A 144,179-nucleotide genomic window follows, 5' to 3' on the forward strand; every position below is an offset into this window, starting at 1 on the left:
TTTAACAAGCATGTACATGACAAAAGCAGGATGAGATATCATCTAAGTCTTAGGGTATTGAATACTGTCTTTCTTTCATCCAAGCATGTCATCTTTTTACTTAGAACTGCAATTTAAGTGTGAGGCTTGAGCCCCTTGACTGATTTCTTCACTAATGTTTAATGGGCTATTCCAGTTTTATTCTTTCATTTATTTGTTCATAGAATAGGAGATCATACAATTTTGTAATATATGGGTATTTCAAATTCTGCTCACATACTTGTCTCATACCGGTAGCCTATGTGCACAATTCAGCACGGTATAGTGCTAAACATGGCATCTGTCATGTGACCCACACACATCATGTGACCCTGGCATTCAGGTAACACTGTCCGGGTGTCTAGGTGAACATGACCACATGACTGACATCATGTTTTGTCCTTATCCTGTTACGACTAGGTAGGGACAGACAAGGACGGTGAGCCCTAAGGCTAGAAACAGGCCTCTTTTCCTACCTACTTGCAGTACAAGCCCTAGATAGCTAGACCGCAACTGGTCAACCATCCCTATGCTATTAAAGTGCAGAGACGGCCAAACAACAGACAGACAAACACAATCCCAGAGTTGTACGTAAATGGGTCAGAATCAGACACGCCATGCAGTACCAAACAAGAGACAGAGAGTGGTCAGAAGACAAGCCGAGATCAGAAACAGACAGACAACGCAGTACCAAACAAGAAGACAAGCTAGGGTTAGAGGAACAAGCAATCCAATAAGCACAGGAACAAGGAACACAGCTAATGAGTCAGAGACTATCACTGGCACTGGTGTATGGCCAGGAAGGGGTTTAAATAGAGCGCCGAGTCCCTGGATCAGAACCTGATAGGTCCATTGACGCTCCATTACTCAGAAATACTGGCACACAGTAATAGAGCAGCTGTGCAATCAGCCCACTGCATCATCCAGAAATGGATGATCCAGTCTCCCCTAGCACATGCCTGCTGTGGAAGAAACAGAGCAATGTATCTTGTTGCAAAGGATGCTCTTGCTTCACCAGGGGGCGTGGCTTAGTAGCGCGTCTCTCCCACTGCGGCAATACCGAGGCTATGGATCGTGCCACTGGCGCCCAGACAGGTAAGTACATTACAAATCCATTATCTCGTGGATGCATTACACAGGACTGATCCGTGGGCTATACCATTCTACAGACAAGGGTCAACTGCACAAGTATAAGAAAGGAAGAATTTTAGATACATTGTATGATTTCCTATTTTATAAACAACAATAAAAAAATAATAGATTGTCCAAGTTAAAAAAAAACTGGTGTTAAAACAATATAATAACATATACAGTACTTACCGGTTCAAATCCCCTCTGCCACTCTGATTCTCTGTGCAGTCATGTTGGCATGATGTTCTTGCCTGCAGCAGCAACATGCCCATATACTGCACATGACTTCTTCAGCCAATTGCTGGCCTCAGCACTATACTGCACAAGTTCCCTGAGGCCAGGGATTAGCTTCAGAGGTCATGTGTGGTATATGGGCACTTCACCACTACAGTGATGTAACCAGCACCTGCCCAGGAGGATCAAGGGAGCTCAGTGCAAACAGATAATTACAGTACAGTAACTGTATACATTCCTATGCACTGAGCTCCCCCTAGTGGTGGCTACAGGCAGACAGTTTTGTAATAAAAGGCAAGCAGGAGATTTATCAATGTATTTATGCCAGTTATGTGAATGAGCGCCATATTTATGAAGCACCTGTACCACTTTATTTACATAGAAGTTGGATAAAGTGGTGAGGCCAGATGTGACTTTTTATGACAATTTATGATATTTTGTTAGGAATCACATATAAGGACCAACACATCCCTGTATCTCAGCTTTCTGGATTCCTATGATTTGGATACGGGGGATACTGGGATTAATTGCACTTTTTATGTTATGACTTCACCCAGGCTTTCTACCATTTGGCAATGGCAGGCATCATAGATATGAGATTTTCCTTGGGTATAAGCTATATATATTAGGACTTCTCGGTGCTGGGAGTCCAGTCTTATCTCAATCCTATAAAGTATTGCTCTTTCCTTTATTCGGTTTATCTGGTTGCACCTGCAGTTTTGTGTTGATCCATTAAGGTGTATAGCACCTTGGCTCTACAACCAGCATTGTTCATCTGGACTTTGCACCAGCCACTATCACTGGGCATTTTTCCTAATGAAAAGGGTTTCATTTGTTCTTATCGGTGTAGAATGTTAATAAACTTAAAGGGTTTGTCCTGCTGGTAAATTTTCATTTGTAAAAGCTCACAGTGGGTTGAAAAATTCAAGAATAATACCTCAGCAATACCTCACTGCTCCTGTTCCGATTCTTCACAGGCCCCCAACACATCACTGCTGAGGCCAGTGATTGGCTGCAGCAGTCAAGGGAATAATTAATGAAACCTGACCGCTGCAGGCCCAGCGGGACATTGTACATGTGCTGGAGCTGTTCATAGCAAGAGTCAATTAAAGAGAGTCTCCCAGCATTTTGCTAAGGGGATCTGTCTAGTTTATGAAATGCTTAGTTAGGACACCATAAAACTGGGTGACAAATTCCCTTTAAAGTTGACTAAGGTTTGTCAATTTTACAGTGCCCCTTGACACATTGTGCAAAATCTTGTAGAACCCCTTAATGCAAAATCACATACATGTATGTAATTTGTGTTAAGGGTATATATGGAGTAGGCTTACGAGCTGAGCTAGCTCTATACATGGTGGATGCTGACTATATAATCCAGCAGACAATCGCCGGCTGTGACCAGGATCAAAGATGACTCCAATCCCAGTCATTTAACCCTTAGATGCCAGGGTCAGTAGCAACTGCGGCATCTGCAGGATTAGACAGTGTAAGGGGACTCCCTCTGTGCTCTAATCAGAGCCCCCGCAGCAAAATTGCTGGCTTCGATCAGTTACTATGGCAGCTTGAGGACTTGTGAAAGCTCCCAGGCCTGCCATAGAAAACTGACTGCTAAGCCATGCCAGAGGCCGGACTTGATAGGATACCGAATGCAGTCTAAGGTACAAGCAATCAAAAGATGGCATATTCAAGTCCCCTAAGGGAACTAGAAATTACAGTTCAAAAAGTTTTTAAAATAAAAAAAACACCAAAATATATGAAAAATCTAATCATCCTCTTTCCCAATTTTACACCTCAAAATAAACAATGAAAACCAACAATAGTAATTATCTGAACTATTAAAATAATAAAAGTATTTATTATGCATAGTGAAAAATAAAAAAAATGAATAAATGTGATCATACCCCAAAATGGTATCAATAAAAGCTAGAGTTTGCCTTGTAAAATATGGGTCCTCACACAGCTCACAGAATATTGTGGTGGAAAGGAAAATATTATAAAGGCTTTTATTTTTTTTTAAAGTTGTAAAACATAACAGAAAATATGTTTGGTATAATTTCTGCTCTTTACTACATGGCTGCCGACTTCAGATTTGGCTTGACGAAGGTCTACTGTTGACCAAAACACTGCTTTAGGAATCTGAATTCCTTTGATTTAGGGCTCATGCACACGACCGTTGTAGTTTTGCGGTCCGTTTTTAACGGATCCGTTGTTCCGTATCTCAGGTTTCTTTTTTCTGTTTTGTGTCTGCATCCATTCCGTTATGCCATAAAACATATCTCTATGGTTTCCGTATGCGATCCGTTTTTTGCGGCTCGCAAACGGAAACATGAACTTTGTCATTACTGTAATGTACTGTAATGTTTATAAACAGTAAACACATGGGCAAAGTGGGCATGGATCCGCAAAATATGGATGACATACGGATGTGTTCCGTATGCATTCCGTATTTTTTGCGGACCCATTGACTTGAATCGGCTTTGACACGGACCCATTCACTTTAATGGGGCCGCAAAAGATGTGGACAGCACTCCGTGTGCTGTCCGCATCTGTTGCTCCGTAAAAAAAAAAATAACCTGTCCTATTCTTGTCCTTTTTGCGGACAAGAATAGGCCGTTATATCAATGGCTGTCCGCGCCGTTCCGCAAATTGTGGAACGCACACGGACGCCATCCTTGCTTTGCGGATCCGCAATTATAATGATAATTAATGGTGTCCCGTCCATCACCATTGACTATCATTACAACACATGTTGCACGGTATTGTTGTCTTCTTTTTGTGGCTACCCGTCGCCCCTCAGCCTAGTGGACGCAGACATGGCACTAGACACAGGTGACACGTCTGAGGAGAGGACGCCATGTCTGCCTGCAGCAGGAGCTCGGTGCATCCTCCATGGCTGAGGTGCTCAGGTTCTTCCCGCCCCTCCCCCGCTCTGAGTCACTTCCCCCTCCACCCAGGTGAGGCGCTCGGAACTTTCCCGGCTGCAGCAGCTGTCGTCGCACCAGGTGAGTTCATGTGTCAGGGGTTATTTAGAGGGACAATGGCGCCGGGGCCCCCCAGCTGGGAGGGCCCGGCATTCCTGTCAGAACCGTATAGCAGTGTGAGGGCAGGCCGTGCTGTGACGTGTAGTTCCCGAGCCGCTGCTTTGTATGCAGGATGTAAAGTGGCGCATGTCCTCCTCAGTCCTGCGCCTGCTCCTCCCTGAAGCTAAATGTCGCACAGTGTGTCCTGTACACGTAGCTGTAAAACGCGTAGAAATGTCAGGACAGATGCCTGCTTTCTGCCCCGGCCATTTCCCCAGCCTGCACTGCTCCTAGTATAACATATGTGTTCTGTATGACTGCTATGGATGTGTGCATTACAGGCTGTTATGGAGGGCCTCGGTCAGGGGGGTCCTACACAAAGCTAGGTTTGCAGCAGTCTGCGCCAAATTTATCAAGCGTCGCACAGTTGGTTCGGTCTGGTGACTCTTTAAACGCTTTTGTCTATAAACGCTGCTCCAGATCCTCCGCTGAAGTGACTTCACTACTTTTTTGCTACTTGTTAGAAAGTTGCAAATCGTAAATACGCCGTAAATGGTGTGCACAGAAAACGCGACCACTTTTCTACCCCAGAATCGGATGCAGCGCTGTGGTCAAAATGTCACGAGAGTTGGCGCAAGGTAAGGTAGTACTACGACGCCACTTGTCACCTCATGATGGCAAAATACTGGTGCACAAGGTTTCATAAATGTCCCCCCAAAGTCCTGGAGTCGGGAGAGGTTTTGGGGGTCATCTATCAAGACTGGTATTTCTAAGACCGTTATTGTGATCGGTCTCCGATGCAGATTTTTTTTTTTCTATTTTTTTGTCACATTCCAAAAGCCACAATTTTGTTTAATTTTTCTGTCAGTGTAACCATAAGGCTAAATGCACACGATCAGGATTGCGTGCGGAAAATCCGCGCCGTAGGTGGTGTACATTGTATTCTATGAGAATTTGAAATTCTCAATGCACACGATGCAGATTTTTTTTCTGCACGGATTTTGACCTGCGCTGCGGATTTTAAAATCTTAAGCGGGTCAGTTTATTTTAATTTTCCTGACCGGATTTTCTTCATTCACCTAGTAAAATCCGCGTGCGGAAAATCCGCAACAATTGATGCGGATTGACCGCACAGATTTGCCTGCGAACACCTGCGGATCTCAGTGCGGATTCTCCGCACATGAATCCTGAACGTGTGCACGTACCCTAAGGCCACGAACACACGGGTGCGGGTGAACGGACATAAGATCTGCATACATTTCCATGCGGACTTGTGTGCTTTCGCAGCATATCCGCACTAAAATCTGCAATTTCTAATAGCAGATTTGGGTGCGGATTGTTTTTTGGGGGGTGAATTGTACTTTTCGATTATACTGTTTGGGGTCCACATAGCTTATTAATTATCTTTTATTAACTCTTCCTGGGGAGGGTGGATAAGAACTCCCCAGCCCCACCATTGTGTTTTTCTGCAGGATTACATCACTATCCAGTTTATTTATACTTTTGCACTGGTAAAAACTTGAAACATTGAAAAAACACATTTGTTTTTGTGTCGCAATCTTCCGGGAGCCAGAACCTTGTTATTTTTCCATAGCTGTGAGAGTGAGACGGAGTTGTAATTTTTAATGGCTGTTGTTTTTTTCATTGGTAGGTTTAGGTTCACCTTTTTTTTTCAGAAGCACAGTGTCCAAAAGAACAGCAGTTCTGACTTTGTTTAGGATTTTTATTTTTTTTCCCCAATTTTATTACAGCTGTCATTATTCAGCATAAATAATGCTACTTTCACACTAGCGGCAGCCTTCACCCCCGCCGGATCTGTGCTGCCACTAGTGCACGCGTGCCGCCGGAGGTCCGGGCTGCAGCACGGCAAACATGTACAATAAAATCTGTTTTATTGTACAGATGGTTAAAGGCTGCATATAATACACTCAATAGTATTGTATTTAACCCTGCGAATGCTGGGAAAGGCCTCATGCACATGACCGTTCCGTTTTTTTGCGGTCCGCAAAACACGGAAGCCGCCCGTGTGCCTTCCGCAATTTACGGAACAGGCGGCCCATTGTAGAAATGCCTATACTTGTCCGCAAAATGGACACGAATAGGACATGTTATTTTTTTTGCGGGGCCACGGAACGGAGCAACGGATGCGGACAGCACACGGAGTGCTGTCCGCATCTTTGGCGGCCCCATTGAAGTGATTGGGTCTGCATCCAAGCTGCCAAAACTGTGTCCCGGAGATAACTCTGATCCGGGACACAGGTTTGGCCTCATGCACACGGCCGTTGTTTTGGTCCACGTCCGAGCCGCAGTTTTTGCCGCTTGGATGCGGACCCATTCACTTCAGTAGGGCGCAAAAGATGCAGATAGCACTCCGTGTGCTGTCGGCAGCCGTTGCTCCGTTACGTGGTCCGAAAAAAAATATAACCTGTCCTATTCTTGGGCGTTTTGTGGACAAGAATAGGCAGTTATATTAATGGCTGTCTGTGCCGTTCCACACATTGCGGAACGCACACGGACGCCATCCGTGTTTTGCGGTTCCTCGATTTGCGGACCGCATATAATACATGTGTTACTTGTGGCTTTTGACACAGATTTGCCTCCGATCTCATCCTACACGTTGCAAATGATGAATTATGCACTGAAAATCCACACAAACGGGTGACATCTGCAATGCAGGGGAATTTCTGTGTGGAAAATTTCCGCACTGTGTACATGAGATATTGAAAGTCTTTAGTATCACGCTGTACGTTTTCTTCATTCAAATTTACAAGGAAAATCCACCGGTAATACCAACCGTGGGAGCAATTTATCATTTGCGGTGGTTTTGGTGCCAGTTTTAAGTCTGTCTATGCTTTGTGAGGTTGCGCCAAATTTACGAAATTGCAAGTGTAATGTGTTGTACACTTAGGTCAGTAAATGTACACAAGGGGCTGCTTGCTCTGGAGATACGACTTTTTAAAATGTCGCACATCATAAATGAGTCTTAAAGGTGTTCTAATCTGACATCCTACTTTTCACTTCTGAAATTGGCTCGGATCAGCAGATGTCACCAAAATATGCTCCACGTGCATTGATAATTGGCCCTTATAACTCGTGTGCATGCCAGATAATAGTCAGGGAGAATGTGCCAAACAGCAGAAATCTTGTAAAATGTACCATATTTTTTCGCCCTTTAAGACGCACTGGCACATAAGACGCACCCAAGTTTTAGAGGAGGAAAATTAGGAAAAAATATTTTTCATTAGACCTCAGATCAGGCCAGCAATCAAACCCCCAATGTTAATCAGAACTCAACTCACAGCCCCATTCAGACCCCCAATGTCAATTAGACCTCAGATGAAACCCCCCATACCTCAGATCAGCCCCCATGCCACAGAACAAATAAAAAAAAAGACTTGCCTCTCCTGCTCTGGACGCCTCTGCTCCTCACCGCCAGCGCACTCTCTCTTCTTCCTGCTGCGGCTGTGCTGTGACCTGACATGCGCAGAGCGCCTTCACAGCACAGCAGAGGACCAGGAAGCGGTGAGTGCAGAGATTTCACTACGTCCCAGCCCTCCGGTACTAATGAAGCGCTCAAAGTATTCACCCAATAAGACAGAGGGATGTTTTTCCTCCATTTTGGGGGGGAAAAATTGTATCTTATAGTGCGAAAAATAAGGTATATATGAATGCGGTACACTTACGAAGACCGTATTATAAGCCGGTCTTAGTTTCCCCCCTTGCGCAGCCGTAGTAGACGGCTAAGTCTACTTTCACACTGGCGTTTTGGCTTTTCGTTTGTGAGATCCGTTCAGGGCTCTCACAAGCGGTCCAAAACGCATCAGATTTGCCCTAATGCATTCTGAATGGAAAAGGATCCGCTCAGAATGCATCAGCTTGCCTCCGTTCCGCTCTGGAGACAGACACCAAAACGCCGTTTTGGTGTCCGTCTGATGAAACTGAGCCAAATATACAGCCGTCTGCATCCGTTCAGAACGGATCCGTTTGTATTATCTTTAACATAGTCAAGACGGATCTGTCTTGAACACAATTGAAAGTCAACGGAGGACGGATCCGTTTTCTATTGTGCCAGATTGTGTCAGTGAAAACGGATCCGTCCCCATTGACTTACATTGTGTGCCAGGATGGATCCGTTTTCACTGACACAATCTGGCACAATAGAAAACGGATCCGTCCTCCGTTGACTTTCAATGTTGTTCAAGACGGATCCATCTTGGCTATGTTACAGATAATACAAACGGATCCGTTCTGAACGAATGCAGATGGCTGTATTATCTGAACGGATCCGTCCATGACGGTCCTGCACAAAACGTGAGTGTGAAAGTAGCCTTACTTAGGCTACTTTCACACTTGCTGCAGAGTGATCCGGCAAGCAGTTCTGTCGTATGCCAACTGATGGCATAAGTAAGACTGATCAGGATCCTGATTAGTCTTAAAAATGCCCGATCAGTCAGAAAAATGCATTGAAATGCCCCATCCGTCATTCTGGTGTCATCCGACGAAACGGATCTGGCATTTATTTTTTTCACCTTTTTTTCGGTCTGGTATCTTGAATGCCGGATCCGGCATTCCGGCAAGTGTTCAGTTCTTTTGGCCGGAGATAAAACCGTAGCATGCTGCGGTTTTATCTTTTGCCTGATCAGTCAAAATGACTGAACTGAAGACATCCTGATGCATCCTGAACGGATTGCTCTCCATTCAGAATGCATGGGGATATACCTGATCAGTTCTTTTCCGGCATTAAGGGCTCTTTCACACTTGCGTTGTCCGGATCCGGCATGTACTCCACTTGCCGGAATTACACTCCGGATCCGGAAAAACGCAAGTGTACTGAAAGCATTTGAAGACGGAACCGTCTTCAAAATGCTTTCAGTGTTACTATGGCACCCAGGACGCTATTAAAGTCCTGGTTGCCATAGTAGGAGCGGGGAGCGGGGGAGCGGTATACTTACAGTCCGCACGGCTCCCGGGGCGCTCCAGAATGACGTCAGAGCGCCCCATGCGCATGGATGACGTGTCCAATGCGATCACATGATCCATGCGCTTGGGGCGCCCTGACGTCACTCTGGAGCGCCTCGGGAGCCGCACAGACGGTAAGTATGCTGCTCCCCCGATCCCCGCTACACTTTACCATGGCTGCCAGGACTTTAGCGTCCCGGCAGCCATGGTAACCATTCAGAAAAAGCTAAATGTCGGCTCCGGCAATGCGCCAAAACGACGTTTAGCTTAAGGCCGGATCCGGATCAATGCCTTTCAATGGGCATTAATTCCGGATCCGGCATTGCGGCAAGTGTTCCGGATTTTTGGCCGGAGCAAAAAGCGCAGCATGCTGCGGTATTTCTCCGGCCAAAAAACGTTCCGTTCCGGAACTGAAGACATCCTGATGCATCCTGAACGGATTTCTCTCCATTCAGAATGCATTAGGATAAAACTGATCAGGATTCTTCCGGCATAGAGCCCCGACGACGGAACTCTATGCCGGAAGACAAGAACGCAGGTGTGAAAGAGCCCTAATGAGGAGACATGCACTTAGTCCTCAGTTCGGTGCATCCATGGCAGTGTATGTGCCTGCTGAAAAAACTACGCCAACTCCTGACTGGCACAGGTTTTCGTTGACATTTTCGCCTGTTTGCAGCTGTAAGATTATTAAATTTGCTGGGGCCGGAGCTCTGCCCCCCACCCAACTGTCAAAAACCGGCTATGCCACTGCATATTGTGCCCGGCGGTTAAACAAGGGACTTAGGACTTTTTAGTAAATATGCCTGGTTGTCTTTTCTGTGGTTTTAGTGAGTGAATCTGAAAAGATCTTGGCAGTGATTCCCATAAACGTAGTTTTCTTGTATCTTCCTCAGCCGATCGTTGACAGATTTAGAGCTGCAATTAGTGGATTATGTGCACTGCTCTCACCTCTGTGGTAAGTGTCTCGCCATGTGTATAGTGCCATCTCCTCTTTCCCTCTGTAAGTATATGCCAGGGCGTAGTGCACGTACCTATTTTTAATTTGTCTTCTGTCCAATAATTTGTTTCTGGTGTGTCCTCCAAGCCCTTCACTTCCAGAGTAGAGCAAACTGTTCCAACTTGCAGTTCCTGTACAGGTATGCATGGATTTGTATCGCCCACATTGTAAATCAGTCATCTTACCCTGGAGATCGGCTTTTTCCAAGAAGCCCTGACTTGGCATACTTGCACTCACGGATTTGGCTCTTTGGCTGGGTTCACCCATGACCGATCAGTTTCAGATCCGCACCGTTGTACAGTACCAGCAAAGTGGATGAGTCCTTAGCAAATCTCATTCACGCGTCGCAGAAATGACCCGTGGTGTGGATTTTAAAGCATGTCAATTTATACCGTGGATTTTATCGCAAGGTTCACCCTTTCCAATGCAGAGAATGCAATCCGCCTCTAATCTGCAGCATCTCAGCAACTAAACCAGCGGCATAAAAAGTTGCAAACTCCCTTTTTATGACTTTAACACTCGTGCAACAGGCGCTGTTCACCAATTTGGGACGGTGGGGGCGGACATGGATATCTGCAAATTTCCTAACATTTCCGTCTCTTTCCAGGGAACGGAGTGGTTTTTCTCCAGGCGCATGGTTGCCGCAGATGCACCTAATTTATTACGCTGCATTTCTATTTTTATTTTTTTTCATAGGTTATATAACCATTACATTCAGGGTGTAATCACAGGGTAGAAAGCTGAACTAAATGGTATAAAAACATTTTCTTAATTACAGAGTTAAACTATATATGTGCTACCGATGATAAACTATGACTATCAAGCAAGCATCAGGTGGATAGAGACTATATAGTCGTATTCTTGACTCAGATGGCCGCTGGCATGGTGTGCAGGTTCAGTTATCATCAGGATAGGTCATAATTATCACATCAGTGGGGTCCGTCCCGTCATCCCCACCAATTAGCGGTTTCAGGCTTCAGAGCTGTAGTAAGCAGGCTCCCAATAGCTTGCCACGGACAATGCCGTACATAGTATAGTGGCTGGGCAGCAACTAGGCCATGTGCCCAATGTACAGGCCTCTTCTAACAGCTGATTAGTGGTGGTCCCGCACCCCAGCAGAACTGATATTCATTACCTATCCTGAGGATAAGGCTACTTTCACACTCGCGTTTGGTGCGGATCCGTCATGGATCTGCACAGACGGATCCGTTCAGATAATACAACCGTCTGCATCCGTTCAGAACGGATCCGTTTGTATTATCTTTAACATAGCCCAAACGGATCCGTCTTGAACACCATTAAAAGTCAATGGGGGACAGATCCATTTTCTATTGTGATAGATTGTGTCAGAGAAAACGGATCTGTCCCCACTGCCTTACATTGTGTGCCAGGACGGATCCATTTGGGTTAGTTTCGTCAGACGGACACCAAAACGCTGCAACGTTTTGGTGTCCGTCTCCAAAGTGGAATGGAGACTAAACTGATGCATTCTGAGCGGATCCTTTTCCATTCAGAATGCATTAGGGCAAAACTGATCCGTTTTGGACCGCTTGTGAGAGCCCTGAACGGATCTCACAAACGGAAAGCCAAAACACGAGTGTGAAAGTAGCCCAAGTCATAAGTATCTTTTCCTGGATAACCCCTTTAAGGCTACTTTCACACTTGCGTTTTTGCCTGATCCGGCAGGGATCAGAAAAAACGCCTCCGTTTTTGATAATGCAAACAGCTGCATCTGTTATGAACCGATCCGGTTGTATTATCTTTCAAATAGAAATCCGTTTTCTATTGTGTCTGACAAAACAGATCCGGCACCACTGATCCGGCACCACGTGAGGTGAACGCATTGCACCCGCACTGAATCCTGACCCATTCATTTTTATGGGGCTGTGCACATGAGCGGTGATTTTCACGCATCACTTGTGCGTTGCGTGAAAATCGCAACATGCTCTATTTTGTGTGTTTTTCACGCAACGCAGGCCCCATAGAAGTGAATGGGTCTGCTGAAAAATCGAAACCATCCGCAAGCAAAGTGCGGATACGGTGCGATTTTCACGCATTGGTTGCTAGGAGATAATCGGGATGGAGACCCGATCATTATTATTTTCCCTTATAACATGGGTTATAAGGGAAATATTAGAATTCTTAATACAGAATGCTAAGTAAATTAGGGCTGGAGGGGTTAAAATATAATTTAACTCTCCTTAATCCACTTGTTCGCGCAGCCTGGCTTCTCTTCTTTTCTTCTTCTTTGCTTTGCAGGAGGAAAAGGACCTGTGGTGACGTCACTGCGCTCATCACATGGTGGTCATGTGATGAGCACAGTGATGTCATCAAAGGGCCTTTACCCAGGTCCTGAAGAAATCAGAGAAGCCGGGCTGCACATGAATAGTGGATTAGGTGAGTTAAAATTATTTTATATATTTTTTTTAACCCCTCCAGTCCTAATTTACTAAGCATTCTGTATTAGAATGTATTATTTACCTTATAACCATGTTATGAGGGAAAATAATACAATCTACACAACACCTAACCCAAACCCAAACTCCTGTGAAGAAGTTCGGGTTTGGGTACCAAACATGCCGATTTTTCTCACGCGCGTGCAAAACGCATTAAAATGTTTTACACTCGCGTGGAAAAATCGTGCATTTTCCCACGACGCACCTGCATCTTATCCGGCCCAAATCCATGACGCCCGTGTGAAAGAGGCCTAAGGCAAATTATAGAGCAGGGCCTATTTTTGTAAGTATTTTGGATAAGAATAGTCCCTTCTATTGATGGCGGTGAACAAAATATGGAATGCATGCAGAAGGTATCTATGTTTTGTGGAACCATTTTTTATATATTTTTTTGCAGACTGAGATATAGGCACTTCCGTGTGCATTTGGCCTTCAAACATGAATAGAGCGTGCGAGTAAGGCCTCATGCACACAACCGTTGTTTAGGTCTGCATCCGAGCCGCAGTATTTTGCGGCTCAGATGCGGACCCATTCTCTACAATTGGGCAGCAAAATATGCGGACAGCACTCCGTGTGCTGTCCGCATCCTTTGCTCCGTTCCGTGGTCCGCAAAAAAAATATAACCTGTCCTATTCTTGTCCGTTTTGCGGACAAGAATAGGCAGTTATATCAATGGCTGTCCGTGCCGTTCCACAAATTGCGGAACGCACACGGACGCCATCCGTGTTTTGTTTTACGGGCCGCAATACACACAACAGTCGTGTGCATGAGGCCTAAAGAGCAGTAAATCAGAAGGTGAATCTGAGCTTGTAAGTGGACATTTCCCAGGACCCACTGTTCTGGATGGTCTGTATTTCGGGCCACCACTCAGTGGCAGTCCTTGCTATAGTCCTAAAGCTGTCTCCTATTGCCCCTCTACTAGTATTCTGTGCTGATGTCAGACTCGCTGTTATAAGGCCCCTTTCACACGAGCGAGTTTTCCGCGCGGGTGCAATGCGCGACGTGAACGCATAGCACCTGCACTAAATCCTGACCCATTCATTTCAATAAGGCTGTGTACGTAAGCGTTGTTTTTCACACATCAGTTCTGCGTTGCGTGAAAATCGCAGCATGTTCTATATTCTGCGTTTTTCACGCAGCCCTGGCTCCATAGAAGAGAATGGGGCTGCGTGAAAAACGCATTGCATCCGCAAGCAAGTGCGGGTGCGATGCGTTTTTCACTGATGGTTGCTTAAAGATGTTGTTTGTAAACCTTCAGTTTTTTATCACGCGCGTGAAAAACGCATCAAAACGCATTGCACCCGTGCGGAAAAAACTGAACAACTGAACGCAATCGCAGACAAAACTGACTGAACTTGCTTGCGAAATAGTGTGAGTTTCACTGAATGCACCCTGAACGCATCCGGACCTAATCCGTCACGCTCATGTGAAAGGGGCCTAAGGGTGACCATAGTGATTTGCTGCATGTTGATCCCTCCTTTCCATGGCAAAGTCTGGGAGAGTGCTGGAGATTCAGAAATGTGTGAACACAAGGGACACGCCACCTTTTGTTCTGGTGATTGCAGGGTTCCCAGGACACGCCGTTCCTCTCCATGAAGAGTCCAACAGAATGGCATTTCAATTTGATTCTCAAATACAGATGTGTGAGGTCCTGCTGGATGAGTATACTTATAGGATTTTATATAACTCTTCATTTATACTGGAAATGTATTCTGCAGCTCCTTACAGTCCGGGACAGCACTAAACACACATGAAATAACAAACATGGCAGAACAAATATTGTCTGTAAGGTTTACTACAAGTAAGACTATAGAAGAGACAGCCCTGCCCATTAGGCCTCCTTCACACGACCGTATGGCTTTTTCAGTTTTTTGCGGTCCGCAAAAAACATCCGCAAAAAAATACGGATGCCGTCCGTGTGCATTCTGTTTTTTATGGAACGGAACATCTGGCCACTAATAGAACAGTACTATCCTTATCCGTTATGCGGACAATAATAGGACATGTTTTATCTTTGAACGGAAATACAGAAACGGAAGGCATACGGAATACCTTCCGTTTTTTTTTTTTTTTTGCGTATCCATTGAAATGAATGGTTCTGTATACGGTCTGTATACGGAACGCAAAAAAAGGAACGTAAACGGAAAAAAGAAATAGCTGGTAGCAGATCTCCCCCCTACAGATAAGTAGAGGAAAGGGCACTGTATGAAAACAGCTGGACCCATACAGGACATTTGCTGGGCACATTGGTGCCTATGGATGCACTCAGCGTTGCACTGTATATTGTGAACATTTATGAAATTGTCTTTTGAAATGTAGAAAAAGGCTTGTGTCTCTTCTAGGAGTAACTTGCAGGCGTTGTAGTCTTTGGGGAGCCTTGCTGCGTTTCCTAGAGCAGAGCGGCGCAGGTCACTATGTACACGTAGCAGCGGAGTGAATAGGCAGCTTTGTGCGGTGCACACTGAGGACTTTATCCTCGCTTCTGGGTTACGTTACTCTTTACATGGTCGGCTTTGAACTGCTAGGAGTTAGAATTTCCTGCGGCCGAATTGCTTGCTGCAGCTTTGTTGGTGTCAGCGTTTAACACAAGGAAGCCTTTATACGTGTAATAGACAAGCAAGTACTTCACCTTTCCATTAACCACAATTTCATTTTTTTTTTTTTGTTTCAAGTAAACATTGCCTTCCTGTCTTGCTCATGTCATTTTGCACTGACTCATTTTTACATTTACCAAGATCCTTGTGTTTTCTACTGTGATCCTTGATCGTCTCCTTCTAGAAAGTCCGAGACATAAACAGCGTAGATAACCTAGAACTCTTCTGCATTTCTTGCTTGGTGGCTTTTCTGACTTTGTTTAACCATTAACCTGTAACATGGTAATAGATGACTGTGCTTCTCAAGAGAACATCGAAGAATGAATATTGCTGTGGGTGACGTCTGTAAGAATGAATAGTATGTGAGGTTCTGTTAGTGGCTCACCGAATTACCAAATGATGGGATGGTGCACGCCCCACTGTAACCCAAATACCGTTTGCAAATAGACTAAAAAACAAATTAAGCGAGATGTGGGGCACTCACTATCTAGCAATATATGGGCTAAACGAATGTATGCTAGAAAGTATTTAATCACAATATAAGTAAATAATAATACAGATATATAACAAACAATAGTATATGAAAAAAAGGAACAGCTTGATGAAAATATGAATATCGACGTGTGAGTCCATGCGGTACGTAATAGATTTGTATGTACAGCAGAGGTACTAAACAGGGCAGTCCACTTGAATATGTCCCTATATCTCAGGCAGAGCCCCAACAGAATATACAGTCCGTCCCACTGTGCCACTAATAATGTCAGTTACAATGTCATCTGCTTGCATATCCTAAAGACGTCCACCAAAAGAGCGTGTAGTTATACTAGTCGATCCTCTCGCCAGTTTTAGCGTAATACACTCATATATAGTAAAAAGATAAACTGTACATGGTACTTTACCCGTCCTTATTGGTGGAAGTGGAGAGTTCTTTCCGCTAGGGCTGCCCGTATGTTCGTAGCATTATTCTGTGTTGCCGGGACCTCCACGGCGTCCCACGTGGTCAGCAGAGTTACCCTGTGGCGTCCCACGTGACTCTGAGGCTGGGAGGGCTCTTGGTCCTAAGTGCCGACTGCTATAGTTCAGCAGATGTATCCACTGATGTCTGCTTAGGTTGATACAGGTGCCCGTATAAAAGTTGCATAAAACGGGACTGTAGTCTGTTATTGTTGAGATCTCTCATTGTTCGTTACCAAACGTGTTTCGAGGTTAACCTTTCTCCTTCCTCAGTGGTCGACCACTTTCTCTCTTTTTATGATTCACACCTGATTATGGCTTAACAAAACTGCATCAGGGAAACCTGACCGTGTGGCCATACCCTAAAAGGCCCATTAATGAGTAGACTTGTTATATCGCCACTCCCTGCTTGTTCTAGGCTGAAATTGACCCATATAAAAGGACCTTTAGAAGATAATTGTTGATAAGTGCAAGATAATACACCTGGGGCGTAAAAACCCAAGAGCAGAATATTCAATCAGTGATACAGTCCTAACCTCAGTATCTGAGGAAAGGGATTTTGGGGTCATTATTTCAGAAGACTTAAAGAGGACCTTTCATTACAATAAAAAATCTAAACGAAGTATGCTGACATGGAGCATTCTCCCGGTATAGGCTCCGGTATCTTCAGATTTTCGGCTCAACTGGGAGGAGCCTGCTCTTGTTCTCCTGGGAGAAAAAAAAACTCTCAGGTTGTGAGCTGAGCGCTGCGATTATTGTAATGAAAGGTCCTCTTTAACCGCCTCCGGACCGCCTAACGCAGGATCGCGTTCCGGAGGCGGCAGCTGCAGGCAGAGTCACGCATATACGCGTCATCTCGCGAGACGCGAGATTTCGCTCAAAGCCGGCCCGCGCATCGCAGGCCGGCAAAAGTTACAGGACAAGTTCGTCATCAACCTGCCAGCCAATGATCGTCGCTGGCAGGTTGATTATTTTCAAAAAAAGAATCGCAAGCCATATAACACCTTATATTTATAAATATAAGGTGTTAAATGGCTTCTCTGCTCCTCTGCTGGTCCTTTTGGTCGGTTGGTTCCAGCAGAGGAGCAGACATCACAGTGAGTACACACCAAACACTTCACTTAGCCCCAGATCACCCCCCATCACCCCAAATTATTTTTTTGATCACTGCACAATCACTTTCCAAGCGCTGCGGCGATAAAAAAATCAGTTTTGATATTTATCAGTCGCAGCGGCCTCCGGTACTTCGCTAGCCTCCCATTTGTAAGACAGGCTTGCTTTTATTCTTGGGTAGTCTCAGGGAATACCCCTAAATTTAGTAGTCCAAATGTCAAACGGGGTATTCTTCTGAAGAGGCCTACAGGCTTCTGACCCAGTCGGATGAGGAATGGGAACCCTCATCTGACGAATCTAGCGGGTCAGAATATGAACCTGTAGAAAGCAGTGGTAGTCTGACCCAAAGTTCGGACGAGGAGGTTGAGGTCCCTGATGGCACCAGGCGTACCCGGCCCCTTGTTGCTAGACCACAGGTTGCGCAGGATCCGCTTCAAGGGCAGCAGAGTGGGGCTGGCGATGTCTGATTACGTGGTGAGGCATACACCAGCAGCGCAGCCCTCCGTGGACCTAGTACCAGCACTGCCGTACAACATGGTGAAGTGGCGAGCACCAGAAGGGCAGTTGAAGCTGGTACGGTGGCACGTGCAATAGTTACCTCGTCGCAGCCACCGCACAGACAGGCCCGTAGAGCCCCTAGAATCCCTGAGGTGCTGGCAAACCCTGATTGGCAGTCCCCAACTTCAGCCGCACCTGTAGTTCCCCCTTTCACCGCCCAGTCTGGAGTTCGGGTTGAGACAGCTCAGATCGGTTCGGCACTGGGATTTTTTGAGCTGTTCTTGACTGCGGAGCTCTTGGACTTAATCGTGGCAGAAACAAATCGGTATGCCACTCAATTTATAGCCACCAACCCGGGAAGCTATTATGCCCAGCCTTTCCGGTGGAAACCAGTCCAAGTTTCCGAATGAAAAAAATTTCTGGGCCTTCTCCTCAACATGGGTTTAACCAAAAAGCATGAATTGCGGTCATATTGGTCCATGAACCCAATTCGTCACATGCCCATGTTCTCTGCTGCCATGTCCAGGGCACGATTTGAGGCCATCCTGCGTTTCCTGCACTTTAGCGACAACCCCACCTCCCGTCCCAGAGGCCACCCAGCTTTTGACCGGCTCCACAAAATTCGGCCCCTCATAGACCACTTCAACAACAAATTAGCAGATTTGTATACCCCTGAGCAAAACATCTGCGTAGACGAGTCCCTTATACATTTTACCGGGCGCCTTGGCTTCAAACAATACATCCCAAGCGCGCCCGGTATGGGGTCAAATTGTATAAGCTCTGTATAAGGGCCACAGGCTATACCCACAAATTTCGGATTTATGAGGGTAAAGATCAGACCCTAGAGCGGGTCGGTTGCCCTGACTACCTGGGGAGCAGTGGGAAGACAGTCTGGGACTTGGTGTCACCCTTCTTTGGCAAGGGGTACCATCTTTATGTGGACAATTTTTACACAAGTGTGCCCCTCTTCAGGCATTTGTTCCTAGAACAGATTGGCTGCTGTGGCACCGTGCGACCTAGTCGCCGGGGCTTTCCCCAACGGCTCGTTACCACCCGTCTTGCAAGGGGGGAGAGGGTTGCCTTGTGTAACCAAGAACTGCTCGCGGTGAAATGGAGAGACAAGCGTGACGTTTACATGCTCTCCTCCATTCACGCAGACACGACAATACAAATTGAACAGGCAACCAGTGTCATTGAAAAGCCCCTCTCAGTCCACGACTATAATTCGCTCATGGGAGGGGTGGACTTCAATGACCAGATGTTGGCTCCTTATTTAGTTTCCCGACGACGCTGGTATAAGAAGGTGTCTGTATATTTGATTCAATTGGCGATGTACTATAGTTTTGTTCTCTATAGGCTGGGAGAACATGATCCTTCCTTAAATTTCAGGAAGAGATCATCGCGAACCTCCTGTATCCAGGAGGTTCCGTGGCCCCAACCACTAGTGTAGTGAGCCGTCTACACGAGCGACATTTCCCCAATGTCGTTGCTGGTACCTCAACCCAACCGTCACCCCGAAAAAGATGTTGTGTCTGTAGCAGGAGTGGAATAAGGCGTGACACCCGCTATTTCTGTCCTGACTGCCCTGACCACCCTGCCCTATGCTTAGGGGAGTGTTTCCAGAAGTACCACACACAGGTACACTTAGCATAGGGATTGCATCTCACAGGACAGGCACACAGGGCTATTAGGGCCCTTTCACTCAGAGCTGCTGCAAACCTCTCCTTTCACCTGGGATAAAGTGCATAACGTACTTCGCCACATCTTTGGGCGATTTGCGCTTTGCACATTGTCCCATGGAGAAGGAGAGGTTTGTCCTATAAAGGTAAAAAAAATAAAAATCACCGGTAAGCCAAAAAGTTAACGTTCTGTTTAAAAAGTTAAATAAAGTTTATATGTTCCGTTCAAATGTTATTATAAAGTTAATAAATTTATTGCGTTGCGGCCTGGTTTTTTCTTTTTTTTTTTTTTTTTTTAACCTTCCAGGTGGACCAACCAATCGACTAGCTGCAGCACTGATGTGCATTCTGATAGAAGCATTGCGCTGCTGTCAGATTACACACAAGTCGGTGTATGCGGCGCTGCAAGACGAGATTTCTCCTCTGCAGTAAAAGATACGTTTGCCGAGGCATATGAGCTGAGGGGGTGGCGGTGTTCATATGCTCTGGCAAACACTTTGTATATAAAAAAAAAATAATCGATTGATGTGAATGGAGAAATCGGGTTTGCCAGGGCATACGGGCTAAGTGGGTATGGATGTTGGGCGGAGCTCCTATGTCCTGGCAGACGCCTTTCCCCTCCTTTTTTTTTGGCAGAGATTTTTTTCATCCACATTGATCGATGTGAATGAAAAAATCTGTGTCGTTCATTTTTTCTTTCAGCCCAGAGGCTGAACGGGAAAAAAAAAATCTCATTACCCGTATGCTCAATATAAGGAGAATAGCAGAAACTCCTAATGCTGGGCATACATGTAATGATTGTTGAGACCCTCAAATGCCTGGGCAGTGCAAACACCCCACAAATGACCCCATTTTGGAAAGAAGACACCCCAAGGTATTCGCTGAGGGGCATATTGAGTCCATGAAAGATTGAAATTTTTGTCCCAAGTTAGCGGAAAGGGAGACTGTGAGAAAAAAATAATAAAATCAATTTCACAAGTTGGCGGAAAATGATGATTTTTTAATTTATTTTTTTCGTGCAAAGTCTCATATTCCACTAACTGGTGACAAAAAATAAAAACTTCCATGAACTCACTATGCCCATCAAGAAATACCTTGGGGTGTCTTCTTTCCAAAATGGGGTCACTTGTGGGGTAGTTATACTGCCCTGGCATTCTAGGGGCCCTAATGTGTGGTAAGTAGTTTGAATTCAAAATGTGTAAAAAATGACCTGTGAAATCCGAAAGGTGCTCTTTGGAATGTGGGCCCATTTGCCCACTTAGGCTGCAAAAAAGTGTCACACATCTGGTATCGCCGTACTCGGGAGAAGTTGGGCAATGTGTTTTGGGGTGTCATTTTACATATACCCATGCTGGGTGAGAGAAATATCTTGGCAAAAGGCAACTTTTCCCATTTTTTTTTTTATACAAAGTTGGCATTTGACCGAGATATTTATCTCACCCAGCATGGGTATATGTAAAATGACACCCCAAAACACATTGCCCAACTTCTCCTGAGTACGACGATACCAGATGTGTGACACTTTTTTGCAGCCTAGGTGGGCAAAGGGGCCCACATTCCAAAGAGCACCTTTAGGATTTCACAGGGCATTTTTTACACATTTTGATTTCAAACTACTTCTCACACATTAGGGCCCCTAGAATGCCAGGGCAGTATAACTACCCCACAAGTGACCCCATTTTGGGAAGAAGACACCCCAAGGTATTTCTTGATGGGCATAGTGAGTTCATGGAAGTTTTTATTTTTTGTCAAAAGTTAGTGGAATATGAGACTTTGTAAGGAAAAAAATAAAAATCATCATTTTCCGCTAACTTGTGACAAAAAATAAAAAGTTCTATGAACTCACTATGCCCATCAGCGAATACCTTAGGGTGTCTACTTTCCGAAATTGGGTCATTTGTGGGGTTTTTCTACTGTCTGGGCATTGTAGAACCTCGGGAAACATGACAGGTGCTCAGAAAGTCAGAGCTGCTTCAAAAAGCAGAAATTCACATTTTTGTACCATAGCTTGTAAACGCTATAACTTTTACCCAAACAATTTTTTTTTTTACCCAAACATTTTTTTTTTTTTTATCAAAGACATGTAGAACAATAAATTTAGAGAAAAATTTATATATGGATGTCGTTTACAGCTGAAAGTAAAAAATAAATTTCGATTAATAACAAAAAAAGTTAAAATGTCAGCAGCAATGTGAGAAGAAAAGGAGGTAAAATTCATTTGGGTGGTAAGTTGCATGACCGAGCAATAAACGGTGAAAGTAGTGTAGGTCAGAAGTGTAAAAAGTGGCCTGGTCATTAAGGGTGTTTAAGCTAAGGGGGCTGAGGTGGTTAAAGGTAGGCAGACAATGTCATAGAGCAGCAGGAAATGCTAGCAGAATGCTTGGATGTATAGGGAGAGGCATTACCAGTAGAAAGAGGGAGGTGCTCATGCCGCTCTACATAGCACTAGTGACACCTCATTTGGAGTATTGTGCGCAGTACTGGAGACCATATATCCAGAAGGATATTGATACTCTAGAGAGAGTTCAGAGAAGAGCTACTAAACTGGTACATGGATTGCAGGATAAAACTTACCAGGAAAGATTAAAGGACCTTAACATATATAGCTTGGAAGAAAGACGAGACGGAGGGGATATGATAGAAACTTTTAAATACATAAAGGGAATCAACAAGGTAAAAGAGGAAAGAATATTTAAAAGAAGAAAAACTGCTACAAGAGGACATAGTTTTAAATTAGAGGGGCAAAGGTTTAAAAGTAATATCAGGAAGTATTACTTTACTGAGAGAGTAGTGGATGCATGGAATAGGCTTCCTGCAGAAGTGGTAGCTGCAAATACAGTGAAGGAGTTTAAGCATGCATGGGATAGGCATAAGGCCATCCTTCATATAAGATAGGGCCAGGGGCTATTCATAGTATTCAGTATATTGGGCAGACTAGATGGGCCAAATGGTTCTTATCTGCCGACACATTCTATGTTTCTATAATTGCTCATGAATGTTCACGTGACATAGGGTAGCACATCCCCTGCTGTGCTGCTGATAAATCATATTTACTGCCACATAAAAGATGCAGTCAGCTAAAAAAACATGCATTTGCTCGTTACTGGCTGATCCAGGGCATCTTACATGGCACAGTTATAAAGGACAAGCGCTCCTACAACCCGTACAGTGATTACATACATTGGGGACCAGTATAATATATGCAACATTACCCTCAGCTCCCATGTCTGCTCCAGAAAGACTGATAAGTGCAAGCTGATTAATGTGTCGAGCGTGGGAGGCGACATAACGCAGGGCTTGCTTGTGATAAACATTGCCTTAACATGGAATTCAGCTTTGTGGTGAAACGCGATTTTGTATAGGGGGGATTGTCACACTGAGATGGCAGGCTCAGCATGTACAATTCAGTCTGCACATTTTATAGTGCTAGCAGCGTACTGATCATACTGATAGGAGTTCTATAGTGATGGGCAAAATGAAAATCCTGTGTCTATGGTATGTAGCGGACTGCTTATCTTCCACTGCTGCAGGCCACCTCTGTCATTTAGGCACTGCTGGAGGCCACCTCTGTCATTTAGGCACTGCTGGAGGCCACCTCTGTCACTTAGGCGCTGCTGCAGGGTACCTCTGTCATTTAGGCGCTGCTGCAGGCGACCTCTGTCATTTAGGCGCTGATGGAAGCCACCTCTGTCATTTAGGCATTGCGACAAGCTCCCTGTGCCTTTGGGCGCATTTTGGCAATTTGCCCCCTGTAATTGCGGCACTAAATCCATTATGGGAGAAAAGTAACAGTAAAAGCTTAGTTGACAGGAAAGCTTAGTTGATTACGCATTTTATATACACTGCTCAAAAAATTAAAGGGAACACTTAAACAACACAATGTAACTCCAAGTCAATCACACTTCTGTGAAATCAAACTGTCCACTTAGGAAGCAACACTGAGTGACAATCAATTTCACATGCTGTTGTGCAAATGGGATAGACAACAGGTGGAAATTATAGGCAATTAGCAAGACCCCCCCAATAAAGGAGTGGTTCTTCAGGTGGTGACCACAGACCACTTCTCAGTTCCTATGCTCCTGGCTGATGTTTTGGTCACTTTTGAATGCTGGCGGTGCTTTCACTCTAGTGGTAGCATGAGACGGAGTCTACAACCCACACAAGTGGCTCAGGTAGTGCAGCTTATCCAGGATGGCACATCAATGCGAGCTGTGGCAAGAAGGTTTGCTGTGTCTGTCAGCGTAGTGTCCAGAGCATGGAGGCGCTACCAGGAGACAGGCCAGTACATCAGGAGACGTGGAGGAGGCCGTAAGAGGGCAACAACCCAGAGGCAGGACCGCTACCTCCGCCTTTGTGCAAGGAGGAACAGGAGGAGCCCTGCAAAATGACCTCCAGCAGGCCACAAATGTGCATGTGTCTGCTCAAACGGTCAGAAACAGACTCCATGAGGGTGATATGAGGGCCCGACGTCCACAGGTGGGGGTTGTGCTTACAGCCCAACACCGTGCAGGACATTTGGCATTTGCCAGAAAACACCAAGATTGGCAAATTCGCCACTGGCGCCCTGTGCTCTTCACAGATGAAAGCAGGTTCACACTGAGCACATGTGACAGACGTGACAGAGTCTGGAGATGCCGTGGAGAACGTTCTGCTGCCTGCAACATCCTCCAGCATGACCGGTTTGGCATTGGGTCAGTAATGGTGTGGGGTGGCATTTCTTTGGAGGGCCGCACAGCCCTCCATGTACTGCCATTAGGTACCGAGATGAGATCCTCTGACCCCTTGTGAGACCATATGCTGGTGCGGTTGGCCCTGGGTTCCTCCTAATGCAAGACAATGCTAGACCTCATGTGGCTGGAGTGTGTTAGCAGTTCCTGCAAGACGAAGGCATTGATGGACTGGCCCGCCCGTTCCCCAGACCTGAATCCAATTGAGCACATCTGGGACATCACGTCTTGCTCTATCCACCAACGTCACGTTGCACCACAGACTGTCCAGGAGTTGACAGATGCTTTAGTCCAGGTCTGGGAGGAGATCCCTCAGGAGACCGTCCGCCACCTCATCAGGAGCATTCACAGGCATTGTAGAGAGGTCATACAGGCACGTGGAGGCCACACACACTACTGAGCCTCATTTTGACTTGTTTTAAGGACATTACATCAAAGTTGGATCAGCCTGTAGTGTGTTTTTCCACTTTAATTTTGAGGGTGACTCCAAATCCAGAACTCCATGGGTTAAAAAATTTGATTTCCATATTTTTTTTGTGTGTGAATTTGTTGTCAGCACATTCAACTATGTAAAGAACAAAGTTTTTCAGAAGAATATTTAATTAATTCAGATCTAGGATGTGTTATTTTTGTGTTCCCTTTATTTTTTTGAGCAGTGTATATTATATTATATTTTATATATATATATATATATATATATATATATAATATATATATATATTTATTTTACTTTGGAAATTAATGGGAGACAAATAATGTATGACATGCAGTTGTATACATTGTCTGGCTTATACACCAGGGGGCATCACAGGTATTGGGGGTCATTTACAAAGTTTCTCCCGGCAGGGAAAGCGATTCATTTCTGACCTTGTCAGGCCTTGTCACAAATTAGACGCACCGCCAGCAGTCTGTGCGCCTTCAGTAAAAACGACTCCAGCCAAGTAGCAAGCACGGTACAAAAACGGGGTCTTACGACTTATATTTTTCAACTCCTAAAACAGGCATAGGGTCCAACGTAAATGACCCCCATTCTCGTGAAAAAGATATATATAATTATTATATACTCCCATCCTGTATACTGCTGAATATAATATATATATATATATATATATCTATATATATCAAGCTGAGTGTGTGTATGTATGTATGTATGTCCACTAAAGGAATCCGCACCGTCGCATTTGGCACACAGGTACATCAGGTGTCCGGGAAGGTTATAGACCAGGTCTCAGCTCTCTAGAACGTACCGTTCCTGAGATGTTCCCAAAAAATGCATTAGCCAATAGAAGCTTGGTCACATGACCCTTATCAGCCAATAGAAGCTCACAGGTCCTCCAGTCTCCACATACAGTTTTACTCCAGGTTCCCATAACCCAGCCATTTCTCTTTACTGCTGTAGGAGAGCTTTAACCTCTTCAGGACACAGGGCGTACAGGTACGCCCTTGTGTCCTGGTACTTAACCACTTCCCGTCCGCCTATAGGATATAAACGTCCTATGGGTGGACGTCTATTTCTGACAGCACGTTTTAGAACGTCCTGTCAGAAATAGCAGCTGCACGCTAATCGTGCAGCTGCTGATCGGGTTGCCCGCTGTCAGTGACAGCAGGGCAACCCAGAGAGGAGGCAGGGACAGTGCCCAGGTGTCCCTGCCTTCACGATCGCTGCAGACACAGCGCTCACCGAGCGCTGTGTCTGCAGAGAAGGAAGCGCTGTGCGCTTTCTGTTCCGGCCCGGCGGTCATGTGACCGCCGTGACCGGAGTGTGCAGGAGCTGTGTGAGGTCTCTCAGAGACCTCGATCAGCCCTGCTGTGAGGCTGTACAGCGCTAGATTGCTGCTGTACAGCCTCTATAGGGGTGCATTTCCACTGTAACTGGGGCTACTATGTCAGCCCCAGTTACAGGAGAAATCAACTGTGAAAAAAAAAGAAAAAGTGAAGCAAATGTCCCCCAGAGGTCTTGTATGACCTTATGGGGGACGAAAAGTGTAAAAAAAAAAAAAAATAATAAAGGGTTGAAAAAATTAAATAAAATAAAGTTTCACATGTAAAAAAAAAAAAGTTCCCAAGTAAGGAATAAAAAAAAAAAATTAAAAATAGAAAAAATAAAATAAAATAGACATATTAGGTATCGCCGCGTCCGTAAAAACCAGCTCTATAAAAGTATCACATGACCTAACCCCTCGGGTGAACACCGTAAAAAAAAAACTGTCAAAACAAGCAATTTTTGTCACCTTGCATCACAAAAGGTGCAACACCAAGTGATCAAAAACGCGTATGTCCCACAAAATAGTACCAATAAAACCGTCACCTTATCCCGCAAAAAATGAGCCCCTACATAAGAAAATCTCTTAAAAAATAAAAAAACTATAGCTCTTAGAACACGGAGACACTAAAACATCATTTTTTTGGTTTCAAAAATGCTATTATTGTGTTAAAGTGAAACAAATAAAAAAAAGTATACATATTAGGTATTGCTGCGTCCGTAAAAACCAGCTCTATAAAAATATCACATGACCTAACCCCTCGGGTGAACACCGTAAAAAAAAAAAAAAAAAAAAACTGTGTCAAAACAAGCAATTTTTGTCACCTTGCATCACAAAAGGTGCAACACCAAGTGATCAAAAATGCGTATGTCCCACAAAATAGTACCAATGAAACCGTCACCTCATCCCGCAAAAAATGAGCCCCTACATAAGAAAATCTCTCAAAAAATAAAAAAACTATAGCTCTCAGAACATGGACACATTAAAACATAATTTTTTTGTTTCAAAAATGCTATTATTGTGTAAAACTTTAATAAATGAGAAAAAGTATACATATTAGGTATCGCCACGTCCGTAACAATCTGCTCTATAAAAATGTCACTTGACAGAACCCCTCAGGTGAACGCTGTAAAAATAAACAAATAGAAACTGTGCTAAAAAAACCAATTTTTTGGTCACCTTGCCCCATAAAGTGTTATAATGAATGATCAAAAAATCATATGTACCCAAAAATAGTACTAATAAAACTGGCACCCTATCCCCTAGTTTCCAAAATGGGGTCACTTCTTGGGAGTTTCTACTGTAAGGGTGCATCAGGGGGCTTCAAATGGGACATGGCATCTAAAAACCATGTGGAGTTCCTTTTCTTCTGCGCCCTGCCGTGTGCCCGTACAGCAGTTTATGACCACATGTGGGGTGTTTCTGTAAACCGCAGAATCTGGGTAATAAATATTGAGTTTTGTTTGGCTGTTAACCATCAATGTGTTAAAGAAAAAAATTGATTAAAATGGAAAATCTGCTAAAAAAGTGAAATTTAAAAATTTGATCTCCATTTTCCTTTAATTCTTGTGGAACGCCTAAAGGGTTAACAAAGTTTGTAAAATCGGTTATGAATACCTTGAGGGGTGTAGTTTCTACTATGTAGGCCCCACAAAGTGACTTCATACCTGAACTGGTCCTTAAAAAGTGGGTTTTGGCAATTTTCTTAAAAATTTGAAGAATTGCTTCTAAACTTCTAAGCCTTCTAACATCCTAAAAAAATTAAATGACATTTCCAAAATGATGCCAACATAAAGTAGACATATGGGGAATGTTAAATAATAAATATTTTATGAGGTATCACTTTCTGTTTTAAAAGCAGAGAAATTGAAATTTCGAAAATTGCGAATTTTTCAAATTTCTGGGTAAATTTGGGATTTTTTCATAAATAAAGGTGAAATATTTTGACTCAAATTTATGACTATCATGAAGTACAATGTGTCACGAGAAAACAATCTCTGAATGACTTGGATAAATAAAGGCGTTCCAAAGTTATTACCACATAAAGTGAGATATGTCAGTTTTGCAAAATTTGGCCTGGTCAGGAAGGGGGCAAATGGCCCGGATGGCAAGTGGTTAAGGACACAGGGCGTACCTGTACGCCCTGTGTATTTCTGATCACCGGCGGGCGGTGATCAGAAGCCGGTGCCTGCTCAAATCATTGAGCAGGCACCTCGGCTAAATGCCCGGGGGGGTCCCGTGACCCCCCCATGCCGGCGATTGCTGCAAACCACAGGTCAATTCAGACCTGCGGTTTGCAGCTTTTACCTATTGCGGCGGCTGGCGGTGCCATCGGGTCCCCATGCGGCTGTAGGGGGGACCCGATGGCATGGAAGGCAGCGCGATGTCTAAGGAAGGCATCGCGCTGCCTTCCTGTGACGTGCCTGTGAGATCCAGCCCCTGGATCTCACAGGCCGGAAGCTGTATGAGTAATACACACAGTATTACTCATACAGCCAATGCATTCCAATACAGAAGTATTGGAATGCATTGTAAAGGATTAGACCCCCAAAAGTTCAAGTCCCAAAGTGGGACAAAAAATTTAGTGAAAAAAAAAGTTAAAAAAAAAAGTTTTCCCCCCAAAAAATTACGTTTCAACTAAAAATAAACAAAAACTTAATTTTCCCCAAATAATAAAGTTAAAAAAAATTGGTAAAGAATAGGGGAAAACAAAAAAGTATACATATTGGGTATCGCCACGTCCGTATCGACCAGCTCTATAAAAATATCACATGACCTAACCCCTCAGATGAACACTGTAAAAAATAAGAACTGTGCTAAATAAACAATTTTTTTGTCACCTTACATCACAAAAAGTACAACAGCAAGCGATCAAAAAAGCATTTGCCCACCAAAATAGTACCAATCTAACCGTCACCTCATCCCGCAAAAAATTAGCCCCTACCTGAGACAATCGCCCAAAAAAAAAACTATGGCTCAGAATATGGAGACACTAAAACATCATTTTTTTTTGTTTTAAAAAAGCTGTTATTGTGTAAAACTTACATAAATAAAAAAATAAGTATACATATTAGGTATCGCCGCATCCGTATTGACCGGCTCTATAACAATATCACATGACCTAACCCCTCAGATGAACACCGTAAAAACTAAAAACTGTGCTAAATAAAATAAAAATTGTCACCTTACATCACAAAAAGTGTAATAGCAAGCGATCAAAAAGTCACACGCACCCCATAATAGTGCCAATAAAACAGTCATCTCATCCTGCAAAAATCATACCCTACCCAAGGTAATCGCCCAAAAACTGAAAAAATTATGGCTCTCAGTCTATCATGTGTCTTCGGTGCGTGATCCCGCGAGACCCACCTCTGGAGGTCACTGGTCTCGTGGGATTGCACGCCCGAAGTCAGGGCCGGTGCAAGGATTTTTGTCAACACAAGCAAATCTACATTTTGGTGCCCCTCCCCCCCCCCACCCATCATTTCACATTTCTGCCCCTCATGATTCATGTCCATTTCTTGACCCCCCCCCCCCATCATTTCACATTTCTGCCCCTCATGATTCATGTCCATTTCTTGCCCCTCCATGTGCTAATATCATAGTGCCATCCTCTCCCCCTGCCCCCTATTGTGCCAGTATCAAGTGCCTCTCTCCTCCCCCCTCCATGTGCCAGTATCATGGCGCCAATAGCCCCCCCCCCTCCCCCGTGGCAGTAAAGTAACAGTCCGGTATTTAAAAAAAAAAAAAGCACTTTCAGAAAAGTTTCTCCTGGGATTCGAACTCACAACCTTTCACATTAGAGGCAAGGCATTTACCCACACAGCTATGAGAGCTGTATAGCTAGTTGCTTAAAAAAAATATATATAAGCAATTAGCTATACAGCTTTCATAGCTGTGTGGGTAAATGCCTTTCCTCTGATGTGAAAGGTCGTGAGTTCGAATCCCAGGAGAAACTTTTCTGAAAGACAGCCTAAATGAGATTTAAATACACCAGGGTCTCGTAGCTGTGTGTCACTTGCGTGCCGCTCGCTCTGCCCAAAGTGACTGAACAAACTCATGCTCGCACTAGCAGCGCATCCGGACGGCAAGTACAGGAGTCAAGGAGATGATGTCAGATGGATCACAAGTAGGGGGCGGGGCGCAGGCAGCGGCCGGGTGCTACTGCTTGGGATTCGGACTCCAGAGTGCCGGCGCCCCCAGGCAGAGTGCGCTCTACGCGGTGGCCTACTCTGCTAATTGGTGGCGCCGGCCCTGCCTAGAAATGGTTGTGCGTGAAAATCCCAGTAACTGAGCAGATTGTGAAATACTCAGAGCGGCCCGTCTGGCACCAACAACCATGCCACGCTCAAAATTGCTTAAATCACCTTTCTTTCCCATTCTGACATTCAGTTTGGAGTTCAGGAGATTGTCTTGACCAGGACCACACCCCTAAATGCATTGAAGCAACTGCCATGTGATTGGTTGACTAGCTAATTGCATTAATGAGAAATAGAACAGGTGTTCCTAATAATTCTTTTATGTACTTCCGACTCCGACTCCCTGACTCCGACTCCTCTGTATTAATATGCAAATGTATTTTATACATTCCTTGAGGGAAAGAAACGCAACCTACCACAGGACTACTGGCTGGGAAGCCAACAGTCTACTGTATTGCACAGTTTAAGCAAAAGACAAACACAAGTTCTTCTAAGCTCTTCTAGCAGAGAGGTAGTTGGGCTGCTGCTTTCTCCTTTGTGTGCTTATTTGCTGCTGAAGATAGGGCAGTGGGAGGATCCAGGAAGGGGCATTTATTCTAAAACATGATTTTCCTAGGAGAATCCCATAGTCATGTTTAAAGTTTAAGCTAACAATCGGAGTTTACAAGTTTTTATAGCCTTAGCTAAATGACAGCAGTTTTTCCAATGGTTTACAGCTTCAGTCTTGAGCTATTGGCCCTCCATTCCCTTCACTTATACAAGTGTCTCACTCTCTAGTCCTGCAAAAAACATATTTATTTAATCCCTTATCAGTGAGAGGCTAGGTTACACATGGACGCTGCGTTCCCTGTAAAAGCAGAACACAACACTATGGAAAGTATAAGTATTGCAGCTCCTAATTGTGCGTTGCGTGCCATATAGTGAAGCACATGAAAAGCATGCTTCTTCACGGTCACTTAACGTGTTCGTTTTGCGGTTACGTGAGGCACTGCATGCATTGGTCTTTATTCTTACAGTAGAGAAGTCATTAATTATAACTTTTTGTGAATTGGGACATTTAAACTTGCTTTTTTTTTTTATTCCAATCTAAATTTAGTAGGAGTCGGAGTCGGTGCATTGTTTGCCGACTCCGACTCCAGGTACCCAAAATTTCCCCCGACTCCGACTCCTCGACTCCGACTCAGACTCCGACTCCACAGCCCTGCTAATACGGTGTTGGACCCCCTTTTGCCTTCAGAACTGCCTTAATTCTACGTGGCATTGATTCAACAAGGTGCTGATAGCATTCTTTAGAAATGTTGGCACGAAGCTCTATTGGGTTGAGATCTGGTGACTGTGGGGGCCATTTTAGTACAGTGAACTCATTGTCATGTTCAAGAAACCAATTTGAAATGATTCGAGCTTTGTGACATGGTGCATTATCCTGCTGGAAGTAGCCATCAGAGGATGGATACATGTTCTCATTCTGTTTACACCAAATTCAGACTCTACCATTTGAATGTCTCAACAGAAATCGAGACTCATCAGACCAGGCAACATTTTTCCAGTCTTCAACAGTCCAATTTTGGTGAGCTCGTGCAAATTGTAGCCTCTTTTTCCTATTTGTAGTGGAGATGAGTGGTACCCGGTGGGGTCTTCTGCTGTTGTAGCCCATCCGCCTCAAGGTTGTGCGTGTTGTGGCTTCACAAATGCTTTGCTGCATACCTCGGTTGTAACGAGTGGTTATTTCAGTCAACGTTGCTCTTCTATCAGCTTGAATCAGTCGGCCCATTCTCCTCTGACCTCTAGCATCCACAAGGCATTTTTGCCCACAGGACTGCCGCATACTGGATGTTTTTCCCTTTTCACACCATTCTTTGTAAACCCTAGAAATGGTTGTGCGTGAAAATCCCAGTAACTGAGCAGATTGTGAAATACTCAGACCGGCCCGTCTGGCACCAACAACCATGCCACGCTCAAAATTGCTTAAATCACCTTTCTTTCCCATTCTGACATTCAGTTTGGAGTTCAGGAGATTGTCTTGACCAGGACCACACCCCTATATGCATTGAAGCAACTGCCATGTGATTGGTTGACTAGCTAATTGCATTAATGAGAAATAGAACAGGTGTTCCTAATAATTCTTTAGGTGAGTGTATATCGGTAAATATATATCTCCACATACATATACACTCGCCTAAAGAATTAGGAACACCATACTAATACGGTGTTGGACCCCCTTTTGCCTTCAGAACTGCCTTAATTCTACGTGGCATTGATTCAACAAGGTGCTGATAGCATTCTTTAGAAATGTTGGCCCATATTGATAGGATAGCATCTTGTAGTTGATGGAGATTTGAGGGATGCACATCCAGGGCACGAAGCTCTATTGGGTTGAGATCTGGTGACTGTGGGGGCCATTTTAGTACAGTGAACTCATTGTCATGTTCAAGAAACCAATTTGAAATGATTCGAGCTTTGTGACATGGTGCATTATCCTGCTGGAAGTAGCCATCAGAGGATGGATACATGTTCTCATTCTGTTTACACCAAATTCAGACTCTACCATTTGAATGTCTCAACAGAAATCGAGACTCATCAGACCAGGCAACATTTTTCCAGTCTTCAACAGTCCAATTTTGGTGAGCTTGGGCAAATTGTAGCCTCTTTTTCCTATTTGTAGTGGAGATGAGTGGTACCCGGTGGGGTCTTCTGCTGTTGTAGCCCATCCGCCTCAAGGTTGTGCGTGTTGTGGCTTCACAAATGCTTTGCTGCATACCTCGGTTGTAACGAGTGGTTATTTCAGTCAACGTTGCTCTTCTATCAGCTTGAATCAGTCGGCCCATTCTCCTCTGACCTCTAGCATCCACAAGGCATTTTTGCCCACAGGACTGCCGCATACTGGATGTTTTTCCCTTTTCACACCATTCTTTGTAAACCCTAGAAATGGTTGTGCGTGAAAATCCCAGTAACTGAGCAGATTGTGAAATACTCAGAACGGCCCGTCTGGCACCAACAACCATGCCACGCTCAAAATTGCTTAAATCACCTTTCTTTCCCATTCTGACATTCAGTTTGGAGTTCAGGAGATTGTCTTGACCAGGACCACAACCCTAAATGCATTGAAGCAACTGCCATGTGATTGGTTGACTAGATAATTGCATTAATGAGAAATAGAACAGGTGTTCCTAATAATTCTTTAGGTGAGTGTATATAGATGAGATATATATCTATATATATCTTTGACATCTACATATCTTTTCTATCAAGGACAATGATTTACTTGGTTTTGTTCGTGGGGGGTGGCTTTGGGGTCCGATGGCCAGTAGATCAGGGCTATACTCTTTTTCCATAGGATCACCACAAGAGTCGGCCGGCAGCCAGACGCAGAGGGCTCCTGTGGATCCGGCGCGATGCTCTTTTCACAAGGCTACCGGCACTAGTAAGGATCGCGCATGCCTCACAGGAGGCAGCCTGACGCAGAGGGAGGGGGCGGGCACACAAGGCTCTGACGTTTCGTGTACAGAGCCGGGCCACTCCCTAGGGCAGGAATAATCCTGTACACAAAACATCAGCACAGGGAGCTGGCTGGATGACGTCGCGGGTTACGTGACCCGCATCAGCACAGAAGGAACAAGATGATATAGATAAAAAGAGTAATTTACAAAGGTATTATTAGATATGTTATAAAGCAGATTGGCCTATATTTATATAACTCGGACAACCCCTTTTAAATTAAAACAAAATCATTATATGAAACAAAAAGAAAATGTTAAAAAATAAATAAACTGATGTGCGTAGAGCACTGTCAATGCACATCAGTCAACTGACTCAGCAGCCTCTCACCCCTGCCCGGCGCTCACATCACATCCCCCCTCCTGCACACAACAGCGGCTAATGCTCTCAAGGGGAATCCCTATTGTCTGGATTCAGGTGTTAGAGACAGTTTTTGCTGTAGGCAAGACAGCTCATCCCAATGCCTCCCCCACACTCAGCATATTTACTAAAAGGTTCTCTAAAAAAGTTTATTCAGCTTTATGAAGTAATATATAATTCTGTACTGTTTTTTTTATAGGTTTTCTGTTTAGTTTTTTACACTGTAAATTGAGTGCTGAATTATTTAATTATAATTTAACATTGCTCACAATATATCCGTTAAAAGATGATAAACTGGGGTGGGCTAGTGTTGCTACTCCTCCAGAATGTCTGGGGGGGGACTCCAGTCTTCTAGAAGAGTAGGCTATTCTCCCGCACCAGTCGGAGGGCTGGTAAATTACCTGTAGGTTTTGTGCCCTGATTTATCAAGACTGGTGTGTGCTACATCGATCTCAATAGAACCTGCTCTGATGGAGGAGGCACAGGCATTGTTATAAATTACCTGCCTCCTCCGCCTCTCCATGTGCCATAGATGTCGGTCATTATTTCCTCCAATTTCGGATATAAATAATGATGAATTACGAGAGCCGACGGTCCCACACTCACACCACTCTCGCCATGCCCTTGCGCATGCGCAGACCTTTAAAAATGTAAAAAAATAAATACTGGATCCGTTTTGCCTGATAACACTGGAAAAACGGATCTGGTATTGCAATGCATTTTTCTGACTGATTAGGCATTTTTCAGACTGATCAGGATCCTGATCAGTCTGAAAAATACCTGATCACTCTGAAAAAAATGACATGCGTTTGCATACAGTTTGCTTGTTCCGGCAACGGAACTGCCTGCCAGAATCAAACAACGCAAGTGTGAAAGTACCCTAAGGGGTGACGCAAACATCTAGGGAAACAAATTGGCAATTTCTCCCTAATTTCCAAGTAGACAAGTATACAATACAGAAATAAGTCCCTTTTCTCTTCAGCTGTAGTCATGCAGTCTTGTTCCATCCTTCTTACTATCCACTATAAGAACTCTGCTGCCATCTGTGAATATTTAGATCCGAGCATGTTATACAACAAAGAAGCCTCCAGGACCAGCAAATTATCATCTTCTATTCTGAATTCTGGCATACACCCCATGTACATAGATAGATTGAAGAAGCCCTGAAATGTGTCAGTTCTTCTTCATCACTCTGCTTCTTTGGCCTCTCCCTACACCCCGTACACCCCGTACACAGCTCCTCCCCGTCCAGTAATAAGATGGAAATTCCTGGCATGTCACAGGAGACCGGATGGCTTCTAAGCTGCTTGCTCACCTATTTGCAGGCAAAGTATTAAACCTCTGCAAAAAGGACGAAATTGCCTTTGCTGATTAACCGTGGTGGACAGAGAGAGGGGAGAAGAGGACCGTGGAGCCGGGGGTACGTACTTGTCTTTTTACATGTAACCTCACTGTGTAGCCCACAGACTAATGGCAGTGCTAGCTCTGCTACATCTGTAATTATGCTCTAGTCTGTCCATGAGTGGACTTTTATAAATAGCGTGTAGGATTAATGAGAACATTGTGAAAGACACAAAGTCTTGTACGGATAATAACTATGTAGCCGGATTATGCAACGTGCACGGAAGTTATGTGTAAAAAGGTCCTCCAGTCGACGGGTTTTTAGACTCCGGGGGAAAGTCAGTTTACAGAAGCAGCCTACTTGTTTGCACAGACAGCGGAATAAATTGTCCACCATACTGTTTCATTAGGAGACCAGGTTTACTTGACAGGTTGTTCATGCAGCATATAATGGCTGCTCTGCAACCTTTAAGAAAGCAAATAATATAAAGTATCCAGAAATATAACCAAAAATAATATTATATAATGTAACAATGACATCCAACTCAGTCCCTTCTCTAAATACATGTAGACACGAAGACGAGTATGCAATGAAGGGGTGGAGGCCATCAGGACATCAGTCTTAAGCCTCATGCACACAAACTTATTTTCAGTCCGCATCCGATCCTTATTTTTTTTTATTTCTAAGGGGCCACAAATATACGGACATCACATGGAAGACATCTGTGTAACCATATGTCCATTTCGCAATAAAAAAAAATAGAACAAGTCCTATTATTGTCTATTTTACGGACAAGATTAGGCATTTTTACAGTGGGGCAGGACGTGCGGGACACGCATGGTCGGTATCCGTGTATTGCAGATCCGTGGTTCGCTGACTGCAAAACGCCATGTGGTCGACTGCATGAGGTCTTATTTTGCATCCATTTTGTATCTGTGTCTAGTCCGCATTTTTGCAGATTGGACATGGACCCATTCTTTTCTATGGGTCCACCAAAACAAACGGACAGCACACGGACGTTATCTGTATGTCTCGTTCTTATCCAACTTGAGGACAAGTATTGGCATGTCTAAGGGTACTTTCACACTTGTGGCAGAGGATTCCGGCAGGCAGTTCTGTCCGGATGCAAACTGATGGCATTTATCAGACGGATCCGTCTGACAAATGCATTACAATACATAGAAATATAGAAACATAGAATGTGTCGGCAGATAAGAACCATTTGGCCCATCTAGTCTGCCCAATATATCTGAATCCTATGAATACCTGTCTCTCCGGTGTCATCCGGAAAAACTGATCATGTATTATTTTTTTTTGCATTTTTAAAGGTCTGCACATGCGCAGACTGAAAAGCCGGATCCATTTTGCTGGAACACTTAATGCCGGATCCGACACTAATACATTTCAATGCATTCCGGCAAGTGATCAGTATTTTTGGCCGGAGATAAAACTCCAGCATGCTGCTGTATTTTCTCCGTCCAAAAAACGTAAAAGGGACTGAACTGCTATATCCTGAACGGATTGCTCTCCATTCAGAATGCATTAGGATAAAACTGATCAGTTTTTTTCTGGTATTGAGCCCCTAGGATGGAACTCGATACCGGAAAACAAAAACGCCAGTGTGAGTACCCTAATGGGAGGGAGTAAAATAAGGATTGCAGACGGAAGGTATCCGTACTTTGCGGGTCTGTGGATACAGCCATGTGCATAAGGCCGTAGTTGTATGTGTCAAAACTATGATCATAAATAATATCAGTAAATTAAGATCACTAATAATTATATTGGGTCTGTTGTACCGATTATCCCTCGCTGGTAAAACGGATTAAAGGGAATCTGTCACCAGGATATTCATTGTAAACCAGGCCCATTGCCTTGTAGGGCTCGCTCAGCTGAGTGTAATGATACCTTTCACTTAGCCATATGTTACTTCATTCTACAGATAAACATACTTTTAATCCATATACAAATCTACAGTTAAGTGCACTGGGGGCGGACCAGGCCACTCTGTGCACCCTTTCTCCTTGTGCTTCATCTGCTAGCCCCATTCTGTCATTCTTGATTGCCAGGGCCAGGTTCTTGCATCTCCATCTTGCATGGCCCTGTCAAACAGAAAGGAGGGGAAGAGCCTGGCATTAGAAGTAGGGGGAACAGGGTGCACAGAGCGGCTTGGTCCGCCCTCAGTGCACTTATTTTCATATGTATTACAAGTCCTCCTCCTCCAGAAAAAAGTAACAGACAACTAAGGCCCCTTTCACACGAGCAAGTTTTCCGCGCGGGTGCAATGCGTGACGTAAACGCATAGCACCCGCACTGAATCCTGACCCATTCATGTCAGTGGGTCTGTGTACATGAGCGGGTTTTTTTTCACGCATCAGTTCTGCGTTGAGTGAGAATTGCAGCATGTTCTATATTCTGCGTTTTTCACGCAGCCCTGGCCCCATAGAAGTAAATAGGGCTTCAGTGAAAAACGCATTGCATCCGCAAGCAGGTGCGATGCGTTTTTCACTGATGGTTGCTAAGAGATGTTGTTTGTAAACCTTCAGTTTTTTATCACGCGTGTGAAAAACGCATCAAAACGCATTGCACTCACGCAGAAAAAACTGAACAAGGGAACGCAATTGCAGACAAAACTGACTGAACTTTCTTGCAAAATGGTGCGAGTTTCACCGAACGCACCCTGAACGCATCCGGACCTAATCCGTCACGCTCATGTGAAAGAGGCCTAAGGCCTCTTGCACACAACCGTATGGCTTTTTCAGTATTTTGCAGTCCGCAAAAAATATGGATGACGTCCGTGTGCATTCCGTTTTTTGCGGAACGGAACAGCTGGCCCCTGATTTAACAGTACTATCCTTGTCCTTTATGTGGAAAATAGGACATGTTCTATCTTTGAACGGAAATATGGAAATGGAAGGCATACAGAGTACTTTCCGTTTTTTTGCAGATTCATTGAAATGAATGGTTCCGTATACGGAACGCAAAAACGGAACGGAAACGGGGGAAAAAAAGTGTGCAATATCCCTAAGGGTCCATTCACACTTCTGTAGTATATTGCGGATCCGCAATACACCCGGCCGGCACCCCCATATAACTGCCTAGTCTTGTCCACAATTGGAAGATCGGGGGCGTGCTCCGGAAATGCGGACAGCACACTGTGTGCTGTCCGCGTCCATTCCTGCAATTTGCGGAACGGATGCGGACCCATTCTGCGGCTGTGTGAATGGACTCTTAAGTGAAAGGTATCATTACACTCAGCTGAGCTAGTCCTACAAGGCTTTGTGCCTGGTTTACAGTCAATTCCCTGATGACAGATTCCCTTTTATGCTACTTGCACACTCTGTTTTTCTGTGCTGAAAACCCGCATCGTTATACAGTTCCAGCAAAGTGTATGAGAACAGACAATTGTTATGGACACTTTGCATTCGCCCGCACCCGCGTGCAGGTACCCCAAGTATCAATACTTATATGCGTAACCTGAATTAGTGACCTGGTGCCTGTGTGCCGAACACCTCACACAATTGCTTCTTCTGAAATGACCGCAGGCTGATATGTTTCCTCACTGGCACATGTCTGTGTCACAGGAAAAAAAGGAATTGGCTTTTCTTGTCATACAAGGAAACCTGGATTTTTGCCACCAACTAATCAATGTAGAATTGGGCATGTGACTCAAAGCACGCTCAATACCAAGCTGGAAATGGCGCTGGCCGTATACCGTCACCTCCAGCAATGGGACTGTAACTCCTCTCTCCATTGATAGTGTGTGTTATGACTTGGCAGGGGACATGTATCTGCTGTAGGTGAGATACAGGATCACATTGGGGAGAAAAACACTTCACAAAGGAAAAAATGATGCTTTTGTTATTTTCTTGTGTATCTCTTCCGCACTGAAAAGTGGCCCATAAAAGTCTATGGCTCTATGTATATGCGATTTTTTATTTTTTTTTATTTTTCTGTGCGTGAAAGAAAATGCAACATGTTCTCTATTTTATTTTATTTTTTCTCATTACTTGCCCATTCAGGTCAGTGGGTAGGGGGGAAAAAAACTAAAGCACACTGAAGGACGGTCCGATTTTCACTGAGGCTGCTTTCACATCTACGTTTTGTTGTACGGTTTTGTGGTCCATCACAGGATCTCAAAACCGCAGCAAAACGCTTCAGTTTTCTCCCCGTTCATGTTCAAAGGGGGCAAAACGGAACAAACTTGAACAGAGTGCAGCAGAACGCAAGCAGCGGTTTTGTGTACAGCATGGATACTGGTGCCGGATCAGTTTTTTGGGGATCTGTCTTGTACAACTGGATCAGTCCTGAACGGATATAGACGGTTGTATTATTGATCGGATGCGTTTTTGCTGATCCCCTGCCGGATCCAGCAAAAATGCAGATGTGAAAGCCTGACACAGGTAAATGGTGAAGAGAAGGTCGCCTTCACCACGGTCTTTTCAAACAGCTCATCGACAGGGTTGTTGGGAGTCATCAATATGGGAAAACCAGACGACCCCTTTAATGGATTCTTACAAAATACTACAGGAAACGAGAGGAAAACTGACAGAATTTGTGTAAGTTCAAAGGGAATAGTTTAAATCAAGTTTTTATTATAAAAATGTTCCCAAATAATTTTTTATGTCCCTATCTACATATACAAAAATCCTACAGTTTTTGCACTGACCACTTAGGCTACTTTCACACTAGCGTTTTTCTTTTCCGGCATAGAGTTCCGTCACAGGGGCTCTATACCGGAAAAGAACTGATCAGGCATATCCCCATGCATTCTGAATGGAGAGCAATCTGTTCAGGATGCATCAGGATGTCTTCAGTTCAGTCATTTTGACTGATCAGGCAAAAGAGAAAACCGTAGCATGTCACTATGCGTCCTCCTCCTCAGTATGGGGAGCAGTGATTGCTAATGCCATTGCTCATCCCCATACTGATCATGATTAGACGCCACAATAACTATTTAGGTGCCTGCACAAATGATCCAATTGCCGACAAATAAGCATTTCGCTCATTCATCGGGTAATCGGTGGCACCTTTACAACGCCAGGTAACGTTCCTATAAATGCCTGTTAGTGATTATCTGGCAGATTCTCGGTCTGTGTAAAGGGCCCTGACAGCATAAACTCCATGGCACAATCTACATGGCTTCCACGTAGATTTGTTGCAGTTTTTGCTTTTGGATTTGCAGCAGATTTCACACTGGCCATTGCAAAGAGTGAAATCCGTGACCTCTTCTGTGGACATACCCCTAAGGCCTCTTTCACACGGGCGTTGTGGGAAAATGTGCGGGTGCGTTGCGGGAACACCCGCGATTTTTCCGCACGAGTGCAAAACATTGTAATGCGTTTTGCACTCGCGTGAGAAAAATCGCGCGTGTTTGGTACCCAAACCCGAACTTCTTCACAGAAGTTCGGGCTTGGGATCGGTGTTCTGTAGATTGTATTATTTTCCCTTCTAACATAGTTATAAGGGAAAATAATAGCATTCTGAATACAGAATGCATAGTAAAACAGCGCTGGAGGGGTTAAAAAATAAATAAAAAAATCATTTAACTCACCTTAATCCACTTGATCGCGTAGCCCGGTATCACTTCTGTCCCCTTTACTGAATAGGACCTGTGGTGAGCATTAATTATAGTTCAAGGACCTTTGATGACGTCACTCCGGTCATCACTTGATCTTTTACCATGGTGAATCACCATGGTAAAAGATCATGTGACGTACCATGTGATGACCGGAGTGACGTCATCACAGGTCCTTGAACTATAATTAATGCTCACCACAGGTCCTATTCAGTAAAGGAGACACAAGCAGATGCCGGGCTACGCGATCAAGTGGATTAAGGTGAGTTAAATGATTTTTTAATTTTTTTTTAACCCCTCCAGCGCTGTTTTACTATGCATTCTGTATTCAGAATGCAATTATTTTCCCTTATAACCATGTTAGAAGGGAAAATAATAATGATCGGGTCTCCATCCCGATCGTCTCCTAGCAACCATGCGTTAAAATCGCACCGCATCCGCACTTGCTTGCGGATGCTTGCGATTTTCACGCAACCCCATTCATTTCTATGGGGCTTGCGTTACGTGAAAAACGCACAAAGAGGAGCATGCTGCGATTTTCACGCAACGCACAAGTGATGCGTGAAAATCACCGCTCATGTGAACAGCCCCATAGAAATGAATGGGTCAGGATTCCGTGCGGATGCAATGCGTTCACCTCCCGCAACGCATCCGCGCGGAAAACTCGCTCGTGTGAAAGGGGCCTAAGACTGGTAACAGCACACATTGTCCATAAATTGCATATTTTTAGCTGTGGATCTAGGGACTTCTGCCCATTCCGTGTGGCCATATATTTCCACATGTCAGCTTAGCATGGGTTAATATGAAAATACTTGTTCCTACAGTTCTCACTGTGGATTATGTAGATGGCACTGCTGTGTCTATGCCTACCTGCAGGTGGTTTAGACTCTGACATCAATTAGTGCTCGTACAAGTCCTTTTTGTAAAACCCTCATAGTTATTTTAGCAGCTACGACCTGTTTCACACTTGTGTTGTGCCATTCTGGTATTGAGATCCGGGGAGGATCTCAAAACAGGAATTAAACGGATGCGTGCCATTTAATACTTCTGGATGCATCCATTATGTTCAGATCCGGTTGTATTAAATCAAAACTGAACAGATGAAAATTACTGTAAGTCAATGGGCGCCGGATCAGGTTTTTCGCTCACAAAAAAAACACTGATCCGGCACCATTGACTTACATTGATTTTCATTCCGGATCTATTTTTTCAGTTTTTATGACCGGACACAAAACCGCAGCTTGCAGCGGTTTTGTGTCCGGTGAAAAAAACGCACCAAAACAGAACAGAATGGATCCTGATGAGTTTTGTTCCCATTGAGAATGAAATGTCCGTCTCGGTTCTGACATCCTCCGCCCGATCTCAAAACTGGAATGCGGCGACGCAAGTGTGAAACGGGCCAAATGTGACCGCAAGTGGCTTCCTGCAACTTGCTGAACGAAAGATGACTTCATGCTGTATTGTATTCCCAGAGCCCGCTGACCAAGCTGCCCTGCTGCATTTTGGTTGCTCGGATTAGATCATCAGGTAGTAATAGTTTTTCCCCCTTCCCCTTTTTAAGTAATTCAGTAAATTGGTCTTTTCTGCACATTGTTCTGTCAGCAGTGATGAGCTTTGCCATAGCCCTGAATTCCTGTAGTTATATACTTAGCACTTATCGACTTATTCTACAACTAGCTGTCCTCGTCCTCTCCTGGTCATAAACACAATGTTAAATTCTAGAGATTACCGGTTGTGACACACCTTTACCTGTTTCAATAGTTCCACTGAATATTACTGCTCAATAATCACTCATTTTTTTAAACTATATCCGTGCCTTTGAGGCCTTAATTCAAGTAGAGCAGAAGGCAGATCAGATCCCTGAGTATATGGACCACAGTTATTCAAACCATTGCAGGAAAACATGGGAATCCTGGCACCGTACCTGGTGAAGCAGAAAGCAGGGCCAGTGGGCCTTACCTCGCAGTCCATCACCATTGCCTCAAATTCTGGACCATCTGCTTCCACTGGTATTGTATTTACTGTGCTTACACTTTGTATTATTTTATTACTTTTCTATTTGTATGAATTAAATTCAAACCAATTGAAAAAATGGCGTGTTGTTACACAGGCAGGAAGTGCTCAAACCCATATGCAGTTGTGCATGTATATACAGGGGAGCAAATCCTGCACTTGTGGCCCGTTGCTAATGGCAATCCCCAGCAAAAATGCATACAGTGGAGGATGCCCGCAGCGGACCACAAGTACCACAATAGACATCCTACACAAGATAGCAATTATGTGGATGTGATAACTAGTATAATAATATTTGCAAAGACAGGTGCACTCTGCGGTCTTACTAAACCCTCAAACTGATGTTAAAATTGAGAGATTTGCCAACATATCCTTTGCAAATGTTATTATATTGTTATAATGAATTAAATTCAATAAAATAATTACTTTTGCAAATTGTAAATACTATTACCTGTGTTAGGAGTGCACACATGGAACAGTTTCCTGCCTAGGCGATGATCTGTTATAATCCATGAAGTTAGCAGGGAGCATCATTATTCCTAGCGATGCCTTTCATACCTTAGAATAGACGGCAATGCCCAGTGTAAATGTGTGGCTCCAATAACAGTCTTCGCCACTCGGCAGTTATGCCACCGTTCCTTCATTCATGCATTCACCGTATTTTGCATCCGTGGCCGTTCACGGACCAGTGAACAACAAAAAAAAAACCGCACAGGCGTTATTCATGTGCTGTCTGCATCCATTTTCCCTTTAAGCAAATGATATATATATATATATATATGTGCTATTCTTCTCTGTATTGTGGACAAGAGTAGTCATTTCTAGAGATACAGTAGGAGTGAGAACAGTGCACACAGAAGGTGTCCACGGTTCGCGGAAAGAAGTACGGACATGAGGCCTTAGTGTGGTGTTGATCATTGACCAGTGTAATGGGCCTTTAGAATTGTAGATCTGCTGAGCAGCCGATGTGGGAGCGAGTGGTTCCAGTGACGGGAGCATGGCAGTGTTTAGGATAATATCTCTGGTTGATTCACTATACAGCAATGGGAATTACAGAGAATTATTGTCTGCTATCATTTGTATGCATTACTGGACATGAACTGTAGCAGGGCCGTTCACTTAGTATGCATGGGGCTTGGTTCTTCTCTCGCAGGCTGCTGAGAACGAACAGTGCATTTTAAGTCATCAGGTTATAGATCGTCACACCAGAGAATTGTGGGAGAAAGCCTTCTATTAGCATATTGCTGTCTACATGTGGTCAGGACATTACAGACTATATAGGAAATCGATTGCTACAGATGATTTCTTTACCAGCTCCCACATCACCACAGCTGCATTACTTAAGGTGGCCATATACATATGTCGAAAGTTGATCAAAACGGACGAGTTAAACCAAAATGAACGTTCATTGGTTGAAATTTAACAGGGAACAATTGTTTTAGCCGACTGTTATCGCCTGAAAAGAAGTCGTCCGCATTTAATATTAGTCGGACAAAAGATCTTTCATTGAACGTTCCTAGAAAGATCTTCTGGTGTCCCTGACTGACTAATGGACTACAGCGTGTTTGGCCGCGTCTGCGAAATGAACGTTCACCAGATGATTGATTGTTCAACTACTGATCAACCATCTTCTGTCTAATGTGTGACCACACTTACATATATGACAGTTTAGATGCTAAAAATACTGAAATTGCAAAGATTTTATTTTTTCCATCAGTCTCTCAGTCTAAGGGCTTGTTTACACGACCGTAGGCCCTCCGTGCCCATGCTGTGGACCGCAAATTGCAGTTCGCAATGCACGGGCACCGGCCGTGGGGCTGCCGCATGCGGATCGCGACCCCATTCACTTTAATAGGATCTGCGATCCGTCGGTTCTGTGAAAAGATAGAGGAATGGAACGGAACCCCAGGAAGCACTCCGTAGTGGTTCCGTTCCGCACCGCATCTCTGGATTTGCGGACCCATTCAAGTGACGAATGGACGAGTGTCTTGGTACGAATGTGGGCCCTGCAGACCCAAACTCACAGCATTAAACCTCATTCACACGTCCTTGTCAGTGTTTAAATGCGTGAGAAGGTGGTCAGTGATGCATCCGTGAAGCTGTCCGTAAAGGATCCGTGGTGGGTCCGGTTTTTGCTGTCCGTGTTAAATCTGTGTTTTACTGACACTGAACAGCTGAAAAATTATTTTCAAAGCATCTCTTCCTAATGATCCATGAAACACGGATGCAACACGTATGGCATCCGTGGTTTTTACGGACCCATAGACTATCGTGATGGATTCGTGAACATGGACAAAATAGAAAACACGGACCGTGCTAAAACACTGATGTGTGAATACACACATTAAAATGAATGGGGACATGTGCTGTCCATGAAACACTGACGTGTGAATGAGGCTTTATACAGATCTATATGCGGTTGGACCAGGACGCTCAGCAATATGGGCTGCTCTCTTCTGAAACTGGCCTATGGGTGCCAGGTAAGAGCCTGTACAGATTATGTCAGTAAGTTTCAGTATAGGACCGCGCTGCTCGGAATATCCAGGAGGTGTCCTTCTCAGGATAAAGTCAGAAACCGCATTCAGATATAGGCAATCATCGATAAACCACAGGGAACTCTTAGGCCCCTTTCACACGGCGAGTTTTCTGCGCAGGTGCAATGCGTGACGTGAACGCATTGCACCCACACTGAATCCTGACCCATTCATTTCAATGGGTCTGTGTACATGAGCAATGTTTTTCACGCATCACTTGTGCGTTGCATGAAAATCGCAGCATGTTCTATATTCTGCGTTTTTCATGCAACGCAGGCCCCATATAAGTGAATGGGGCTGCGTGAAAATCGCATCTGCAAGCAAGTGACGTCTCTATGCCGTTACCCGACTGTGGCCAAAAGATTGTCCTTATGACCTTCGTCAGGCTGGTATACGTTTTATTTTTTTGTGGTATAGAGTACATAGTAGACTTTCTTTGTTACAATGGGAGTCCACGAACAGCAAACTAAACGTTATGCCTGTGCAGTCGTATGTTACGGTCTTCTGTAGGAGGAATAGATTCTGCAGCATGTGAAATGGAGGCTGAAAACCTCATGTGAACAGCCCCTTAGATATCATCATATTGCAGGTATAGACACTAGAATTAAATGTGGGAGGGATGTTGACTACTACCCCCAGTTTGCCAGCCTTTGCTCACTTGTTGGCATATTGTGGCTGAACGGAATGGCAGCCTGTGGGTTTTGAAGGTGATCAGACAGAACTTCATGTACCCCAGGTATGGTGGTTGTTGGAATGTGCGACCACTGAAGGAAAATAAAAACATAAAGCTGCTTTTATCTCCATCTGTGGTTTACATTTTTATTTCAAAGTAAGTTCCAGGTGTTCATAGACCAAGGAATGACTGTGGTTTCTGACGATAAACGTGCAGACTGTGGAGAATGAAGCCGTTACCCTTTTATCACCTAGCAGCTAGGAATAAAGACATGACAACCTTCATTTGTTGGGTAAGAGTCGGTCACAGCTTTATTACTCATCTCTTTATCAAACCAACTTTTATTTTATACTCAAACCAACATCAACAAGTTTGGAGTCTCCAGAAGCAGTATGCCCCACAGACTCCCTCTGTGGGCAAGTCCGCCTTCTTCTCCATTTTTCATTTATCACCGACCTCTGCTGTGACTTAGTATCATAATCTGAAATTGAAACAAAGAACATTTGTACCATTGATCACCAAAACTAGGGCGGGAGGGTGGGGAGCTGCCTGCTTGTAGCCGTAGAGGAAGAGGCAGTGCCCTGCCAAGCCCCCTCTTTTAACCATGCGGCGCCTACCATTACACCCCACCAATCAGTAAACGGGGGAGGCAGCATAGTGAGGTCCTAATATGTAAATAGCCGGCCCAAGTGTATGGGAGCAGCCCACCCCTACCTCTTGAACATACTAACCCTGCTAGCTGCACTCACTTTAACCCTTTTGTCTCCGTCTCCCCAGTCCTAGGCGCCTTCACTTAACCCCCTCGGCGCCGCTAAGACTGTGGAGAATGAAGCCGTTACCCTTTTATCACCTAGCAGCTAGGAATAAAGACATGACAACCTTCATTTGTTGGGTAAGAGTCGGTCACAGCTTTATTACTCATCTCTTTATCAAACCAACTTTTATTTTATACTCAAACCAACATCAACAAGTTTGGAGTCTCCAGAAGCAGTATGCCCCACAGACTCCCTCTGTGGGCAAGTCCGCCTTCTTCTCCATTTTTCATTTATCACCGACCTCCACGGAGGGGCCCGTGTATTCCTACACGGCGCACCGACCCCCACCCAACAAGAACTGTGCCTGCTCAACTCCGTCCTGTAATCCAGACAAGAAAATATCTAAACCTATGTCGTTTAAGTGGACACCGTCAGGCCGCATCAAACGCCCGTTATCGCCTTCTAACTGGCGATGGCGTACCACTACCCCTGCTCTGGATCGTATAAAACGCGAAATGCGGTTATTGACCGTGCGTCTGGCCCTCTCTATGGCCGTGGCATCCCTAGCCCCTTGCCAAGTAACCCGGGGAATTATTTCTGACCACACGATAATCGCCTCTTGAAAGAAAGAAGGAAGTCTCTCTAAATCAGCTCTTATCAATGTAATCAATTCTGCTATTTTTAGCAGACACAGGTCATTTCCGCCAGCATGTATTACTAATATCACCGGGGATCGCACTAGATGACTGCATTCCACCGCCTCCGGGAGAACCTGCGACCAACGTAATCCACGGACACCTCGCCAGCGTGCTTGAATATTCCGGAAGCCAAGGCATCGGCCACCTGGACGACTTTCCGCTCTCTGTCCTGCCCAGAAGATGTATGAATGTCCAATGAAACATACCGTAATCTGGGCTGCATCTAAAAGAAATTCAAATCAGTAAACGAGGAAATCAAATCAATAAATGAGGTCGCACATAGGAAGCAAAGCAGTCAGATTTCCAACGGCCGATTCTTTGAACCTCGGCCTCTGGCAACCCAGCGCGAGCCGCCTCGGTGGCTGCTCCGATTCTGAAGGAGTGCGTGCCAAATTCTGAAGCTGGTAAGTGCAGAAAATTGAGGCAACGGCGAAATATGGATCTAAATTGAAAACGAGTAAGAGGGGTGCCGTCATCATGTACTAGGAAGGTAGCTCCCACAGGTCGCATAGATACGAACTGAGCTACAGCCGCATGCGGACAAGCTGGGCCGCCAATTTTATGCAATGGAAGCCAGGCTCCCTTCCCAAAAACATCCGTTTTGGAGCGTCTGATGAAGACCCTTAATGCCGAGTCGCTGATGAAAACATCTGTAGCTGACAGACCTCCAGAACGGATGCTGGAAGGGGAAACTAGCTCTCCAATACGAAGGGCCGCAAAAAAGGCTAAACAAAAAGCAGCCCTAACTAAACTCACCTCAAACGGGGACGAACAAATGGAAGGCAATAATTGGCACATGGTTACTAACAAAGCAAATGAAACCGGGCGGCAGCATTCTCGGCGCACATGCTCTTTACGCCAGCCCTTAATAGCTTGTCTAATTAAGAAATGCTGCGTGACGTCCTGCCAACCTTGCATTTTTAGGTAAAACGAAACGCCCCATAATCTTCGCTGCGCAACTAACGCACTAACTCCTTTGGCTCTCATAGACAAAATATAAGAAATGGTCACCTGTAAACATGCCTCTGGCAAAATTACATTTGCCAAATCTTCTGCCATCGCCCTCCATTCTGCCCACGCCTTACCATGTGGCTGGTGCCACTGAAGCTTGCACCATACTCATCAGTCGTTGATCGGCAAATCCCAAAGCGTTGTTGGACACAGGATCCCATCTCTGGCTGCCGCCGGCAACAGGGACCTGAATTCCTGCCAACGAAAACGGGAGAGAGCGTCAGCTATGGGGTTGTTAACGCCTGGCACATGCCGAGCTCGGAACCAAACATTGAATTCTAGACATCGGAGGACCAGGTGACGGAGTAGCGATAGAACTGGAAGGGAAGAAGAGGTTAATGAGTTGATACAGCAGACCACCGCCATGTTGTCCATGTAAAAACATACACGTCTGTTTCGGAAACAGTCGCCCCATATGTTGATGGCTACAATAATCGGAAACAGCTCCAGTAGTGTGATGTTGGTGCAGAGGCCTTGTAATCGCCACGCGTCAGGCCATGGTGCAGCGCACCACTCCTGGCCTAATATTGCACCAAAACCGGTGGACCCAGCAGCGTCCGTAAATAGTGAGAAATCCGGAGATGCAACTTCCTTGGATTGATAACAAGTGTGGCCATTATACTGACATAAAAAGGAATTCCAGACCTGCAAATCCAATTTTAGCTGCTTGGTTAACCGGATGTGGTGAGAAGGCTTTTTTACCCCGCAGGTGGACAATGATAGTCTACGAGAAAAAACACGAGCCATCGGCATGATGCGACAAGCAAAAACCAATAATCCTAGTAGCTCCTGCATTTGTCGTAGTGTCACTGATTTTACAGACATGCAACCCAATATCAAGGCCGATAATTTTTGCAATTTGTCGCTTGGCAGGCGAAAAACCATCAAATTGGTATCAATTTCAATACCCAAAAACGTGATGATTGTCGCCGGGCCAACCGTTTTATCCTCGGAGAGGGGAACCCCAAAACGAGACATATAAAAACGGAATGTATCCAGGAGGAATTGACACTGTCTCGAATTGCCAGGGGAAACGAATAGAAAATCATCCAAATAATGAATAACATTCTGTGAGGATGTTTCAAAACGTATAACCCATTCCAAAAAGGTACTGAACAATTCAAAATAATGACATGATATAGAGCAACCCATCGGTAGGCATGTGTCATAATAATAGGCGTCGTCCACCATGCATCCCAATAGATGATAACAATCGGGATGTACGGGGAGTAAACGGAAAGCTGCTTCAATGTCAGATTTAGCCAACAATGCGCCCTTTCCAGCACGGCTAACCAGAGCTACAGCCCTATCAAATGACACATAGGACACCGAAGATTCCTCCTTGGATATGCCATCATTCACCGATGAGCCCTTCGGAAAGGACAAATGATGGATCAATCTGAATGAACCTGACTCTTTTTTTAGGTATAAGGCCTAAAGGGGATATGCGTATGTTTTTGAACGGAGGGAACTTAAACGGTCCTACTATACGCCCTAAAACGACTTCTTTACCTACTTTGCTTCTTAGTTCCTCTGGGTTATCCTTTGCAGATTTCAAATTATCAGCAATAGTAGGAAGGGAGGAAAAATAAAACGGAATGAAAAAACCTGACATGAAACCAGAACGCAGTTGAGCTGCCGCCTGCTCATTGGGGTATTGGTCTAGCCACGGGGACATCGCGTGCACGCTCACCGGGGTCTTTCCCTCCGGCAGCAGTGTGGGCTTTATGTACTGAGAGCTGGCGCTGACATCGAATAGCCGCGTGTGAGCCTCCACAGACGGAACATTCATGTTTGTATTTGCATAGGGCAAAAAATTTACAATGTCCCTCGTTATATAACCAGCAGGCCCCTGGCCTGCGCACGGCCACTGCACCATACGCATTTGCCGAGGGAGCAGTGGCCGCGGAAGGAAAGGGTTGCGTTTTCTGCGACATCATAAGGCGGAGCCATAGATCTGCTGCCTTAACCCCCCAACCTATATCTGGCTGCAAGGCTAACCTTCGGCGGAACTCTTCGTCATAACGCCACCAAGCAGAGCCGCCGTGACACTTAAACGCGCTGATAGATAGAGTCCATGTAGACAAAAAGGTCCGCCGATAGGTCAGGGCGGCGCGTGAGCCATGTATAACCTAAAACTGCAAATGCTTGTATCCAATACCTATGGTAACGCGCAACTTAGGTCTACGATCTATAAAACGCTCAGCATTGGGGCGCCTTTCCTTACCACCGTAGTGTTATCCACAGAAACTAACGACCCATATGTCAATATACTGGTTGGACCATATTTTTATTTGGTGTCCACATCTAAATGAGCTCCCAACGGCGATAAGCCGGCAAAATATGGATTCCTTATATCACTAGGCCTGGTTTGTTAGAGCAGATGAACAGTGGAGGGCTGAGCAGGCGGGGTCTAATTGTGCTAATAATGCCTTAAGCGCCTGGGACCAAACCTTTGGCTGCTGTATCCCCGCCCCATGCCCAGTAAAAATTGTACTCACCGGGTAGCTGGATTCTGAGGTGTAGGAGCGACCGAACTCGCCTGAGGAGCAGCTGTTGGAACCGCGCTGGCAGACTCCGCCACGCGGGAAGGCCTACTTGACGTGGCGTCTGGGGCCCCACATACTTCTAACATGTGACCTGCCGGAATCCGAGCCGCAGGAGCTCAAGTCAGACGACGAAGGTGACCTCCATCTTGCCGATCTGGACCGTGTCGAACGGCTGCTACGGTAATTCTATGGTGCTCTGGGATGAATGGCATGAACGTGCGGCGACGGTTGAGAACCCGACCTGTCGCCTTTCTCGGCGGTCGTGGCGACCCAGCAGGGTGATCTATGCTGTGAGGAGTAGCGTGGGGGCCGGCTCCTGTACAAGAGCGGTAGCTGACATGGACATCAGTTCATTATTAACTGGTCATAGGATTGATAGGAAAGGGGGGAGGGGTTATGCCTGCAGCAGTGGCAGGGGGGTAGGAGCACTATCAACAGGGCCGTGCTGTATTGTAAGGCCTTGAGGGGTATACTCAAAGGCAATGGGCGTGCATTTCTGTTGAAGGTGCTGCCACAAAGCATTGATCGCCCCATTATCTAATTGTTCTGCTGCAATGGGGCGCAGGAGCATGCGATATAATCGCATTCTCCTCAGCCGAGTAGCGCTCGCTCTGCCTATTGCCCATGGTGAGGTGTGGCAGTGGGAGAAAGAAGGAGGGGGCTGAGCAACCGCCGGCGGGAACTGGGGGCTGCTGCTCCCGCGGCAACCGGAAGTTGAGGATTAGTGGGCGTGGCCTGCGGCCGTGTAGGACGAAGCGCAGGAGTCCTCCGAACCCTGGACACCAGAGGATCCCTGCGCTGCTGCTGCCGCCGGCTCCTAGTGCGGCGAGGTACAGGGGGGACTAGAGGGACTAAGTCGGGCGGGTGGGCGGGTATTCCTGGTAGGAGCCGCCTGCCACCCCGGCTGCTTCCGCTAGCACTGCACCAGGGCGGGCGGGGGGATAGGTGGCTGAGGCGCTTGTATGCCCGCAAACATGCGAGCAAGAAAAGCCGGGCCCTCTTTCTGTAAATGAGCAGCAAGAGCTGCCATAAGCTGATCCTCTGTGGCCATACCTGCGGACGGAGCTGCCTGCTTGTAGCCGTAGAGGAAGAGGGCAGTGCCTGCCAAGCCCCCTCTTTTAACCATGCGGCGCCTACCATTACACCCCACCAATCAGTAAACGGGGGGAGGCAGCATAGTGAGGTCCTAATATGTAAATAGCCGGCCCAAGTGTATGGGAGCAGCCCTCCCCTACCTCTTGACATACTAACCCTGCTAGCTGCACTCACTTTAACCCTTTTGTCTCCGTCTCCCCAGTCCTAGGCGCCTTCACTTAACCCCCTCGCGCCGCTAAGACTGCACACAGTGATCCCACGTTATAGTCTGTAATTCTAATCCAGTGCTGCATTCCCCAGTCTGCAGTCTTCAGAGCTGAAATCTAGCTTTCTTGGTGGCCAATATCTACGCAGAGCTTGATGATTATGTCCTTGCAAGTGTATTCTTTACACTAGGTACTAACCACAATCGTACTGTCCCACTAATGTATCAGTAGCAAACAAGCAGAACTGTGAATGCAGCTCTGAGTTAAGAGGCTGTAACTCTGGATGAGTATAAGGTAAGTAATACAAAGTAGTGTAACTAGTATGCGAAGGGTGAAAATATGCTACATTAAAGGGAATCTGTCAGCATTTTGTGCCTATGACACTGGCTGACCTGTTACATGTGCACTTGGCAGCTGAAGGCATCTGTGTTGGTCCCATTTTCATATGCGCCTGTATTGCTGAGAAAAATCAAGTTTTAATATATTGCGATTGAGCTTCTCAAAGCAATGGGGGGGCGTTGCCGTTTACACCTAGAGGCCTTCTGCTTTCTCTGCAACTGCTATGTCCTCTCTCCGCTTTGAGGGGCAGGTGCGATGATGTTGTTACTGCATGGCCCTGTCCATTAAATTGCAGAGGAATGCAGAGCCTCTAGGTGTAACAGCAACGCCCCCATTGCTCTGGAAAGCTCATTTGCATATATTAAATTACTTGATTTTTCTCAGCAATACGGACATATATTAACATGGGACCGATATAGAGGTCTTCAGCTGCCATGTGCACATGTAACAGGTCAGCCAGTGTCATAGGTAGATCTGCTGACAGATGTCCTCTAAGGCTACTTTCACACTAGCGTTCGGGGCTCCGCTTGTGAGCTCAGTTTGAAGGCTCTCACAAGCGGCCCCGAACGGATCCGTCCAGCCCTAATGCATTCTGAGTGGATGCGGATCCGCTCAGAATGCATCAGTCTGGCTCCGCTTGTCCTCCGCTCCGCTCAGCAGGCGGACACCCGAACGCAGCTTGCAGCGTTCGGGTGTCCGCCTGCCGTGCGGAGGCAAGCGGATTCCGTCCAGACTTACAATGTAAGTCAATGGGGACGGATCCGTTTGAATTTGACACTATATGGCTCAATTTTCAAACGGATCCGTCCCCCCATTGACTTTCAATGTAAAGTCAAAACGGATCCGTTTGCATTATCATGAACAAAAAAAAAAAATATATATATATATATATTATTATTTTTTTTTTTTTTGTTCATTGTAATGCAAACGGATCCATTCTGAACGATCTAAAGGGCGTTTGCATTATAGGTGCAGATCCGTCTGTGCAGATACCAGACGGATCCGCACCTAACGTAGGTGTGAAAGTAGCCTAAATTAAACGCAATTTGTTCTTCGGTTTAGGAAATTGCTGATTTAACCCTGGTCATTATTGGTCAGTCATGTTGACCATTTTTGACATGTGAAGCAATATACACTTTTAGATAGCTGAACGCTTGTTCGGGTGATGGCTATATCGCCCCCCACACACACGCACAATAGGCAGTGTTTGTGTGTGTTCTCAGTGGGGTGAGCCCCTGTCAGACACACCTGGTGGCGGCTTATCTCTCTTGTGCATGCTGAAATTCAACATTTCTCTTCCCCGAAAGCTGCCATTGGGGAGAGTTGGCACAACACCATACAGATTAGATGGTCAGCTGGTATTGCTGAAATCAGTGTTTCAACTGACATTAAGGCCCCATTCACATGTCCACAATTTCGTTCCGCATTTTGCAGAACGGAATTGCGGACCCATTCATTCCTATGGGGCAGCACGATGTGCTAACCGGATACGGAATTGCGGATCCGCACTTCCGGGTCGGCAAAAAAATAGAACATGTCCTATTCTTGTCCACAATTGCGGACAAGAACAGGCATATTCTATTAGTGCCGGCGATGTGCGGTCCGCAAAAAGTGGAATGCACATTGCCGCTTTTTGTGTTTTGCGGATCCGCAAAACATGTTGCGGACGTGTGAATGGCGCCGTCATCCCGGCCCTGATTGTATCTAACACTTAGGACCAGCTTTTGGCTGGCATCTGGAGAACTAGTGTAAAGCCGGGCATAAACTACTGAATAATTTGGCTTCCTGTAAAGAAAGGAGAAAGTAGTTTAGATTAAATGAGTGAATGAAGGGAGATTTACTAATCAAAGTACAGTTTGTGTCAAAGCACTGGGCTAATATTTTCCACCTTGTTCCCGATAATCCGCCTGTGTAAAGGTGCTGTTGATCCCCTGATGAACGAGCAAAATGCTTGTTCATCGGGTGCAACAATCGTTCTTGGGGACACCTAAATCATCTTTTCTGGGCAGCAGATCTCACTGTCTAAACAGTGATCAACGGCCCAAAAAAATGAACCTGGGGATGAACGATTGCATTAGCCATTGCTCATCCCCATATGACCGCGTCAATTCAGCGCTCTGCTCCACTGACGAGCAGGCAAATGACGGGAAGGGGCCTTGTGACTGTCTAAAGGCACGTTGCTGCCCTGCCTGTGCCCGCTCTGCTACAGCCTCAAATGCCAAGGAGTTCACCAGGGAACTGGCCAGACACATCTAGGTCAAACTTGAGAAGAGCAGCGCTGGTACAGGCAGATCAGCAATGCTGCCTCCTGTACAGCGCTCAGTGCGACCACAGGGGAATCCGCACTCCGATACACAGCGGAGTACAGATTACAAAGTATGATAGGCAGTGGAACTTCAGGTGCCTATTTCACTAGGAATAGGAAAACAAATGTATATTGCAAAAATTATTTCCCTCACGTTCAGAACAATTTCAATAAAGTGTATTACACTTTTTAACAGCTCATTATTTCCTTGAGAAACACATATTAGCAAAAATATTCTACCATCGCATATCATCCCAGCTTTGCCACAAAAGTGTGAATCTGTCCTTATTTTTCCGGCTTCCCTCACTGATGTGTGGGAGTGTAGAATATGTCACCCAGGCCTCGGGCACTGACTCTTTTGTGCTATAAAAAGCGCTAGTGAAAAGTAATAGCGTTCCAACAATATACAGTATAATGAAGGTCTGTGCCCACCCTGCTTTCTTACTGCGGAGCAGCTGTTTTTAACAAACGCATCCTAAAGGCATGACTATACTTGCGGTAACTGCATGCATTCCCTAACCGCAGCACGACCACATTACACCCTTAGGCCTCATGCACACAAACGTATTTTCATTCCGTGTCCGTTCCATGTGGGTCCGCAAAAAAAAACGGGAGGTACTCCGTGTGCATTCCGTTTCTGTATTTCCGTTTCGCAAAAAAATAGAACATGTCCTATTATTGTCCGCATTACAGACAAGGATAGTACTGTTCTATCAGGGGCCAGCTATTTCATTCCGCAAAATACAGAATGCACACGGATGTCATCCGTATTTTTTGAAGATCCGTTTTTTTGCGGACCGCAAAATACATACGGTCATGTGGATGAGGCCTTAAGTAGACCTGTTTGTGAATAGAAATCTTAACCTACCCCCCTATTCAGGGTACTCATCTTAACCACCTCCGGACCGCCTAACGCAGATTCGCGTTCCGGAGGTGGCAGCCCTGCGCTCAGCGACGCATATACGCGTCATCTCGCGATGGCCGAGATTTCCTGTGAACGCGCGCACACAGGCGCGCGCGCTCACAGGAACGGAAGTTAAGAGAGTGGATCTCCAGCCTGCCAGCGGCGATCGTTCGCTGGCAGGCTGGAGATGTGATTTTTTTAACCCCTAACAGGTATATTAGACGCTGTTTTGATAACATGGTGTGATGGTCCCCTTTGTTTGGATCGACCACCAGAGGACACAGGCAGCTCAGTAATATGTTTCACCAAGCACCACTACACTACACCCCCCCTGTCACTTATTAACCCCTTATTCACCCTTGATCACCCCTGATCACCCCATATAGACTCCCTGATCACCCCCCTGTCATTGATTACCCCCCTGTCATTGATCACCCCCCTGTAAAGCTCCATTCAGATGTCCGCATGATTTTTACGGATCCACTGATAAATGGATCGGATCCGCAAAACGCATACGGACGTCTGAATGGAGCCTTACAGGGGCGTGATCAATGACTGTGGTGATCACCCCATATAGACTCCCTGATCACCCCCTGTCATTGATTACCCCCCTGTAAGATCCATTCAGATGTCCGCATGATTTTTACGGATCCACTGATAGATGGATCGGATCCGCAAAACGCATACGGACGTCTGAATGGAGCCTTACAGGGGCGTGATCAATGACTGTGGTGATCACCCCATATAGACTCCCTGATCACCCCCTGTCATTGATTACCCCCCTGTAAGATCCATTCAGATGTCCGCATGATTTTTACGGATCCACTGATAGATGGATCGGATTCGCAAAACGCATACGGACGTCTGAATGGAGCCTTACAGGGGCGTGATCAATGACTGTGGTGATCACCCCATATAGACTCCCTGATCACCCCCCTGTCATTGATTACCCCCCTGTAAGATCCATTCAGATGTCCGCATGATTTTTACGGATCCACTGATAGATGGATCGGATCCGCAAAACGCATACGGACGTCTGAATGGAGCCTTACAGGGGCGTGATCAATGACTGTGGTGATCCCCCCCATATAGACTCCCTGATCACCCCCCTGTCATTGATTACCCCCCTGTCATTGATCACCCCCCCTGTCATTGATCACCCCCCCCTGTCATTGATCACCCCCCTGTCATTGATCACCCCCCCTGTCATTGATCACCCCCCCCTGTCAGGCTGCATTCAGATGTCCGTATGATTTTTACGGATCCACGGATACATGGATCGGATCCGCAAAACACATACGGACATCTGAATGGAGCCTTATAGGGGGGTGATCAATGACAGGGGGGTGATCACCCCATATAGACTCCCTGATCACCCCCCTGTCATTGATCACCCCCCTGTCATTGATCACCCCTCTGTAAGGCTCCATTCAGACATTTTTTTGGCCCAAGTTAGCGGAAATTTTTTTTTTTTTCTTACAAAGTCTCATATTCCACTAACTTGTGTCAAAAAGTAAAATCTCACATGAACTCACCATACCCCTCACGGAATCCAAATGCGTAAAAATTTTTAGACATTTATATTCCAGACTTCTTCTCACGCTTTAGGGCCCCTAGAATGCCAGGGCAGTATAAATACCCCACATGTGACCCCATTTCGGAAAGAAGACACCCCCAGGTATTCCGTGAGGGGCATATTGAGTCCATGAAAGATTGAAATTTTTGTCCCAAGTTAGCGGAAAGGGAGACTTTGTGAGAAAAAAATTAATAAAATCAATTTCCGCTAACTTATGCCAAAAAAAAAAAAATTTCTATGAACTCGCCATGCCCCTCATTGAATACCTTGGGGTGTCTTCTTTCCAAAATGGGGTCACATGTGGGGTATTTATACTGCCCTGGCATTCTAGGGGCCCTAAAGCGTGAGAAGAAGTCTGGGATCCAAATGTCTAAAAATACCCTCATAAAAGGAATGTGGGCCCCTTTGCACATCTAGGCTGCAAAAAAGTGTCACACATCTGGTATCTCCGTACTCAGGAGAAGTTGGGGAATGTGTTTTGGGGTGTCATTTTACATATACCCATGCTGGGTGAGAGAAATATCTTGGCAAAAGATAACTTTTCCCATTTTTTTATACAAAGTTGGCATTTGACCAAGATATTTATCTCACCCAGCATGGGTATATGTAAAATGACACCCCAAAACACATTCCCCAACTTCTCCTGAATACGGAGATACCACATGTGTGATACTTTTTTGCAGCCTAGGTGGGCAAAGGGGCCCACATTCCAAAGAGCACCTTTCGGATTTCACTGGCCATTTTTTACAGAATTTGATTTCAAACTCCTTACCACACATTTGGGCCCCTAGAATGCCAGGGCAGTATAACTACCCCACAAGTGACCCCATTTTGGAAAGAAGACACCCCAAGGTATTCCGTGAGGGGCATGGCGAGTTCCTAGAATTTTTTATTTTTTGTCACAAGTTAGTGGAAATTTATGATTTTCTTTTTATTTATTTTTCCTTACAAAGTCTCATATTCCACTAACTTGTGACAAAAAATAAAAACTTCCATGAACTCACTATGCCCATCAGCGAATACCTTGGGGTGTCTTCTTTCCAAAATGGGGTCACTTGTGGGGTAGTTATACTGCCCTGGCATTCTAGGGGCCCAAATGTGTGGTAAGGAGTTTGAAATCAAATTCTGTAAAAAATGGCTGGTGAAATCCGAAAGGTGCTCTTTGGAATGTGGGCCCCTTTGCCCACCTAGGCTGCAAAAAAGTGTCACACATGTGGTATCTCCGTATTCAGGAGAAGTTGGGGAATGTGTTTTGGGGTGTCATTTTACATATACCCATGCTGGGTGAGAGAAATATCTTGGCAAAAGACAACTTTTCCCATTTTTTTATACAAAGTTGGCATTTGACCAAGATATTTATCTCACCCAGCATGGGTATATGTAAAATGACATCCCAAAACACCTTCCCCAACTTCTCCTGAGTACGGAGACACCACATGTGTGACACTTTTTTGCAGCCTAGGTGGGCAAAGGGGCCCACATTCCAAAGAGCACCTTTCGGATTTCACTGGCCATTTTTTACAGAATTTGATTTCAAACTCCTTACCACACATTTGGGCCCCTAGAATGCCAGGGCAGTATAGCTACCCCACAAGTGACCCCATTTTGGAAAGAAGACACCCCAAGGTATTCACTAATGGGCATAGTGAGTTCATAGAACTTTTTATTTTTTGTCACAAGTTAGTGGAATATGAGACTTTGTAAGAAAAAAAAAAAATCATCATTTTCCGCTAACTTGTGACAAAAAATAAAAAGTTCTATGAACTCACTATGCCCATCAGCGAATACCTTAGGGTGTCTACTTTCCGAAATGGGGTCATTTGTGGGGTGTTTGTACTGTCTGGCCATTGTAGAACCTCAGGAAACATGACAGGTGCTCAGAAAGTCAGAGCTGCTTCAAAAAGCGGAAATTCACATTTTTGTACCATAGTTTGTAAACGCTATAACTTTTACCCAAACCATTTTTTTTTACCCAAACATTTTTTTTTTATCAAAGACATGTATAACAATAAATTTAGAGCAAAATTTATATATGGATGTCGTTTTTTTTGCAAAATTTTACAACTGAAAGTGAAAAATGTCATTTTTTTGCAAAAAAAATCGTTAAATTTCGATTAATAACAAAAAAAGTAAAAATGTCAGCAGCAATGAAATACCACCAAATGAAAGCTCTATTAGTGAGAAGAAAAGGAGGTAAAATTCATTTGGGTGGTAAGTTGCATGACCGAGCAATAAATGGTGAAAGTAGTGTAGGTCAGAAGTGTAAAAAGTGGCCTCGTCTTTCAGGGTGTTTAAGCCATAGGGGCTGAGGTGGTTAAAGGGGTTGTCCAAGTTATTTTTATTAATGACCTATCCTCAGGACACTCAGCAGCCAGCCGATCAGGTGCACGCCGTTGCAGCACAGCCCTCCCTTCATTGTTTCATTGTAATTACAAGCCGTCTCATTCATTTCAGTGGGACGGCTTGTAATTACACCTGCTCACCGCTGCTGTTGCGACAGCGAGCAGGTAAACAATATAGGGCAGGCTGCGCTGGCACTGCTTGCGCCTTCTCATCAACCAGCTAATAGGCGGGGTGCCGGGTATCGGACCCCCGCCTATCTTAAAAAATATATTTTACCAACCTCTTTAAGTAGTTGTGTATAGACGCAATAATGGGCAAGCCTAAAGGAATATTGTACTGGCTCCTGTACTGGGGTGCTGGCTCCTTGCATTTAGCAGTGTTTAATGTTGATCTATTCCAGAAGGAGAGATGCTGGGATTCTTCCTAGAGTGTCACGGATGATGTTGCAGATAGCTGGAAGTTATGGATAAACATCTGACTGGCTTGATCCCAAACTAAGGAGCATAAAGGTGACCCCTATAAAGCCCTAAGAGCTCACCCTGACTGCTAAGCACATACAAGGGTCTCAGAGGTAGACGATTGCATGCCCTTGTACCTAGACTGTGTGACACCTGAAAACCCTATAATAGTGAGGGGACACAACCACCGGCTCCCTGCACTTCATACGGAGGGAGTTAGGGTCACCTAGAATCAAGCCAGCAAGGAAACACAATACATGAAAGGACTTATCTGAACAAGCAGCAACAGAGGTCTCCAGCAGTGAACACTTCAATCCTGGAAGTAGTATAAACCGCAAAGTGAGGTAGTATGGGAGGGAATATAAAGGGAGGCAATTAGTATAAATAGGTGACAGCTGGGAGAAGGAAAGGAGATGACAAAGTGAAACCAAAACAAAGAACATCATGCAAGAGGTACAGAAGAACGTCTGCCAGACCTTCTCAGAGAGCTGGCGGTGACATAGATATCCTGATTTATTTTATGGAAAAAAACACAGTATATCACTTTGTGAGGCAGATGATGTTTCTGCTGTTGTGGTTTTTTAATACTTTTCTGTTTCATTTCTCCAAAGAAGTAAGGGTTATTCAAGCTTTCATTATGTTGCCTGAAAACTGCCCAGTGTAAATGTGCGGCTAATCACCCAACAAACAAGCAAATGCTTATTCGGTAATCCCATTTTCATTTGGCACCAAAAATCTTTGTTTTCTCAGCAGCACATCTCCCTGTGTAAACGGGATGTGCTGCCGGCAATATGCAAACTGAATCGTAAAAAAAAGTTTGTCCTCCCACTCACTTTGCATATGTGAAAAGATCCTTTGAGCCCCGATGGACTTGTATATCATTCATCAGTTCTTTTTGGCAGCTATGATTGCTCCATGTGAGGCCTTGTTCACATTTCCGTGTCAGTGTCAAGTCCGTAAAAAAAGCGTACATGTTTCATCCGTGAAGGATCTGTGGTTGGTCCGTGTGTCCATTTTTACTATCAGTGTGTCATCCGTAATTCAATGACGTTGCTCAGCTGAAAATTTCCAGAGGATCTCCTATTAGTCTTTAGTGAAAAACGGACACAACACAGATGTGTGTCTGTGATTTTCACGGACCCATAGACTTCAATGGGCGTGCTTGGTCCACACCACGGATCAAAGTATTGCATGTCCCTGTGATTTTTTTTTTATGACCCGCGGTCAGTAGAAATATACTGAAATGTGAACACACACATTTAAACCAATGTGTAGATGTGCTGTCCGCAGGAAATGGGAAAAACTGAAAAGTGAACGAGGCCTAAGGCCTTTTCACTGACATGCGTTGTACGCATTTTCCACGGACAGCACACGTACCCATTGGTTTAAATGTGTACACTTTTAAGTTTTTTTTAATGACCGTGGGTCAGTAAAAAAAAATCACTGAGACATGCACTACTTTGATCCGTGATGCGGACCAAGCACACCCATAGAAGTCTATGGGTGCGTGAAAATCACAGACACACCACGGATGGCATTTTTCACTGAAGACTGATAGGAGATTCTTTGGAATTTGATTTTCAGCTAAGCAACATCGGTGAATTCCGTATGACACACAGATGGTAAAAACTGACACAAGGACCAACCACTGACATCTTCACGGATGAAACACGTACGCTTTTTTCACGGATGTGTCACTGACATGGAAATGTGGACGAGGCCTAAGGGTACATTCACACATGGCAGAAAAATCTGCCAGAAAATACGCAGGTGTGGATTTCAGTGCAAATTTTTATGCTTGGATTAGGAGGATTTCTGTGTTGTTTACATCCCCCATTGAAATGGCTGGAGACCATTCTGCTGTAGAAAAGCCGCAAAACCTCAGTATTTACTCACACCTAGGTTTTAGAGGAGGACAATAAGAAACAAATATTTCCCATTACACCTCAGGTCAGACCAGCAGTCAGACCCCCAATGTTAATCGGACCTCAGCTGACAGCCCCAGTCAGACCCCCAATGTTAATAAGACCCTCAATCAGACCTCATAACGGCCCCCCAATGCCATATATCAGCCCCCAGCCTCATATATCAGCCCCCAGTAGGTCTGCAACGATTACTCTATGTAATCGAGTCAAGAAAATCCTCAATGGAATTTCACTGTGTCGATTATTCGTTTAAATCACGTGACCACGAAGCGTGAGTAAAGTGAAGCCTCCCACTCACCCCTCCGTGGCCTCCCTGGAGCCTCTGCTGGAGTGTCTGTTGCGGCAGTACCGGGGCTCGGTCGTGGTGTGGGAGGAAGCACAGTGTGTGCTGCGGTGCCCGGGCTGTGGCGGCTTCCTGCCGGACCCGGTCAGTGTGCTGTGCGGGCACATGTACTGCTGGCCCTGTCTGCAAGAAGAGCCCGGGAAGCGCTGCTGGCTGTGCCAGGGGGACATGGGGCACCCGCCCCGCCGGACCTGTGTGCAGCTCAGGCAGCTGGCAGTGTGTGCCCGGTAAGAGCCGAGCTACTGGAGGCTGGGGAGCACCAAGAGGCTTTGGCCAGGATCCACTCCACCATAGACACAGGTAGGAAGCCTGCTGCCCATAGAGATCTGTGCCTGGAAAAGCTGTGTGGCAGCAGCACTAGGCTCTCCAAGGCTCCTGAATGCCAACACTATGGTATTACTGCTGTGACTACAGGGGAGCAGTGGGGTGACCCCTGTGCAGTGACTACTGGGGAGCAGCGGGGTAGTGCCCCCTGCGCGGTAACTACAGGGGGGGCATGGCAATGGATGGCATGGAGGGGCAGATGGCACTGGGGGAGTGGGGGACATGGCATCTGATGGCACTGGGGTGGGGGAGAACTGATGGCACCGGGTGGAGAGAGCTGAAGGCACTGGGGGAGTGGAGCTGATGGCACTAGGTGGGGGAGAGCTGAAGGCACTGAGGGATTGGAGCTGATGGCACTGAGGGGAACGAAGGGTGTTGGGGACTGATGGCAGGGGGGTCTGATGAGTTTTTATAAATGTTTTTCTTATTAGAGTACTCGATTAATCGTAAAAAATAATCGGTAGAATACTCGATTACTAAAATAATTGTTTACTGCAGCCCTAGCCCCCAGTCTCATATATCAGCCCCCCAGCCTCATATATCAGCCCCCAGCCTCATATCAGCCATCAGCACAAATAAAATAAATAAACCACTTACCGGTACCTTTCCTGGACGACGACGCTACTCATCACCAGCACTATCTCTCTTCTTCCTGGTACTCGGCTGTGAAGGCTGCGCACAGAGTGAGGTGACACTGCGCAGCCCTGCACAACCGACAGCCGAGGACCAGGAAGCGGTGAGTACAGAGCTTTCACCACTTCCCGGTCCTCTGGTACTAATCAGCGCTTCCATAATGGAAGCGTTGATTAGTATTCACCCAATAAGATGCAGGGGCATTTTGTCCCCCACATTTGGGGGGGGGGGGATCCCTCTTATGGGGCGAAAAATACGGTATTCAGCAGGGATTGATACTTTTCAACTTTCATTACTTAGAAAGGCTTGTTTTGTCTAGGGATCAATCATTAGGAGAAATAAAATGGCCGCCGTCCTATCAGTACACTCATAACCTGTCCTAATCAGACAGGAGGACAAGTTACTTCACCACAATGAGCCATAGTGCTGCCTCATCCTCCTCTCCGCTCTGCTTGTCAGGAATCCTGATCCTGAATACAGGTAAATCTCTGTGGGAATGGAGATGATGAGGAGACATGAGAGGAGGGTGAGGTTTGGCTATGAGCAGCAGCACTAGTATGCTGTCTCCATTACCACAGTCTGTCCTGTCCGTCCGTTCAGCTAAAGTTCTTATCAGCTGTATTACGGATCATGATCCCTGACAAGTAGAGAGGAGGAGGAGGCAGCGCTTTACCTCAGTGCTGTAAAGTAACTTGTCCTCATGTGTGATTAGGACAGGTTTTGTGTGAACTAATGGGACAGTGGCCATTTTGTTTCCCGTGATAATTGCTCCCCAGACAATACGAACCATTATGCTGGGTTCACACCAGAGCGTACTGAACGTACCCTCTGTATGCGCGATTGTACAGGCGTTTACAATCGCGCATACAGAGACAAGCGAACGCCCAGTGTCGCGCGTTCCCAGAAGTCTATGTACGGGAACGCGCGACACTAAGCCCCAAAGAAGCTCCTGAACTTCTTGGGGCGTCGGGCGTTTTACAGCGCGATCGTACGCGCTGTAAAACGCCCAGGTAAGAACCATGCCAATAGGGAAGCATTGGTTTCTCCTTGTTGAGCGTTTTACAGCGCGTAGGAACGCGCTGTAAAACGCTCAGGTCTGAACCGGCTGTTATAAATAATGAAAGGTATTTGAGAATATATTTATAATAAAGTAATATTTAAAGGGGTTCTGCAGTTTGTTTAAACTGATTATCCTCTGGATAGATCATCAGCATCTGACCGGCGGGGGTCCGACACCCGGGACCCCCACCGATCAGCTGTTTGAGAAGGCAGCTGCGCTCCAGCAGCGCCGCGGCCTTCGCGCTGTTTACCGCTGGCCCAGTGACGTCACAACTAGTATCAACTGGCCTGGGCGCGGCTAAGCTCCGTTCCCTTAAATGGAGCTTAGCCCCGCCCAGGCCAGTTGATACAAGTCGTGACGTCAGTGGGCCGGCGGTAAACAGTGGGAAGGCCGCGGCGCTGCTGGAGCGCGGCTGCCTTCTCAAACAGCTGATCGGCGGGGGTCCCGGGTGTCGGACCCCCGCCGGTCAGATGCTGATGATCTATCCAGAGGATAGATCATCAGTTTAAACAAACTGCAGAACCCCTTTAAGTATTTTCATTTTCTTAATTCCCGGAGAACCCCTTTAAATTAAAAGGGTATTTCGGTTAGAAAAAGTTATCACATTCCAACCAGCCACTCTGTTCATTTTGGGGGGGCTCCTGTTCTCCTCATCGGTCGGGGTCCTAGCGTTAGGATGGGGAATAACGTTTTCTAACCAGAATACCCCTTTAAGCCCCTTGTGGTCATACTTGAGAGAGTACAGACATACTGTCACAGCGCCTTTCTGCTAATTATTTTATTGGTAGTGATCTTTGGTATATCTATGATTGGTGACTGTACGCTGTGCCAGGGCCTGAACGGATGGCCGCATGAGCGAACATTTTCAGTAGCACATCACTGGGTCTGCAGTGCTTTACAGTACCAGTCATGTAGATATAAGATTGTCTGGTAAATGCGGTGCAGACATTTAGGCAATAAATTCATAATGGGAGAATCCTAGAGTCCCTCCTGAAAATGATGATCGGAGTGTGTTAACCCCTCTGGCTGCCATGGGTCAATGGTCCTGTTCTGGTAGGAGCAGGCCGGCTATGGAAGGGTTGTGACTTGTGACACACCTACTGCCGTCCTTCCTCTGTTTGTTCTTGAGCTGCAAATATTTCTAACACAATAGATTCCTTGAATGGTGACTGTGAGAGCACCAAGCATTGCTGACCCCTGCGATTAGCCTGGGGTCTGAGCTGAACAGCCAGGCCTGGGCATGTAGACCCGAGGAAGCGCCTGTATGGTCTGAACCCTGGAGCATGCAGGTATTTAGCATATTGCAGATTGTCTGTTACCTCCCTCATTCTGCTGCCTCCCGTACAGTCCTAGCAATGCAGCAGGAGGCACAGACATGGAGCGCTGTAAATTGCATGATAAGGGCATAGCTGCTGGGTGAGGTTTCAGTGCCTAGCTATTTGACTTTCTGTGAGTCACTGAGTGATAGGCTGGACCTGGCATAATGTATGCTGGGGTTATGCAATGAGATTGGTGTGGGTTGTGTTTTCCCTAGTATCCATCTATCATCGAGATCTCGGCACATTTCTAGATTGCTCTAGGCAGCAGCTTTGCAAATTGAACAGGTTGGCAGCGCTTCATTCTGATTTCCAGGGGCACTGTTGGGAGCCTCTGGCTTTTAAACACATCTAATTTGCAAGGTGATTCAGCAACAAGCAGAGAAACTATTGCTGGGATTTCCATGTGACTTGATTTATGTCTTGGTATGTGAGAGCTCCACTTCTCTATGGTATTCATAGTTCTTTCACATCTCTCGTTTAGCAGTAATCCATGCTGCAGTCCCAGTTTTCTTTCTCCCTCTGATCACTATTTCTGTTTTTACCCCCTAGAGAACCATGCTGTAAAGCCTTGGATTGTAAGCCTGGCAGCACCCTGTTTGCTGAATAAAGGTCCAGGCGATGGCTGACCCTTTGGATCTATCCTCCACAGCCCTTGAACTTTGTCGTGACTGCGGACAGCCTCACGTGTCTTCTGAAAACCACATCTACAACTTCCAAGATGAGGTGGATGATGAGCTGGTCTGCCACATCTGTCTGCAGCCATTGCTCCAACCTATGGACACGCCATGTGGCCACACCTACTGCTACAAGTGCCTAAAGAATTTTCTACACGAGAAGGACTTTTGTCCTATGGACCGCAAAAAATTGTGTTTTCAGGACTGTCACAAGTCTAGCCTTTTGGTGAGAAATTTACTGGATAAGTTGAGTATCATATGTCCCTTCCTGGCTGAATGTAAACAGGTGATGCAGCGATGTGAGCTGGAGCCCCACCTACGCAACAGGTATACATGCTTAAGCTGATCGGAAATGATTGTAATTCTTGCAAATATGTATTGGTGTTAAAGGGGTTGTCCAGGATTTTACTATTGATGGCCTGTCCTCAGGATAGGCCATCAATATCTGATTGGCAGGGGTGAGAAATCCTACACCACCAACGGTGCCTGAACTACACAGCTTTGTCTGTTGTGGATGGAACTGTTTACTGCAGTACTGTTCCCGTTCCCTTCAGTGGGAGCAAAGCTGCAGTAACCAGCTCCGTCCACTACATAATAGACAGAGCTGTGTAGTTCTGCTGCCGGAGCTACTGCAGAACTGCTGACTGGCGGGGGAGCGAGTAGTCGGACCCCCAATGATCAGATATTGATGGCCTATCCTGAGGGTAAGCCATCTGTAATAAAATCTTGGACAGCCCCTTTAAAGCTTGACTGCAGCTTCTGGAGATGTGGCGCTATAGTTGCACCAAAGGGTGTCTTTCACATGGCAGAAAAATCCACCTGAAAGTATACAGGTGTGTGTTTGGGAATTTTGATGCAGATTTTTGTGCGTATTACATCCACCATTGAAATGAATGCAGAGTCGAATCGATTTTTCATAATGGGGCCCTATGGACAGTTTGCCTATGCAGTAGACGAGGCGTAGTGTAATAATGAGGAAGCGCCGCCACCTCGTTCCAGGTGTCGGACCCCTGCAGATCAGATATTGATGACCTATTCTTCGGGTGTAAACTTCTATTTGAAAGTAGGCCAACCAATAGCTGGTATATAGTCAAAAAAAAGTGTCTATCCCTGCAGCCCATTTATCATCCAGCCTGAGCCCCTGCTGCAGGTCTAAATGGCCAGTCTAAGCTTACAGGTGCACAACCTGCAGGCCGCATGTGGCCCCAGTCCTGCTGGACAGAAACACAGCTGATCGTGCGATCAGCTGTGTTTCTATCTGGAGTACACACAGCGAAGAATGACAGCTCCTGCCCCTGCACTGTAGCAGTCTGGAGCCGAGGAGAAGGCAGATGCAGAGCGCTCTGCAGTTTAAACCCAGCGATCACGTGATCGCCGGGTGTCTTGTGGGCAGAGGAGCGCAGAGCTCCAGGGTCAGTAGACCCTGATCGACTGCGCCCTGTACAAAGCCCCTCTTCCCCACCCAGCAGGCTTTGGATGCTCCAGTTACAGTGGAAAAAGTTTTTTTTAAAAGTCGGACTCCCCCAAGGTCCTTGATGGACCTTTTGGGGACAAATTATGTGGCATATATATATATATATATATATATATATATATATATATATATATATATATATATATATATATATATAACAAAGAAAGTTCGCAGCACTCCTTGAAAGATAAAATGTGCTCTTTTATTGACACATATCAAGTGACAACGTTTCGGTTCTCTCACAGAACCTTTCTCAAGACCTGACCTGAGTGTTGTGAACTTTCTTTGTTGTCTTCCGTCCTGAATCGAGGGACCACCACGGGCACCCTACATCTTATACAGCTTCCAAGGGAGTGCTGCCACCGTTTTCTTATGGATATATATATATCCATAAGAAAACTGTGGCAGCACTCCCTTGGAAGCTGTTTAAGATGTAGGGTGCCCGTGGTGGTCCCTCGACCACCACGGGCACCATATAATTAAAAAAAAATTGAAAATACAAATAAAAGGAAAAAAGTCTGTCCCCCAGAGGTCTTTTAAAAAATACATAAAAAGTAAAAAATTTAAAAAAAATTAAAATACAATAAAAAGGAAAAAGTGCAAAATAAAATTGTTCACTGGTTGCCAACGGCCTTTTTATGACCTCTTGGGGGATATATGTGGCAAAAAATATATTAAAAAAATAAGTAATAAAGTGATTATAAAAAAAATGTAAAAATACATTTTATTTAACTATACACATAAAAGGAAAATCTGGAAAATAAATAAGTCCGTGTCCCCCAAAGGTCTTTTTTTGCATATTTAAAGAATAAGCTATAGTTTGAATAAAAATGACTTAAAACATTTTTTTTGTACAGTTTCCTCCTAATAAAACTCCTAAAAAAAAATATGTTAAAAAGCCCTGTGTCATATAATAAAAAGCTGCAAGTTGTTTTGGTAGTCTAAAAAATAAAAAAGCTACAAGTGTTTGAACCCCGTGTGCTACATCACAAAAAAGTGACTGATCATTAGGCCTTTTCAGGCCTGGTCATTAAAGGGTTAACCAATAAGTGCTTTTCCCACTAGTAAGGCCTCATACAGACGACCATAGCATGTTTTGTGGTCCGCAAAACACGGATACCAGCCATGTGTGTTCTGCATTTTGTCGAACGGAGCAACGGATGCGGACAGCACACAGAGTGCTGTCTGTATCTTTTGCGGCCCCATTAAAGTGAATGGGTCTGCATCCGAGCAGCAAAAATGCATCTCGGATGCAGACCAAAACAATGGCTGTGTACGTGAGCTTGCTGGTTATTGTAGGGCACCTACAGTATATCTAGGGGTGCAGGAGGCGGTAATAACCAGTGAGCGCCGTCCTCTGCAGTGAAAGAAAGTGCTTACTGGTTATTGTCTCTGTCTCCATCTTCTGGTCCCGGAGCACCTCTCCAGCAAATGACGGACTTCAGCGGTGAAACACTGCTTGTGGCCACATCACCACTGAGCCAGTCATTGGCTGGAGCGGAGCATATGACTATACCCATAGCCAGCTGGACCGGAAGATGGAGACAGCGGCAGGGAGCAGGTAAGTATGAATCTTCTGTTTCAAGGCCATGCTGCAGGAATGTGTTAAAAATCATTACACGGCACGATATTCGGGACAATTACTGGGAACAAGTCTTCATAGGAACGCTCATTCCTGATATCTGGCAGTATAATCGTGCCGCCAATCAGCTGAGAAACGAGGAATCGATCGTTTGTCGGCTGATTTGCATATTTTATCAGGATGAAAGTTGTAATCAGGAATGTGCTGCCAATAATCAACAGAACTGATTGAGGGAGGGATGACTGTGGTAGCGATCATTCCTCCCCATTCACTTTGCATCGGCCTGTGTGTGTGTAGGGGCTGATGCAAACAAGCGCTGATTAACTATTTTTTTTTTTTTTGAGGCCCCTTGAAATCCAGTGATGTGACAATGTGGCGCCCAGACCAAAAAAGGTTGTGCACCCCTGATCTATAGGATTAGTAAATCTGCCTCAGTGTGACATTTGATAAATTTGGCCCACGTTGCAACAACACAGACTCCTGCAAAAGTGACCGGAAATTTCCCTCATGATAAATTTCCCTCCATATGGTAATTCTGCTTGGCCCCATGCTTGTGATTTTGTCTCAGAAATGATATGTGGGGACAACTGTTCCGTCCAGACGGACAGCATTTGCAATCCGAACACCATATCCCAGCATGCCTGTGCATTGTCTCAGCAGTGGTTACGGTCTAGGAGCTGTGAGTAGGATAGGTGTAAAGACTACTACACACCTGCGGTTATAATGCAACACAAGAGTAAAATAGACCTCCCAGAGTGGCCAACCTGCTAGTTTCACACCTCCAGTATGGAATTCTGGCAGACTGTTCTGGCAGACAATGCCGGGAATCGGTCGGACACAAATCTCAGCATGCAGCTGTTTGTGTCCGGCCGATTTTCTGTACTGTCTGCCGTATCTCCGCCAGACCCCATTATACTTAACAGGGCTGGCTGACATTCCGGCTGCACCTGGGAGTGCCCCATGCGGTAAATTCCAGCAGGCTGTTCTCTGCTAGCCTTACCTGCTTCCCGCCGCTGGGTTTGGTTTCTGACGCTGCCTCTTTCCCTGAGGTGCTGAAATTAACACCAAGCGATGGGAGACATGTGACCGCTGCAGCCAATCACAGGTCACCGCGGTGGCCTGTGATTGGCCGTTGATGGATGTTGATTTCAGCACATCGGGAAAAGGAAGGGGCAACCCGACAGCGTCCGAGACTAGACCCAGCGGCGGGGACCAGGTAAGCATGATCTCCACCCGGGTCGTCCACACTGGGAAATCTGTATTAGGCTACTTTCACACTAGCTTTCGGGGTTCTGCTTGTGAGTTCCGTTTGAAGGCTCTCACAAGCGGCCCCGAACGGATCCGTACAGCCCCAATGCATTCTGAGTGGATGCGGATCCGCTCAGAATGCATCAGTCTGGCTCCGCTTGGCCTCCGTTCCGATCAGCAGGTGGACATCCGAACGCAGCTTGCAGCGTTCGGGTGTCCACCTGGCCGTGCGGAGCCAAACGGATCCGTCCAGACTTACAATGTAAGTCAATGGGGACGGATCCGTTTGAAGTTGACACAATATGGTGCAATTTCAAACGGATCCGTCCCCCATTGACTTTCAATGTAAAGTCTGGACGGATCCGTCCGACTAACTTTCACACTTAGAATTTTTTCTGAACTATAATGCAGACGGATCCGTTCTGAACGGATCCCATCGTTTGCATTATAGGAGCGGATCCGTCTGTGCAGACATCAGACGGATCCGCTCTGAACGCAAGTGTGAAAGTAGCCTTACTCTTATGTAACCCCTTTAATGATACTTTGGGTGTCCAGAACTTAAGAAAGTACAGGAGATGATGACATGTATGGTCAGGACAGCATCGTAATCACCAATAGGAGGCTCAGTTGTACCAAGTTCTATTAAAGGCCCCTTTACACTGCACATCGTAGCAGGCAATTGTTGGGAAGGAAGCGCCTGCTCATCAGTGAAGGAGACCGCTTCTCAACATGCAGCGATCTCCTCCACAGTATAGGGGGAAGCGATTGCTAATGTCATCACTCATCCCCATACTGAATCATTGTTTGTCAGCAGCAGAGTGCTGTTTAGACGGCACAATCTGCTGCCAGCAAACAGTGATTTAAAGGGGTTATCCCATGACTAATGTAAAACATGAAACTCTTTCTAACAAACCTAGAACCAGCCCTGTACCTCACATGGATCCAGAGATCTCCCATTCATTGCTCTGCTAGATTTATATCAAGCTGACAGCTCAAGGGGAGTGGCTTTTCTGCTGCAGCTAAGGGGGCGTCTCCATGCTCTCCCTATCACAGCTAAGGGGGCGTGTCCATGCTCTCCCTATCACAGCTCAGAGGGCAGCTGAAGGAAGAAACTGAGCATGTGCAGCCTTCTCAGTGAGCAGGTCAAGAAAATAAGAAACAAACAGCAGGTGGCGCTATACAGACACATTTTATTAAATACCTCTGTGGCTATGCAAAATTTTAAATGACATGCATCTACAAAAGTATTAAGATCCAGGTGCTGGTTTGAAAACTGTAGAATATTATGTGGGACAACCCCTTTAAGTCTCCTTTACACTGGCCGTGCATCGCCTGGTAAATTGCGTAGTGTAAAGGGACCTTTAGGTGACTGCATCGTGTAATCGGCGGCACCTTTACACCGGCAGATAATCGCTAATGAGTGTTCTTATGAATTTTTGTTAGCAATTATCTGGCCGATGCTTGGACAGTGTAAAGGAGCCTTTAGTGTATGTTAATATGTATTTACACTTGTAAAAATTACTACAAAGCCAGATTATTGTTTTTTTTTGCAACATTTTCTTCTTGCATTTTCATGGCCTTTTTGAAGTCCTATAACAAACCTCAAGGAGAAAAACAGAATAAATGTCTAGAGCTGGCTGCGTTTTGACCCCAAACAAATGCTATAAAAATGGCAAAAAATAAAACGCTGTGTATGTAGACTTGTTGTCTGCACACATTGCGGACTCGTGTGGAAAGCACGCAGTGTAATACGGTACCAGCAAAGTGTATGAGAAATCCCATGTACACGTTGCTTTCTCTTTCTGTGCGGAGTGAGATCTGAGGCAAAACCACATCAAATCCACCCCAAAAACCACAAGTAAGGCTACTTTCACACTATTGTTTCTATTTTCTGTCAATGGGGACAAAACTTAAGTGAACAGAAGGGAGTGCTCCAAAATGCATTCCGTTCCGTTCTCACACCGGAGAGCTTTCTGTCCTGGAATGCGGAGCAAAACGGATCCGTCATGACCCACACTAAAAGTCAATGCAAGTCTCTGACACAATAGAAAACGGATCCGTCCCCCATAGACTTTCAATGGTGTTCATGACAGATCCGTCTTGGCTATGTTAAAGATAATACAACCGGATCCGTTCACAGTGGATGCAGACGGTTGTATTATCAGTAACGGAAGCGTTTTGCTGAACCCCGCCGGATCCAGTAAAAACGCTAGTGTGAAAGTAGCCTAACACATGCTATATTTCGTGTCGATTTGGTGTGAAAACACTCAGAAATCTGTGCAGATTTTCTGTTTGTAAACCTGCACCTGTGTGCAAGTACCCGTAAAGTAACATCCCGGTACAGCACATTAAACAACAACCAATAAAAAGATGGAAAAAATACAGTGACTAGAGAAATGGCAGGTAAAGTTCAGTGTGAAACAGTGGAATCCTTATTCATGGTGCCAGCTGTGGTCATAAGGGTCAATGTAGTTTAACATTCGGAGGTTTCAAAACTGCATAAAAAACAGCTCTATAGAATACTGTAATGCTGCCATACACGTCTCCCATTCATGTGCAGCCTTCAGCATAATTAGTTAACTGATATATCTTCCTTATCTTTAGGCCTATTGCACACGACCGTATGGCTTTTTCAGTGTTTTGCGGTCCGTTTTTCACGGACCCGTTGTTCCGTTTTTTGTTTTCGTTGTGTTTCCGTTCCGTTTTTCCGTATGGCATATACAGTATACAGTAATTACATAGATAAAATTGGGCTGGGCATAACATTTTCAATAGATGGTTCAGCAAAAAACGGAAGACATACGGATTCATTTCCGTATGTATTCCATTTTTTTTGCGGACCCATTGACTTGAATGGAGCCACGGAACATGATTTGCGGGCAATAATAGGACATGTTCTATCTTTAAACAGAACGGAAATACGGAAACGGAATGCATACGGAGTACATTCCGTTTTTTTTGCGGAACCATTGAAATGAATGGTTCCGTATACGGACCGTATATGGAATGCAAAAAATGGCCAGTAAAGGGGAAAAAAAACGGTCGTGTGCAGGAGGCCTTAGGGTGGTGGCTGCAACCACATCCACTGCCGGCAGAGATATTACCTTCAAATTCCTGCAGCCATAGAGGCACTACTTCTGCCTGTAAAGCAAGCCTTGGAGTTTGCTTGCATAATCTTGTCAGAGTCATGAACACGAGGGCGTTACACGTGTGGGCGCCATTCGTTTGAAAACAGCACCCGTAGTGAAAACTGACCCATTAAAGTAATTGGGGTTATACACGAGCATTTTTTTATGAAAGATCGGACTGTATGAAAAAAAAAATTGCGGCAAATTCTAGATTTTGCATTTTTCACGCAAGAAAGACCTCAGAGTGATGAATGGGTCTGCATTAAAAAATGCAACTAGGTGCAGGGCATGCTTCTTGATGAGTTTTTTATGCAGGACTTGCCCATTGAAGCCAATGGGTCAGTGATAAAAGCTGAAGCACACTAAGGCTCCATTCACACGTTCACAAGGGTGGTCCGCATCCGTTCCGCAATTGTGCGGAACGGGTGCGGACCCATTCATTCTCTTTGGGGACGGAATGGATGCGGAGAGCACACTGTGCTATCCCCATTTCCGGAGCGCGGTCCTGATCTTCCAGTCCGCAGCTCCGCAAGAAAATAGAGCATGTCCGATTCTTGTCCGCAGCTGCGAACAAGAATAAGTCTTCTCTACTTAGTGCCGGCCATGTGCGGCCCGGTGTATTGCGGATACACCACGGACGTGTGAATGGACCCTAAAGGACAGTCCGTTTTTCAATAATGGTTGCTTGGAGACGCTGTGTGGTGGTTTTCATTTTTTATCTCCATGAAAACTTTTACAAGACTATTTCAGAATCTTACAAAACGCTGAAGTGAACTGAAGGAAAAAGCATCACGGACAGAAGTCGTCCAAGTTTCATATCGCTGGTGTGCATGAGCCCTGAAGTGTGTTTAGTAAAGTGCAACCTTTCTTGCAGCCTGTGGCTGTAGAGACAAGCCTTACCGTATATTGAGTTAGCTGAAGATCAAGGGCACATGACATAAGCCAAGTCCTTGGTGAATGATTGCACAGTCCAGGCCCAGGGACTGCTCTGTAAATATTACACTGTGATCCGGGGATGAAACGTGTGGGGCCCAATAACTTACTGAGCTTATCTATGTGTATCTAACTAAGGAGTACCATAGGCTTACAGATTAACCTTCAGTAGGAAGAATGGTCAAAACAGTTGAAAATCCACAGCAGATTAGGACACCAGCAAAGTGAATAACAATAGTAGAAGCTGCAGAAATTCTCCGCACACACATTGACCTGCAGTGTGGATTTTGAAATCTGCATCGTTTCAATTACTTGTTCGCAGTTCTTTATAGGAAATCTGCAGTGGCAAATCCATACCAAATGGTGCCGAGAATGGAGCAAATCTTCCTCCAAATCTGCAAAAAATAAAAATCTGCGACCGTTTCGCCACAGAAATTGACATGCTGTGGATTAAAAATCATTATAGGTCAGTTTCTGCACAGCAAATTGACATGTACTGTATGCATGTGGATGACACTTCTACAGTTTTCATTCACTTTGCTGGTATTTAATCTTTTCTGGAATTTCCATCTGTAAAACCAGACAGAAAACCGGCAGCTATTCTGTTGTGTGGGCAAGTCTGGGGCAAATCTGCGACCCAATCAGCATGTACCAAGTGCAGATTTTGCTAGAATGCAGCTAAATCTGCAGGAATATCCTCACTGCCCTGTGCATGTGGTCTACTATAGACGGTCCCTCTTACTTCGGGATGTATCCTCTGATGGAAGCTCAAACAATAGCCCATTGTATAACTTTAAAAAAAAAGTAAAGGTATAGCGTTGCATACTGGCCCAACATATGCAAAAAGGATACTCTTTTGGCATATCCTTGGTGCATGGAGCCTTGGGATAGATTCAAAATGTGTATTGGGAGCTTGAAGCATGCTGACAAGTGTGCCAAATTCAGTTGGCACATGGAGTGCTGCCAAGTCCAGGTTATCCATGAGCTGCGGGCTTCCTTATCCTCCTGCTGCTGATTGACAATAACAGACGTGTAGTTCACAGCGCTCCCATCCCATTGCATCTTATAAACCAGACATTTCCTAAAAACGACGCTACTGATATCAACGTGTCTTTTACTTCTTCATGATGGCATTCAGGTTCTCGTTCATGTACAGATGCCCTCATCTAGAGCAGCCTGAATTGTTTCTCTGAAGGTAATGGCTGCTAAGTGAATTGCCATTAATTATTGTAACTTATTGTATATCAGATGTGCAGGCTTCAGAAAATACAGAGCCGAAAGAGATAAGAAGAGTGCCCCCATTAAGGATCCGAGTGAGGGGGATGCCTCCAAAGCAAGCGGCCTTGCCAGCGTTCTAGCAGAATCTTCACTGGCAGCTGTGGTAGCTCTTGGTACATCTGAGCCAGGCCTGGTGAATCCAGCATTTGATGAACATGATGATGGTGAGAGTTCAAGATGGTCACCAGAATGTATGTATTGCGCAGCTTTCTACCAAGGATTTTCATTATTTTTCTTTCAACCCTAAAGATCAACATCATAGGACAAGTCTAATAGCCGAGACAAGTACAGTAGAGATACACCGAGATGACCCTGACGAGGAACTGGGCATGCGAATTGTGGGGGGTAGAGACACCCCTCTGGGCAATATTGTAATACAGGACGTGCTCAAGGATTCTTTGGTTGCAACAGATGGTAGGCTAATGCCAGGAGACCACATTCTGGAGGTAGGTGCTACCAAATATTCTTCTTGGTTGATTGTTTGCTAGGATATGATCAATCACTACGCCTACAGAAGCGCCATCAGTACATAAACACATTGTTAAAGGGTTGTCCTACCTCAACATTTATAGCATATAGCTAGGCTAATGAATGTGCCGCTGAATACGTTAATAACTTTCCTAACTTTTGTACCAGCCACTGATGCATGTGACATTTCCATCTGTATTGCTTGGAAATGCACCTCTTAATATATTTGGTGCATTCTGCTCCTATGGATATAGAAGCTGTGCACGTAAAGCGTTAGAGGATTTTTGCAAAGGTCTTTCTTTTTACTGTTCAATACACTGGATGTAAACGATTAAAAGGTGCATGTAGCCGTTATTGGGCATTACCAGCAGGTTTGTCAAAAACTGTACAATCCCTTTAAAGAGAACACGTCGGTGAGAAGTCTTATGAACTCTCCATTGCATCTCCGTTCTTGAAGCACCGGCCCACAATACTCGCAGCACGGACCTGTAAGGCCTCTTTCACACCAGCGTTACAGATTCTCTCAGGGTCTGTTCAGGAAAAAAGAAATCACTGCAAAGGTGCACTGCAGGATATGCGAATACTGTAGTGCACCTTTGCAGTGATTTATTTATCCACACATTATTCCATCTTGTGTAGGATTCTTTGTGGCACATGTGGTCTGCTGCCGGCATCCTCCCTTGTATGCATTATTTGCTGGGGATTGCTGTTTGCAGCGGACCCCATGTGGAGGTTTTACTCTCCCGGTTATATACACACCACAGTATTTGGAGTTCTGAGCATTTCCTCCCATTTAGGCCACTTTATTCAGTGATTTGTCTGTTCAGGAAAACACTGATGCTTTTGCACGCAAGGTCTGTTAGTCTTGTCTGCGATTGCATTCGGTGTTTGTTTTTTCTGGGTTGGGTGCAATCAGTTTTTCATGTGTTTTTCAAGTGCGTGAAAAAAAAAAACTGAAGAAGAACTATCTACATCTCCAGCAACCATCAGTTTTCACTGAAGCCCCATTCACTTCTACGGACCCAAGGCCGCATGAAAAATGCAGAATATAGAACATACTGCGATTTTTCCTGAACACAGAAATGATGCGTGAAAAACTCATGTGCACAGAACCATTGAAATTAATAGGTCAGAATTCAGTCCGGATGCTATGCTCTTGCTTCACGGATCACACGCTTGTGTGACAGTGGCCCAAGAAAGCCATGTGGCTGGAGTGCAGGTTATGGAGCAGGGACATAAGAAGTGCATTTAAGAAAATGGCACTGAATGGGGTGTAACTAAAACAAATGAAGGGGGTAGTGGAGGACAAGAGACTGGATAAAGAACGGGTGGACTGGTTTAGAGAGGGTTTGTAGTACAAGAAAGAGCACAGTGAAGGTGGAGATGATATTCCCACCCTCCCATATCTTACAGTTTTAATGTTTGGGTTTGTAAAGGAGAAATGCAACTAAGCGGTGGCTTATGGGCCATGGCAAGCATACCACCAGCCCAATGGTAGGGGAGAGGGGAACAAGCTATGTGGTAGGTTCCGATTCAGATGGTCTATGGTAGTCATGGAAGATGGTCAGGGCGGTCAACAGCTACCTGGGGAGCCAGCTAGGTGTTGCCCTACAAGCTTGCAGTTGAAGTTGGCTGTGGAGTAAGGGCTCATGCACACAAACGTATTTGTTTTATGTTTCCGGTCCGTATGCAGAACTATTCACTTCAATGGGGCTTGAAAAAAAATGGAAATGACTCTGTATGTCCGGACAGGCATTGTTACAATGGATCCGCAAAAAAAAAAGTATGCCACACAGATGTCATCCTTTTTTTGCGGATTCTGTTTCGCGGAATGCAAAATACAGATGGTCATGTGCATGAGCCCTAACGGTACCACTGGTGTGCCCCAGGTTTGGTAGTGACGTGTCAAGAGAGTATTTTCAGTGTCTTTATATAAAGCTGACAGTACCCTATTAAATCATTAGGTACAGGGCATTGTGTCTAAGTAATTCCCTTTGCCAGCCTGTGAGACAGACATGTCAGCATAGCTTATAACAGACTTTCATCAACTTTATTTACGGGATGGGTGTAACGACAAAAAACCCTTTAGGCAATATTAAGGTGAGGTTTGAGATATTAACAGTAATAGGATTCATTCCTCCAGCAAAGTATAATTGTATTCTTAACTGATCTCTTATGATGTAAGGTGCTCTATGACATGTATGATAGTTACGTGTATATATAGGCAGCGCTAGAAGAACGTGTGGACATGGCCTATTTTAGACTATAGTACCGCACAGAGACGCGGTGGAGTCTGGCACCAGCACAATATCTTAAACCCGGTTTACAGACTGATATATAAATAATTCTAACTAATGTCACTTTCACCAAAAAGTTAATCTACAACAGGTCACCTGTTCTTTCTAAAAGTTAATAGAAATGTGTAAAATTGTTTATATGTAGTAGCCGTTTCCCAAGCTGGCTAAAAGTCATGTCTGAATGTAGGGTGACGCTTTGAGAGTATCTCCAGTCATTTACAGACCCCTCCAGTCTGACTTAAATATTAAACCCCAATCCACCACTCACTGAGTACCCACATAATATTGATAGGCTTTGGGAAGCTAAGATCTAAGCTGCTGTTTGCAAGTTTCTCACACTGCAAGCTGTTTGGTGTGGTTATATAGACTTTTAAAACAGATTGTCCTATTAATATAGACTAAGTTGCAGCACCTTGCACGTACAAACAACATCAAACCAACGTAATCACTTGCAGATCACGCATAGTATAAGAGTTACACAGCGATCTTGGCCGCGACACCCATCATGTGAACAAGCAGTAGCAGTGCAGCCACTGAACCGAATGTGGTCGCAGTGCAACTTGCAAGTTACCGCAACCCCACGGTCGCAGCAACTAGGAAGTCGCACTCTGATGCCAACCATTTTTTGGGCTGCATTGCCACACAGCGATTTTTGGTTGTCCAACTGGTGTCACAGCCAAGATCACTGTGTAGCCCCAGCTTTAATGGATGGCTGTCCACTTTGCAAGGGTCTTCTCTCAAACATTGGTGGCATATTGTTAGGATATGCCTCCAATGTCAGATAGGTGCGGGTCCCACCCCTGAGACACGCACCTACCATATCTCTAGAACGGGGACCCCAAAGCGAGGGAGAATGCACCATGCATGCGTGACATGCTCTCCTTTCACATCTATGGATGTTCCGAACAGAGCGTACTTGGCTATTTCTGGAACTCCCATAGAAGTAACTGGAGAGCGCACGGCGCAAGCACGGCTACCTCTCCGGAAATAGCTGGGGCAGGTGGCTCGGGTATTTTCGGCACTAGTAAATAGAGGGTGGCCACACTTGCATGCTGTGCCCTTGTTCACTTTGGGGCCCCCATTCTAGAGATAGGTGCGGGTTCCAACTCTGGACAATTTGACTAAATATTTTAGATGTGCTATTAAAAAGAAAATAAAAACTTGAAAAGCAGACTATTTTATCATTTTTTTTTAAAAAAAATTACATTTTCCTGGCTTTAAAAAAAATATATAAAAATGGCATAAAAAATGCTAAACTTTATTTAAATATCTGATTTTTAATAATAAGATATGGTTTTTGAAGCCACATGTACAAAAAAAAAACTACTTAAAAGGGGTCTGTCCAGGAAAGGGCTAAATGGGCCAGTCTTGAACTGGATAAGCACAGCGTATTTACTTGGTAATGTCTCTTGCTGATAATTTTTGCCTATGCTGTATTTTCAGGTTAATGGAATGAACATTAGCAACGTGTCCCATAGCCAAGCAATTGCCTTGCTCCGGCAGCCTTCTTCTGCCTTATACATTACTGTTTTGCAAGAGAAAGGTTTCTCACAAAGGTCTCAACGTGCAGAAGGAACCAGCACAGCTAGTGCCTGCAAAGAAGTGGTCCAAGTTACTCTACTGAAGCGGGATCGGTCAGAACCTCTAGGGATCAAGCTGGTTAGAAAGACGGAGGAGCATGGTGTTTTTGTTCTGGATTTATTAGATGGTGGTCTGGCTGCAAAAGATGGAAAATTAAAGTGTAATGATAAGGTCTTGTCTATTAATGGTCATGATCTTCGACACGGGACTCCAGAGGCAGCAGCACAGATTATCCAGGTAATCCAGGTTTCTCTCATAGGCCTCTTTCACATGAGCATGTTTGGTCCAGGAAACACACTTCATGTGATGGCTGCATTTCCCAGACTGAACACTGCTACTTGGACCCGAACTCACAGCGTCATAATGATATATGATGCTGTGAATTCCTGCCTGACTGTGGGTCTACTGTACTCACATAATACTGTGCATTACAGTAGACCCTCAGTCAGGCAGGTCTATTATGATGCTGTGAGTTTGGGACAGAGGAGCAGTGTTCAGTCCAGGAAATGCAGCGCATTTCCTGGCCCGGACATGCTTGTGTGAAAAAGGCAGTGCAGTGCAAGCTGTGACAGCATCCTTAAAGGGGTTCTCCAGGAATTAAAACAATGAAAATTCTTAAATATTATTTTATAAGAAATATATTCACAAATACCTTTCATTACTTTAGAATGGCTTTCTTTGTCTAGAGAGCAATCATTAGGAGAAATAAAATGGCCGCCGTCATATCAGTACACACAAAACCTGTCCTAATCACACAGGAGGGCAAATTACTTCACCACAATGAGCCATAGTGCTACCTCATCCTCCTCTCTGCTCTTCTTGTCAGGAATCATGATCCTGAATACAGGTGAATCTCCTTGGGAATGGAGATAATGAGGAGACATAAGAGGAGGTGGGGATGTGGCTAATGAGCAGCAGCACTTATTTACAGTCAACATTACCACAGTATGTCCTGTCTGTCCTCTCTGTACTTTGTCTCCTCATGAACTAAATTCCCTAGAGATTCAGCTAAAGTTCTTATCATCTGTATTCAGGATCATAATCCCCCTTTACCTCAGTGTTGTAAAGTAACTTGTCCTCATGTGTGATCAGGAAAGGTCTTGTGTGAACTAATGGGACAGTGGCCATTTTGTTTCCCCTGATGATTGCTCCCCAGACAAAAAGAGGCATTATAAATAATGAAAGGTATTTGAGAATATATTTTAATAAAGTAATATTTAAGTATTTTCATTTTCTTAATTCCCGGAGAACCCCTTTAATACCATTTACATGAAAACACAACAGAAAATAACTAGTTCTCTTCAATCATGTTGGCTATGACAGATCTATTAAAATAAGGACATCTTTGTGATACCTTTATACGGTTATACATTTACAACCTCCTAACAACTGCCACCCACAAAGTGCCAAAAGGGTGCTGAAACAAATGCACTTCCTGGTTCTGTGGAGGCACACGGTGTATCATATTCTAGAATCCTGGAGTCACATGATCATTTTCGGAATTGGTAATTTGCTGAAAGTGCTAATTGTGTTTACTCCATAACAGAGACAAGGATTATGGCAGACATACAGCAAAAATAGTAATGTATTTTTTGGATACACCGGACTATAAGACGCACCTAGGATTTGAAGTAGGAAAATAAGAAAAAAAAAAAAATCATCAGAACTTAGAGCAGACCCCCATTCTTCATCCACCTCAGATCAGACCCCCCCCTAACCTCCATCGGCTTCAGATCAAACCCCAAACCTCCATTAGACATAGATCAGACCCCCCCAGCCTCCATCAGCCTCAGATCAGCTCCCCATGAGACCCCTAGCCCCCCATCAAAAATCCTTGCTTGCAATGGATAATGCTGCAGATCCAGGACTCACTGCACCTCTTCTTCTCGCCCGCGCTGCACTGTGACCTGATGTCGTACAGCGTCAGGTCATAGTGCGCACCTATGTGCACTACGTCCTGATACTGTGCACAGGGGGACCCAGAAGAAGACCAGGAAGGGTGAGAACAGCTAGCGCAGTGCTGCCCTTACCTCCCCGTACCTCCTGCATGCTAATGACCACTTCCTTAATGGAAATGGTTAATCACATTCAGACTTTAAGACACACTGCCACTTTCCCCCACTTTTGTTAGAAAAAAAAGTGCGTCTTATAGTCCAAAAAATACTGTATATTATAAAACCACTTCCATTTACACTTTTCTATATAATGCTTGCAGAGTTGCAAAATATAAATCCATCCATACTGTTTACCTTGTTTATGGAACTTTAAAATTATATTGTTTTGCATGTTTTCTTTTAGAATAGTGAGGCACGGGTTAACTTTGTGGTTCTTCGGCAAACTCTGCAGCCCATGGAAGACAATGAAGAAGGAACTTCATCAGGGAGCAGCAGCAATGGGGAAAGTCCTGTCCATACACGCAAGAGGCCAAGTCTACATCCATATAGAAGGAAGTCCACACAGAGGGTGAGTTGTTACTTCCAAATTAATTTGGCACAGTGGGAGAGATCCTGCATCTGCTCATTATTGGATTTTTTATTTACAGATGCCTATACAGGCGTTGAACCTATCTTGCCTCAGGTGTGAATTAATATTTCGCTTTTATTAGTACTAAAACTAAAATCTGAACGTGAACACAGTACACTTATTTAATTGTAATTAACGAACCAAAATAACAAGAGGTTAAAAATCCAGTCACCACTCCACTGATAGATGGAAAATGTTCAGTGAATTAAGAGAGAGAGCATGTGCACTATCTCTCACCCTTGTCACTTTGCAGGCAGTGTGTTGCCCTCTCAATGCTTGCAGTCCTGCTGCCTATTAGGCTGGGTTGTCAATCCACCCTAATACTGTGGACACCGTGGTGCATGAGCCCACAATCAGTCAGCACTTTGACTCACCAAGTGTGCTTAAAGTACAGCCATTGAAAATGCTTGCTGTGCTGTTAACAGTTACATAAGGTTGTCAGTCCAACCGTATTATGTGGGAACCGTGGTACGTGAACCCACTATGAAAGCCACACTTAGAGTTATCATTTGCGCTTGAAAGCTAACACATGTCCTAAAGGCAGCAGTCTCTGCAAGCTTGAGTACAGCACGGTTTTTGATGCCGTGCCTATAGGCTTGGTTAATCCTAACAATGGAAAGTAGGCCAGCAGGACTACTATGGACTAATTTGCAGTGGAATGGAGTACTGATTTAAAAACTAAGACTGCCCCTGACATGTTTCGCCAGATCTCTGGCTTCTTCAGGGGTCAATGGGCAGTATTGAGTGACCCTATGCAGGCGGTGGACTAAATACAGCATGTTCTGATTGACAGGGTCGGCATCCTGTAAGAATGTGCATCAACAAGCCGCCGGCCAATTAGATCTATAGACACCTCCCCCCAGGAGGTACGATGCGCCAAACAAAATCCACTGTTAGACTCACCAACTATGACGCGCTGCCATCATCATTGATGCGCTGCCAGTCGCCCACTAGGAACGTCAGCAGTGACGTCCTGTCCTACAGGCTCCTGCGCAGACACTTAGAGTGTCGGAGCTCCGATTGTTGAACTGCGCATGCGCGCGTACTTAGAATCTGTGGGAGAGAAATACTATGCCTACTGCGGCTGCACAAATACTTAGTGGGAGACACAGTCGATAGTTTAAAATCTCCACTATGGATACACCGCTCAGGGTGAGACTGCGCATGAACTGGTTCTAGTGGGCGACTCTGGCAGCGCGTCATAGTTGGTGAGTCTAACAGTGGATTTTGTTTGGCGCATCGTACCTCCTGGGGGGGCTGTACTTTAAGCACACTTGGTGAGTCAAAGTGCTGACTGATTGTGGGCTCATGCACCACGGTGTCCACAGTATTTGGGTTGATTGACAACCCAGCCTAATAGGCAGCAGGACTGCAAGCATTGAGAGGGCAACACACTGCCTGCAAAGTGACAAGGGTGAGAGATGGTGCACATGCTCTCTGCCTTAATTCACTGAACATTTTCCATCCATCAGTGGAGTGGTGACTGGATTTTTAACCTCTTTTGTTATTTTGGTTCGTTAATTACAATTAAATAAGTGTACTGTGTTCACGTTCAGATTTTAGTTTTAGTACTAATAAAAGCGAAGTATTAATTCACACCTGGGGCAAGTTAGGTTCAACGCCTGTATAGGCATCTGTAAATAAAGTATCTAAATAAACCTTACCCAGGTTTTGTCCCAATCATACCTTTATTGGATTTAAAATGAACCTGTTACCAGGAAATTCACTCATAAACCAGGCACAATGCCTTGCAGGGCTAGCTGAACTGAATGTAATGGTGCATTTTACTTAGTGATCTGTTGCTTCATTCTGGAGATAAATACTTTTAATCTATATGCAAATTACCTGTTAAGTGCACTGAGGGCAGGTCCTGGATAGTTGACTATGCAAAAATCTGGACTTGTCAGTCAGGAAGGAGAGGGAGGCAGAGGAAGCAGAAGGAGCAAGGCTGCAGATTGTCTTGGGCCCTCCATCAGTTGACTTAAAGGGGTTGTCTCATCTCAGACAAAAGGGGCATATCGCTAGGTTATGCCCCCATTGTCTTATAGGTGTGGGTCCCACCGCTGGGACCCGCACTTCTATTGAGAACGGAGCCCCGAAATAAGAAAAGAAGTGAATAGGAGCGGTGACCGTCATGAGCGATGCGCTCCCATTCACTTCTATGGGGAGACCGCTCCAGAGTCCTTCAGCCACCACTTTGCAGGGCTCTGTTCCCTATATAGGTGCGGGTCCCACCGCTGGGACCCGCACCTATAAGACAATGGGGGCATATCCTAGCGATATGCCCCCATTGTCTGAGATGAGACAACCCCTTACCTGCTCATTTGCATATGGATTAAAAGTACTTTTTCTCCAGAATAAGGGCTCATGCACAAATATGTATTTTTTGTCCACATCAATTTTTTTGCGGTTTGGATGCGGACACATTCACTTCAATGCAGCCGCAAAAGATGCGGACAGCACACCGAGCGCAGTTTGTCCATTCTGTGGCCCTGCAACAATATAGAACATATCCTATTCTTGTCTGCATTACAGACTGACCTATTATGGGCCGGATGTTCCATTCTGCAAAATGCATAAAGCCCATACCAGTATCTGTTTTTTGCGAACGATCATTCCCGACAATCTGGCCATGTAAATGTGCCTTTGATCACCCGATGAACGAGTGAAACACACGTTCATAGGGTGATCCTGTCATTCATGCAGGACTCCCCTGCATAACGGAAATGGGACGGATCCGTTTTGCAGCCCATAGACTTCTATTATGATGGAATGCCTCTGAAGGCATTCCGTTATGCATTTAGTCATAGAATTGCTCGAATTAGAAATTCGCTCATCTTTAATTATAATTAATGAAAGGTATTTGGGAATATATTTATAATAAAGTTATATTTAAGTAATTACATTTTCTTAATTCCTGGAGAACCCCTTTAAGTGAAAGGTATCATTATATTCAGCTAGCCCTACAAGGCATTGTGCCTGGTTTAACTGTGAATTTCCGGGTGGCAGATTTCTTGTCTGACAACTACATTGGAAAATTAGGAACAGAGTTTTAGGCCACTTTCATCTGGTGGTATTTTGCATGAGTACTTGTATTAGGCGATCTTCAGACTTTGTAGGTGGTTCTCACTACACACAGACTTTCATAGTGAGATTTTCCAGTTGTAACTGTCTAGCTACACTTACAGGGGTTGTCTGACAGTCTGAGATTACGAAAGGTCTATCTTTTTTCCAAATATAGTGCCACTTTTGTCTATGGACTGTTTGCTGTTGCAGCTTTACTCTACCGGATAGATTCTTGCTCCCTCTACTCACATCTGCTACCCCTGTAAACATCAGAGATTCGGTGAATGCCATTGAAATGGAATAGGCAATAAGACTTTTGTACTCCTGACCTGCCGAAGCCTGCAGTGCACACCAGTGCTGCGAGAGATAAGTCTGCTGCGGCTCCTGCCCTCCCCCACCTCTGGGTGATGATTGAAAGGTTTATTTCCTGATGAGCATAGCAAAGAAATCTGTCAGGCATCACCTGGAGGTGGGACAGCATCAGAATCATCTCTCCTGTAGTGCTGGGTAGCAGGTTAGTACTGTAAAAGTACTGAATACCACCACAGCAGTAACAGACTGCCAAAATCAGGGGGTCTGTCAGCTGCACTATCCTGCCCTTAGTGAGGACAACATAGTGCAGCTGACAAATTCCCTTTAAAAGGCACTTCTGCCAAAACCAGTAATCTTCAGGTAAATGGCCGGTTAGGTCCTGTTAGCGAAACCTTCAGGTGCATTTGTACAACCACAACTCTACATGGTATTTGTCGTTCCATTAAATATAGGATCAGCTTCATGCAAATTCATCAATGGAAAAAACAGTCTCTCTGAAGAAAGAGCCAAGGGAATCTTTGGGAATTACCATAGGAGGAGGACGAGATCATAAAAACAGACTCCCCATCTATGTCTCCAGCGTTCAGCCGGTGGGGTGTCTGTTCAGAGATGGCAGAATAAAGAAAGGTAATGCACTCTCCTTGTATGCTGGTGTAAAGACTTTGTGGTTATATGGGCTGCTAGCTAAATAAATGACAGGGAAGAAGTAGGGCTCCTTCACACCACCATTCTTGATTTCTATTGTTCTGCTGTGTTAGAGGAGCAGAACAACAAAACATAACAGACAAAAGGAGCTGAACTGACTCCATTGTCCTGCATGAAGGACTGTTTTGTCTGTTCTTTTTGATGGAATCTGTGACAGAAGCCCAAACACACAGATCTGAACAAGCCCTTAATTGAAGTGAACATTGCAACCAGTTCAAGATCGGGGCATTTACCCCCCTTCCTGACCAGACATATTTGTTTATGTAAATAATGTTTGTCAGCATATTTGCCGGATCACTGCAGGACCCCATTATAGTTAATGGGGCTGGACGGTATTTCAGCAGTGTCCAGCAATGCTCGAACCTGCCTTGACGCATGCGCACTTCGCTTAACGAGGCCAATGCCAGGAGTCTGCACGGGCGCATCAGGTTATACCTAGTGCGCACGCGCGGGATCTGGCTGAGGAGAGCGGACGTTAGAGAGGCGGTGATGAACTGAGGTAGGCGGCTCTAATGAAAGGGAGGGCGGCGATTTCAATTCAGAAGGCGGCGCTGGGCACCAAAACGAGATGGCTGCAGCCGGGCACCCTGCATCATGAGACGTGCCCTTGGACACATTTGTGACGTGAGTGACAGGTGATATAAACCTGTTTTATATAATTATAGAGCCACAGGCGCATTTGATAAGGTCACTTTAGGATTCAGTGTATCAGTAGGGACCTCGCCATATGTTTAGGTTATAGGCCTAAATTCAGATAACAGAATCCCTTTAATACTCAGATGCCGTGGTCTTTTGTAACCATGGCATCTGAGGTGGCTTTCCCCAAGAGTGCTGTGCCACAAATGTTGGTCCACAATGCACAGGTACCAGCCGAGTGCAGGCAGTTTGCAGATGTGGACCCATTCACTTTAATGTGTCTGCGATCCGCAAGATACGTTCTGCACCGCAAAAAGATAGGACATGTTCTATTTTTTTGCAGTGCGGAGGCACAGAACGAAATCCTTTGGAAGCACTTTGTAGTGCTTCCGTGGGCTTCTGATCCATGCCTCCTGTCCGCACCACTCTGTATCTTGCGGATTGCGGAACTTTTCAAGTCAATGGGATGTTTGCGGTCCACAATACAGGCACGGGGGCACACATGCTCATGTGCATGAGCCCTAAGGCTACTTTCACACTACCGTTCAGAGCGGGTCCGTCTGATGTCTGCTCAGACGGATCCGCTCCTATAATGCAGACGTTTGTATCCGTTCAGAACGGATCCGTCTGCATTATAACTTAGAAAAAATTCTAAGTGTGAAAGTAGTTCAGACGGATCCGTCCAGACTTTACATTGAAAGTCAATGGGGGACGGATCCGTTTGAAGATTGAGCCATATGGTGTCATCTTCAAACGGATCCATCCCCATTGACTTACATTGTAAGTCTGGTCGGATCCGCTTGCCTCCACACGGCCAGGCGGACACCCGAACGCTGCAAGCAGCGTTCAGGTGTCCGCTTGCTGAGCGGAGCGGAGGCTGAACGCTGCCAGACTGATGCATTCTGAGCGGATCCGCGTCCACTGAGAATGCATTAGGGCAGTACGGATGCGTTCGGGGCCGCTTGTGAGCCCCTTCAAACGGAGCTCACAAGCGGAGCCCCGAACGCTAGTGTGAAAGTAGCCTTAGACTGCAAATGCTAATTCACAGCAGTCTATACTAGAAGCAATCTAAAGATTGCATGTTTAGATCCCCTAGGAGGGCTTTTAAATAAGGAGGGCTTTTTAAATTATTAAAATCATCCCTCTTTCTCCAAAATAAAGATAAAAGTAAATATAAACTAAAAATATAAATGATCTTTGGCAGCGCCGCTTTCCAAAAAAGCTATCACTATTAAAATATGTATCCCAAAGGGAGATGCAAAGAAAAGAATATATATTTTTGAAATTATCTTTTTCAGTATTAAAAGGAAAAAAATTGCAGATGTGGTATCGCGGTAAATATACTGTGGCAGATTTATTTTTTACATTCCACCCCAATCGGGATTTTTTTACAGCTTCACACCAAATCAAATTCAAAAGTAGATGGTGCCAATAGAAAATACTATTTGTCCCGCAAAAACAAAACAAAAAAACAAGCCCTCATAAAGCTATTTGAATGGAAATGTATACAAGTTATGGCTCTGGGAATGTTAAAAGTAGAAAATGGCCTGGTCCTCAAGGGGTTAAAGGTGTTGTCGTGCCATATCTATTCATGACCTATCATAGGTCATCAATATTTGATCGGCTGGGTCCGACACCTGGCACCCCCGCTGATGAGCTGTTTGAAGAGGGGGCACCGCTTCCTGGTTATTACACTATGCGTTGTCTCTTCTGGAGCAAAGGGGTAGTATACACTGCGTGCAGAATTATTAGGCAAATGAGTATTTTGACCACATCATCCTCTTTATACATGTTGTCTTACTCCAAGCTGTATAGGCTCGAAAACCTACTACCAATTAAGCATATTAGGTGATGTGCATCTCTGTAATGAGAAGGGGTGTGGTCTAATGACATCAACACCCTATATTAGGTGTGCATAATTATTAGGCAACTTCCTTTCCTTTGGCAAAATGGGTCAAAAGAAGGACTTGACAGGCTCAGAAAAGTCAAAAATAGTGAGATATCTTGCAGAGGGATGCAGCACTCTTAAAATTGCAAAGCTTCTGAAGCGTGATCATCGAACAATCAAGCGTTTCATTCAAAATAGTCAACAGGGTCGCAAGAAGCGTGTGGAAAAACCAAGGCGCAAAATAACTGCCCATGAACAGAGAAAAGTCAAGCGTGCAGCTGCCAAGATGCCACTTGCCACCAGTTTGGCCATATTTCAGAGCTGCAACATCACTGGAGTGCCCAAAAGCACAAGGTGTGCAATACTCAGAGACATGGCCAAGGTAAGAAAGGCTGAAAGACGACCACCACTGAACAAGACACACAAGCTGAAACGTCAAGACTGGGCCAAGAAATATCTCAAGACTGATTTTTCTAAGGTTTTATGGACTGATGAAATGAGAGTGAGTCTTGATGGGCCAGATGGATGGGCCCGTGGCTGGATTGGTAAAGGGCAGAGAGCTCCAGTCCGACTCACACGCCAGCAAGGTGGAGGTGGAGTACTGGTTTGGGCTGGTATCATCAAAGATGAGCTTGTGGGGCCTTTTCGGGTTGAGGATGGAGTCAAGCTCAACTCCCAGTCCTACTGCCAGTTTCTGGAAGACACTTTCTTCAAGCAGTGGTACAGGAAGAAGTCTGCATCCTTCAAGAAAAACATGATTTTCATGCAGGACAATGCTCCATCACACGCGTCCAAGTACTCCACAGCGTGGCTGGCAAGAAAGGGTATAAAAGAAGAAAATCTAATGACATGGCCTCCTTGTTCACCTGATCTGAACCCCATTGAGAACCTGTGGTCCATCATCAAATGTGAGATTTATAAGGAGGGAAAACAGTACACCTCTCTGAACAGTGTCTGGGAGGCTGTGGTTGCTGCTGCAGGCAATGTTGATGGTGAACAGATCAAAACACTGACAGAATCCATGGATGGCAGGCTTTTGAGTGTCCTTGCAAAGAAAGGTGGCTATATTGGTCACTGATTTGTTTTTGTTTTGTTTTTGAATGTCAGAAATGTATATTTGTGAATGTTGAGATGTTATATTGGTTTCACTGGTAAAAATAAATAATTGAAATGGGTATATATTTGTTTTTTGTTAAGTTGCCTAATAATTATGCACAGTAATAGTCACCTGCACACACAGATATCCCCCTAAAATAGCTAAAACTAAAAACAAACTAAAAACTACTTCCAAAAATATTCAGCTTTGATATTAATGAGTTTTTTGGGTTCATTGAGAACATGGTTGTTGTTCAATAATAAAATTAATCCTCAAAAATACAACTTGCCTAATAATTCTGCACTCCCTGTAATTACAAGCACTGGCTTCATTCACTTGAATGGAGTGAGTACTTTTATTGCACTGTACTTGCAATACGACAAGCAGTGGAATGAAGGGGAAGCCGTGCTCACATAGAGCACCGCCTCCTCTTCATCCAGCTGATCAGCGGGGGTGCCGGGTGTCAGACCCCTACCGATCAGATACTGATGACCTATCCTGAGAATATGTCATCAATATATCTGGCAGGACAATCCCTTTAAACATATTAAAAAAATAATAATTATATATAAAATTGTGAAAAAATATACATGGAATATGTGCAAAAGAATATTGTGAAACTGTTCAATATTCTAGGCTTAAAGTGTCACACTCTAGTCAGCTAATTAATCCGTACTCCCTGAGCAAAGGGTACCTGAGATTGTGACTTTGGGGTTTTCATAAGCTGTAAGCCATAATCATCCAAATTATACCAAATAAAGGCTTGAACTATCTCGCTTTTTATGTAATGAGTCTATCTCATATGTTAGTTTCACCTTTTAAGTTGCATTACTGAAATAACTGAACTTTGCACGATATTCTAATTTTTCAAGTTTCACCTGTATACAGTCAGGTTCATCAATATTGGGACATCGACACAATTGTAACATTTTTGGCTCTATACACCACCACAATGGATTTGAAATGAAACTAACAAGATGTGCTTTAACTGCAGACTGTCAGCTTCAATTTGAGGGTATTTACATCCAAATCAGGTGAACGGTGTAGGAATTACAACAGTTTGCATATGTGCCTCCCACTTGTTAAGGGGCCAAAAGTAATGGGACAATTGGCTTCTCAGCTGTTCCATGGCCAGGTGTGTGTGTTATTCCCTCATTATCCCAATTACAATGAGCAGATAAAAGGTCCAGAGTTCATTTCAAGTGTGCTATTTGCATTTGCAATCGGTTGCTGTCAACTCTCAAGATAAGATCCAAAGAGCTGTCACTATCAGTGAAGCAAGCCATCATTAGGCAGAAAAAAACACAACAAACCCATCAGAGAGATAGCAAAAACATTAGGCGTGGCTAAAACAACTGTTTGGAACATTCTTAAAAAGAAGGAACGCACCGGTGAGCTCAGCAACACCAAAAGACACGGAAGACCACGCAAAACACGGATGACCGAAGAATTATTTTCCTGGTAAAGAAAACACCCTTCACAGCAGTTGGCCAGATCAAGAACACTCTCCAGGAGGTAGGTGTATGTGTGTCAAAGTCAACAATCAAGAGAAGACTTCACCAGAGTGAATACAGAGGGTTCACCACAAGATGTAAACCATTGGTGAGCCTCAAAAACAGGAAGGCCAGATTAGAGTCTGACAAACGACATCTAAAAAAGCCTTCACAGTTCTGGAACAACATCCTATGGACAGATGAGACCAAGATCAACTTGTACCAGAGTGATGGGAAGAGAAGAGTATGGAGAAGGAAAGGAACTGCTCATGATCCTAAGCATACCACCTCATCAGTGAAGCATGGTGGTGGTAGTGTTATGGCGTGGGCATGTATGGCTGCCAATGGAACTGGTTCTCTTGTATTTATTGATGATGTGACTGCTGACAAAAGCAGCAGGATGAATTCTGAAGTGTTTTGGGCAATATTATCTGCTCATATTCAGCCAAATACTTCAGAACTCAGTGGATGGCCCTTCACAGTGCAGATGGACAATGACCCAAAGCATACTGCAAAAGCAACCAAAGAGTTTTTTAAGGGAAAGAAGTGGAATGTTATGCAATGGCCAAGTCAATCACCTGACCTGAATCCGATTGAGCATGCATTTCACTTGCTGAAGACAAAACTGAAGGGAAAATGTCCCAAGAACAAGCAGGAACTGAAGACAGTTGCAGTAGAGGCCTGGCAGAGCATCACCAGGGATGAAACCCAGCGTCTGGTGATGTCTATGCGTTCCAGACTTCAGGCTGAAATTGACTGCAAAGGATTTTCAACCAAGTATTAAAAAGTGAAAGTTTGATTTATGATCATTATTCTGTCCCAATACTTTTGGTCCCTTAACAAGTGGGAGGCACATATGGAAACTGTTGTAATTCCTACACCGTTCACCTGATTTGGATGTAAATGCCCTTAAATTACAGCTGACAGTCTGCAGTTAAAGCACATCTTGTTCGTTTCATTTCAAATCCATTGTGGTGGTGTATAGAGCCAAAAATTTTAGAATGGTGTTGTTGTCCTAATATTTATGGACCTGACTGTATATACACACATGTGGTATATATACACATAATGTATATACTGTAAATGTATAACACATGTATATATGTTTATATACTAGATATTAGAGATAAGCGAATTTCATATTTTGAAATTCGTTCACACTTGGTTGGTAAAAGGTGAATTGCGTTATGGATTCAGTTACCACGGACCATAACGCAAGTCTATCATGGAATGCTTTTAGAGGCATTCCGTTATTCATTCCGTCATAATAGAAGTCTATAAGCTGCAAAACGGATCCGTCCCGTTTCCGTTATGCAGGGGAGTCCTCCCCTCCATAACGAAAAATGGTACGGATCCGTTTTGCAGCCCATGGACTTCTATTATGACAGAATGAATAATGGAATGCCTCTAAAAGCATTCCATGATAGACTTGCGTTATGGTCCGTGGTAACGGAATTCATAACGCAATTCAACTTTTACCAACAAACGACATGTGAACGAATTTTATAAGCGGAAATTCGCTCTTCTCTACTTGGGAACTTACTAATGTTTCAGTTGAAAACCTAGGCTCCGCCCACTTTGTGTTAGCCCGCCCATTTTCAGTCACAACAGCGCAAATTTGCCTGGACTGTCTCTGAAAATCAGGGACAGTCCCTGCAAAGTTGAGACCGTTGGCAACTATGATATATATTTCATGTCAATGCCACGGTTCCCTATATTATATATATATATATATATATATATATATATATATATATATATATATATATATATAATTTTTATTTTTTTATTATACATATACAAGTGCCTACTGCACAGGGGCTCAGGAGAGTTTTTTTGCAGGGAACTTCGGGGAAGCGCTGGTCCTCCTTCTCCACTAGCTGCTTCACCACTGACAGGAGATGACTGTGCATGCTCTGCTCTTACAGGTGAGGGAGACGAGCGCAGGCGCAGACAGACTGCTCAGATGATCTGACATGGATGAGCTTGTTGTGAAGAGTGGGCTCAGGGCGCGTGGCTTCAGATAATAGAAAAACAGGCAGATCTGCTTAATGACATATTTTAGAAAAATGTACTTTTTCCCTGCATCCCCCACAGTAGTAGCAAATACATGGAGAGCGGCCAACCCCTTTAATGTACAACATTTCACCTTATTCCAGTAACATTATACACAGTCTAACCTCATGAACAATTATACATTATGTCCAACCTCATCGACAGTTATACATGATGTCTAACCTCATGGACAATTGCTACCCATGCTTAATAAGGGGCATGTATGCAGTATTTATAGAAAACCACAAACTGAAAATAATCGGGTCAGAGAAAAAATGTCAGGCCTTACATTATGTAACTATATATTGCGCACACATCCACTATTTCTACTTCACATCTTCTCCAAAATACTGTTTGCACTGATTTGTAGATATATAGCTCACTACTCTTTGAAGCTTTCTAAACTAACCAATTATCAGCCCATGGAAACCTAGTGCATCATTTTTGGAACATACTTTTATATCTAAAAATTCTTCTCCTCTTTACAGGTGATGTGCTCCTCACCATCAATGGGGTTGACTTAACTTGTCTTAGTTATTTGGATGCAGTCTCAGCACTAAAGTCAAATGCAGCATCTCACACTGTGGTCCTGAAAACCCTGGAATTAGTAGCTACAGAGAGACATGGAGAGACTACAGAAGGAGGTGTTGAAGTCACAAGGGAACCTGGGGGCATCTGGTCTCCTCTATGGGTCCACTGGTTTAGTCTTCCTAGGTATGTAGGAACCATTTTAAATATGCACTGATCAGTCATAACATTAAAACCACTAACAGGTGACATTGATAATTTTGGAGAGCCCCTGTGTATATAGTCTTTCCTTTTAGTTCTTTTGTGACAATAGCATCTGTCAAGGAATAGGATATATTAGGCAGCAAGGGAACAGTCAGTTTTAGAGTTTGATGTCTTTGAAGCAGAAAAATGGGTAAACATAAGGATTTAAGCAACCTTAACAAATTGTGATGGCTGGACAACGGCAATGGTAGGAACCTACCGAAAGTGGACCAAGAATGTACAACCTGTGACAGGGTCATGAGTGCCCAAGGTTCATTGATGCAAATAGGGAGGAGCAAAAACTAGCCCATCTATAAGAGCTACAGATGCACAAATTGCTAGCTGTGACAAGTGTCAGAACACACAATACATTGCATCTTATTAACTATAGGGCTGCAGACCGGTCACATTACACTTGCTGACCCTTGTCCATAGCCAAAAGTGCCTACAATGGGCATGTGAGCATCAGAACTGTACAATGCAGCAATGGAAGAAGGTAGCCTGGTCTGATGCATCATGTTGTCTTTTACATCATGTGGGTAGCCGGGTGTATGTGTGTCACCTAAGGAATAGTTGGCACCAGGATGCACTGTGGAGGAAGGCAAGCTGCTGGATGCAGTGTGATGCTCTGGGCATTGTCCTGCTGGGAAACCCTAGATCCTGGCATTCATGTGGATGTTACTTTGCAGCAATGTTTAGGTGGATGGTACAGTCAGCTCCATAAATATTGGGACATTGACACAATTCTACCATTTTTGGCTCTATACACCACCACAATGGATTTGAAATGAAACAAACTAGATGTGCTTTAACTGCAGACTGTCAGCTTTAATTTGAGGGTATTTACATCCAAATCAGGTGAACGGTGCAGGAATTACAACAGTTTGCATATGTGCCTCTCTCTTGTTAAGGGACCAAAAGTAATGGGACATAATAATAATCATAAATCAAACTTTCACTTTTTAATACTTGGTTGCAAATCCTTTGCAGTCAATTACAGCCTGAAGTCTGGAACGTATAGACATCACCAGACGCTGGGTTTCATCCCTGGTGATGCTCTGCCAGGCCTCTACTGCAACTGTCTTCAGTTCCTGCTTGTTCTTGGGGCATTTTCCCTTCAGTTTTGTCTTCAGCAAGTGAAATGCATGCTCAATCGGATTCAGGTCAGGTGATTGACTTGGCCATTGCAAAACATTCCACTTCTTTCCCTTAAAAAACTCTTTGGTTGCTTTTGCAGTATGCTTTGGGTCATTGTCCACCTGCACTGTGAAGCGCTGTCCAATGAGTTCTGAAGCATTTGGCTGAATATGAGCAGAGAATATTGCCTGAAACACTTCAGAATTCATCCTGCTGCTTTTGTCAGCAGTCACATCATCAATAAATACAAGAGAACCAGTTCCATTGGCAGCCATACATGCCCACGCCATGACACTACCACCACTATGCTTTACTGATGAGGTGGTATGCTTAGGATCATGAGCAGTTCCTTTCCTTCTCCATACTCTTCTCTTCCCATCACTCTGGTACAAGTTAATCTTGGTCTCATCTGTCCATAGGATGTTGTTCCAGAACTGTAAAGGCTGTTTTAGATGTTGTTTAGCAAACTCTAATCTGGCCTTCCTGTTTTTGAGGCTCACTAATGGTTTACATCTTGTGGTAAACCCTCTGTATTCACTCTGGTGAAGTCTTCTCTTGATTGTTGACTTGACACATATACACCTACCTCCTGGAGAGTGTTCTTGATCTGGCCATCTTTTATGAAGGGTGTTTTCTTCACCAGGGAAAGAATTATTCGGTCATCCACCACAGTTGTTTTGCGTGGTCTTCTGGGTCTTTTGGTGTTGCTGAGTTTACCGGTGCGTTCCTTCTTTTTAAGAATGTTCCAAACAGTTGTTTTGGCCACGCCTAATGTTTTTGCTATCTCTCTGATCGGTTTGTTTTTTCAGCCTAATGATGGCTTGCTTCACTGATCGTGACAGCTCTTTGGATCTCATAGAGTTGACAGCAACAGATTCCAAATGCAAATAGCACACTTGAAATGAACTCTGGACCTTTTATCTGCTCATTGTAATTGTGATAATGAGGGAATAACACACACCTGGCCATGGAACAGCTGAGAAGCCAATTGTCCCATTACTTTTGGTTCCTTAACAAGTGTGAGGCACATATGCAAACTGTTGTAATTCCTACACCATTCACCTGATTTGGATGTAAATACCCTCAAATTCAAGCTGACTGTCTTCAGTTAAAGCACATCTTGTTTGTTTAATTTCAAATCCATTGTGGTGGTGTATAGAGTCAAGTGTTAAAATTGTGTCAATGTCCCAATATTTATGGACCTGACTGTATGTGTCAAACTAAGAACACCTTTTTTATGGCAGTGGTATTCCCTAATGGTGGCCTTCTACAGCAGGATAATGCACCCTACCACATCTGTAAAAATTGGCTAAAAATGCTTTGAAGAACATGACCGTTAAAGGTGATGACTTGGCATCCAATTTTCTCACATCTCAAACCAATCTAGTGATGTGTGATGTGTGCTAGAAAAACAACCTGATCTATGAAGACTCCATCTCACAATTTTCAGGACTTAAAGGGATTCTGCAGGAATTAAGAAAATGAAAATACGTAAATAATACTTTTATTATGAATATATTCCCAAATACCTTTCATTAGTTGTAATGGCTGGTTTTGTCTAGGGAGTAATCATTAGGAGAAATAAAATGGTCTCTGCCCTATTAGTACACATGATATCTGTCCTAATCACACAGCAGGACAAGTTACTTCAGACACTGAGTTAAAGCGCTGCCTCATCCTCCGCTCTGCTTGTCAAGGATTATGATCCTGAATACAACTGATAAGAACTTCAGCTGAATCTCTGTAGGAATGGAGGTCATGAAGAGACATTAAGTACAGAGGACGGACAGGACAGACTGGTAATGTAGGGCTGTGTACAAGTGCTGATGCTTATCAGCCATATTCCCACCTCCTCTCTGTACCTCAGGTCTCCTCATGAACTCCATTCCTACAGAGATTCAGTTGAAGATCTTATCAGCTGTATTCAGGATCATAATCCCTGAGACGTAGAGCAGAGAGGAGGCTGAGGCAGCTCTTTAGCTCAGTGCTCTGAAGTAACTTGTCCTCCTGTGTGATTAGGACAGGGTTTGTGTGCACTAATAGGATGGCGGCCATTTTATTTTCCCTGATTGCTCCCCAGACAAAATCAGCCTTTACAGCTAATGAATGGTATTTGGAAATATATTTATAATAAAGTAATATTTTTTTTTTTGAATCAAATCATTTTTATTGATTTTTAAGGATAGGCATTTTCTGTAACCACGTTTACATTTTGCCATGATGGATAACAGAATAAAATACAATAACACATTGCAACATCAGACAAAATGCCCATTTCAGCAGTAAGCAATACACAATCTTGAGTAATTGAAATAGTATACAAGATACCTCATCCCAATTAGATAAGATCCCAAACCTTTTTATAGTGACAAAAAGCATATCAGATTAACGCCCATTTCCCCCCCTCCCCCCCCAATGAAAAGGAGTAAGAAAACTTCTGTCCTAAACTATAGCATAATATGAGTATGAGACGTCCAATCATTCCACAACTTCTCAAACTTCTGAGGACACCCTCTCTTAACAAACACACTTTTTTCCATGATCAACATGTCATTCACCCTCCTTTCAAACTCTTCAGTCGTTGGCGGACTCCCCTGGATCCACCTCTGCGCCATCAGTTTCCTGGCCACATAACAGTCTTCCCACCGCCACCTTTACCAACTCGCTATAATAAAGTAATATTTAAGTATTTTCAGTCATTTTAATTTCTTAATTCACATAGAATCCCTTTTAAAGGAGTTGTCTGAGATTCTGATATTGATGGCCTAATCTGAGGATAGGTCATCAATATCGTATTGGCAGGGGTCTGAGTCCTGGCACCCTCGTCGATCACCTGTTCGAAATGGCTGTAGCGCTCCATAAGTGCTTAGGCCTCTACATAGGTCATGTGACGTCACCATACACCGGTCACTGTCTAGGCTCAGCTTAGTCCCATTCAAGTGAATAGGGTTGAGCTGCTATACCAAGCACAGCCACTATAGAATGTGCAGAACTGTGCTTGGGAAGTTGTGAGGAGACTGCAGCGCTCCAGTGATCATAGTCACCCCTTCGAACAGCTGATTGGGAGGGTGTTGAGAGTCACACCCCCGTCGATTTGATATTGATGACCTATCATGAGGATAAGTCCCTCATTCCAGCTAACCCCTGGTTCCAAATACTGCAGAGGTTTTGTGGAGTCCATGCATTGACGAGTCAGAGCGGTTTTGATGGTACGAAGAAGGGACTGCATAATATTGGGCCGATCACTGTATACTGTATGTTTTCTTTCCACAGCGGCAGAGTTCATCTGTTTATGGTAAATGCCAAGTAGCTACATATGTTCAGGTGTTAACTATAAGTTGGTGTAAGGCAATGTTCCACAACCTGTTGCAAAACTACAACTCCCATCGTGCCCCAACAGCCTATGGCTATCGGGGCAGTAAGGGAGTTGTAGGTTTGCAACAGTTTGAGATTACTGGTGTAAGGAATATACATGAAGCTTATTTTGTCTTGTGTAACCAGTTTTTGCACAGCATGTGACTGATTAAAATAATCCCTCGCGAACAACTAGACCATTATTTTGCAGTCATTCTTATCCTTTATGACAAAAGTTTCTATTTTTGCTTGCATTTAGTATAAAACTGTTTCTATTACTTCGCAGCTCCCTGCACTGGTGTCGATACATTTCACTACGGAAGAGTACCTATGACAGCTGGGGGTTCAGCATTGTTGGAGGTTATGAAGAGACCAAGGGAAATCAACCTTTCTTCATCAAAACTATAGTGCCTTCTACACCGGCATTTTTTGATGGACGTTTAAAGTAGGTTTAACTTGGTTTACAGTATGAGACATATTGTCACTTAGGGCTGATAGATGCAAGGTGCAGGACACCCAAACTAAAAATGTATTTTTTGGTGCAGCTTATACAAAGGTCCCGCCCCTTGTCATTAAGTCACAAAAAAAGTGTAGGAAATGTAGATGCGCAAATTTGACCCACTTTTTTTTAGACAGGTTTTTGGTGCAGACATGTTAGTAAATTTGAGCCACTGTGCCAAATGAAATATAGGGGCAGCCTTGCTATTGAAAATGCACAAAAAATCTGCCCCACATTTAAGTATTTAAAACACTTTCTGCACCCCATCTGATAGGGAGCATGTTTTAACTACAGCTTGCTCCATAAAAAAAACCCAGCCCTCCCATGGCTCTATAGATGGAAAAAAAAGCTTCTGACACCCATAACTTTTTTTTATTTCCAACGCATTTTATATAAAAACCATATAAAATTTGGTATTGCTGTAATTATGCTGACCTGCAGCATACCATTAGTAGGACACAGAACAATGTAAAATCAAAACTGCAAAAATAAAAGTGGAATTTTTTTTTTCCCATTTGCAAGTTAGATTGTATTAAAAACACAAGCCCACCTAAGGCTATGTGGGAGAAAAAAAACCACTTTATAATTTATACATTTATATCTTTGCTTTTTTGCAGCCCTGTGAATACTGATCAATACAGGGAGGAGGTGTTATCAGAGAGTGTGCATAAAGAGATATAGCTGTCAGTCACTGATAACTCCTCCTCCCTCTACCAGCAGGGATATAAAATGTTTTACAAGTTTTACTGAATCTTTTCCCACAAAAATATATATGTATCTGCATAGCTCCTCCTGTTCTACAGCATGGTGCTTTCAGATCAGATTGCATTTTGTGGCAACAGGTCCTCTTTAACCCCTTAAGGACTCAGCCTTATTTCACCTTAAGGACTTGGCCATTTTTTGCAAATCTGACCAGTGTCACTTTAAGTGCTGATAATGCTTTTACTTACCCAGGCTGTTCTGAGATTGTTTTTTCGTCACATATTGTACTTCATGACACTGCTAAAATTGGGGCCAAAAAGTTAATTTTTTTGCATAAAAAAAATACCAAATTTACCAGAAATATGGAAACATTTGCAAATTTCAAAGTTTCAGTTTCTCTACTTCTGTAATACATACTAATAACCCCAAAAATTGTGATGACTTTACATTCCCCACATGTCTACTTCATGTTTGTATCATTTTGGGAATGATATTTTATTTTTTGGGGATGTTACATAGCTTAGAAGTTTAGAAGCAAATTTTGAAATTTTTCAGTAATTTTCCAAATCCCACTTTTTATGGACCAGTTCAGGTCTGAAGTCACTTTGTGAGGCTTACGTAATAGAAACCATCCAAAAATGACCCCATTTTAGAAACTACACCCCTCAAGGTATTCAAAACTGATTTACAAACTTTGTTAACCCTTTAGGTCTTCCACAAGACTTCATGGCAAATGGACATAAAATTTAAGAATTTTTTTGGAAAATTTTCCAATATAATCCCTTTTTTCCAGGAACAAAGCAAGGGTTAACTGCCAAACAAAACTCAATATGGGTTGCCCTGATTCTGTAGTTTGCAGAAACACCCCATATGTGGTCGTAAACTACTGTTTGGCCAAACGGGAGGACATAGAAGGAGGGGAACGCCATATGGTTTTTGCAAGGCAGATTTAGCAGGACTGGTTTTGTTTATACCATGTACCATTTCAAGCCCCCCGTTGCATCCCTAGAATAGAAATTCTTAAAAAGTGACTCCATCTTAGAAAGTACACCCCTCAAGGTATTCAAAACTGGGTTTACAAACTTTGTTAACCCTTTAGGTGTTCCACAAGAGTTAATGGCAGATGGAGAAACAATTTTGGAATTTTTAATTTTTTGGAAAATTTTCCATTTGAACCCATTTTTTCAAACAAACAAAACTCAATATGGGTTGCCCTGATTCTGGAGTTTGCAGAAACACCCCATATGTGGTCGTAAACTACTATTTGGCTAAACGACAGAAGGGGAACGCCACATGGTTTTTGAAAGGCAGATTTTGCTGGACTGGTTTATTTACACCATGTACCCTTTCAAGCCCCCTGATGCACCTCTAGAGTAGAAACTCCATAAAAGTGACCCCATCTTGGAAACTACGGGATAAGGTGGTTGTTGTTTTGGGACTATTTTAGGGTAAATATGATTTTTGGTTGCTCTATATTACACTTTTTTGAGGCAAGGTAACAAAAAATTTAAATTCTAAAATTGTTTCTACATTCGCTATTTGGTTTTGTGGAACACCTAAAAGGGTTAACAAAGTTTGTAAAGTAACTTTTGAATACCTTGAGGGGTGTTGTTTCTTAGATGGGGTGACTTTTTTTTAGGAGTTTCTAGTCTAGGCTACATCAGGGGGGGCTTCTAATGGGACATGGTGTAAATAAACCAGTCCATCAAAATCTGCCGTCCAGAAACCATATGGCGTTCCTTTCGTTCTATGCCCTGCCGTGTGGCTATATAGCCATTTACGACCACATATGGGGTGTTTCTGCAAACTACAGAATCAGGGCAATAAATATTTAGTTTTGTTTGGCTGTTAACCCTTGCTTTATTACTGGAAAAAAAGTATTCAAATGGAAATTTTGCCCAAAAATTAGTGTTTTGGCACCGTTTTTATTTTATATTTTTAACGCTGTTCATCCGAGGGGTTTGGTCAAATGTTATTTTTATAGGGCAGATTCTTACAGACGCGGCGATACCTAATATGTCTACATTTTAAAATGTATTTAGATTTTACACTATATTATCATTTTAGGAACCAAAAAAAAATATTTTAGTATCTCCATAGCCCGGGAGCTACAGTTTTTTTTTTTTTTTTTTTTTGTTGGGCGACTATCTAATGTAGGGGGATGAGATGGTGGTTTTATTGGCACTAATTGGGGGTGCATATGACATTTTGATCGCTCGCTATTACATTTTTTGTTATGTTAGGTGACAAAATGGCTTTTTTTTTTACACTTTTTATTTTTTTTATTTTTTTTAACGCTGTTCATCCGGGTGGGGTGGGTTACATGTTATTTTTATAGAGAAGATTTTTACGGATGCGGCGATGCCCAAAATGTATGGCTCTCAGACTTTGGAGACACTAAGCAGGCATCCTCAAACTGCGGTCCTCCAGATGTTGTAAAACTACAATTCCCACCATGCCCTGCTGATGGCTGTAGGTTGTCTGGGCATGCTGGGAGTTATAGTTTTACAACATCTGGAGGGCCGCAGTTTGAGGATGCCTGCACTAAAACTAATATTTTTTGGGGGAAAAAATGGTTCCGTGTCTCCAAAGTCTGAGAGCCATAGTTTTTTATGTTCTCTAGGGGACTGTTGGGGATTATAAAAATTTAGTACTCCATGGAAGTGTGATACTCCCTGAAGCAATCGATAACGCAGAGGCCCGGATGATCGGGGCAAATGTCACATTGAGTGGTGGTGTTCTTCTGTATCCCCCTCTTGTGACACACTCTGAATCTTTTTTAGGTTCGTCCCTTCTTTCCAGTATGGGGGACCACACCTGGAAAATGTTGGCCAGGGACGATCCGGGCGCCTCCAATTCCCGAGGTACTCCGGCCTGCTCTTTCCCGGTCTGAAAAAATCAGGTCCTTGAGGACTGCCTCATAGAATTGGAGGAATGTCCCTGTGCTGCCAGCGCTTCGGGATAGTACAAAAGCGTTGTACAAGGCAACCTGTACCAAGTAGACCGCAACTTTTTTGTACCATGCCCGGGTTTTACGCATGGCATCATATGGCTTGAGGACTTGATCAGAGAGATCAACTCCTCCCATATACCGATTCTAGTCGACGATACAATCGGGCTTGAGGACCGTTGCCACAGTACCTCGCACAGGGGGGGTAATGCTGTTACCGTGGATTGTGGACAGTAATAGGACATCCCTCTTGTCCTTATACCTGACCAGCAACAGGTTTCCACTGGTAAGGGCACGGGTCGCACCCCTGGGGATAGGTACCAGGAGGGGGTGGGCAGGGAGGCCGCGCTGATTTTTCCACACGGTCCCACAAGCGAACGTGGATCTGGCGATAAGGGACCTAAACAAGGGAATGCTAGTATAAAAGTTATCCACGTACAAGTGGTAACCCTTATCTAGCAGTACATAGGTGTCCAGCCACCGGGTCTAGCCAGAAAGGAGCCCGGGTGATGAGCAACGAACTGTTGGGCGTACAGTTTTCGTCTGCTCCCCCATCAGATTCACAAATGGGTCACTGAAAAAAAACCTAAAAAAGTCCATTTCAGTAAACCCCACTGTGGGAATCTGTATTCCTGGATTGCCAACAAAATCCGGAATCTCGGGCTCAAAATCCACTGGGGGACACCATCTAAGTTCACCGGCAGGGGGCTCCGGTGGGCTTATTTGGTGGGTCGGGAAACCAGTACAAGCCCCAGGGCGGCTCGTACTAGGGTGGGCCACAGGGTCCCTAGCATGTGGGGCCTCTGGCTCCGCCCGGCGGCATCTCCGCCGCCTTGGGGGCTCATCGTCATCAGATGATGAGGAGGAGGAGGATGCGGATGACAAGAGGAACGTGGGGTCATCCTCATCCTCACTGGGGCTCTCGGAGTCGGAGGCAATCTGGGCGTATGCCTCCTCCACCGAAAACATCCGGCGGGCCATGGGTATGTATGTGTGTGTGCGTGCGTGTGAAACTTTATTGTATGTGCGTGTTTGTGGGGGCACGGGTGTTCGCGTACTAAAAAGTAAAAAAAAAGAAAGTGTTAGAAAAAAGAAAAAAATAAAAATTTAAAGTTGCTGATCAGCGGTGGGGCGGGCGATGCGCCGGCCAGTCAGCGCACGCAAAAAAAAAACAAAAGTGTGGGGGAGGGGGGGGGGGGGGGGCGCAAGTGGCAGGGGAGGTCTAGGGTCTCAAAGCTAGAAAATAATAAGTTTAGAGTTTTTTATTTTTCCTAACTAACTTTTCCCTTCTATCCCTGCCTAACGGTGCTTCTCCCTCACTGACCCTAACCTACCTGGAGGGTGATGGGGGGATCGCAGGAGCCTGGTGAGGGCGGTGCTGGACGGTGCAGGTGCTGAACAGGAAGAGGAGAGGAGCTCTGGAAGTTTGAATCTCGCACCCATCAGCACCCTGGACATCCCTGCACCAATCAGCACCCTGGACAGCGGCATTCAGCACCACGGCCAGCACCGCCTCTCCCAAATGCTCGGACTGTAATCACACCACCGATCACAGTCCTTTTCTGGTTCACACAATCCCCCCCCCGGCGTTGTGACAGGATGCCCGCTGAATGATTTCAGCGGGCATCCTGTTCCGATTAACCCCCGCTGCGCCGCAATCGCGTTTTAAACCCATGGGTCCTTAAGGACTCGGGAAACATGCCGCATCGGTACGTCATGCGTCCCTAAGGGGTTCTGCACTTTGTTTAAACTGATGAGCTATCCTCTGGATAGATCATCAGCATCTGATCGGCGGGTGTCCAACACCCGGGACCCCCGCCAATCAGCTGTTTGAGAAGGAGCGCTGCTGGAGCGCCGCTGCCTTCTCAAACAGCTGATCGGCGGGGGTCCCGGGTGTCGGACCCCCGCCGATCAGATGCTGATGATCTATCCAGAGGATAGCTCATCAGTTTAAACAAAGTGCAGAACCCCTTTAAGTCTCTGCTCATTCCAGGCTTCAGAGCCCAGTGGACGATCCTATCTGTGATTGAAAAGAGAAATCTGGACAAGACTCCAGGAAAATAGTCATACAAGACCACTGTGACATTACTTTTTTTTTATTGCTGATTTCTCCAGTAACCAAGGTTCACATATTAACTTCAGTTACAGAGGAATTACAGCCGCCAAAGGCTCTACAATGCTGTAAGGCCTCAGTGCAGAACTGATCTGGGGCTGCCAAGATCCAGCAGCTCATGCAGATACCTGGCTCCCCACTGAACATCCTTGATCAGTTAAGGTTGGTCATTTAAAGTTTATGGACGGTGTGGAAGTGTTAAAAACTAGCAATTTTAAGCATTTTTAATGGCGTTTCATTTTTTGAAAATTGTCTTTATATACACACACACCTGTGGGAAAAAATGCTGTATCCACAACATGCTACATTCAGAAAAGGAATGCTAAGAATGCCACAGAACAAAAAAAAACACCATGCTCAAACTTTGTAACTCATAGTAACCAATTACCGAACAGCTTTCATTTTCAAGGGCAAATATAGAATAAAAGCTGTGCTTTGATTGGTTGCTTAGAGCAGCCTTTATGAAACGAAATAAGTCTGTTTTTCTAAGGCTACATGCACACCACCGCAAAACAAGTATGGCGTTTGTGTGCGCTCCGCACGGCCAGCCTTTAATATAACAGCCTATTCTTGTCCGCAAAACGCGGACAAGAATAGGACAGGTTATATTTTTTTTGCAGACCACGGAACGGAGCAACGGATGCGGACAGCACACTGAGTGCTGTCCGCATCTTTTGCGGCCCCATTGAAGTGAATGGGTCCTCATCTGAGCCACCAAAACTGCAGCTCGGATGCGGACCAAAATAACGTCCGTGTGCATGAGGCCTAAGTATGTGAAATCAGCCTGTGCGTCCTTGCTATACCTTTCTGATTTTATACATTTCTATAGGTTTTTTATAGAACAGCTATATTTCTCATGTACCGGTAGACAGCACCACTACCATAATTAAAAAAAAACCTCAAATGCCCATTTTACTCTTGTTTAAAATTTGGTTTTATTAAACTTTAATCAGATTTGTTTTCCTGATAGAAACCTCTGTGGCTCCACTGTGTGCTCTATCGTTTCCTATTTTTTTAGTTAGGGAACTAATCTGTGACTGCTTTCCCTCTCTCTAGGTGCGGAGACGAGATAGTTGAAGTAAATGGAGTGAATGCTGTTGGTATGAGTAATGCGGAGCTGATCCCCATGTTAAAAGAGCAGAAGAACAGAGTCATACTGACGGTCGTCTCCTGGCCTGGAAGTCTCGTGTGATTGCCAGAATACTTTTTTTTTTTTTTAATCTTTGAGCCTTTTGCACAACTCTCAGCTGGACTTTTTGCCTTCTACTCGTTTTCTTATGTGTGTGAAGTTCTTGTCACTCTGTAATTTTTGTTTAATGTTCTCCAGCTATAAAATGTAGATATTTGTACCATAAACTCAAAGCTCCCATAGTCCTGGCTGATCAGATGTGATCAGTGAAGCAATAGAATCTATCAGGTTACAATTTGCAGCAATGATACTGCAGTACTTTGTGATGACCTCTCAAGCAGATTTTCACCCTTCTAGCACCTCACCTTCTTCATCTTATCTTTCAATAGCTGAATGTGATTTTAAATTATTGCCCTTCATTTAAAGTGGATCTATCACAAATGGACAATTAGTAAAAAAAAATATATATATGTCCTGTTGCTTCTAATGCCTGTTCTGGAGAGTTGGACTTCAGTCACTTTCTGCAATGCAACTATATGTAGGATTACATTTCACTATAAGCATTTCCATACCATACAGGTAAAAATCTAGGGGTTCAAATCTCTGAATGCAGGCATCTACCCATGAATGGAGAAGGAACTTTCATGTCCCGATAGCGGATATATAATTAAGTGCCCTGCCATGTTAGTGCCTCTTTAACTACTTAATATCACCTACAGCTCTTAATGATGGACCCTTAATACTGGTCTGGGATGTCCGCCTGTGATCTGATGGCAGTTTAGCCTTCATCTTAAGCTATGATCCCAACTTGCACAATATGAATGAACCTGCCACAGCAGTCACTTGACATCTAAGGTGTTTCATGTTAGAAAGATACAGTGATTGTATATCAGGCCATTTGGAGATTTCATTGTTACATTCAGGCCTGAGGAATCATTACGTACATTATTCTGCTACTAGATAAATGTATATCCATCTCGTGAACCAGCTAGGGAAAGTGACCTCTTGTGGTGTGGGCATCCGGCCACTGAGCAGACTGTTTTGGAACAGGGCAAGTCATTTTAAGTATAAGGCATCATAAGGTAAGGGAAAAAAATGAACATACAGTAAAGTTAAGTAGATTGTAAATTATTTACTGAATCGTAGCTGAAAGCTGAGGCTGGATTTACATTTGCCAGTTTTGTGGAGGATTTTTTTTATTGTGATTTGCACAAAACTAGCTTTTTTGTAATTTTCTGCAAATTGTTGCAAAAAAAGGCAAAAAAAAACTGGCACATGTAAATACATCTTTAAGAACTGGTCCTGATTCACAATTATTCAACTCAGGAAGATTTAATTCTGAAAACTGATTTTTTTAAAATTGTGAAATAAAGTTTGGATACAAAAGTTACGATATTTGAAATCACTGACTGGCTATGAATGTCTTTCCTTACTGGGGTTTAGGCAAAACAGCTAGGAATTATATATTTTTTTTTTGTTTTGTTTTTTAACAGGAAGTTTTTATTGTATTTCAACAAAACAGATGCAATCAATTATCAGTGTCTTATCATACATCAGTAAGTAATCTAGTTTACATAGGTGTTACAATACAGAGTGGAGGTACGTATACATCTGAACTTTCCAACACTGAAGGCAATGTATGAATTCTAGTGGTTAGGTCTAGGCCCAAGATGTGGGTCTCATTGAATTTGCAAACAAACAGACAAGAATAAGACTAACACATAAATAATCATAAGAATAAAAAGAAAGAGTGTCCAAGTGAGTGATACCCGCTTTCCCGTTTACAACGTTCTGATGAGCAGGATCACTTAGACGTTCGACCTAGGGGATTACCTAGGGTAAGCTAGGTTACAAACGGCTAGACAGCCATATTGACCAAGTAGTGTAGAATTTTGCCATGGAGGGTTGTTGTGTGTAGAACATTTTCTCGTACATACAGGTAGAGTTAACCAGGGCAGTCACTTCCAACAGGGTAGGGGTGTGTGGACTTTTCCAGTGCCCGGTGATGATTAGTTTGGTTGCCATAAGTATATGAGTGGCTACTATTCTGTATGGGTGTGCCAGGGTATTAATACCAATAAAGAGAAGCGCTAGCTCTAGAGTTAGTATTAGTCTGTTGGGAATAAGGTAATCTAATAACTTCTGTACACTGTCCCACAGCTGCGAGATTTTTGGGCATGACCATAATATGTGGAGGAGAGATAACCTATGCCCACAACCCCTCCAGCAGTCAGGCGATGAGGATGGGAACATTATATGGAGTCTGGTAGGTGTAAAGTACCATCTTAGGCTGGTTTTAAATCTCGCTTCCTGATGGTATACACTGCGGAAGGCAGTGTTCCATTGTTATGCTGAAAAAGATTTTTGGAGGTCAATTTCCCACTTTATCAAGGGAGGTAGCTTGGTCCACTCATTGCTTTGTACTAGGAGATTGTAGAAGAGGGATGTTCCACCTCTTCTGGGGTGGCCCTCATGGAGGTATCTTAATGCTATTTTGGGGATTTGTAGAAATTTCCTTTAGTCTTCCCAGAAAGGATCTATTCTGCAGGAATTTGTAGAATTCTTTGTGGGGAATTTGATAGGTGTCGTGTATATGAGAAAAAGACATTATATTGTCTGGGCCCATCATATCTTGTGCATTCCCTATTCCCCAAGCTATCCATGTGTGGAGATTCAATCCTGGGATGTGGTCTGTAAAGCAGACCACAGATATAGTGGAGGCAGGTATGGTCCCTTTATCATTTGATAACTCCAAATAGCTCTTTCAGGCTTTGATAGATGTCTGTACTGTAAGTAAGGGGGATACATATGGGCCCAGTCTCCCTGCCGTACCTAACAGTGGGGAGGGTAGAGTAGAGAGATTAAGCGAGGCCCTCTCTAGTTATACCCTGTGTTTGTCTGTAGAGTCCTTCCACTAATCCCACTTTGTTTTTATGCATAGTTAAGATATAGAGTATGCTACCCTAGGATGCTTATAGATCCAAATGAAGTTCATTATCTGTTTCCGGGCTTTCCCAAAGAAAGATTCTGGGACTGGAAGGGGGAGGGTCTGGAATAGGTAGAGAAGTTTGGGCATGAGCAGCATTTTATAAGCCGCCACCCTACCGAACCAAGAAATTAGGCATGATTTAATGGCAGCAATATCTTTTTGTAGGTCATCTAGTGGGGGGGGGGTGGGGGGGGGATTGGTATGGAACGTCCTTGACGAGGGGATAATTTAGTTGGATACCTAGGTATGATATGCTCTCTCGTTGCCAGTCTAAGGGGAGCAGGCCTTTAATGTGCTGTAATTGGTCAGGGATGTAAGTTTATAGGAAGACTCTGGGATTTCTCTATGTTCAGTTTGTAGTAGGAGATTTGGCTGAATACCTTTAATAGAGAGAATACTCTATGAAGAGAGGTCCTGGGATTTGTACAGACTACAATTATGTTGTCCACAAAAAGCACTAGTTTGTGTTCTGTGGGTCTCATTTTGAGGCCTGATATGTCTGGATCCCGACGAATTGATTCCACCAGGGGTTCAATAGAAAGCACGAAAACAGGGGGGGCAATGGGCACTCTTGTCTGGTGCCGTTTGTCAATTGGAAGGCAGTGGATAGGGCACCATTAGCAAAGACTTTAGCAGAAGGATTGGAATATAGTGTGGAAATGGCTGAGTATATTGGGCCAGTAAATCCAAACTTTCTTAGTACTGAGAAGGCATATGGCCAGTTAATGCGGTCAAACGCCTTTTCGGCGTCCGGTGTCAGGAATATGGCTGGAGTACCTGATCCTTCTGCGGATTTCAAAAGTGATAGGAGTCTCCTGGTGTTATCCGGAGCTTGCCTCCCTGATACAAACCCAGTTTGGTCTATCGAAATTAAAGAGGGGATAATGGACAGGAGCATATTCGCTAGTATTTTCGCATAGATCTTTACATCGCAGTTTAATAGCGTTTATTGGTCGATATAGTGGTTTGCAAGGGTGACTTGCCTGATTTCGGGATCGTCACTATAAGTGCCTCCAGCCTTTCCGATGGGAAGGAGCCGGTGACCATAGCTGTAGAGTACACTGGAAGAAGATGTTTGAAGAGTAAGTGGCCGTAATATAAGGAGGAGAATCCTTCATGACCTGGGGCCTTATTTAGGGGGAGTGAGCGGATTACTGCGTTTAACTCTTCAGAGGATATCCGTTTGTTGAGGATCTCTAATTGGCCTGGGTTCAGTTTTAGGAGGTTGATCTGTTCTAGAAAGGAGTCTATATCTTGTTGGCTGGGCAGTGTGGTATCTTTATCCGTACTTAGATTGTATATATTAGAGTAATAATCCCTAAAGGCGTTTGCTATGTCTCTAGGGGCGGAGACTGGGGTCGCTGTTGTGGGGTGGTGGAGACTTTGTATTCTCGATTTCAAAGTTAGGGACTTGATCCTTTTTGCCAAAAGCCCTCCAGATTTATTATCTTGAGCGTAGTATTGAAACTTAAGGGGTTTTTCATAGGCGTACATGAGGAGGCTCCGCAGATGCAATCTAGCTCTAGAGAGCTCTGCTAGATGAGTCTCAGAAATGGCTTGTTTGTTCAATTCTTCGAGCCTTTGAATATTGGGCATCATGTTTTGGATGTCTTTATCTCTTTGTTTACGCCATATGCCACTCTGCTTGATAAGGACTCCCCTTATGTACGCCTTGTGACAGTTCTATAGGGTGTAGGGCTGAATCTCTGGGGTGCCGTTTATGGCAAAGAATTCTGTAAGGGAGGATTCCACCTCTTTACTGATAGATGGGATGGACAACAGATAAGTGCTTAGTCTCCAAACCGCGGATCCGCAAAAAACAAGCTGTCCGTGTGCCTTCCGCAATTTGCAGAACGGAACGGGCGTCCGTCAATATAATGCCTATTCTTGTCCGCAATGCGCGGACAAGAATAGGACAGGTTATATTTTGTTTAGCGGAACAGAGCAACGGATGCAGACAGAACACTGAAGTGAATGGGTCCGCATCCGAGCCGCCAAAACGGCGGCTCGGATGCGGACCCAAACAACGGTCGTGTGGATGAGGCCATAGTCTGAGGTTTTTGAGGGGGTTTCCGGAAGTGTGGTCTGACCATTGAATAGGGCCAATTTCCACATCTGAGGTCCTATCTATGAGGGATCTGCTTACTCCCGCATAGACATGTTCTGGGTAAGTCCTGTGGAGTCCCAAATAGTAAGTGTAGTCTTTTTCAGTCCCATGCAGGAGATGCCATATGTCATACACATCATGTGTCCACGCCAGGTTTGCAACCAAGACTTTGCGGAATGAGGGTTTTGCTGTGGAGTCAAGAGAGGCATTGTAGATGGCATTAAAGTCTCCACAGAGCACAAGGTTTCCCTTCTGTACTTACTGCAATTTGCCCAGTAGGCGCCTAAGTAAGCGTTCTGTGTGCGAGTTGGGCACTTAGATATTCACAATGGTATATTTTCAACATTGTTGAGTAAACAGTGTACTATTATATATCGACTTTGTGGATCAATCCAGATTTGATGTATCTGAACCGCCACCGATGCCTGAAAGGCTATGAGTACCCCTCTCTTTTTTTTCAGAAAGGATGAGTGGAGAATGATGGGGTAGTCTTTATGGTGGATTTTATGCAGGTTAGAGGATGACATATGGATCTCCTGCAAGCAAGGTCACATTTTTGGGATTTTAGTTCTCGCCACATCACTGACCGCTTAAAGGGGCTGTTCAACCCCTTCACATTTAAAGAGAGAAATGTAAGGACCATCGTAAGGTCTAAAGAGATAAGTGTGTAGGCTGGTACTGGTTTGCATAGGCTGAGGGGGGGTGTCCAGCCCCTCTGGCAGATGTAGCATGTAGGAGGCAAACACCCGGACACTGGGTGAGATAAAAACCTGCTAAAAAAAAATAAAAAGTAACAAAAAACAAACATATATCAAGTCACAGTTGAACAATAAATGTACCCAGACCATGAGCATACGCATGATTCTGTAGGTACTCTGTGAGCTGGGGGTGAAAACAGTTAACATAGCAAATCAGCTCCACAGGGATTCCACCATCTCCCTCGCCCATGGTAAAGAGTTATATGGGGAGAGAAAAAGGACAAAGGCAGAGAAGGAATGAGAAAGCAATAGTTCAGGATACAGGTACCACATGCCAGTCCACATAAATTTTTTCAGGGGAGGTGGTCTTAGTCTGTGTAGGTTCTTCATCTGTGGCGATGCACCACTTGGAGGAGAGCTTTCCCTTCTTCCACTGTTGCAGCTGCATGGAATGTTCCTTTCCTGTTGATCAGGAACTTTGTAGGGAATCCCCACCTGTATGGTATAGCGTGTTTTCTTAAGATGGACGTGAGCGGTGCAAGGCGTTTGCGAGCTTGCAAGGTGGCGGCTGACAGATCTGTATATAGTTTCAGGGAGATATAAGGATCGGGTAAAGGTTGTTTTCTTGCAATCTCCATGAGATTCTCCTTGATGTGATAGGAGTATCTGGCCAGTACATCCCAAGGTACTAAGTCTGGTAATTAGGTGGCTTGGGGACTCTATGTACATGATCTATGCTGAGTTTGTAGTCAGCACAGGCAGGGAGTAGTGTTTTGGTAAGCTGTTGTATACTCTGAGTTCCGGACCCGGGACGTTGCAGAATCTGATATTATTGCTGCGATTGCGGTCCTCATATTAAACCAATTTGGCTTGCAGAGTTTCTACCTTGTAATCTAAGTCATTATGGGAGTCTACTAATTCGTTGTGAGCTCCAGCAAAGGAGGCCATCTTGGATTCCATGTGGGAGACTCTCTCTCCTAGGTCGCTGAGTTACATTGTGAAAAGGTAGTAAGAGCTTTGAAAAGTCCTTATGTAAGGAGGAGCGCAAGGCCAGCAGCATGTCTTTCAATGTGTTTTGAGAGGCTGCTTTGTCTGAGGTTTGGAACTTGGAGAAGATATCAGAGTACTCTGTGGAGGTAGTAGAGAGCGGTGAGGCCGCACTTTGGTCTCTGGTGTGTATACGTTGCCGCCGCCGCTTCTTCTTCTTAGGGCTGGCCAGCGCCACATCTGTGTCTCCCACAGGAGTAGACGTATGGCTGCCTTTCCCCCCCTGGTGCCAAGGGTTGTTGAGGCCTATGTAAGGCTACATCATTACGGTTTATGCTGTCGTCACCCTCGGCTCTAGAGGAGACCGGCAAGTCCCAGTCACCGTTGAGGGATAACTGCTGGGCAGAGGAGGGATCCAGGGCTAAGGCTGCTTCAGGGCTAGTCGTGTGCGGCGAGGAAGTTACTAGGGCCGCTCTGTGCGCTCACATCTCCTCGCTGAAAAAAAAAAGTGCTCCAGGGGCACCGAGCCCTGAGCTTTTGGCATCTTCTTCCTCCAGAGTGTTTCGCTGCCATCTCAGGGCTTGTGGGTTGCGAGGAATGTCGCTAGGCGAGGGAGAGAGGTTGCGGTATCCGTAGCTCACTCCCCAGGCGGCCATCTTAGGTGCTGCCAGGCCCCGCCCCACAAGGTTTGGTATTAACGCCATTGGTTTTATCCATTTTTTATTTCAAACCAGGTCTCCTACAAGTAACCTCAGATGTAGCTTGTGAACCAAACTTTCTGGGCATTGGGGCAGATTTACTAATCCGGTAGATGGAGTAAGCTTAGACAGTCTGTCTAGACCTGCACCAGATTTACCACAGGGGCTTAGGCTGGATGATAAATCTGGTGCAGAGATAGACACTTGTCTATTGGTTGGCTTACTTTGAGACATAATTATGGCTCAATTTTGTGCAGTAAACTAAGTATATTACACCAGGCCCCCGTTGTCAAGCTAGCTATTGAATGTGTATGCCCAGTCATTCTTTCTTACCTACATTTGGTACCTGTTTTACAGCAAAAGGAAACAGATGACAATAGGGCTAAAGCAGTTTTGCTTGAAGCCTGTATCATTTGTTTTCTAAGCCAACTGATTTCAGAGGGTTAGATGAACCCCACATAAAGTAGATTCTGAAGGCAAAATGGGATAATATGTGTTTGTGAAGTTAAATTTTTTTTTATTTTTATCAGTTACAATCCTGTATTATCTTACCTACAGTGAGGGATGCCAGTGGGTTGTGTAGCTACTTATATGGACCATGAGCACCAAATTCACTGTGGCATATTGTAGCATATCATAATACAGAACTATTCTATATTAAATGGAATCTGTTACCAGTGACCTCCCCATCAAACTGTCTGCATAGACACATAACTGTGTTCACCTGACTAAAACGCTGTTTTGTTGATTCAAGGCTAAGTTTTAAATAACCTCTAAAAAAGTGGAATGAAACAAACACTTAGTTCTCATTACAAATTATATTTTTTCAGTAAGAAACATTTAGTGAAAACCAATTCTACACCAAAGTCTTGTGTACATTATTAGAAAATCTAATAGTGTCATAATATACATGTATATAAAATAATAAATAACTGGCAGAGATTAAAAATCAGAAAATTGTTACACGCCTGTCCCTGCCCGGGTGTCTACATTGTGAGAACAGAAGGTGATAACAGGCTCTTCATTTTTAGGTGCAGAAATTTGTTCAGAGAAACTGTGCAAGTGAAAAACACATTTACCAGTATAAAATGGATATGACCTTCTCCTCCCCTCCAACATTAATGCACATTGGGGTGGGCAATGGCATAACAGGAGCTGAAGCAAAGGAATTTCTCCAGCTGCAGTATATAGAATGTGATTAGGGATTAACAGAACTAGGCTCTCTAGGAAAAATCAGCAACAAAACTGCAGCATGTGAAGGCGCCCTAAGGGTCTAAATCGCATAATAGCACATTGCCTTCATCATGCAGTGTAGTATTTTTAATCAATGATTTGCATTTCAGCTGGTATTGTAGTAAAGTTCTGTTCTAGCGATGAGGTGGCTTGTGTCCACCAATATTAGACCAAAAGCAAGAACTTATTACCAAAGTACCAAGCAGTGTCCAAATGCATAGACAGACTGCAATGGATCTGTCTGTTTTATCATTTAATGCGCCGACATTTGATACCGAAACAAATTGCAGCATCTCTATAGCCAAAATTTGCCACATTTCGTCTAATAGATGACTTGGAATTTTTGATAAGTACAAGACGGTGGAAGGAGATGTTATTTTATAATCACTCAGTCACCAGTGAAATGCTTTAACGTCGGCAGCATTTCTAGTCCTCGTCTTCAGAACTCCCAGGACGTGAATACAGAAGATTGTTACATTAGCCAGTAAGTTTCCCATCAGCCGATGTGGCCACTGAAGGTAAAGAGCTGCTACATACAACTACTGGATGAACAAGGGCTACAGTTATACAACGGGGAAAGAATTTTCTACCTGTTTTCTACTCTGTCACTGTGTCCCTCAGACACTACCTAGCTTTGAAGCAGACGTGGTTTTCTCTTTGAGATCATGCCGATTTCCTCTTGGGTCGTCATCCACACTCTTCTCTTTGGTCCGCTTGCTCTTCTTGCGCTTGTGTCTGCGATGTGGTTCTCGTTCCTCGCTGTCCTGCTTCCTAAAATTCAAAAGGGAATTTAACCTCAATTACCTATTGCTTTAACCAGGTCAAGGGCCATTTACGCATTTTTATTTTTTTGTCTGAAAGCCATAATTTTTTTTATTTTTTTTTGCTGTTTAGTTATGTTAATAATTCCTCCTGTAACTGGGGCTAACATGTTACAGGGGAAATACAGCCCTCAGAGGTTGTACAATACTGTACAACCACACTGCAGCTGGACTGTTGACTGACCAGTGGTCGTGTTTCCACCAGACTACTGGACTGAGGACAGTAGTGATGGGCATGTCGACTCATTTTAGTGATCCTGATCATTTGGCTCAGCTCACCAAAAAGAACTGGCTCTTCTTTTAGTAGAAATTATGGCTTTTATTATTCAGAGAAATTTAGGAATATTTTTTACTGGCATGATCTATACTGTGCCATATAACAATGAAAACAGAAGCATTAAACCATTTCAACAGTGAAACATGCATTTAGGGCATACAGTCATTGTCCGCTTTGCATGGCTGATAAGTGTGTGTGTGGACTGAGGAGGGCTCAATAATTACATCATAGTCCACACCTCCAGTTCTTGTATAATGTCATCTAATGTTTATAAGGCTATTTTCACACTGGTGTTTTGGCTTTCCGTTTGTGAGATCTGTTCAGGGCTCTCACAAGCGGTCCAAAACGTATCAGTTTTGCCCTAATGCATTCTGAATGGAAAAGGATCCTCTCAGTTTGCCTCTGTTCCGTCTCCATTCCGCTTTGGCGATTTTGACAAAACTGAGCCAAACTGATCTGTTCTGACACACAATGTAAGTCAATGGGGACGGATCCGTTTTCTATGACACAATCTGGCACAATAGAAAACTGATCCGTCCTCCATTGACTGTCAATTGTGTTCAAGACTGATCTGTCTTGGCTATGTTAAAGATAATACAAACGGATCCGTTCTGAACGGATGCAGACGGTTGTATTATCTGAACGGATCCGTCTGTGCAGATCCATGACGGATCCACACCAAACGCGAGTGTGAAAGTAGCCTTATTTAAAGGGGGTGTCTCACCTCAGACATTGGGGTGATACCACTAGGATATGCCCCTAATGTCTGATAGTTACAGGTCCTACCTCTGGGACCCGCATCTATACTTAGAACAGAGCCTGTAACGGGCCAGAGGGTGCACAGCGCATGTGCAGTTGCCCTCCATTCATTCCTATGGGAGTCAGCCCCATAGAAGCTTCCCATTAATTTTAATGAGACTTTGGTGGTATAGCCTAGCAATATTCCCCCAATGTCTGAGGTGAGACAACCCCTTTAATCACCACAAGACTAGTAGGTCTGGGCCACAGATGCCTCCCTGAAACCCTGCCTTTCCTGTTCATTTATTCTCTGTAGACTGCCACTGTGCCTGCCCTCTGCCCTGTCTTCGGCTTAGCCTCGCTTGAGTGTCGGCTCCCATCATTGAAGTAAAGGAGCCAGCTATTTTTATCGCATCAGTCGTGAACGACCCATCACTAGTGGACAGACCAGTCGCAACAATTTACACTAGACTGTGGACTGGCATATTGCAGTTACATGTGGATTTTGATGCAGATATTGCTGCACATATACCACAGATTTCACTCTTTCCATAGCAAAGGTTGATATAAATAATGATAAATTGACATGCTGTGGATTTAACAGTTTTTACACAGTTTGTAGGAGAGATTTGTTAAATCTCATCCACTTTACGGCAATTCCATAGAGGGAAATTCAGTGAGGGCACCTTGTATGGATGTACCAAAAAAAAAAAAAATATATATATATATATATATATATATATATATATATATATATATTACAATTATAGAGGATTCCTTAATCTGGCCCTGATGGCATCATTCACAAGCCAGGAAGGTGTTTATTTTACATTTTTTTATTTTATAGTCTGCGTCTCAAGAAGAAGTCAGAAAAGATGACTGGGGTACTTTATTATAATTTTACTCTATTATTCTCTGCATCAAAAATAGTTGGGTAGGTATCACAACACTGACATCTGGGACAGGAACATACCTTCGGGAAGATTTATGCTTGTTGCTCTCCTCCCTGTCTCTATGTCGATGCTCCCCATGGAGTTTTTCTTCTTTTTCCCAGCTGCGCTCAGGACTGCGCCGATACTTGCGCTCATAATCATAGCTTCTCACACGGTTGTAATTTATTCGTTCACTTTCTCTGGCAAAGTCAAAAGATTCAGCAACACTGAGCTGTACGAAGCATTTCATTTTCTAACTAATGCTCAGATACCTCAAAAGAAATGTTCACTTATCACAATACGTTGAAATTTATAAAATACATATACATATATATATATATATATATATATATATATATACGCACACACACACACACACATACTAGCAGAAGGAGCTTTGCACTGGTATATATTTCTTCTATTTCATTTAATGTTTGTGTGTGTCGTTAAAAGAGAGCGACAGTATCCCCCATAACTGTGACCTCTACAGTTCCCCCCCCCCCCCCCCCACAGTGCCCTCCTCTGGGGCCCGCCCCCTTAAGTGACATCCACAGTACCCCGCTCCCTTAACAGTGACCTCCACAGTAGCCTGCTGCCTTAACAGTGACCTCCACAGCAGTTGCCCCTTTAATAGTGGCCCCTGCCCCCTTAACAGTGACCTTTACAACGCCCTGCCCCTTTAATGCTAGGGCTACATGACGACATGTTTATAATGCTGCGGCTGCGACACGCAGCATGTCACATTTCGCAGTGCAACACCATAGACTATCATTATAAAAATTGTTGCGACATCAATGTCGCATGACACGTGTAGCAGTGCCCTATGTGTCGTGCAAATTATTGTTGTCGTGTAGCCCTAGCCTAAAGCTGACCTACAGCAGTGAAGAAAAATGGCTGGGTTGTTATGGAAACCTGGAGTAAAACTGTATGTATGTGGAGACTAAGGGCCTGCGAGCTTCTATTGGCTGATAAGAGACATGTGACCGTGCGTATGGCAGTTGGGATATGAAGAGAGACTTGCAGGCTTCTATTGGCTAATGCAGGTAATTTTTTGGAAATATCTCAGGAATAGTAAGTCCTAGAGAGCTGTGACCCCGACAAGATTTCTTTCCAGGTAGCAAGGGATGTGTATACCAAGTTTCGTTGAAATCGATGGTTGCGTTTTTGAGTGATTGCGGAACACATATATATATATATATATATATATATATATATATATATATATATATTTTTTTTTTTTTTTTTTTGAGGGGGATTTCGCTCTGGTAGATCGGGTAAGCGGACGCAGTACAGAGGCAAAAGACAAGTTCTTAACGCAAAACTTCAGTGTTTATTCACACGAGGCAAATGCACAAAACAATGCGTTACTTTGCAGTCTTGGTGTTTACTTCACACAAAATGGAAAGTTCATATAAGACAAGTCACCTTGATGTCAGTTCTGCCTGCAACAGTCCACGGCAGGCTTTAGGGGGCCTGTTTCCTCGGCCCATGGGTCTCAACCCTCCAACCTGGCACCAAGCCTCAGATCCCAACACAGAGATGCTGCTGCTGAACCCAGCTGCCTATTTAAGGACAGCCAGGTGCTGCTAATATCCTGGACCGGCAATTAAAATCAAGTCTGGTATTTGACCCCCACCTGGGAACTTGCTCTACAATTAATAGATAATCTTTATTAAAGAGGACCTTTCATCTCTTTTACTTAGGGTACTTTCACACTTGTGGCAGAGGATTCAGGCAGGCAGTTCCGTCGCCAGAACTGCCTGCCGAATCCGTCAAAACGCATGCAAACTGATGGCATTTGTCAGATGGATCAGGAGCCTGATCCCTATGACAAATGCATTGAAATGCCGGATCCGTCTCTCTGGTTTCATCTGAAAAAACAGATCCGGCATTTTTTCTGTTTAACATATTTTGCGGTCTGAGCATGTGCAGACCGCAATGCCGGATCCGTTTTGCCAGAACACTCGGGGCCGGATCTGGCATTAATGCATGTCAATGGGAAAAAATGCTGGCATTACAGCAAGTGTTCTGGAATTTTTGACTGAGATAAAACCGCAGCATGCTGCAGTATTATCTCCATCCTGAAAAGTCAAAAAGACTGAACTAAAGACATCCTGATGCATCCTGAACGGATTGCTCTCCATTCAGAATGCATTAGGATAAAACTGATTAGTTCTTTTCCGGTATTGAGCCCCTAGGATGGAACTCAATGCCAGAAAAGAATAACGCTAGTTTGAAAGTACCCTTATAAACAGCTAAAAACCTGTACTTGCGGCCACCCAGTTTTTTTTTTAAACATTGCCCCCACGTCCCTCTTTGCCCGCCTGAAGTTCTCCCGCTCAGTATGTAAATACTGAGCATCGGAACAGGGAGAAGGAGATGCCAGGGTTTCTCAATGGGAGTCTCCTTCTCTATGGCTGTGACGCTCTCCGATGAGATTGGAACGCGGCACAGCCAGGGAGAAGGAGACACCATTGAGAAACCCTGGCGTCTCCTCCTCCCTGTTCCAATGCTCAGTATTTACATACTGAGCTCAAAACCTTCAGGAGGGCGCAGCAGGCGTAGGAGCAGCGTTTTGGTGCCCGCCTCCAAAGCGGAATGGAGACGGAACGGAGGCAAACTGATGCATTCTGAGCGGATCCTTTTCCATTCAGAATGCATTAGGGCAAAACGGATCCATTTTGGACCGCTTGTGAGAGCCCTGAATGGATCTCGCAAACGGAAAGCCAAAACGCCATTGTGAAAGTAGCCTAACAGTGACTTTCACAGTGGCCACCCCTTTAACAGTGACCGCCCCTTTAACACTGACCTCCATGGCGCCCGTCCATTTAATAGTGGCCCCTGCCCCCCATGCATGTAGCAGTGTAGTTGTGCCGTCATAAGTCATATGACTGAATATTTAAGGACCTGCGAACTGCTAAAACCTGTGATCAGTTGTTATGGCAACCTGGAGTAGGACCTGCAAGCTTCTATTGGCTAAGGCTACTTTCACACTTGCGGCAGGACGGATCCGACAGGCTGTTCACCATGTCGGATCCGTCCTTCCACTATTTTGCCGTACCGCCGCTCCATCCCCATGGACTATAATGGCGACGAGGGCGGAGCTCCGGCGCAGCACGGCGGTGCACGGCGAAAGGCCGCCGGACTAAAAGTCCTGCATGTCCGACTTTTTAGTCCGGCGGCTTTCGCCGTGCACCGCCATGCTGCGCCGGAGCTTCGCCCTCGTCCCCATTATAGTCAATGTGGACGGAGCGGCGGTCCGGCGAAATAGCGGAAGGACGGATCCGACATGGTGAACAGCCTGTCGCATCCGTCCTGCCGCAAGTGTGAAAGTACCCTAATAAGGGACATGTGACCGTGTGTATGGCAGTTTGAATTTAAGTGAAAGGCTGGCAGGCTTGTATTGGCTAATGAAAATCTCGCGGAACATACATATACATATATACATATATATATATATATATATATATATATATATATATATATATATATATATATATATATATATACACACACATATATACATATATACATACACACATATATACATACACACACACACAATAAAATAGATTCTAAATATTTACAGAAGTCGTGCAACCTCTTTAAGATTAGATTAACACCCCACAGATTTGTCTGAGAAATTGCTGTGGGTGAAGATTCCATACATCTGATTGGGATTTGTTTCTCCAGCATGTACACAAGAAATTTCTGCAACAAATCTGCTGCATGTGAATGTACCCTTTATAACATGACAAATATATGATATAATGGCTAATCTTCATTTTAGTTCATACCATTAGGGTGCCTTCACACTCTACGGATTTTGTTGCAGAAATTTCCGTGACTGAAGATCAAATTCCATGCATTGGAATGGGGCAGCAAACACATGGGGCCAGATTTATCATTAGCTCAAGTCAGAATAATGGAGTAAAAAAGTCGCAAATTTTTACGCAATCGCTTAAACTGCGCAAATATTTTCGACTTTTTTCTGCTCTGCACTATGCTCGCCAGTTTTCTTAAAGTGGACGTGTTTTCTTATGTAAATGAATCTCTAGACAGATTTACTATTGCGACTATTTAAAAAGTCGCAAAAAAATGCGCAATTTCACTCCAGTGAGGACCATGCTTGTTTTATGAGACTTTTTAATAGAACATGCGACTTTTTTGTAAAGACGTGCGACTTTTGTAAAGCTGCTTACTGACGGATAAACTACTACCGTCAAACCACATTTATTACAGTCTTAAAGGGCCGATCATAAATCTGACTTTGCTAAAACTGACTTTAGCCATATGTGAAAGTGGAGTGAGCTGTCAGAGTCATTATAAATCTGGCCCATGGACTACTGCAATCCCCATTCAGGTAAATAGAACGGGTTTTCAGTAGAAATGGCCTTGCGGTTCACCCAGCGGTCGTTTCGCGGCAAACTTTGCTCATTCGCTGTTCACCGAACGGGTGAACATATGGCGATATTCGCGCCTGCCATATTCTTTTACATTGTGAAGAACTTTGACCCATGACACATCCATCAGGTGGTACAGGACAACCAATTGAGACGTTTCAGCACATGGACACACCCCCTACCTTATAAATAAACCTGATCTGGGCGCCATTTTACATTCAGTCTTTTGCCAGTGTAGGGAGAGGTTGCTGTGTGGAGCAGGGACAGACTGTTAGGGACACCAAACGCTAGCTATTAAATCGTTTGATGCATGTATCTTTACAGAGGAAGATGTTCTAAGTTTGCTGTCTAAGGTGAAGACAGATAAGTCACAGGGGCCTGATGAGATACACCCAAAATTATTAAAAGAGCTTAGTGGTGAGCTGGCAAAACCGTTAACAGATTTATTTAACCAATTATTAGTAACAGGAGTCGTCCCGGAAGATTGGAAATTGGCAAATGTCGTGCCCATTCACAAGAAAGGTAGTAGGGAGGAATCGAGCAACTATAGACCAGTGAGTCTGACATCAATAGTAGGCAAATTAATGGAAACCCTATTAAAGGATAGGATTGTGGAACATCTAAAATCCCATGGATTGCAAGATGAAAAACAACATAGGTTTACTTCAGGGAGATCACGTCAAACAAATCTTATAGATTTTTTTGACTGGGTGAATAAAATAATAGATGGTGGAGGTGCAGTAGACATCGCATATCTAGATTTTAGTAAGGCTTTTGACACTGTCCCACATAGAAGACTTATCAATAAACTGCAGTCATTGAGCATGGACTCCCATATTGTTGAGTGGATTAGGCAGTGGCTGAGTGACAGACAACAGAGGGTTGTAGTCAATGGAGAACATTCAAAACAAGGTAATGTTACCAGTGGGGTTCCACAGGGATCTGTACTGGGACCAATTTTGTTTAATATCTTCATAAGTGATATTGCAAAAGGCCTCGCTGGTAAGGTTTGTCTTTTTGCTGATGACACAAAGATATGTAACAGGGTTGATGTTCCTGGAGGGAAACGCCAAATGGAAAAGGATTTAGGAAAACTAGAAGAATGGTCAGAACTCTGGAAACTGAAATTTAATGTGGATAAGTGCAAGATAATGCACCTGGGGCGTAAAAACCCAAGGGCAGAATATAGAATATTTGACACAGTCCTGACCTCAGTATCTGAGGAAAGGGATTTAGGAGTAATTATTTCAGAAGACTTAAAGGTGGGAAGACAATGTAATAGAGCAGCACGAAATGCCAGCAGAATGCTTGGATGTATAGGGAGAGGTATAAGCAGCTTGGATGTATAGGGAGAGGTATAAGCAGTAGAAAGAGTGAAGTGCTTATGCCGCTGTACAGAACACTGGTGAGACCTCACTTGGAGTATTGTGCGCAGTACTGGAGGCCATATCTCCAGAAGGATATAGATACTCTAGAGAGAGTTCAGAGAAGAGCTACTAAACTAGTACATGGATTGCAGGATAAAACTTACCAGGAAAGGTTAAAGGACCTTAATATGTATAGCTTGGAAGAAAGAAGAGACAGAGGGGATATGATAGAAACTTTTAAATACATAAAAGGGAATCAACTCGGTAAAGGAAGAGAGCATATTTAAAAGAAGAAAAACTACCACAAGAGGACACAGTTTTAAATTAGAGGGGCAAAGGTTTAAAAGTAATATAAGGAAGTATTACTTTACTGAGAGAGTAGTGGATGCATGGAATAGCCTTCCTGCAGAAGTGGTAGCTGCAAATACAGTGAAGGGGTTTAAGCATGCATGGGATAGGCATAAGGCCATCCTTCATATAAGATAGGGCCGGGGGCTATCCATAGTATTCAGTATATTGGGCAGACTAGATGGGCCAAATGGTTCTTATCTGCCGACACATTCTATGTTTCTATGTTTCTAGCTAATAGGGCCGCAAAAGTCCTTTTAAAGGGAACCGGTCATCAACTTTGTGCTGCCCATACTAACGAAAAAAAAAAAAAAAAAAAAATTGATCAGAGCCCTGATACAATTTAGGCTTTGAATACACTCCAAGTTAATGAGCAGGCAATGGGCCCCTAAGCAAAGGGAGGGGGGAGTGTACTTATTTAAAATATAGCTTTTAATAAGTTATACGATAAGCAGAGTAAAAAGGACTCACTAAACGAAAAACATACAAACATAGATAGGACCAATTAGTACCAGGCTGGTACAAATGAAAAATTCTGCTCCGTCTGTGAGGACGCGAGCAGTCTTACCAGACCCTTTGTAGTAAGTGGGTACGGTTCCTTGGTAACCGGAGGCAGGAAAACCTGAGAGTATGCCGGGCGGAGGACGGATGCTTCAGCTGTGCAGTCAGGTAGATCAGACAGTGTAGTCAGGTAGATCAGACAATAGGAGGAGTCCTATATATCCCTATCAAGGTGAGAGGGGCTATTATGCTGCTACCTGTCTATACAGAGCACTCGCCTTGAAAAAGGCGACCCCGTCCGGTAGCCTGTCCCTATGGTGGACCTGTACCCTAGAACTACAGAAGGTTTTGTTCAGTGATGAATGGATGATGATACTTCCAGTGGTCACCCGACGTGGCACGTTTCTGTCCGTGACTTCTTCAGGGGGAACGACTGCAGGAGGTAACAGTATAGCCGTAGGTATTTAACCTTAGGCTAGTTTAGCACTGAGGAAAAAGGACAGGCTGTAATGGCCTGTGGATTGCTGAAGCCTGGTTGGGCTGCAGTTGCTGCTTAATCCAGGGTGGAAAGCAGAGTGGCACAGGAGGGGTAGTCTTGTGCAAGACGGTCTGGGGAATCTAATAATCCCTTTCAAACATGTGCAACCCCTATGGTTGGGGGTGATTAAGCAGCAACTGCAGCCCAACCAGGCTTCAGCAATCCACAGGCCATTACAGCCTGTCCTTTTTCCTCAGTGCTAAACTAGCCTAAGGTTAAATACCTACGGCTATACTGTTACCTCCTGCAGTCGTTCCCCCTGAAGAAGTCACGGACAGAAACGTGCCACGTCGGGTGACCACTGGAAGTATCATCATCCATTCATCACTGAACAAAACCTTCTGTAGTTCTAGGGTACAGGTCCACCATAGGGACAGGCTACCGGACGGGGTCGCCTTTTTCAAGGCGAGTGCTCTGTATAGACAGGTAGCAGCATAATAGCCCCTCTCACCTTGATAGGGATATATAGGACTCCTCCTATTGTCTGATCTACCTGACTACACTGTCTGATCTACCTGACTGCACAGCTGAAGCATCCGTCCTCCGCCCGGCATACTCTCAGGTTTTCCTGCCTCCGGTTACCAAGGAACCGTACCCACTTACTACAAAGGGTCTGGTAAGACTGCTCGCGTCCTCACAGACGGAGCAGAATTTTTCATTTGTACCAGCCTGGTACTAATTGGTCCTATCTATGTTTGTATGTTTTTCGTTTAGTGAGTCCTTTTTACTCTGCTTATCGTATAACTTATTAAAAGCTATATTTTAAATAAGTACACTCCCCCCTCCCTTTGCTTAGGGGCCCATTGCCTGCCCATACTAACGGCAGTATAAAGTGGAGGCAGGTGAGTTGATTTCAGCGGTCTGTCATTTAGAACTTAAAAGTAAGTGGTTGCCAAAAACCAACATCACAATCATTGAAAAAGAGTCACAGCCACCTGAGAAGAGTCCTGGTTATTCATGAATTCCTGCTCTCCTGCCCACCTGCTGATGACTGACAGTCTTCTACCTTGTTTTCTCCCTTTCTCTCTAGGAGAGAACTGCCAATCATCAGCAGATGGGTGAGAGTGCAGGAGATTATGAATAACCATGACTCTTCTCAGGTAGATTTGACTCTTCTCAAGCCCTGAGCTGCAATGATTATGATGCTGGTTCTCGGCAACCACTTACTTTTAGCTCATGAGTGACACATCGCTGAAATCAGCATTTCTGTCACTATTTTATGCTGCCCTCAGTGAGATCAGCATAAAGCTGATGACAGGATCCCTTTAAGGACTGGTATAGGAGTGCTATCGATAGGTGTGACTTACTGAGGGGTGTAATATACTTCTAATATACTTTCTAACATAGAAAGTATATTATAGTGCAATTGTATTGTGCAGCAGTTGTGCGTGGTTCTGCTGCAATACCGCAGCCACACAGAGTGCCAAACGCTATTGGAACAAATAATTTCTACTGGTGTGGTTTACCAGTTGCCCCCCAAAAAAACAGATTGAAGCAGGGATGCTACATACCAAAAATATACTTTATATATAGTGTATTTAGGTAGTGCAGAATTTGTTGGATTGAGGCAGGGGTGTGATATACCTTCTTCCACAAATATTGCTCTTCTATAGGGATTTTTGTCACAGGGTCATTTTGAAAATGACAGGCAGAGGAAGCCCAAGTGGGAAGTTGCAGAAGGTACGTCAAAGGACGCACCAGACTTGGTTGAGTGGCTCACTCAGCCTTCCGCTTCTGCACCCTCCTCATCCTCTCTATCTGCACCCTCTTCACTCTCTGCTGTGTGCACCCCCAAAGACACCACCATCACCATATCCCCTTCGCTCGAGTTAGAGGAATTATTTTCCCATCCATTACAAGACCTTACCGATGCGCAGCCATTATTGGCATCGGATCAGGAAGAGGAGGTATCAACGGTCGCCACCCAGCAGTCTGACGACAGTACCCAGATCGGCCCAAGGAGGGTGGTCCCCACTGTTGCTGCCTACTCTGAGATCTCTAATGTCAGTGGTGGTGAAGGGGACGAATCCGATGATAACGCGTCAATGGACGTCACGTGGGTGCCCACAAGAGAGGAAGAGAAGGGGAGTTCAGAGGGAGAGACGGAGCAGCAGATAGGGAGGAGAAGCAGACAGAACTTACAGTGCACACGAGGCAAAAAGCAGACTGCTAATGTATCTGGAACGAGCCATCCACCATGCACGGTCACATCTGGCGCTCCCAGGACGCCGGCACATGGCTCCGCAGTGTGGGCTTTTTTTAACGTGTCCGCTGCTGACAATAGTGTTGCCATCTGCAGCCTGTGCTGTCAACGCATAAGTCGCGGTAAGCCCAACACTCACTTAGGGATAACCGCCTTAAGAAGGCACCTGGCCTCCCATCACAGAGCCCAGTGGGAATTACACAGTCAGAACCCACAAAGCCACACTCCGGCGCTCCCCATCCTGCCTCTTCTCCTCTTCTCTCCTCCCATTTGTCCTCCACTCCACCTTCCACCGTGCCGTCGTCGCGTTCATGTGGCAAAAGGCAGGCCTCCTTGCCCCAAATGTTATAGCGAAAAAAGATGATGCCGGATAACCCTCTTGCCCAATGGCTGACCGCTGGCTGGTCAGAACTGCTAGCCCGCCAACTACTGCCATATAAACTGGTGGACTCTGAGGCCTTTAGAAAATTTGTGGCCATTGGAACACCGCAATGGAAGGTCCCCGGAAGGAAATATTTCTCCCAGAAGGGCATCCCAGAGCTATATGGCCACGTTCAGCGGCAAGTGAATTTATCTCTGGCACACAGTGTCGGTGCCAAGATACATCTGACCACAGACACGTGGTCTAGCAAATACGGGCAGGGAAGGTACATAACTTTTACTGCCCACTGGGTGAACCTTCTGACGGCCGTCAAGCATGCAACCCGTAGCACTCGTGTAGATTTGGTGTTACCGCCACGGATTGCATGCAGGCCTGCCTCTTCACCTCCTCCTACTCCATCCTCCCTCTCCTCCTCGGCTGACTCCTCCTTTTCCGCTGCTACCGTCTTTTCTGCTGCGCCCCCCAAGCTCCCCAGAACCTATTCGATGTGCCAGGTGAGACGTTGCCATGCTGTGCTGCGTCTGTTGTGCCTGGAAGCCAAGAGCCACACCAGTCCTGTACTCCTTTCAGCTTTGCGGTCACAGGCCGATCAGTGTCTAACCCCGCTCAATTTGACAGTTGGTAAAGTGGTGAGACAACAGTGCCAATCTGCTGAGCGCGCTGAAACAGGGCAATATGGCACACGTCCTGAACTTAGTCGTGCACCGATTTGTTGCCAAATACCCCGGGGTCCAGGACGTCTTGCAGCAGGCCAGGAAAATCTCTGGCCATTTTAGAAGATCTTTACACGGCCATGGCTCGCCTTGCTGACATTCAGTGGCGACACCACCTGCCCGTCAGACGTCTGATTTGTGACTGCCTGACGCGATGGAACTCCACCTGGTATATGCTTGAAAGACTGCTCCAGCAGAAACGTGCAGTTAACAACTACCTGTATGAACTCTGCAGCAGGACAGGTTCTGGGGAGATAGTTTTTTTTTCACCGCGCCAATGGCTGCTCATGCGCGACACCTTCTTTCTGGAGCGTGCATTGAGTCGTGTCATTGATCAAGCCGTCGAGGAGCAGGAAGATGAGGAAGTCGCAATGCTGGATGAATTCCCAGGGGAGGCTACTCCATCTGAGACAAGTCAACAACAGGAGTCTGAAGAGGAGTCAGAGGAGGATGGTGCCGGGGTGGAGGAGGAGCAAGAAGAGCATGCTTTAAACGTTTCTGGGATCCCTGGTGTTGTCCACGGCTGGGGGAGGAGAACGAGGACGACATTATCCTGGATGATGAGCAGGAGCCAGGCCACTCCACCGCTTCCAGTTTAGTGCAAATGGGGGCCTTCATGCTCCAGTGTTTGAAGAGGGACCCCCGTATAAATGCATAAAGGGCAAGGACCAGTACTAGGTGGCAACGTACTTAGACCCCTGGTACAAACACAAAATGGCGGAGATGTTACCACCATCACAGAGGACTGTCAGAATGCAGCACTTCCAGGCCTTGCTTCAAGAAATGCTGCATTCTACTTTTGAGGGTGCTGACAGGGAAATTTCCACTCAAGAGAAACAGTTGCGGGTACCAATCCAACAGCGCATGCAAGAAGAAGGCGGTTTGAAGATGTGTTGGTCACTTCAGATATGAGATCTTGCAACCAACCCATCAAAAGACGTCCTCCGGATCCAGCCTCAGGGAACACCTAGACCGACAGGTGTCCGACTAAATCAGGTTAACGGCTGATGTGGACGCTCTGAGAAGCGATGAACCCCTGGACTACTGGGTGTGCAGGCTTGACCTGTGGCCAGAGCTGGCACAATTTGCCATGGAACTGTTGGCTTGCCCCTCGTCTAGTGTCCTGTCCGAAAGGACATTCAGTGCAGCAGGGGTGGATCGTGACCGATAAGCGCACTCTCCTAGCTCACGACGGTGTGGACTACCTCACATTTCTAAAAATGAATGAGGCATGGATCTCTGAGGAATTCAACACGTGACGAGTCGACCACGTTTGATTGAATTTCCTCATAACAGCCCACAAATATCCGCTACCACCCAGATCAAATCATTGTCCCTGTCTTAGTTAAATACAGCGGCAGAAAAATGCCTTTTATGTCCGTTGAATGCCTAATTTTTGTGGCGTGTACTGGCCGACCGTTACATTTTTATCCTGTGACTGCCTAATGTACCTCCAGCCACAGAATCCAAAGTTCTTTACTGTCAGGTGAATGCCTATTGCCTAATTTTTGGGGCCTTTACTGGCCAACAGTTACATATTGTCACGATGCGGTGTTCTAGGAAGCCCGTTTCCAGGACAACCGCAATAGGGCTGAGCGCCGAGCTGATCACTCGGCGCTCGGCTGTATCAGAACTCAGGAGTCATGTGATGCTGGCCACGTCACATGACTCCACCAGCGCTCTGTGGCCAGCAGATTGCCTGTTATTGAGGTCCTTCCTGCATGATACTCACCTGTTTTTTTTGTTCCTGCTTGGCTTCGGATTTCCCGTCCGTCTCATCCTCTGGTCTTAGCGTGCTCTCCTGGTTTGACTTCAGCTTGTCCTGACAATTCTCTGCTTGCTCCTCCGGTAACTTTTCTGCTCTCTTGGTTTTGACGCGGTTTGTTTGACCTTTCTGTTTATGTGTTGTTAGTCTTCCCTGCACTATCCTAGCTAAGGGTTTGTCAACCAGTTGTCCCTTGTCGCTAGGACTTGCGAGGCAAGGAGGCAGGGACAGGGGTGAGGGTGGAGTTCAGTGGTCACTACCCAACCCCCTGTGTGTGTGACAGAATAAACAGGCCCACATTACCACTGTTATCATGAATCCTTTGGTTACCCCAACAGAGCAGGTTTCTAATCTGACTCAGATAGTTCAGGAATTGGGGGAGAAACTCAATTTACATGAGTCAGGACAGAGTGCCTCCACTCCGCATGTATCTAGTCATCATATGGAGCCTCAGATTAAGCTTCCTGAACCACTCTCAGGTGACCGTAGAAAGTTTCTCTTCCAAAGAGAATTGTAAACTTTATTTCAGATTACGCCCCTTGTCATCCGGTTCTGAGAACCAGCGTGTGGGCATTGTAATCTCCTGTCTTCAGGGAGATCCCCAGGATTGGGCTTTTTCCTTGCCTGCTGACGCTGGTTGTCTCAGCTCTGTCGAGGGGTTCTTCCAGGCCCTAGGTACCTTGTATGATGAACCTGACAGGGCCATGGTAGCCAAGACCGCTCTTAAGGCTTTGGTACAGGGAGACCAACCTGCCGAAGAGTATTGTACCCAGTTCAGGAGATGGTGTGTTCCTTCTGGCTGGAATGAACCAGCCCTAAAAAGCCAGTTCATGTCAGAGTTGTCTGAAAATCTCAAAGACCTGTTAGTGAACTACCAGCTTCCTGAGACATTAGAGGAGACTATGACACTCGCTGTTCGACTTGACAGACGTGTTAGGGAGAGACGGCAGGAACATTTGCTTTTTTCCCAGGAGGTGCTCCAGTCAAAGGTCTGTCCTGTGAGCAGAGCAGACTTCTCTTCTGAGGAACCCATGCAGGTCGGGATGACTCGTAGAGATCAGCGTTGACGACAAGGATCTTGTTTCTATTGTGGTGAGTCAGACCATTGGATAAACCATTGCTCCAAGAAACCTTCTTCTGGTAAATCTACCGAGACGGGGGAGCTTAAGAACCAGGTATTTCCTAATGTGGTCAAGAACAAGTTATTAGTACCTACTACTGTCTCCTTGAGTATTAACAAATCTTCTGGTATTGGGTTCATTGACTCAGGTTCTGCTGCCAACTTTATTAATATGAGATTTGCATTAAAGTTGGGTATTCCGATTTTGACACTACCCACTCCCATCCACATCATGGCTATAGATTCCACCCCCCTGGTGGGTGGTACTGTGAAGTATTCTACCCCTGAGATATCCTTGACTGTGGGGGTGTGTCACTCTGAAATGTGCTCTGTTGGTTCTAGAAAACTTACCAATATAGGTGGTACTGGGAATGCCTTGGCTCCAGTTACATAACCCCATTATTGACTGGACCAAGGGGGAATTGGTGAAATAGGGGGTTGAATGTGACTGGTGCTTGTCTGTAGTGCAAACGGGGGTCTCAGCAGATTCCAATACATTGCCTTTACTCTTAAAGGAATATATGGATGTGTTTTTCTTGAACCCCAAGTTGATACCGCCCCATAGACCTTATGATTGCGCCATTGAATTGGTAGAGGGGGCCAGATATCCCAAGGGACGTATCTATAATCTTTCCAGACCTGAACGCAAGGCCATGGAAGATTATGTTGGAGAGTCAGCCAGGGACACATTAGGCCTTCTGTATATCTTATGGGGGCGGGATTTTTCTTTGTCAAAAAGAAAGATGGAGACCTCAGACCTAGCATAGACTACCAGGAGTTGAATAAGATTACGATCAAGAATCAATTCTCCCTTCCATTGATTCTTCAACTGTTTAAATCAGGTAATGGGGGCTTCCTGGTTCTCTAAAATTGATCTGAAGGGGGCATATAACTTGATTCGAATTAAGGAGGGAGACGAGTGGAAGACAGCTTTCAATACACCAGCTGGACACTTCGAATATCTGGTAATGCCTTTTGGACTCAGCAATGCGCCAGCTGTGTTTCAAAACTTTATGAATGATATTTTTAGAGAATTCTTGGGTAAATTTGTAATTGTTTACCTTTATGATGTTTTGATTTTTTCCCCTGATTTTGAGAGTCATGTGCCTCATGTGAAACAAGTGTTAGAGGTTTTGAGGAAGTATCAATTGGCGGCCAAACAGGAGAAATGTGTTTTTGGGGTACAAGAGATTCTGTATCTTGGGTATGTCCTCACTCCTCATGCTTTTAAAATGGATACTAGCAAGGTATTGGCAATTTTGGACTGGGTAAGGCCGTCATCCTTAAAAGCCTTACAACGTTTTTTTGGATTTGCTAATTACCGTAGATTTATAAATAATTTTTCGGTAATTGCTAGGCCCTTGATCGACCTCACCAAAAAAGGGGCGGACCTGGAGAACTGGTCTGTTGAGGCTACTGAAGCATTTGAGATACGGCTTTCAGGTGCGCCCCAGTTTTGATTCAGCCGGATCCAGAGAAACTTTTCATGGTGGAGGTGGATGCCTCTGAGGACGGTCCCACCTTCATGGTGGAGGTGGATGCCTCTCTCAAGGTCCCACTAGTCTTATTAATTTAAGGCCTTGTGCCTTCATTTCCAAAAAATTTTCTCCAACCAAGAGAAATTATGATGTGGGGAATCGTGAATTGCTGGCCATTATATGGGCATTTGAGGAGTGGAGACATTTTCTTGAGGGGGCTAAACATTGTTACCGTTGTTACTGATCACAAAAAATCTGATGTTTCTTGAGTCTGCTAAGAGGTTGAATCCCCGTCAAGCCAGATGGGCACTGTTTTTCACGCACTTGAATTTCTCCATCACTTTCAGGCCAGGAAGTAAGAACGTAAAGGCAGATGCCCTATCCCGGAGTTTCTGTGCGTTCCAGCCCACGGACGCACCGCCTGAAACCATATTGCCAGCTAGTGTCTTTTTAGCAGCCGTGTCCCAAGATCTTATGGCTCTTATTAAAGGGAACCTGTCACCTCTACTATGCTACCCTCACTGAGCGTTTCTAAATGTTCATTGTGTTACCCTAAACATAAATTACACTTTTAATTTCATTTGCAGATGACTTCAATAAGTATTATGCATTTTTGTACTTCCCGCCTTTTATGCAAATTAACAAAAAAAAGAGTCATATCTTACTTGTGTGACCAGAGAAGAGTCATATTTTCAAGCTCTGACTCATCTCAGGTTAATTTGCATATGTATCAAATGAGTTTTTTTACAGAATAAAAGCACACAGAGCTATGGGGACTGGGTATTGCGGATGTGCTAGCGGCCATCTAGCAACCCATGTCCTCAGCTCTATACGCAAAATCCAGGTGACAGGTTCCCTTTAAGGCAGAACAACATCTGGCCCCGGAACTCACACAAACAGATAAGTTGTTTGTTCCTGAACAGTTCCGTCTCCGGCTGTTGGGCGAGTGTCATGATTCGGTTTTGTGTGGACATCCTGGTATCAAGAGTACTAAAGAGATGGTATCCAGGTCTTATTGGTGGCCCACCCTGTTCAAGGATATCAAGTCCTATGTGTTGGCCTGCGAGGTGTGTGCCAGGTCCAAAACCCCTAGGACTCTTCCTGCTGGTGAACTGCGACCCCCTACCCATTCCCAGTAGACCCTAGTCCCATATTTCTATGGACTTAATCACAGATCTGCCACATGCTGAGAATAAAACTGTGGTTTGGGTAGTGGTCGACAGATTCAGTAAGATGGTACATTTTGTTTCCCTTGCTAAACTTCCTAATGCTAAGACTCTGGCCTCTGTATTTGTGGAACAAATTGTACGTTTGCACGGTGTACCTGAGAACATTGTGTCTGTTAGGGGTGTTCAGTTTGTGTAGAGATTTTGGAGAGCCTTCTGTCAGAGGTGCCAAATCTCATTGTCCTTCTCGTCTGCCTATCATCCTGAGAGTAATGGGCAGATGGAGCGACTTAATCAGTCTGTGGAACAATTTCTCAGGTCATAGAAACATAGAAAACATAGAATGTGTCGGCAGATAAGAACCATTTGGCCCATCTAGTCTGCCCAATATATCTGAATCCTATTAATAGTCCCTGGCCCTATCTTATATGAAGGATAGTCTTATGCCTATCCCATGCATGCTTAAACCCCTTCACTGTATTTGCAGCTACCACTTCTGCAGGAAGGCTATTCCATGCATCCACTACTCTCTCAGTAAAGTAATACTTCCTTATATTACTTTTAAACCTTTGCCCCTCTAATTTAAAACTGTGTCCTCTTGTGGTAGTTTTTCTTCTTTTAAATATGCTCTCCTCCTTTACCGAGTTGATTCCCTTTATGTATTTAAAAGTTTCTATCATATCCCCTCTGTCTCTTCTTTCTTCCAAGCTATACATGTTAAGGTCCTTTAACCTTTCCTGGTAAGTTTTATCCTGCAATCCATGTACTAGTTTAGTAGCTCTTCTCTGAACTCTCTCTAGAGTATCTATATCCTTCTGGAGATATGGCCTCCAGTACTGCGCACAATACTCCAAGTGAGGTCTCACCAGTGTTCTGTACAGCGGCATAAGCACTTCACTCTTTCTACTGCTTATACCTCTCCCTATACATCCAAGCATTCTGCTGGCATTTCGTGCTGCTCTATTACATTGTCTTCCCACCTTTAAGTCTTCTGAAATAATTACTCCTAAATCCCTTTCCTCAGATACTGAGGTCAGGACTGTGTCAAATATTCTATATTCTGCCCTTGGGTTTTTACGCCCCAGGTGCATTATCTTGCACTTATCCACATTAAAATTTCAGTTGCCAGAGTTCTGACCATTCTTCTAGTTTTCCTAAATCCTTTTCCATTTGGCGTTTCCCTCCAGGAACATCAACCCTGTTACATATCTTTGTTTCATCAGCAAAAAGACAAACCTTACCATCGAGGCCTTTTGCAATATCACTTATGAAGATATTAAACAAAATTGGTCCCAGTACAGATCCCTGTGGAACCCCACTGGTAACATGACCTTGTTTTGAATGTTCTCCATTGACTACAACCCTCTGCTGTCTGTCACTCAGCCACTGCCTAATCCACTCAACAATATGGGAGTCCATGCTCAATGACTGCAGTTTATTGATAAGTCTTCTATGTGGGACAGTGTCAAAAGCCTTACTAAAATCTAGATATGCGATGTCTACTGCACCTCCACCGTCTATTATTTTAGTCACCCAGTCAAAAGAATCTATAAGATTTGTTTGACATGATCTCCCTGAAGTAAACCCATGTTGTTTTTCATCTTGCAATCCATGGGATTTTAGATGTTCCACCATCCTATCCTTTAATAGGGTTTCCATTAATTTGCCTACTATTGATGTCAGACTCACTGGTCTATAGTTGCTCGATTCCTCCCTACTACCTTTCTTGTGAATGGGCACGACATTTGCCAATTTCAAATCTTCCGGGACGACTCCTGTTACTAATGATTGGTTAAATAAATCTGTTAGCGGTTTTGCCAGCTCACCACTAAGCTCTTAATAATTTTGGGTGTATCTCATCAGGCCCCTGTGACTTATTTGTCTTCACCTTAGACAGCAAACTTAGAACATCTTCCTCTGTAAAGATACATGCATCAAATAATTTATTAGTCATCCTTTCTAGTGGAGGTCCTTTTTCTTTTGTAAAAACTGAACAGAAGTATTCATTAAGGCAGTCGGCTAGCCCTTTATTCTCTTCTACATACCTTCCGTCCTTTGTTTTTAATTTAGTTATTCCCTGTTTTAATTTCCTTTTTTCATTTATATATCTGAAGAATGTCTTATCCCCTTTTTTCATAGACTGAGCTAGTTTTTCTTCTGCCTGCGCTTTAGAAGTTCTTATAAGTTGCTTGGCCTCTCTCTGCCTAATCTTGTAGATTTCCTTATCTTCATTGCTCTGGTTTTTTTATAATTACAAAATGCTATCTTTTTATTTTTAATGATTTGGGCCACTTCTGCTGAGTACCACAGTGGTCTCTTCCTTTTTTTGCTTTTACTGACAAGTCTAATGCAATTTTCTGTTGCCTTCAATAATGCACCTTTTAAGTAGTCCCATTTCTCCTGGACTCCATCTAATCCTTTCCAGTCTGATAAGGACTCATTTATGACTAATTTCATTTTTGAAAAGTCTGTTTTTCTAAAATCTAAAACTTTTGTTTTTGTGTGGTGGGACTCTTTCACAGTTCTTATATTAAACCACACTGACTGGTGATCACTAGATCCCAAGGTTTCGCCTACAATGACATCATATACCGAATCCCCATTTGTGAATACCAAATCCAAAATGGCCTCCCTCCGGGTTGGCTCCTCAACCACTTGTTGTAGAGATAACCCCAGTAGGGAATTTAGAATATCTGTACTCCTGGTAGAACTTGCTATTTTTGGTTTTCCAGTTTATATCTGGAAGATTGAAATCTCCCATAATGATAATTTCTCCTTTCATTGTCATTTTGGCTATTTCTTCAACTAGTAGATCATCTAGTTCTTTAACTTGACCAGGTGGTCTATATATCACACCTACACGAGTTACTGCATGGTTAGCAAACTGCAACGTAACCCAAACTGACTCTATGTTGGCCTCACCAACTTGTATTAGGTTAGATTTAATGCTATCTTTCACATACAGGGCCACTCCTCCTCCTTTCTTGCCTTCTCTGTCTCTTCTGTATAAAGAGTACCCTGGTATGGGTATGTCCCAGTCATTTCTTTCATTAAACCATGTCTCCGTAACAGCCACTAAATCTACATTCTCAGATGCCATTATTGACCCAAGTTCATTGATTTTTTTACCTAAACTGCGAGCATTTGTAGACAGGACTCTGAGCTTATCATTTCTTAACCTCTGTGCTTCTGACCTGTTCTGGCATTGTTTCGGGGGGCAATTGGACTCTTATTTTCACTCTTTTGCCCCCCCTTCCTAGTTTAAATACTCTTTCGCAAATTCTTGGAGTTGTTCACTGAGTACATTTGTTCTCATATACACTCACCTAAATATACACTCACCTGTCATATACACTCACCTGTCATATACACTCACCTAAAGAATTATTGGGAACACCATACTAATACGGTGTTGGACCCCCTTTTGCCTTCAGAACTGCCTTAATTCTACGTGGCATTGATTCAACAAGGTGCTGATAGCATTCTTTAGAAATGTTGGCCCATATTGATAGGATAGCATCTTGCAGTTGATGGAGATTTGAGGGATGCACATCCAGGGCACGAAGCTCCCGTTCCACCACATCCCAAAGATGCTCTATTGTGTTGAGATCTGGTGACAGTGGGGGCCATTTTAGTACAGTGAACTCATTGTCATGTTCAAGAAACCAATTTGAATTGATTCGAGCTTTGTGACATGGTGCATTATCCTGCTGGAAGTAGCCATCAGAGGATGGATACATGTTCTCATTCTGTTTACGCCAAATTCGGACTCTACCATTTGAATGTCTCAACAGAAATCGAGACTCATCAGACCAGGCAACATTTTTCCAGTCTTCAACAGTCCAATTTTGGTGAGCTCGTGCAAATTGTAGCCTCTTTTTCCTATTTGTAGTGGAGATGAGTGGTACCCGGTGGGGTCTTCTGCTGTTGTAGCCCATCCGCCTCAAGGTTGTGCGTGTTGCTCTTCTATCAGCTTGAATCAGTCGGCCCATTCTTCTCTGACCTTTAGCATCCACAAGGCATTTTTGCCCACAGGACTGCCGCATACTGAATGTTTCTCCCTTTTCACACCATTCTTTGTAAACCCTAGAAATGGTTGTGCGTGAAAATCCCAGTAACTGAGCAGATTGTGAAATACTCAGACCGGCCCGTCTGGCACCAACAACCATGACACGCTCAAAATTGCTTAAATCACCTTTCTTTCCCATTCTGACATTCAGTTTGGAGTTCAGGAGATTGTCTTGACCAGGAGCACACCCCTAAATGCATTGAAGCAACTGCCATGTGATTGGTTGACTAGATAATTGCATTAATGAGAAATAGAACAGGTGTTCCTAATAATTCTTTAGGCGAGTGTATCTCTGGCGATCAACAGTTGTGGGTTAAATACCTTCCTTTGGCAGAATTTGCAATTAACAACCATGTTAATTCCTTCGCTGGTGTCTCCCCATTCTTTTGTAACTACGGTTTCCATCCTCGTTTTCATTCTGGGTCATCTGTCTGACTCTGAGGTGGATAAGGTCTCATCTGAACTGTGCACAGTTTGGGCCCGGGTTCAGTCGAACCTAGAGAAGGCTCAAAATAAAAAATAAAAATCAAAGCTAATAAGAGACGTTCTAGGGGGGTGGATTTTCAGGTTGGGGATCAGGTGTGGCTGTCCGCTAAGAATGTGCCTCTTAAGGCGGCCTCCAAAAAGTTTGCACCTCGTTTTATAGGTCCATACGAGATTACGGAGGTAATCAATCCAGTGTCGTTTAGATCAAGGTTACCTGATTAGTTCCACATCCATGTCGTCTTCCATAAATCTCTGCTGAAAAGACATGTTACTCCTGTGGTTCCTTCACAGCCTGCTCCGCCACCAGTACTGGTTAATAATTCTGAGGAATTTGTGGTTTCAAAAATTTTGGATGTTAGGAGAGTCCGCAACTCCTTACAGTATCTGGTACACTGGAAAGGCTATGGACCGGAGGAAAAGTCCTGGGTACCAGCTAAGGATGTTCACGCCACTAGGCTTGTCAAAATTTTTATATGGAACATCCTGAGAAGCTGTCGCCTGGGGCCTTGGGTCCGGTGGCCCCGCGTAAAAGGGGGGGGGAGGTACTGTCACGATGCAGTGTTTTTGGAAGCGGGGGCAGCCCGGGCGCACTCGCATCATCAGCGCTCCTGGCGTCGTCCGTTCCCATGACAACCCCAATCAGGCCGAGCTGATCACTCGGCTGCATCAGAACTCAGGAGTCATGTGACGCTGGCCACGTTACATGACTCCACCAGCGCTCTATTTGAACAGGCAATCTGCTGGCCACAGATTGCCTGTTATTGAGGTCCTTCCTGCACGATACTCACCTGGTTTGTTTGTTCCCGCTTGGCTTCCGATTTCCCGTCAGTCTCATCCTCTGGTCTTGGCGTGCTATCCTGGTTTGACTTCGGCTTGTTCTGACAATTCTCTGCTTGCTCCTCCGATACCTTTTCTGCTCTCTTGGTTTTGACGTGGCTTGTTTGACCTTTCTGTTTATGTGTTGTTTGTCTTCCCTGCACTATTCTAGCTAAGGGTTTGTCGACCAGTTGTCCCTTGTCGCTAGGACTTGCGAAGCAAGTAGGCAGGGACAGGGGTGAGGGTGGAGTTCAGTGGTCACTACCCCACCCCCTGTGTGTGTGACACATATTTATCCTGTCCTCACATGGTCACTCGGATCCTTGCCCTTTATAAGAACCCTAGAGCTCAGGTTCGAATTAATGGTTCGTTGTCATCTTCTTTTAGGATACACAATGGTACCAGACAGGGGTGATCACTCTCCGCCTTATTATATATTATGGATTATGGAATTCCTGGCTAGGGCTTTGAGGGCTAATGAGTCTATTAGAGGAGTCAGACTTGGGGAGGTAGAGTCTAAAATAGCTATTTATGCGGACGACCTCCTTTTCATTGGGCGCAGGGACACATCAAATACCTGGGCATTGATATCCCACCGGGATTAAATGACCTCAACTCCACTATAAATTTTTTAATGGACTGCAGGATAAAAAAAATGTGGAGTGCTGCACATTAGTATACATCAAACCGATAGGAAATAAAATGTTTCTAGGCTCCAGCAGGGCACATTTTTGAGAATTTCCCTTTAAAACGCATAAAAATGGCCCCTGATTAAAATACATATTTTTTGTGGGAATTTTTGCCAATGATCCCCCTCTGGTATATCACTGTCCATGCTGTGGGACTATTTGTGTACTAGTAAGTGTTTGCTGGCTGCAAATATGACCTGAAGGTTTTTCAGGTTCACCTGCCATTAAAGTGAATGGGGCCCGCCGCGAACTTGCGGTTCGCGATCATTTGATCGCGTTCGCAAACAGTCCCGGCCGATGTTCGCCCATCACTAGTTTTCAGTTGTGGAAATTTTTGCAACAGCGTGTGAAGGCAGGAATATTATAAACACCTCCAAGTTTGTCCCTTTTATACCACATCACAAATTCCAAAAGAGACTTACGGCTTGTAGTTATTAAAATTCTGGCTTCTGATTTTATCCATCTCTCGTTCTTGCCGTCTCCTTGGTGTCCACTCACTCCTTCCGGGGCTGCTTGTACCTTTGTCCACAGTGGTTATCCAAGACGTTTGCGCAGTGGAGACTACAGGATAATTCATCACACCTGGCCCTGCATTGATAAAGAAATAACTTGACAGCCATGACGTGTAGGGTGTAGTCAAATGCCACAAATGCTGATGTTTGCCTGCAAAGCGGCCGGGAACTGCGGATCCTCGTGGCTTAGTATTGGAATAAGTACTGTCTGCTTGCTCTTTGTTAATTGAATGGAAAATCCCAGCAGACGTGACTTGAATGCTCATAGAATTTTTATTGTCATATAGCAATATGTCCCATATTTTAGGCTAGACTGCCTTTTTCAACAAGTAGATGTACATTGCGGGTAACAGATATATATATATATATATATACACACACACATCAATGATTGAGAATAGGAAACCTCCCAGTGACGTCGACGCCCAAAAGAGGCGGTACATACTTGGTAACATAGTAACATAAACAATCCAGAATCAATCAAGAAAACGGCACAGATATCAGAACACATATTAGTAGTTATTAAATGTTATTAAATACCAGCACAGCAGAGAAAATCCTTCATTAGGTGGTTGATGTCTAAAAAATAATAATAATAATGATACATAAATTAATATTTGGTGATAAACAGAAAAATGCACAGGTAAACAGAACCAGATCTCAGATATGCATAATTTCATAATCTTTGAGACCCCTTGGATGTAGGGTATCTAGGGTATGGATCCAATAGGCCTCCAGACGCAGTAATAGTTTTTTAATGTCACCTCCCCGCCTAGGTCTGGTGACCCGCTCTATTACCTGAAACTTCAATTGAGCAATTGTATGGTTATATTTCTAAAAGTGGGATGGGATTGGTAAAAGTAAATTCTTGGTCCTGATAGTGGACTTATGCTTTCCAATGCGATCTCTAATGTTCTGCATTGTTTCCCCAATATATTGCATCCCACATGAACATTTTATCCAATATATAACATTGGCTGATTCACACGTGAAGAAGCCATCCACTGCGTATGTACGTCCAGTGTGTGGGTGATAGATATTGGGCCCTTTGATTATGTTAGAGCACTGGAAGCAATGCAGACACGGAAAAGTGCCCTTCCGCTGTGTAGCCAGTACACTTTGTTTGAGGGTACCACGAGTACTCCCAATAGCCGCACGTACTAGCTTGTCCCTGTAACTTTGTTTTTTTTCATTACAAATAAGGGGCGGATTTTTGAATTCATCAATCTGAGGGTATGCTTTTTCTAACAAATGCCAGTGTTTCCTTACAATATTATCCAATTTTTTGTTGAAAGGATGGTATTTGTGGATCAATGCCACTCTTGGGGTTTTATCTTGTTCTTTTTCAGAACTACAAGGAGTTTTTAATTCACTTAGGCCTCTTTCACACGGGCGTTGCGGGAACACCCGTGATTTTACCGCGCGAGTGCAAAACATTGTAATGCGTTTTGCACTCGCGTGAGAAAAATCACGCATGTTTGGTACCCAAACCCGAACTTCTTCACAGAAGTTCGGGCTTGGGTTAGGTGTTGTGTAGATTTTATTTTCCCTTATAACATGGTTATAAGGGAAAATAATAGCATTCTGAATACAGAATGCTTAGTAGGTGATCAATTGAGGGTTAAAAAAAAAATATATATATTAACTCACCTTCTCCTCTTGTTCGCGTAGTTCCCGGTCTCTTCTTTACTTCTTTAATGATGAGCTGTGGGCTAAAGGACCTTTGGTGACTTCAGATCACATGCTTCAATCACATGGTCCATCACCGTGGTGATGGACCATGTGATTGGAGCATGTGATCTGACTTCACCACAGGTCCTAGCCGGTAGTTCATCTTTTAAGAAGTAAAGAAGAGACCGGGAACTATGCGAACAAGAGGAGAAGGTGAGTTAATATTTTATTTATTTTTTTAACCCTCAATTGTCCACCTACTAAGCATTCTGTATTCAGAATGTTATTATTTTCCCTTATAACCATGTTATAAGGGAAAATAATACAGTGAATAGACTGTCACCTAGCAACCATGCGTGAAAATCGCACCGCATCCGCACTTGCTTGTGGATGCTTGCGATTTTCACGCAACCCCATTCACTTCTATGGGGCCTGCGTTGCGTGACAAAAGCAGAATATAGAGCATGCTGCGATTTTCACGCAACGCACAAGTGATGCGTGAAAATCACCGCTCATGTGAACAGCCCCATAGAAATGAATGGGTCGGTATTCAGTGCGGGTGCAATGCGTTCACCTCACGCATCGCATCCGCGCGGAATACTCGCCCGTGTGAAAGGGGCCTAAGGGTCTTTGTTAGAATTGATAGCGGGTACCCTCTTTCTTCAAACCTCGTGGTAATTTCTTCAATTCTGAGTTCCTGTATTGAGGGATTAGAAACGATCCGTCTAACCCTCTGATACTGGGACTTCGGAATTGCTCTTTTCAAAGAAATTGGGTGGGCACTGGTGAAGTGGAGGATACTATTCCTGTCCGTCTCTTTTCAGAATAAATCAATGGAAAGGTTACCATTTGAATCCTTAATTACCCTTGTATCCAGGAAACTAACCGTGTGATTATCACACGTGACTGAACTGTAAACCAGTGCGCGCATGGTTCAGATGTAGGATGAAAGACGCGAGGGTCTCATGTGGCCACGCCCATATGCAAAAATTGTCATCGATGAATCTTTTCCACAATAAAATGTGGTTATGGTACCATTCAGTATTGTATACAAACTCATCCTCAAATTTCGACATATACGCATTTGCATAGGGCGGGGCCACATTCGACCCCATCGCGGTCCCCCGTTTCTGCAGATAATAAGAATCTTCAAACATGAAATAATTTTCATGTAAGACAAGGTGAAGAAGCTGTATAAAAAAT

General features: G+C 44.5%; 1 protein-coding gene across 4 annotated transcripts; it reads left to right on the forward strand.

The window, feature by feature from the left end:
* The first annotated feature begins 4,295 nt into the window (after positions 1 to 4,295).
* Positions 4,296 to 108,525, forward strand: LOC121009538 (ligand of Numb protein X 2-like). 4 transcript variants are annotated; one of them, XM_040442743.1, is made up of 11 exons: positions 4,317 to 4,385; positions 10,256 to 10,317; positions 66,727 to 67,178; positions 76,465 to 76,658; positions 76,744 to 76,940; positions 80,703 to 81,077; positions 83,139 to 83,303; positions 87,194 to 87,368; positions 95,103 to 95,328; positions 100,163 to 100,321; positions 107,197 to 108,525. In XM_040442743.1, exons 3-11 carry the CDS (start codon positions 66,796 to 66,798, stop codon positions 107,330 to 107,332), a joined length of 2,010 nt encoding a protein of 669 aa, XP_040298677.1. In that variant the 5' UTR covers positions 4,317 to 4,385; positions 10,256 to 10,317; positions 66,727 to 66,795; the 3' UTR covers positions 107,333 to 108,525. The 4 variants fall into 4 exon arrangements, with proteins under 4 accessions (XP_040298675.1, XP_040298677.1, XP_040298678.1 ...); XM_040442741.1 differs by lacking the exon at positions 10,256 to 10,317 and having other exon boundaries at positions 4,296 to 4,385; XM_040442744.1 differs by lacking the exons at positions 4,317 to 4,385; positions 10,256 to 10,317 and adding an exon at positions 35,468 to 35,617.
* Positions 108,526 to 144,179: the final 35,654 nt, after the last annotated feature.

This window comes from Bufo bufo, chromosome 8, assembly GCF_905171765.1.
Source record: "Bufo bufo chromosome 8, aBufBuf1.1, whole genome shotgun sequence".
NCBI lineage: Eukaryota > Metazoa > Chordata > Amphibia > Anura > Bufonidae > Bufo > Bufo bufo.

What these genes read in the sequence shown, in the direction of transcription:
- LOC121009538 (XM_040442741.1), top strand. Translation starts at nt 66,796, where the DNA reads ATGGCTGACCCTTTGGATCTATCCTCCACAGCCCTTGAACTTTGTCGT. An exon ending in GAAGGAAGTCCACACAGAGG is followed by an intron (nt 83,304 to 87,193) that starts GTGAGTTGTTAC and finishes CATTAAATATAG; the next exon opens with GATCAGCTTCATGCAAATTC. An exon ending in TTTTTTGATGGACGTTTAAA is followed by an intron (nt 100,322 to 107,196) that starts GTAGGTTTAACT and finishes CCCTCTCTCTAG; the next exon opens with GTGCGGAGACGAGATAGTTG.